Raw genomic sequence first — 144,179 nt, forward strand, 5'->3', positions numbered from 1 at the left:
TTTTCATGTGCTTTTTGGCCATTTGTATATCTTCTTTGGGAAATGTCTATTCAGATTCTTCAAGCATTTTTAATTGGGTTGTCTTTTTGTTAAGCTCCCATTTATCTTGTACCTTATGTTAATTATTTATTAACAACTGTACTGAGATATAATTCATATACCATATAACTCATTTATTTCAGTAGTACAATTCAGTAACTTTTAGTATACTCAAAGATATATGCAACCATCACCACCTCAATTTTACATTTTCATCACCTGAAAACCTAAAAATCACCTCCAAACCCCCAACTTTTTAACTATTGTCCTCACTTATGACCCTTTAAGCAACCTACTTACCACTTTTTCTTTAAGCAACCACTAACCTACTTCCTGTTTCTATAGATTTCCCTATTCTGGACTTTTATACGGATGGGATCATAGCATGTGGTCTTTCATGACTTTTTCACTTAGCAGAAAATTTTAGAGGTTCGTCAGTGTTATAGCATGTATCAGTGTATCAGTCCTTCATTGCTTTTTGGAGCTGAATAATATTCCATTGTATAGATATACTGCATTTTAAAATCCATTCACCTATTGATGTATATTTGAGCTGTTTCCACTTTTTGGCTATTATGAACAATGCTGCTAGAGACATTCATACACAAGTTTCTGTGTGGACATATGTCTTCATTTCACTTGGTTATACACCTAGGAGAGGAATTTCTAGGTCATAGGCTAGCTCTGTCTTTAATCATTTGAGAAATTGCAACTGTTTTCTAAAGTGGCTGCACCATTTTACATTCTTACTAGCAGTATCTGTGGCTTTCAATCTCTCTACAATCTCTTGTCAACACTTGTTACTATCTTTTTTATTTTAGCCAATGGGTGTGAAGTGATAGCTCATTGTGGTTTTGCTTTGCATTTCCCTGATGACTAATGATGCCAAGCATCTTTTCATGTGCTTATTGGCCATTTTTATATATTTGGGAAAATGTCTAATCAGATCCTTTGTCCATTTTTAAAGTTATTTCTGAGTCTTTATTAGATATGATTCACAAATATTTTCTCCAGTTCTGTAGGTTGTCTTTTCCCTTTCTTGATGGTATCCTTCGAAGCACAAAAGCTTTAAATTTCGATGAAGTCCAAATTCTCTTTTTTCTTTTGCTGCTTGTGTTTTTAATGTCATATCTAAGAATGCTTTGCCAAGCACAAGTTCATGAAGATTTACCCATTTTCTTCTAAGAGTTTTATAGGTTTTGCTTTGATAGTTAGGTCTTTTTTTTTCTTTCTTTTTTTTTTTTTTTTTGAGACAGAGTCTCACTCTGTCACCCAGGCTGGAGCACAGTGGCACAATCTCGGCTCCTGGGTTCAAGTGATCCTTCTGCCTCAGCCTCCCAAGTAGCTGGGACTACAGGTGCGCGCCACCACGCCCAGCTAATTTTTGTATTTTTAGTAGAGACAGGGTTTCACCATATTGGCCAGGCTGCTCTCAAACTCCTGACCTTATGATCTACCCACCTCAGCCTCCCAAAGTGTTGGGATTACAGGCGTGAGCCACCGCGCCTGGCCTCTTTCATCTATTTTAACTTTTTTTCTTTTTTCTTTTTTTTTTTGACATAGGGTCTTGCTCTGTCACCCAGGCTGGAGTACAGTGGCATGCTCATGGATCACTACAACCTTGACCTCCTGGGCTCAAGTGATCCTCTCACCATAGCCTCCTGAGTAGCTGGGACTACAGATGCACATGACCATGACCAGCTAACTTGTTTCTTCTGTAGAGACATGACTTTGCCATGTTGCCCAGGCTGGTCTGAAACTCCTGGACTCAAGCAATCTGCCCCTTTGCCTCCCAAAGTGCTAAGACTACAGGCATGGGCCGTCATACCCAGCCAATTTTTTAAATATAATGTAAGGTAAGTGTCCAACTTCATTCTTTTGCACGTGACTATCCACTTGTCCCAGCACTATTTGTTGAAAAGACTGTTCTTTCCCCACTGAATGGACTTGGCACCTTTGCTGAAAATCAGTTGACTACAGATGTTTGCATTTATTTCTGGAATCACCATTTTTTTAAAAATACAATGATCTATGTCTACCCTTGTGCCAGTAACACACTTATTAATTACTGTTGTTTTGTAATTCAAAATGAGGAAATGTGGGATTTTCTACTTTATTCTTTTTCAGGATTTCTTTGGCTATTCTGGGTCCCTTGCAATTTCATATAACTCTTAGCATCAGCTTGTCAATTTCTGCAAAGAAGTCAGCAGAGATTCTGACAGGGATTATGCTGAATCTGTAGACAAGTTTGAAGAATATTGTCATCTTAACAGCATTAACTCTTCTGATCCATGAACATGGGATGTTTTCCCATTTATTTACATCTTCTTTAATTACTTTCTGCAATGTTTTGTAGTTTTCAGAGTGTAAGTTTTGCACTTTTTGTTAAATATGTTATTAAGCACCTTATTCTTTTTGATGCTATTATGAATATTCTTAATTTCATTTTTGATTATTCATTGCAGGTCTGTAGAAATACGATTTTTTTTTTTGAAACGGAGTCTCGCTTTGTCACCCAGGCTGGAGTGCAGTGGCACAATCTTGGCTCACTGCAAGCTCCGCCTCCTGGGTTCATGCCATTCTCCTGCCTCAGCCTCCCAAGTAGCTGGGACTACAGGCACCCGCCACCATGCCCGGCTAATTTTTTGTATTTTTAGTGGAGACGGGGTTTCACCATGTCAGCCAGGATGGTCTCGATCTCCTGACCTCGTGATCTGCCCGCCTAGGCCTCCCAAAGTGCTGGGATTACAGGCATAAGCCACCATGCCCGGTCCAATTGATTTTTAAATACTGATGTTGTATCCTCCCATCTTGCTGAACTCATTTATTAGTTTCAATAGTTTTTTTTTTTTTTTTTTAGTGGATTCCCTAGAATTTTCTACATACAAGATCATGTCATTTGTGAACAGTCTTTCTTCTTTCTGTCCAACCTTTTATTTCTTCTTGCATAATTGCAATGGCTAGACCCTCCAGTACAATGTTAAATAGAAGTGTGATAATGGGCATCCTTGTCTTATTTCTAATCTCAGTGGGAAAGCATTCAGTTTTTCACCATTAAGTATAAAGATAGCTGTAGATTTTTCATAGATGTTCTTTATCAGGTTAAGGTAGTTTCCTTCCATTCCTCGTTTTTCGAACATTTTTATGATGAAAGGGTGTTGGATTTATTCAAATGCACCTATTTCTGCATCAGTACAGATGACTTTTTTATTATATTGATATAATGTATTACATTGATTTTCACATGGTAAGCCAATCTTATATCCCTGGGATAAATCCTACTTGGTGATGGTGTATAATTATTTTTATATGTTGCTGGATTTGGTTTGCAGCATTTAGTGGAGGATTTTTGCATGTATTTCATAAGACATATTGGTCTGCAGTTTTCTTGTGATATCTTTGAGCAGTTTTGTTATCAGGGCAATACTGGGAAGTACTCCCTCCTATTTCTTGAAAGAGTTTGAGAATAATTGCTATTATTTGATTGTTTGGTAGAACACAGTGGTAAAATTGTCTGTGCCTGGACTATTCTTTGTGGGCAATTTTCTGATTCCTGATTTAATCTGTTCACTAGTTATAGGTCTATTCAGATTGCTCATTTCTGTAAGGTTGGTAGTAGTGTCTACTCTTGCATATCAGATCCTAGTAATTTGAGTATTGCCTTTTTATTAGTTAACCTAGTGAAATATTTGTCATATTTATTGATCTTTTCAAATTACCAGTTTCTAGTAGTATTTTCTCTATTGCTTTTCTATTCTTTCATTAATTTCTACTCTAACTTTATTATTTCCTTCCTTCTGCTTGCTTTAGGTTTAGTTAGTTCTTCTTTCTTCAGTGACTTAAGGTGGAAGAAAGGTTATTGCTTTATTTCTTCCTTCTTAATACAGGCATTTACACCTATAAATTTCTTCTAAGCACTTTTTTAGCTGCATCCGTACAGTTTACTTGTGTCTTAATTTTCATTAGCCTCAAAGTGCTGATTACCTTCTTGTTTTCTTCTTTGGTCTATTGGTCATTTAGTAGTGTGTTGTTCAATTTCCTAATTGTGAGTTCTTCAAATGTTCCCATTTTTTATTTCTAATTTAATCCTGTGATTATGATCACAAAATGCACTTTGCATTATTTCTATCCTTTTAAACGTATTGAAGTTTCATGGTCTAGCATAAGGCCTATCCTGAAGAATGTTCCATGAGCATTTGAGAATGTATATGCTGCAGCGCTTGGGTGAAGTGTTCTATAGATGTCTGTTAGGGCTAGTTGGTTTACAGCATTGGTCAAGTTTTCTATTTCATTGTTAACCTTGTGTCTAGTTTTGTCCACTATTGAAAATAGGTTATTGGAGTCTCCAATTATTATTGTGACCATTTTCTTCTTCCATTTCTGTCAGTTTTTGCTTTCTGTGTTTTGATAGTGTTAAGTTCATACATATGTTTACAACTGTTATATCTTTTTGATGGGTTAACCTTTTTATCATTATAAAATGTCTCTATCTCTAGGAGCATTTTTGTCTTAAAATCTACTTTGTCTGACACTAGTATAGCCAGTCCAGCTTTCTTACAGCAATTGTTTGCACTACTTCTTTTTGTATCCTTTTAATCTATCTGTGTCTTTGAGCCTAAAGTGTGTCTCCCATAGATAACATAGAGTTGGAATGTATTTTTAATCCAATCTGATAGTCTCTGCCTAAATTCATTAACATTTATTATTGATAAGTTGAATACACATTACTTTTTGTTTTCTATTATCCATTGTGTTCTTTTCATTCTCTTTTAATATTGCCTTTTGCATCAAGTGAGTATTTTCTAAGGTAGTATTTTAATTTTATTAATAATTTTTCAACTATATTTCTGGAGTTATTTTATTAGTGGTTGCTCTAGTGTTTACCATATACATCTTATCGGAATCTATTAGAATTACACAAGCTTAACTCCAATAATATATAGAAGCTTTACTCCTATATAGCTATATTCCCTTTCCCCTTTTGTGATATTTTAGGTATACGGTATGGTATCTATTAATGTTACAAATCCAACACATTGTTATAATTATTACTTTACCATCTGCCATCATTTCATTAGTCTATTACAGCTTTGCTCCCAGCCACCTCCTTTGTGCTGTTTTGACAAATGTTACATATATGACATTTCTGTATGTTATAGACCAATACATCATATACATATTATTTGATAGTTGCATTTTAATCAGTTAAGAGGAGAAAAATATGCATTTATGTGACTTTTATAATTATATAATTGCTTTTACTGGTGCTCTTCTCTTGCTTTCAGCCTAAAGAACTTCATTTAATACTTCTTATTAGGCAGGTTGGTTAACAACAATTTTTCTGTTTTTGTTTATCTGGGAAAGTCTTTATTTCACTTTCATTTTTGAATAATACATTTGCTGGATATAGGATTCTTGGTTGACAGTTTTTTTTTTTTCTTCAAGCACTTTGACTGTTATACCTGCCTTCTGGCCTCCATTATTTCTTTTGAGAAGTCAAGTATTAATTTTGTTCTCTAAGTGATGTATGTTTTTTTCACTCACTACTTTCAAGGTTTTCTCACCTTTGATTTCAGCATTTTTTACTATGATGTGTCTGTGAATCCCTCTGCATTTATCATGCTGGACGTTCACTAAGCTTCCTAGATGTTTTTCAATCAATTTGGAGAGTTTTCAGTCATTGTATCTTTAAATATTTCCTTTTTCTTCTGTTCTTCTTGTACTCCCATTACATGCATACTTAATGGCGCACATAATGGTGCTTCACATTTCTCTGAGGTTTTGCTCATCTTTCATTTTTTTCTCTCTGTTCTTTGGAAAGCATATCTCTCTTTTTCTATCTGCCAGTTGGCTGACAATTTCTTCTGCCAGCTCAAATCTACTATTGAACCCCTTTAGTACATTTTTTCCTTATTATAGTTTTTAACTTCATGAATTTAGCTCTTGCCACTTGCAGCTGGAGGGGATAAGAAATGCTGGCATCTTGCCCCTCCCTGTGAGGTACCATACCTCTGGACAGGGAGCTGAGGGAGACAGAGCTCTGTTTTCTTGGCTGCACCCACTGAAATGGGAGAGAGGGAGTGAATGTGTTGTGGCTGAAGTGTCTGACTCACTGTTCTTACCAAGATTTGGATTTTCTTGAATAAGCGTTACTTTATTCTACATGCTTTTAGGACAATTTCCAGTGACATTAAGTGTTTGTGTCTCTCTGTATGAGAGGAAGGTGTTTATTTTTTGTTACAATTTTCACCAGTTATAGCTAATTCCTAGGACAGTGGGTCCACAGGGCCCTTCACATTGCCATTCTGGAAGTGAAAGTCTAAAAGATATTTCAATGTTAGAAAATTTAACTGTGTACTTTACTACACTAAGAAAAGCTATACAATTATATCAATATATACCAGAAAAGACTTTGAGGACAATCATTCTACCATTTGTGATAATCAATTATGATACCACAATGATAAAAACAGTGGGTTACTAGCAAAGTTAGATAAATGGACCAATTTAACAGAATGCAGAGCCAAGAAACATTCCCATAAATTATATGTAAATTGGTAAAGGTGGCCTTATACATCAGGAGGAAAATAATAGACTATTTTTTAAAGGTGCTAGGGAAACTAGCTATCCATATGGGATTAATAATTTATGAGACTGTATTCATGACCCTAGCTAGGGAATGGTTCTTAAATAAACAAAAAAAATGGAAAGACTGAATTTACTATATTTTAAAACTTCCGTATGATAAACATCACAAAATAGATACATGAATATGCTAATTCTCCATATTTTTATATAAGTTAAAAGACTCACAACCAAAACTAAAAATCTATAAAACACCTAGGAATGAGCCTATTATGAAATGTGCAAGACATTTATGAAGAAAGTTATTAAAATTTCATCCAAGAATATAAAAGACTTTAATAAAATGAGGCCTATCGTAACACTAATCAGAAACATTATATTAATTATAAAGAGGTCTATTATTCTCAAATTAATGTGTAAACAAATGCAATCCTAGTCAAAAGAACACCACAATTTTACTGGAATTTAATAAACTAATTCTTGATTTAGCTGGAACAGAAAACACCCAAGAATAGGACACTGAAGAGGGAGAGAAAGGAAAAGGAACTTGCCCATGAATGGCAAAACACAATGCAAAGCACCAAATGACAGTGTGAGGAGTGTGGTTGGTAGAACCAACACCTGGATCCACAGGTCAGAAATACACAACTTAGCATGTGATGAGTTGAAAGCTGACATTTTAAACTGGTGGAGAAAAGAATATTTGTTGATCATTGGAATAACTGCCTTTTTGTTTTTGTTTAGGGGAGCAATCCTAAAAGATAAACAACCCACAGGAAAACTAGACCAACATAACACAAATAGGCAATGTACAGTAGACATCTACAAATGGCCAATAAACATGGGAATGTTTGATTTTGTAAGTAATCAGGGAAATTCAAGTGAAAACAAGGTACTTTCAATCATGAGACTGGTTAAAACAAAACAAAACAATCTACCGATATTGATATCACTTACTGTTGGCAAGGGTTTGGAGAAATGGGTCCTTTTATGGAGGGTGAATTGACGCAAGCAATTCTGCTACATCCACTGACATTTAAAATCTACATCATTAATCCAACAATTCTATGCAGGTAGAGCTATACTTACAGGAATAGAAATGTCTTGCATATAATATTAAATGAAAAGTTAGTTGCAAAATGAGGACAGTATAACGCCATTAATATAAATTACATATTTAAAGCAAACTAGTTGCTATAATAGACTTCAAAAGACAGTAGCTTAAGCAAGTCAGTATTTTATTTTACTCTTAAATAACAGGTCAAAGGAGAGCAGTTCAAGACTGGCAGGCCAACTTCTCCTTCCTTAACACATCACTTCCATCTCTTGAGACTGAAGCTCCCATTGGCCTCCCAGCCAGCAAGAAAGGGGAATGTCAAGGAGAGTGCATACCCTGCTTCTTTAAAGGGCCAATTGGGAAGTTTAAAACTTAGTCATATGGCCACAGTTAACTGTAAGAGAGGCTGAGAAGTAGTCTTAAGCTGAGCAGCCAGACGTCCAGGTAAAACTCAAAAATTTTATTAATAAAGGAAGAATGGGAAAATGACATTATAGCAGCAGTCTGTGTCATGTGATTCTCTAAATGCATGGAGAATACACACCAAACATAGGGCTGTACTTAGCTGTGGAACAGGTGCAAGGTGGTGTGGGGGTCGGGAGACAGACTATTGCTTGAACATTTTTAATGGTGATGGTATTAACATATTTAATTTTTTGACAAAATTTTAAAATCCTTTATTTGTGCTGATAAAGCATGTTAAATACATTAAATCTATCTACATTGTACAAAGCTTTTAAAGTTCTAAAAATTAGATTTTTATCTAAATGAATAAATTTCTCTGTATTGTTAAAACCATTCTACTTACTGCATTGTTCTCCAAGTCCCTCCATCCAGGAGGCACGGTAACAATGTGTCAGATCTCCACACTGAGACACCACCTTCCCAAGATCATGGTACGTCAGCAGCAGAACTGAGACAAGAAATGGAACCTTGCTCCTACTGCATTATAGCTTTTGATAGTATTTGCTACTTGAAGAGAAGGCTATACCTTGTCTAGCTCAATATAGTTTATGTTTCAGACACTATAAGTATGATGCCCAAATGCTTCATGAGTGAACAAGGTCAGCAGATCACCCTGAGAACAAGGAAAACACAATTTCCTTATAGGCTAATGACTATAAAAATAGAAATTAAGAGCTCCCCAGAAACAAACCACTTAGTCAAAAAGGAAGGAGTTTTGACTTCCTTCTAAGCCAAGTACTCAAGTTTAAGACTTATTGGCCTGTTTAAAAATCCTTTCTATGACTTCTAAACAATGATGGCAAAGTGACGAAAATAATGTAATCATCTTCTTCCCTCATTATATATAAACCAAACTAAAAACAAAAGAAATGAACAAGCTATAATCCAAAAAAACTAGAAAATCCTGACGGGAATCATATAGGACATCTCTAAGAAAACGATTCTTGGCTTAAGCAAAATATTAGAGCAGAGAAAGCAAAACTCATGTCTTCTCATGCAGTCCGGCAAGGCCCCCCTGCCCAGAACCCTCCTCTCTGGGTCACAGGGATGAGCAGACAGAAGATCTGGACACAGCTACCCATGTTAAGCATGAGAGAGATGTAAAGAAATAGCAGGGTAGGAGGGCAGGCATACTACAGAAAAATGAGAGAGAGGAAAAGAGCAGGCCAGAGAATACAAATCCAAGAAACAAACTGCACTGAGATAGCTACAGAAGAAATTCCAGGAATACGATGAATTTCAGAAAACAACACTTCAAAGATGAGATGATAAAATCATCCTGAGAAGGAAACAAGAAAAACATGGGTAAGAAAATAAACTGAGGATCAAAGCAACACCATCACAGAACCATAAACACATAAACAGTAGTGAGATACAAACAGCCTTGGCTGGAATCCAAACCACAGAAACAGGAAAGCCCGTCGCAGGGAATGCAAAGGCAGGCGCAAGACGAAGGCAACTGGAGAGAAGACAGCCTGCCAGCCTGCAGCCAAGAGAGGCCTGGAGTGGTGTCACTTCATGGTAACGACAGCTGGGTCTGCTGTGGGCTGCAGTGATGTTTGTGTGCATGCATGTGTGTGGTTTTTATGTACCTACTTTTGGCTTTGATTTTTTTTTCATGATAACACATTTTGTGACTGTAGGAGAGAAAAAGATGCCCTCTGCTTAAAGGAAAGCCAGGGTAAACTGAATACCCTACAGCTTTCTGCAAATACATGTCTTATCATTTAACACCATACTATTTCATGCTTTACTAATAAAAATATTCACCAATTTACCAGTACCTTGAAAAGAGGATCTTTTCAAGAAAATTAATAATCAAACAACAAATAACAAACCTGACCTTTGTGGGCGGCAAATGGCAAATTTAAATGTTTAAAGTTTAAGCATCAAAATAATGCTGTTATCAGATATTGATGAACTTATTGAACAGGTCTGACTGAATTTAAGACCTGTTTTTAGCACCAATAAAAAAAATTATTGAGATTTCTGTTCTGCAAACTTCTAACTGTGCTCCCTGACAGCATCTTTTGGGTAAAGGAATAAATGTGTTCCAAGGAGTAACTGTTAGGTACCTGATTTTATAATATAATTCAGATTGCCAAAAAAAAAAAAAATCAATCCAAGCATTTTCTCCTTTAGCTAGCATTATTAAAACTTTTAACTTTCAGAGAAGAGTTTCTTCTTCCTTAAAGTTTTAATTCTGAGGTAGACGTCATGCAAACAAACATCAAGAGCAGCCAACTTCCATTGACAAACATGATTATTAATAATAAATTAATAATCAGAAATGCCCGTTAGAAAAAGGGACTTGAAAGTTTAGGAAGCAATGTTGTTTAGCAGTATTCTGGCTTGAGTTTCCAAATTCCTTCACCACCAGAAGTTCTATGGAAAGTGCACAGATTTCTCAATAGTTCTCGGAAGACACAAGACTGTGATGCAGATAACTTGGATTCAAACTCCTGCAGTATCTCCCTAGTGCTGGCCTGGCCATCAGTGTGGGCCTGGAAAGCGATGAAGTTTCTCATCTCCACCAGAAGGTCATCATGTTCTGTGGTGGGCAGCATGGCAGAAGCTTCCTGCAGGTGCCCGCTTTCACTTTCTAAACGCTCTGGCAGAATCAGGTGGTTTCTAGCTCTCATTTTAGCCAAGAGTGAGGAGGAAGCGAGGGCCCCGGATGAAGAGTCTGCATCTTCTGCTCTTCCACTAAAATGCTCAGGGACATTATCTTTTCCCTCCTTTTTCATGATGCCATCCTAGAAAAAGAAGACCACTACATTGATATATTTAATTTCTAGTTTATGCCTCCACTTCCTTCCCCAAAGGCTGTGAAGGGTCACAAGACAACACATGTGCCAGGGTGGTGAGGTTGACAGGGTAAGACTGAGACTCCACCTAATGAAAAGGGAAAGGAGGAGGGTCCAGTATCTAAATCCTCCCACTGTTAAGATACCATTTCCTAAAAAAAAAATAAAGAGGGGGCAACCAAGCCATTCCCTTAGTCACCACTCAACACGGTGGTGGACGGGAAGGCAGAGTGGAGGCTTCCAGGCAAGGTTTCAGGAAAATCTGTCTCTAGGAGGCCCAGGACCACTTTCAGTACCTGTGGGCTTTTCCTGTTCTTCCTCTCAAATGGACCCTGTACACTGTGGATAAGGAACAATATCATAGCTATACTTCTTTTTCTTCACTTTTAAGTCTTCTTACTCTTTCCTACCTTACATCTAATCCAAGTTTCCTTAAAAAAACACAAATCTAACTCTGAAAGGGTCTCAAATCCCTACTGCTAAAAGCACAGAACATGGGAAGTCAAAAAGGTACACGTATTCCTAAACATGTTCATATTAACTTAAAATTGGAGTCTGAATCTGGGAGTTTTAACATAATCCTTAATCAGAAAGACCAGAAAGACTTCCACTGAATGGTGGAGTCTGGACTAGTTTTAACCACGGTAGCACTCAAGGCAAGCAGGGCATTCTTGAGCAGAGAAAGACAGGCACTCTGCTCTAGCAGCCAGTGAGTTACAGACACCAACATTCAAGGCAGTTTTCTGGACCTTTATTTCAGAGGGTTGTGGTCTCTGGAGCTGGCACTTTCCCTCTAGACAAGGCAGGGTGTCCTAGCAGCGACACACCTATCCCTGTGTCAACCTTCTAATGGCAAAACAGAAATGCTGCTACGGATCTTGGGTTAAAGACTTTGTCTTTAGGAAATCAGCAGGTCCTTTTAGATTCAGGTGAATGTGCATAGTAAATCAGAGCAGGCAATACAAATATCAGGTGTCATTACACCAGAGATAACCACTTTCTTCACATCCAGAATCAGGTGAAATTTTCACAGCATTCAATCAAGCAAGTCTCACCCTGGAAAGCAAAAAGCTTATCTATATTACCTGGCACTTCTCTGTTGGAGATGTTGATGAAGGATGCTGCACAGAGAAGTTAGAATTCCTTTTCTTACCAAATCTACTCCTAAAAAAGGAAAAGAATCACAGTAGATTAAATGTTTGCTTTTGAGACTTAGAGATCAAAATATTCTTTCAACAATGAACTTCTTCCTGGAAACATTTCCATCTGCATGCTTATTCTTTCACAGCCATGCCATTTCTGCTCTATCCCCCTCGATTCTTCCACTCCACCCTCCTAGAAAGTAACTGCTGGCCGGGCGCAGTGGCTCATGCCTGTAATCCCAACACTTTGGGAGGCTGAGGCAGGCAGATCACTTGAGGTCAGGAGCTTGAGACTAGCCTGGCCAACATGGTGAAATCCCATCTCTACTAAAAATACAAAAATTAGCCTGGCATGGTGGCAGGAGCCTGTAATCCCAGCTACTCGGGAGGCGGAGAATGCAGTGGGCCAAGATCACACCACTGCACTCCAGCCCGGGCGACAGGGCGAGATTCCGTCTCTAAAAAAAGAAAAAAAAGGAACTGCTGTATCTCAGAATGAGAACCACTCAATGCTGCATCTCAGAATGAGAACCACTCAGTATCTTGTTCAAAAGATGATGGGAACCATTGTCAATTCCAGGTAGGAAAATCATTCTAAAAGAGCATACTGAATAGCAAAGTAATTAATGTGTGCTGTAAATTGGCTAATTATCTCATTAAAGTTTAATCATTATTCTGTATCTCTTACTATTTTTAACAACACCATCTCTCAAATAAAACCAATCACTTCTCCTGAAGCCACTTTGGAAAACAAGGGATGAAAGCAAGGAGGAAGGCAAAGTTCTAACAGTATTTCTCCAAGTCATCCAGATTTGGCTGCTATAATCCCTCCCTGGGGATTTATTCCTGAAGAGAAATAACAGTATAAGCCTCCACACCTGCCCTGATTTTATTTCTAGCTTTAGTTGTTTGGCCTCCTTGCAAGTATGGCATGCAGCAATCTCTTACTTTTTTCCTGCTGGTGCACCAGAAATCCCCCTGTGGCCAGTCCAGGTGGGAACACCAGACACTGCTCCCAGACACCGCTGACGAGAGAGCTTCAGTGCTTTCAAGGCATCCTGGGCCACTCGGTTGGCTTCTGCCTCCACCAGTACATAATCTGGGCTGGCTCCATCCACGATGGCATCGTGCTTCATGACACTGTGCACGCCAACTAGCAAGAAAAGAAATAGCAAAGTGATATTTCACTTTGTATGCAAGAAAGACACTTTTCTCCTCTGTGTAAGTACAGTACTGTAGTAAACAAAAAACAAAGTGATAGTACACTTACAAAACCCTAGAGAATCAACGATAAAAAATAGTAAGATAATTCAGGCAACATAAAAAATATAAAATTCACACACAGAAACCTATAACCTTCCTATTTACAAACAATAGCCAGCTAAAAATATAATGGTGGGAAAATTCTATTTACAGTAACAGAAAAGACAAAACACTTAGGAATAAACCCAAGCAATGTGTAAAGGCTGTATGGAGAAGACATGAAAACACTCCTGGGAAGACAGACTATCAGACTTAAACAAACAGAAAGACATCCCTTGCATTTGAGTAGAATGACTCAATAACCATTTTCCCTGAGTTAATTTATATGTTTAATGTAATCTCAATAAAAATGTCAACCTTTCTTATGAAGCTAGACAAACTGACACTAAAGTTCATACAGAACAATAAACCTTCATGAATAGATCAGAAAACACTGAAAAGGCAAAGTGACACCCTATTGGACAAAACACACTCCAATTACAACAGTTTGGTGCTGAGGAAGGAAGAGACACAACAGGAGATTGACCAGAAACTAGAAATAGATTGAACTGCATTTGGAAATGTACTACATGATAAAGGCATCTCTAATCACTGAGAAAAACGTATTTGAAATAAATGATGCTACAAACGTTGGGGCACAAACGTTGGGGCATTTTATCTTTGAACCAAGATAAAATCCACACCTCATACTCCAAATGGATCAGAAATCTGAAGGTAAAAAGCAAAACCATACAAGTAGTACAAGAAAACATGGCGAATTATCATATGATCTATATGTAGAAAAGGCTTAGAACTACAACTCCAATTAATAAAAGACTGACAAGTTTTTTAAAAAAAAAAAAAACCTGTTTCATAGGAAAAAAATCATAATAAAGGACAACCAATGAGGAAATACTTGTAACATATATGAAAAATGAAAAGCTAACATCCCTAATATATAAATAACTCTTTAAAACCAAGGGGAAAAAGGGACCAAAAACCTGATTTAGAAAATGGACAAAAGACATGAATAGACAAGTTCACAGAAAGAAAAATTTTTTAAATATAAATGGTCCTATAAAAAGTTCAATTTCACTCAAAGAAAATAACTGGAAATTAAAACTCAAGATATCCTTTCTCACCTATCAGATTGGGAAAAATTAAAAGTGTAACACCACACTCTTGACAAGGCTCTGGGCAACAACTGCTGGTGACAATTCAAATTGATCTAAACCTTACAAACGGGAGTTAGGCATTATTCAAACAAACAAACAAACAAAACAACCTTACATATGTGTTTACCTTTTGATCTAGCAATTCCTCTTGTATAAGCACAGGATTATTTAGTGCAGCATTGTGGCTGAAAGAAGCTATAAACAATCTAAATCCTCATATGTGGATAAACTGTGGTACAGGTTGAATATCTCTTATCCAAAATTCTTGGGACCAGAAGTGTTTCAGATTTTACCTTTTTTGGATTTTGGAATAATTGCATATACCTAATGAGACATCTTGGGGATGGGCCCCAAGTCTAAACACAAAATGTGTATATTTTTAACATACACCTTACACACATAGCCTGAAGGTAATTTTAATATAATACATTTATCAGTTTTGTGCAGGAAACAAAGTGTTAATTGTGTTTTGACTGTGACCCATCACATGAAGTCAGGTGTGGAATTTTCCACATCTGGCATCATGTCAGTGCACAAAAAATTTTGGATTTTACAGCATTTTAGATTTCGGGTTTTGGGTCAACATAGCAGAGCACTCTATGAGGAATAGCTCTCTGTTAACTAATACTGGAGTGGCTGTCAGGATATATGAAGTTTTTTTAAAAAAAGGAACAGAAGATAATATAGTGTACAACCTTTTGTGTAAGAGAATAAGGGAATATAAAATTATACATGTGCCTGCTTATTTCTACAAAAGAAACTGGTATAGTTCAGCTGTGTCCCCACCCAAATTCATCTTGAATTGTAACTCCCACAATTCCCACGTGACATGGGAGGAACCCAGTGGGAGGTGATTAATTATGAAGACGAGTCTTTCCTACACTGTTCTCATGAGTGAATGAGTTTCATGAGATCTCATGGTTTTAAAAATGGGAGTTATCCTGCACAAGCTCTCTTTGCCTGCTGCCATCCATGTAAGATGTGACTTGCTCCTCCTTGCCTTCTGACATGACTGTGAGGCCTCCACAGCCACATAGAACTGTAAGTTGATTAAACCCCTTTCTTTTGTAAATTGCCCAGTCTTGGGTAATGTCTTTATCAGCAGCATAAAAATGCACTAATAAAGTCAATTGGTACTAGTGGGGAGGTGCGCTTCTGAAAAGATACCCCAAAATGTGGAAGCAACTTTGGAACTGGGTAACAGGTAGAGATGGGAACAGTTTGGAGGGCTCAGAAGACAAGAAAATGTGGGAAGGTTTGCAACTTCCTAGAGACTTGTTGAATAGCTTTGACAAAAATGTTGATAGTGATACGAACAGTAAGGTCCAGACTGAGGTGGTCTCAGATGGAGATGAGGAACTTGTTGAGAACTGAAGCAAAGGTGACTCTTGTTATGTTTTAGCAAAGAGACTGGCGGCATTTTGCTCCTGCCCTAGAGATTTGTGGAACTTTGAACTTGAGAGAGATGATTTAGGGTATCTGGCGGAAGAAATTTAGCTAAGCAGCAAAATATTCAACAGGTGACACGGGTGTTGTTAAAGGCATTCAGTTTTATAAGGGAAGCAGTGCATAAAAGTTTGGACAATTTGCAGCCTTACAATGTGATAGGAAAGAAAACCCCATTTTCTCAACAGAAATTCAAGCTGGCTGCAGAAATCTGCATAAGTAATGAGGAGCCAAATGTTAATCCCCAAGACAATGGGGAAAATGTCTGCAGGGCATGTCAGAGACCTTCATGGCAACCCCTCCCATCACAGGCCCAGAGGCCCAGGAGGAAAAAGTGGTTTCATGGGCCTGGCCCATGGTCCCCATCCTGTGTGCAGCCTGGGGACTTGGTGTACTGCGTCCCAGCCACTCCAGCTGTGGCTGAAAGGGGCCAACAAAGAGCTCAGGCTGTGGCTTCAGATGGTGCAGCCCCAAGCCTTGGCAGCTTCCACATGGTGTTGAGCCTGAGGGTGCACAGAAGTCAATAACTGAGGTTTGGGAACCTCTGCCTATATTTCAAAAGATATATGGAAACTCCTAGATGCCCAGGTAGAAGTTTGCTGCAGTGGCAGGGTTCTCATGGAGAATCTCTGCTAGGGCAGTGCAGAAGGAAAATGTGGGGTTGGAGCCCCCACACAGAGTCCCTACTGGGGCACCACCTAGTGGAGCTATGAGAAGAGGGCCATGGTCCTCCAGACCCCAGAACAGTAGATCCACTGACAGCTTGCACCATGCACCTGGAAAGGCTGCAGACACTCAATGCCACCCATGAAAGCAGCCAGGAGGGAGGCTATACCCTGCAAAGCCAAAGGGGCGGAGCTGCCCAAGACCATGGGAACCCACCTCTTCCATCAGCGTGACCTGGATGCAAGACATGGAGTCAAAGGAGATCATTTTGGAGCTTTAAGATTTGACTGCCCTGCTGGACTTCGGACTTGTGTGGGGCCTGTAGCCCCTTTGTTTTGGTCAATTTCTCCCATTTGGAATGGCTGTACTTACCCAATGCCTGTAACCCTATTGTATCTAGGAAGTAACTAACTTGCTTTTGATTTTACAGGCTCATAGGCAGAAGGGACTTGCCTTGTCTTGGATGAGACTCTGGACTGTGGACTTTTGAGTTAATGCTGAAATGAGTTGAGACTTTGGGGGACTGTTGGGAAGGCATGATTGGTTTTAAAACGTGAAGATATGAGATGTGGGAGGGGCCAGAGGTGAACGATATGGTTTGGCTATGTCCCAGCCAAATCTCATCTTGAATTGTATAACTCCCACAATTCCCACATGTCATGGGAGGAATCTGGTGGGAGGTGACTGAATTATGGGGTTGGGTCTTTCCTGTGCTGTGAATGAGTCTCATGAGATCTGATGGTTTTAAAAATGGGAATTTCTCTGCACAAGTTCTTTGCCTGCTGCCATCCATGAAAGATGTTACCTGCTCCTCCTTGCATGATTGTAAAGCCTCCCCAGTCATGTGGAATTTTAAGTCAATTCAGCCTCTTTCTTTTGTAAATTGCCCAGTCTCTGGTATGTCTTTATCAGCAGTGTGAAAACAGACTAATACAGAAACACATGAAGGAAATGCCAGAAACTCATGAGACTGGTAAGGTAAGGGGTGGGGACAGGGTGGGGGATGACACTACTCTGGTATTCCTTTTTGCATATTTTGTCTTTTGTTACTATGTTAATGTGTTACTACTCAGAGGATAACATAGAGTCAACAAGGATGGGAGGAAACCCTAAAGTGGGATACAAACAAATAAATTAACCTAACTGTATTTTAAATTGATAGCACACACTGAAAATACAATGAAGGGTGAGAAAAAAGAACTAAGTTATTTTTGACCCAAGTAGTGTTTTGACCAAAAACTTAGACTAAAGACAAAAAGAAATAAAAACAAATATTGAACTCTAGTTAGTATAAATAAAAACAAATATTGAATTCTAGTTAGTATAACTGTTTTTTGCCATAGTTCTAAAAAGCTACCATGTATCCTAGGATTGACAAGTTAACTCAGTACATTGTGAATGAAGGTCTTGAAGAAGGAAGCTACAAACATGGAAAGGGCCCTAGGGTGCTGAAATGAAATTGGAGACAACAGTACTCTCTCATCTTATTTTGCTTTTTGGAGCTTATTAGAGTGCAACTGATATGCAATAACTGCTGAAGTACAGTATTTGGTAAGTTGTGACATTATGTACATACCATGAAACTATCACTACAATCAAGACAATGAACATAGCTGTCACCTGCAAAACTCATGTCCCTTTGTAATCCCACCGTCAAATACCCCATGCCCAGACAACCAATCCACTTTCTGTCATGACTGTGTGTTTTCTAGAATTTTATGCAAACGGCATCAGAGTATGTACTAATCTTACTAGTCCGAAAGTCATCCATGCTGTAGCATGTATCAATACTCTATTTCCTTTTATTGTTGATTAGTATATATATTTTTTGAGACAGAGTCTTGCTCTGTCGCCCAGGCGGGAGTACAATGGTGTGATCTCGGCTCACTGCAACCTCCACCTCCCGGGTTCAAGCGATTCTCCCGCTCAGCTTCCCAAGTAGCTGGGATTCCAGACACCCACCATCATGCCTAATTTTTGTATTTTTGTAGAGATGGGGTTTCACCACGTTGTCCAGGTTGGTCTCGAACTCCTGACCTCAGGTGATTCACCCACCTCGGCCTCCCAAAGTGCTGGTATTACAGGCATGAGCCACCAAGCCTGGCCTGTAGATTAGTATTTGATCATATGGATATGCCATGGTTAGTTTAACTATTTACTTGTTGATGGACATTTGATTTCTACATTTTTGGCTATCACTAATAAAGCTGCTATGAATATTCATGTACAAGCCTTTGTATGGACATATTTTTCCATTTCTCTTGGGCAAATACACACCCAGGACTGAAAAGGCTATATCATAAGGAAGGTGCACGCCTAATTTTTAAGAAACTGCCAAACTGTTTTCCAAAGTGATTGTGCCATTTTACATTCCCACCAGGTGTGTATGAGAGACCCAACTGCTTCACATCTTTACCAACACTTAGTATGGTCAGTCTTCTTTCATTTTAGCCATTCTAGAGGGTGTGTAGTGGTGTCTCATTATGGTTCTAATTGGCATTTCCCTAATAACTAATAATATTAACAAGTTTCATATATTTATTTGCCATCTACATATCTTTCTTGGTGAAGTCTGTTCAAATTATTTGTCCATCTTAAAAATTGGGTTATACATTTTATTTATTTTTTGACATGGGGTCTCATTCTGCTGCCCAGGCTGGAGTGCAGTGGCATGATCATAGCTCACCACAGCCTCAACCTCCCAGGCTCAAGCAATCCTCCCAGCTCAGCCTTGCAAGTAGCTGGGACCGCAGGTGTATGCTACCACACCCGGCTAATTTTTTTTTTTTTTTTTTTTTGTAGAGATGGGATCTCACCATGTTGCCCAGGCTGGTCTTGAACTCCTAGGCTCAAGCAATCAACCCACCTCAGCCTCTCAAAGCGCTGGGATTACAGGCTGAGCCACTACACCCAGCTAGTAATTTTTGATTGGGTTCCAGACATTGTGAATTTCATCTTGTTGGATGTTGGGTATTTGTATATTCCTGTAAACACTCAGGTAGGGGTGAAGCAGTGCTCACTCTAAGGCTCATCATTCCCTACTACAGAGGCAAGACCCCCTACTCTGTATTATACCCAATGCCCCATGAAATATTTTTCCAGTCTTAGCTGGTGGGAATAGGCACTATCCCTGGCCATGGGTGAGCACCAGACATGTTTCCTCTAATTCAAAAAGTTAAAGAGGAAAGGCCTTTTCACTGACCTTAAGTAGTTTTCTTGCACAATGTGCTGGTCAGTATTCAGCTGAATGCCAGTGGAGACTCTGCAGACCTGTGGGGTTCTCTCCCTGTGCAGAGCTGTCTCCGCTATCGTCTCTTGCATGTGAATGCCAGCCACCCTGGCCTCCCCTGATGCTCAGCTCTGTCTTTTCAACAGAGGGTCTGCCTGGGACTCCCATCTGGGTTCTCCCTCTTTCTGTTACGGCATGAAAATTCTCTCAAGGCAGTAGGGCAGGGCAACTGGAGAGCTCAGTTCATTTGTTTCCCATCTCTCAAGAGATCACTGCCCTTTGGTGTCTGAAAACCACTGCTTCACATGTTTTGTCATTGTTTTCATTGTTTCACATGGAAGGGTAAATGTTAATCTGCCTTTGGTGGAAGCCAAACTCATGGTTTTCACAGACATAGAGATAGGTGTATCTGTGCAATTTGTTGTGCATATATATGCACGTATGTATGTGTATACATATGTACACAACAAACACATACACACACATACATACATCTATTTCCTGATACTACTGGCTAAGAAAGCAATGACATAATAGCAGCAATGAACACTCTGAGAACTCGGATCCTAGTTCCTAAATACCATTCTCCAGGGTTCCTTCAAGAAATGGCTGATTCCAGGGCTAGCACAGAATACAAATTGAGCTCAGCATATATTAGTATGCCAAGAAGAAAGGAGGTGCTCAAAGAATGGTGGGGACATACCAGAGGGACAAAGGAGCCAGCTTGAAGGAGCTCCCACCCACGAGGCAAATCTAAGTCAATACGAGCATCATAATACCCCTACTAATGGATTACAGTCATGGAAAAAAAGAATCCATTAGTCCATACTGATCTAAAAATAAATTAATAAATAAATAAGAGAGAAGGAAAACCTTCCTTACAGTAGAATGTTAATCACCATTTGGCAACCACTGTAGTAATAACTGACTGAGGAAAGAATCATCAATGGATATTAAAACTAGTGGATAAAAGTTTGATGAGAAACAGGATATTTACACAGTCTCAAAGCATATCTCTTGAAAGCACAAATTAATTACAAAGGGAAAAATATTAACCTTAGCATTGAGAAACCTGGCAGACTCCACCTTAACCAAGTGATCTTAAAAATCGACTTGTAATAGGTCAAACCAACATGTGTCTCCTGATAGATGCACTGAGTAAGATACGGTATCACCTCTGTGGCATTCCTGCCAAAAAAAACAATGTATGCATAGATGGGTGTGTGTGTGAATGATAAAGCAGAAGCTGAAAAATGTTAATAACTTAGATAAAGGATGTAGGAGAGTTCTTTGTATTATTCCAACTGATTTTTTTTTGAGACCCAACTGATTTCTTTAAGTTTGAAATTACTTCAAAATATGAAATTAACAAAAAAATTAACCATGCTAAATAAAAGTCTTTCTGAAATGCTACACATAAACCTGCCTTCTTAAACTGAGTGCCATAAGCAGCAATCTTTGGTAACTCAAGGCCATCACATTGTGAACACAGTGACTACTAAGGGATCACTAAGCAGGGCTATCTATATACTCCATGGTCTTGAGCAATTGTTGAGTCTACATCTCCTAACTTTTCTCCCTTGACATTAGCTATCAGCTTTCGTACTTCTAGAATGTCTGTCTCTAGCCACACGCTTGTCTCTCTCCCTTATGATGTTACTTTAATCTCCTGTGGTTGGAAAATCAGATTAATGTAGCACATAGCATGTAAAGTAACTGCCTACTAATGTTCAGGTAGTACACATCTATTTAAGAATTGCACACCTCCCATGAGTGGCCATAAGTACTATTGTTTTCCAAAGTTTCAAATTACTCTAGGTCTTCAGAAAAGAGGTGTAAATACAATTTTTAAAATGTCAATATATTTCAAATCTAAATTTTTGAAGAAAAATACTTCTGGCTGACAGCCCTCTATGCACCATCAGTTAAAGACTGCTACTGCTAGAAACAGCCTACTCATTTTCTGATCCTAGCATCCCTGTAACAAACGTATCAAATGGATTACCTGATTTTTTGAAAAGCCTTTCCAAAACATAATCATCATTGCTCTGTTCCTTGGCCTCACTCTTGTTTTCACTGTCTTGCTTCTGGTAACGCCTTTTCTTCACCAGGTGTGGAATTCGAGTTCCTTCAAACTTGGCGTCTCTGCAATGCTTAGAGTTCTTAGGCTTTTGCTTTGGTCTCAGATATTTCTCCAGGGTCTCTTCTTCTGCCACACTATGATGTTTTGTTTTTGACTTGTGCTTATAAAAATTATTTTCCATTTGTTTATTCTCCGAAAAAGATTCTGTTTGAGCCTGGCTGGGTCTTTCTCTTTTGGAAGAAAGACCTAACTTTTCATCAATGCTTTCATCACCAGATGGCCTAGAAGTTTTGCCTGTTCCTGAAGAATTTGAACATTCCCCATTTCCACTAATCACTGACAACTCTTCTGGTCCAGATACTGCATTTGTCTCTTCTCCAAGCCTATCACTGCTAGTTACATTACTACTCATGTAAGGGTCATCTTTCAAAGGACCACTTTGATTAGAAGTTACTGCATTTACTTCAGCTCCTTTAGCCTCTGATTTCTCTTCAGATGATGTGGCATCATTTACAGATATGTTAGAAGCAGGGAACTTTTTGCGTTTTGGAACATCACAGTCTGCTCCAAATGCTGGTTGAATCCTTCTTTTCAGATGGCATTTGGGTGTCTGAACATCTGATCCAGTTCCTGTAAAGAGGAAAAACACCACTAATACGATATTGTATCATCTTGTGCAATTGATTACTTTAAATTAAATGATTTTACGTAATACCTGCAAAAATTGCACTTGTTTCAGTGCTCTGGGATGCATCAGGACTAGTCAGAGTAAATAGCTCATAGAGATCATTGGATTTGAAAAATCGCCTTTGTTTTGGGTCTTTTAGCACTCTATTTGTCAAAAACTGCTTGAAGATTTGTCTAAAAAAAAAAAAGATAAGCTGGTATAAAACAATATGTAGCTCTACCTAAAAATTCAAGTTATAAAGCAATATAAGGGAGAGATGATAACAGCTGCTGCATGAATGGCTAAATAATCCCCCAAACTTTCAGCCTTGGAAAATTACAATTCAGGAAATACATAATACATCAGTTAATCTCCCAGGTCTTGCAGAATTTAAATTAGAAATAATACCTTATTATTTACACCGAATGAGCTTTTTCAATCTCCAAGATCTAACACATTTCAAGAAACACCTTTTCATGTGCCATCATGTGACTCATAGCCTCTCTTAGCCTCCTTGACTTAAATACCAAGGGTCCTGCCCTGCCTAGAACCTTCTTATCACAGGGCTCAGCAAACTCTCTTACCTGGGCTTTGCAACGTCTCCACTCTGTCCTCTCTCTCCCTGCTCCCACCTGCAGGTCCACACTCTGCTAAAGCCCCACACCACTGCCACTCTGGAACAGGCACCTCCACCAGCCACACTGTCCCTCCCTGTCATTTATTCTCCTGGCTAAAGCATGAATCTATAAGAGAAAGCTCTCTTCTCACAGGATCCAACTCGTCCTCCACCCTCACACAACAGTCACTTGAGGAAGATGTAATGTTCCAGGAATGGCCCAGCATGTGGTAAAGGGCACAGAGCTTCCTATAAAAGCCGGGTTATCGCTCAAGGATAAAGTCTGTGGTGGGGGAGTGGGAGAAGCTGGCAATGTCTTGATTCTACTGTTGAAGTTACCACTATCTAAAATCCCCTAGTCATTATGGACAGAGGACGAAACAGGCATCCTGTCAACTTCTTTATAAGGGGCATCAGAGTCAAAGACCGCCAGAACACCCACACTAATCCTACCTGCATAATGTGGTATGTAAATACCAATATGGTAACATTCAACCTTGTCATTTTTTAAAATTTTTCTGAAGGCAACACACCATAGTAGGCAGAAATATTCCTTTCAAATAATAATATGAAGTTTACATGTACGTGATCCTTGAGGTAGAATAAGGTACAAAAATTATCAGGTTCAAAGACATTTTTTGACAACTCACAGTAAGCCATCTAAGCATATTTTAAAGGGAAAGAAAAAATACAAAACAAAAACCAAAACCTTAAGTTGTAGCAACTATTATTCTAAGATGTTAAGACTTTTAAAAACAACACTTTGGAAAAATTCCCTGCTCAAGACTCTAGGAACGCACAGCCAAGAGCGGCCACTGTGTGCACTGACCGGTGGTAGATCTTTTCTTCAATGGTGCCCGCAGTCAGGAGCCTGTACACAGTCACCTGCTTCTTCTGGCCTATTCTCCATGCTCGCTCCCGGGCCTGCGACAGAGAGAGAGAGACCTCTCAGTGAGAATCCTTCCCAATGACAAGCACTGACTTTAAGAAACAAAGCTAGCTGGTCACTACCTTTCACTCTCAGAGTTAGAATTTTGACTCATGATGTCAAGTACACATAAGGCCTACTCGGGAAGATGAACAGCCAGTTGACAAGACATCTCTACTTGAAAAACTGTTTGTAACTTTGCCTATGTTCTTTTTACCCCAACTCTAGGAATGAATGCTATGGATAAACTGCTGAAGATAGCTCCTGTCCATTTGACTCTCAAGGGTGTCTTCTTTCACGTTGAAGAACAGGAGACAACCAAAATGTGAAATGTATGCTGAAGCCAACCAGAACATCAAAGGACAGTCACAAGCACTAACCATGAAGCTATATTTCTACTAATACATTCTTTTAAAAAAAAATAAAAAACAAACCTGCGTGTCTGTGCTTGGGTTCCAGTCGGGATCATAGATGACAACTCTGTTTGCCCCCGTCAGGTTGACACCTAAGCCGCCCACCCGCGTGGTCAGAAGAAACACAAATATGGATGTGTCCTAGAGGTAAGACACACAACACTGAGCACACACACTTAAGACCAGTTACAGTTCTCAGCCTCTGCCTCCATATATTGTACACATGGAATTACTGGGCTGTTCCCAATACAAGGAATGGTAATGTCCTAGAGACCTCTGATGAATCAAAATCTCATTTCACAGTTTTTACTTTTAATATTTAATAGAAATATTTAAAAATTTGGTTTTTAGGAGGAAAATACATGCTGTAGAAAACGCATTCTTTGTTTGAACACACACCTGCCCACCACCCCCGCCCCCAAATATCCAGAAGCAGTGCATAGAGTTAAAAGCAACAAGTCTCCCCTTAGGCCCCCTTCCAAGCCCAGATGTCAACGCTGCTTCGGTGGGTAAGAGTGTGGATACGCTTAGTCCTTTCCCTCCACGTACAGCAGCACCGCTCAACTTCCCTGTTACATTCACATGTTACCTCATTGTATCTTGTAATCAGTGGCTGTCTTGAAGCTATTGTAGTGGTACCATCCATCTTGAGATAGGTATACTTTTGGGCTCTAAGGAATACTTCAAGTATGTCCAGCATCTGTTTGGAGGTGGGGGATAGGAGTTTGCAAAGCAAATACACATTCCCAGTGAGTGCTTCTCTATTTGTGTAAATGGTAACACCTTCCCCAACAGGCCTATGTTAAAAGGAGTTTCTTGCTTTAGGACAGATAAACAGAACTGTTAAAAGAGTATTTTTGGTATTTCCGTACGGTTAATTCTTACTTTTGTAAACAGCCAAAGCTCAGGCCTAAACTTACTTGCAGACCAAAATCACGTGGTGAGCTTTTTTAAAAAGTCAACTTTTAGACACAAACTCTAGAGAAAGATCTAAACTCCCAAAGAAATCGGCAGACTGCCACCTCAGCATCAGTGGTAGACTTGCTTCAGAATCATTACTTTAGATTGAATCCCATTTTGTGAGTTGATGGCTGTCATAAAGAACCAGCCTGTTTCCCGTCTGCAGTCTGTGCACTCACCTGCCTTGACTGAGAAAACAGCAATACTCGCTGACCCTGCTTGTGCCATATTTTCAACAAAGACTCAACAACAATCATTTTCCCAGAACGTTTCCAGTACCCAAACTGATCTTCTTCTAGTTCATCATCAGGAAGACCTTTGAGATTCTTGGGACCTCCAGAAAAGAGATCAGGGTGGTTGCAAATTTTTCTTAGGGCTATAAGTCCAGAGAAAATCTGTGGTAAGAAAGAGTATATGTACACTCAGATGACCCCATGTAAAGTAAGATTCCCTAGGCAAGGAGGCTGTTTAACCTATAACACAGACTAAAAAACCAGTTCTCCACCAGCTTCTTAGTTTCTTCTCTAGTCACAGCATTATCATGAGCTGGGAGAAATTAACTTTCACTCATCTTGTTTCCCCGATAGAACAAGTTCTCAGAAACAAAAAAATTCTACTGGACTGAACATGTCTACAGGGGTCATATTCAATTGCTGGTAATTCATTTTCCCTCACTAGAAAAAAGGTATGCAGTTCACGGCATTATAAACTTAATATAAAAAAGGAACTCGCCTTTTAAATATGGATCAGAAATGTCCTACCAACCTAAATTTGGAGACATCAGTCATGTGACTTATCAAATGCATTTAAATATTACACTCCTAAGTACCTCATTAAAAGTTCTGCAGTTTAGTATGAGTCAGAGGTTGAGGATCCATTTACCTTTAGATTATTATTATATCAGAAAAAAAAACTGCATGAAAAATGCACGAATGGGAATGCACGAATGGGAAAGATATGGTCCATGCAGAAGGACACAGAAGACAAGGGGTGAGTGACCCAGCCCATCCCCACAAAAGGACATTAACAAAACTTCAATAATGGGGCTCTTCCAGCCTTGAGAGGATGACTCAAATCAAACTCACTGGTATAAAAGCTTGAGTAGAGAAGGAGAAATCACCATTAAGCCAATAATCAAAGGGTAGGGTAGCTATCACTAGTAAACAACAGTAAACAGATTAACAATAAATGATCTGAATAAGTCAGGAACATTGGTAAACCTCCCCAGAGTCATCCGTGACTCATTTTTCTTCCTTTCAATCTGCATTGTCCAATGGAGTAGTCACTAGTCACACGTGGCTACTGAGCACATGAAGTGTGGCTAGTTCAAATTGTGATGTGCTGCATACGTAAAATACACAGCCAATTTCGAAGACAGAACAAAAAAGGAGTAAAATATCTTTTTAATCATTTTTAATTTTTGATTACATATTAAAATGTATTTTAGATACATTAGGTCAAATAAAATATATGATCAAAATTAATTTCACCTGTTTCTCTTTTTCCTTTTTAATGTGACTACTAGAAAATTTACAATTCCAAGTGTAGCTTGCATTCCCTTTCCTGGATAGTGTGATCTAGACCCCCTAACTTGGAGAGACCTGAAGAAGTTAAGGGGAGATTCATGGAGATGAATAGATGTGAATGACTGAAGAACCTCCTGTAGCTACCAATAAGAAATGAAATAAGAAATTGTGAGAGATGGTTAAAAGAACTGAAATGCCCTAATTACACTCACATTATTTATACAATAGAGTCTTTTAGAGATGATACTAGCTAGGAACTTCTGAATTCTGGACACTAGTAGAAAGAGGGCTTTCTCAGTATTGAAAGGAACAGAATCACCATAAATAAATTACTGTCCTACCCTGGGGACAATGAGAATTAGAGCCAGGGACATTTGAACCAGATTGATATCTGGTTCTTAACATGGCAATGGTTCATAAACATTTATTGGGGAATGGGGCTCCTTTAGGAAGCTGATGAAAGTTATGAATCCTCATGATCCTCTCCACAAGATATATAATTCTGGTCATAATATCTGGGAAAATGCAGCTATGTACCTGACACCTGCCCACCTACCAGGTAACCCTCGGAAGTAACAGTAACTGCACAGCTCGCAGCTGCATTTGCGTCTGGGTTCAGATCCACAGCGCACAGCTCTGCAACTTTCCACCTTCCACCAGTTACCTAACTCCTCTGCACCTTACGGCTCCAGGCCATAGGCTGACTGCACAACTACCATGCGGGACTGCACCCAAGTGAAGTGAGATGACAGTACGTGAAAAGCCTGGCACAATGTAGATCCTAGTTTCTTTTCCTCCCTCACTTCTCTTGGTCCACAATTCATTTCTCCAGCTTCTATTTTTTAGCTGACCTGCATCTCTCCATTGAGAATCCTGTAAACTTCTTTGGAATCAACGAAATTTTGGTAGACTTTATGCTGCTCATCTGTAAGACGGCAAAATAAGACCTACGGAGGGGAAAAACAAGGAAACTATAATTTCAAAAAAAATTAACAGAAATAATTAAGATATCAACAAAACTTCCCGATCAAAAGAGCACAATGCATGCGATTTTAATGATATCCCTATTATTAATATTAAAACAACAAAGGGTGACAATACTTCTCACCATACCATGCTCACCAGCCCCTCCATCTCTGTCACTTGTCTACCTCCAGGGCCCATCCCACAGTCCCCAAAGACTGGCTTCCTGCTCACGGGCAAGTTCAGGGCCCAGGTGCACAGACCATCCTCCATGTTAGCCTCCAAGTGCTCAAACCATCCCACCTCCCATGACCCATGCCATGCTCTACTCGGCAGACCTGACCAAAGACCACAACCTCACCTGGAGCTCTCCCTCTCCTGGAGCTCTAAGTGCAGGCCCATGAGTTACCAGACTTGCCTTGGACGGCAACCCTTACCCTCCCAGCCCATTGCACCAACCACTCCATGCCATCGTGCTCTGTGACCCTTCACCTCTCAACCCTCCCTCCTTCGCGAAGTCGACCATCACCAGTTACATTCCCATGGATGCTCATTTAGCCACCCCTCTGCCACCTATCTGGACCCCTTTCAACCCCCCGCATCTTCCCTGTAAACTTCCAAAGGTAGGTCAACTCAACTGTCAGTCTTCTGCAGGCCTATAGTCAGTGCCGGTGCTGCTGGAGAAAAGCTCCTACATGGCAGCATCCTGCCATGGCCTGTCCTGCTCCAGAGGGTCCTCTATGCATGCCCGCCCAGCATCTTCCACAAGCCCAGAGCAACTGTGCCCGTGCTCCTCACCACCCAAGCCACCCGCACCTCTGTCTCAACTTCTACTTAAAAACAATCAGACAAATAAAAACAAAATGAAAATCAAACCTGAACCTACCAGGATCAGGCATGATTCCCTGGTTTTCACCCCCTAACATGTCTCTACTTCTGCATCCACCTCATTTTCCTTTATTCCCAGAGGAAGAGGTTCCTGTACAGGATGGAGGGCAACCCTTCAACCTCTGCACTGTATCTGAAGACCCACTCATTCTCCTCAGTACAGTGCCTCACCCGTTAGCCTCCAAGTGGAAGATGGGGGCATCCCTGAGAAAATAAGGTACAATCCCCACCTCCACTTCCTCACCTCCAGTCATTCCTGAAGCCTGCACCCAGAGAAGCCTCACGGGCACCTCTGTTGATGCCACTGAGGCATCACTCATGACTTCCTAGTGGCCAAACACACTGGGTCCTTTCCAGGTCACCCTACTCACCTTCTGATGCCCAGGCCTTCACTTCTGTTCATGCACCTGTCTGTGCCAGCCTCCCCAGTCTTCCCAGCTAGCTCCTCCTCTTCTACCCTCCTCCTTGCTCCCAGACCTGACCACACTGACCTCCTTGCTGTCTATGGAGGCCCCAAAGCACTGCCACAGCCCACCATCTGCAATGCTCTGCCTTCAAAACCTATATGACTTGCTCCTTCGCCTTCTTTAGGCCTCTGCTCAGGTGTCAGTTCATCAAAGGTCTTCTCTGACCAACCCTTATAAACGGCCCACTTCCCCAAATCCTTGCCCTCAGCATTCTCAAGCTTATCCTTCAACCCTGCTTCATTTGTCTCCACACTTAATGCTGCCACCACCTGACATCTTCTATACCTTTTTGTGACACCCTCCCTCAAGAATAAATGTGAGTCCCCATGAGAACTAAACTTGCTTTGTTCACTGCTATATCTCAGAGCCTAGGATCATGACAGGCATATGGTTGGCACCTAATACAATTTGTAGCATGAATGAATTAGGGGCTTAAGGAGAATGGAGATGTTTAAAAGAGTAGCTATAGGAATCCATGTGTCAGTAAGAGGGAGGTCAAAGCCTGCGGACTAGAGAAGAATCCACTGAGGGCAGACGCCACAGCAGGCCTAGCCTGCCCACAGTTCCAGGATCATACCTTACCAGACTCTCTCACCTGCAGAGGAGAATCAGAGTGAAGGGAAAGACACACTTGTGCTTTAGGAATGCTTTGTTAACTCCTGGATTTACAGACCTGTTCATTTTTATCTGGCAAAGAAAGGCTCATCTTGACATCTGACTTCATTCTCCGCAGTAGGTATGGATTTATGGTATCTCGTAAGACACATGCACACTTGTAAGCAGTTTTGACCTTTAATAAGAGCAGAGAAGGGAACATTACTGTATATGTTTAAGGAACACATTTGTTCCTACCTCTCAATTGCTTCCATTCCTTAAAAAAAAAAAGAATAACCAACAGCTGTATAAAGTCAGTGAGAAATGATTGCAAAATGGTTTGAAAAAGCTAGCGTAAGTTCCATATACTCCAAGGGGTGGTAGCTTTCATAATATTATCAGTTAAAAAAATTATCTCATTAACCAAAATGTACAACAAAAGAAAAACTGATAATTCTGTGCCTTATTTCTCTTGTACACTTTCCTTTAATTATTACTATACAGTTAAACCCTAAAGTAGAGACTTACTGCGTTCTTGACCACCAGCCCTAGGGGAAAAACTGCTTTTGTACAAATCTCTGTTTATGATCTTGTATTCTCCAAAAGCTACAAAGGAACTCTGCAAAGCTGAAGATCAAAAGCTAACTCTGGGGAAAAGCTGCAGTGATGGAGCAGCCAGCCAATAAGCAGAGATTACTGCCCACTGGAGACTTACAAGAGTAAGTTCAACAAGAGCCCTCTGATCCCAGAAACGAAAGGTCACTCTGCCCTAAAATGCAGCATATGGTTCTGTAATGGAGCACGGCCACATGAGATGAGTACTAAATATACGCAAAAAAAAAAAAAAAAAAAAGCCCCACAGCCCAGAAAACCACTCCCTCTGCAATTCACTTACAGGCAAAGTAGTCAATAAATTATTGCCACTTCAAAAAAAAATCTAAATAGGCTTAACAACTTAGTAAATTATTATTTCATTGAAAAAATTCCAACCAAAGTTTAAATTTAAGGAAGTCAGCTGTAAAATGAATGATAATAAAAAAGAGCTTGACCACACACACAGAGAAAAAAAGTTAAAAAATTAACTTGTTAAAAAATGTTCTTAACGCTAAAAATACCTCACTCATGCACATATATGTATGTGTGTGTATCTGTTGTGTGAATGCATGTGCGTAAATATTAAAATAGGCTTTACTTTGAATAATACATAAAAAAGAAGCTCAACTAATCAATGACTTTTAGTTATACATAACTCCTTAAATATATCATTCAGACTGATGAAAATCACCTTGAAGATGATGATGAGGTACATATTATGATTTCTGATGCAGAGATGATGAAATTTCAGAATTTAAAAACATAGTTCCCCCGAGGAAGCACGAATGTACAGTCTGTAAAGAAAACTGCCCCCACATCCTCCCTCCACCCACACCCACTTCTGCAGAAGAGCGAGCATGCTGGTTGGAGGTGCTGGTCAACTAAACCAGGGCTAGGCTGGGGAACGGCCGGGCTGTGGCTCCTGCTCTCTCCTGCATGCCACCCCATGGAGATGATCTTCTGTTTCACTCCCAACTGGCTCCCAGTCTGTTTCTCTATTCATAAAAACACAAGGTGGAGATCCAGCTAGATTTCTCTACCAATGCTCACATCCCAATGCTGTGGAAAACAGACAACTTGCTGAGCACACCCATGCTCCTTCCCATTCTGACAAGGCAGAGCTCTGCCTCTTCCTGAGCACAGTGACCTTAGGCGAGTCACCAGAATGCTGAGAATCAAAAACCTTGCGTGTGGAATAAAGAGGGTCAACTAGGCATCCCTGCAGGCTCTTCTCAGTTCTCACATGCCCTGCCCCAGCTGAGCACACCAACCCCAGCAGCAGTCTATATTTGGGCTGCTGACATGCTCCCCCTCACCTTCCTCACCTTTCAGGCCCCAGGTGAGTCATCCCTTCTCCAGGAAGCCTTTCTGAGCCCCATAAGCTCTGACACTGGGCATCTCCCCTGATCACAGTCCTCACTGCCCTGTACTGGGACCAGGTTTATTTGCCATTTTCCCCTGTGCCCACCCCTACTGGACTGGAAATACCTTCATGGGAAGGTTCTGGTTTCCAGCCCCTGCCATCATTTTAGCACCAGCATGACAGAATAAATACCGGCACACAGACTATCTTCTTAGAATTCAATAATGCAAGGCAACATGGTCTCAAACAAAAAGGAGCAAATACAACCAATACTCTGCTTCCAAAGATCTCACCCGCTAGGAAGGGGAGAAAGATAAGTACACAAATTCCTGAAACAAGAACTTCAAGGAAAAAAACAGATCATAATGACATGTTCTCAAATCATTTTTCTATAAATGACTTATTAATGCCAAAAGAGAAGTGATAACCTCACAGTGTTTAGATCTGGCCAACACCACCTTAAAGTAATCAGAGTTAACATCACCCATAGTGGAACAAACAGACAGCATGTTCCTCCAGATACCATGCACTGAGGAAGACACATCACTTCTGAGATATTCCTGGCCAAAATGTATAACCTGAATCCAATCATAAAGAAATGTAAGGCAAACCCAAACTGAGGTACATTCTACAAACTAACAGGCCTATAGTCTTTACAAATGTCAAGGTAATGAAGGGCAAAGAAACAGTCCCAGATTAAAGGAGACTAGAGACACGGAAACTACTGGAACAACTGACAAAATATGAGTGATTATAGACTAGATAACAGACTCCTATCAATGTTAAACTTCCTTCTGATTTTGTTGCTTACACTGGCTATGTAAGAGGCGATCCTTGTTCTTGGAAATACACACTGAAGGATTTGGAGAAAGGGGCATCAGATCTGCAACCTGCCCTCAGATGGTTAGAAAACAGTAACCTCAGCTGTGAATCTACATGGAAAGAGGTGTGGGAGAGGGAGGGGAGGAATGGTAAAGTCAATGTGGCAAAATGTTTGCAAAATGCTAACAATCAGTGAATCTGGGTGAAGTGTTAAGAGGGTTTTCTTGTTTGTTTGTTCTTTTAAAATTCTTGCAACTTTTTGTTAAGTTCGAAATTATTTCAAAATAAATTTGTTTTTTTTTTTAAAAAGAATGGTATAACGGGAGATTCAGAGAAAGAAGAGACTCCTTACAAAAGTTAACTGAAAATCATTCAATCTCAAAATGTAACAGATATTAAAATTGTTTTTGACAGTCTTTTAATCTTAAAGGTCTAAAATTCTTTTTCTAATTAAATACTCCAAAATACAAGAGCTTCCCTTTTGGTGGAAGGTCTCATCCCTGGCTCAGCCATGACCTGGTAGGCACAGGCCCACCCAAGAAGGGCTGCACAGAAACCCTGCCTCCCACCCAGGCTGCAGCCTGCCCTACAGGCCACAAACCATCCTATGGCTAACTTCACCTCCTGGCATTTCTGCCTGTGACCACCTCATTCCATCAGGCACCCGGGCCTGAAACCTCAGGAGTCAGTCAATCATTCAAAGCAAGCTTAGCCCCTACTCCATCTCCTTGATCCTGTCAGCCTCCAAACCTTGTTTGTTCTGCCTAAAAATGCCACCTGAGTCTCCTGCCCCACCATCTTTCTCAGACCACCACCCAAGATCAGGTCCAGGTCCTCATGGCCCTCACCCCAGTGGTTCCTGCAAGTCACTCGGTACCAGCCTCCCTCTTGTGACTACCCTGTAGCCTGAGGAACCCCTGAGAACCAGCATCCTCCAGAGTCCTGCTCAGACACTTTCAGTAACCCAGCCCTCCCTGAGTGCCACTGCTTCCCTTTCAAGGCCTCACAGTTCTGGCATCCACAGCTTTTTAGCTATGCCCCCACAAGCATCTCCAATCCAGTCAAGTGGGTCTCTTCACTGCGCCCTGCCACATATGGTGGCTGCATCCACACTGTTGCCCTAATCAAGAATGCCCTCACCCTCCATGGCCTACATTTCCAGAATCAGGTTAAGGGGCATGTCTCATTAAATCATCCCTGAACAGTACAATCCTCCTAGTGTCCCCTTTTCTAAGTTTCACCACTACTTTATAAGATGTACTACCCCAATTTGCAGAACTAAATTACATGCTGTTCCAAACTAATTTGTCCTTGTTTCATAATTTCTAACTGCTCTTCTGACCACATGTGACATCGTTTTAAACATCCCAGGAACAATGCCGAAGCTGTTTAATTTCCATTAAACAAAGAGATATTTTATTCTAGGGCTTTCCTCTCTGTGAATATTTTTCATGATGTTTTAAGTGAAAAAATATTATCAAGCAAAGATAATTTTGTGATTTTTTTTTTTTTTTTACCAGATAACAATTTATAAGCCTGGCCATCTTTCTCACATTCTGAATGACTTGGCTACAAATTATAGTATTTAATAGGAGCACTTTAAATATTAAAATGCCAAAAGTATTATCGTCCTAATACATTACCTGTACTGAGGAAGCATTTGAATATCCCCCCATAGTGATGGGGACGGAGAACTGCTCCATAAACACAGGCAACGTGCCTAACTTTCCCGGGAAGATGAAGTCAAAGAGCGACCACAGCTCTCGGAGGTTATTTTGCATCGGTGAGCCAGACAGAATGATCCGATGAGGGGTGCGAAACTATTTGAGGAAAGGAAGCACCTTTTTATTAAATTTACCTTTCAGCAATTGCCATTCCTACCCCAAAACGCTCCTCTGCAAATTATTTACACATTTACTCATTATTCTTGCATCATTTTGGTACTCTCCAAAACATACACATTTTATGCAATTACAAATCCTTAATTACATTCAGATGAAAAAATGAGAAAGAATTTTTTCTTATTGTTGAAGCTGAATACTATAGATTAGAGTTGGGTTTGGTTACAGTCTAACAACTGGCCCCTACAAGAGACATTAAATAACATGAACAATCAGAATTAAAGACATGATTAAGGGCAAAAATAAAGAGTGTTCTGCATTAAGGAAAACGCACATTTTAAATTCCTTGTGCAGTTGGCACAAGGAAAGATTCAATAAATGTGTCACTAAAAGCAGACAGTTTATTCTGAATTAAATATTCTTCTCCATCTGGAAATCTCCCTCGTTAAAAGAGGTCATACCTGTTTGCAAGCAAGGGTGACAGCAGCATTTGGATTTCGAATTTTGTGTCCTTCATCCAAGATCACATAGTGCCAGTCATACCTGCTAATGTCATCCTGCATCAATCGAATGTAGGAGTAAGATGTGATCAAAATTCCATGACAATGAGCAACATCTCGAATTAGTTTCTCCTGAGACCATAATAAAATGGTAAAGTCAGTTTTAAATAAGAAGTGACACCCTTTCAATCATGACACAATCTAAAGTACTTTATAAAAATGCACAAATACAAACATAACATGCACAATCACAGACATTATCAGCACTGGAAGTGTACCTGTTAACCTGGCAAGTAGTAAACGCTGACTAATACAGCCATCACTGGGGAAGGAGACTCTCAAAAAGATGACAAAGTTATAATACATATATATATAAAAATATATACATATATTAAATTTTTATTTTTATTTTTTCAAAACATCCTTTGTATCCCTTCTTGTCAAAACAACAATGTGGATGGAAAATATATTAATTTAAAACAAAAGCAAGAAAATAAGAGAAAATCCAAAGAGACAAGGCAGACAAATCTAGGATCTCTAACAATGTATAACAAGAATTCCAGGACAGAGTGAAAAGGATATAAAAGCAATGATTTTAAAATGATAGAAAAAAAGCCAGGTACAGTGGCTCACACCTGTAATCCCAGCACTTTGGGAGGCTGAGGTGGGTGGATTGCTTGAGCCCAGGAGTTCGAGACCAGCCTAGGCAACATGGTGAAAGCCTATCTCAAAAAAAAAATTTAAAAAGTTAGCTGGATGTGGTGCCAAGCACCTGTAGTCCCATCTACTCAGGAAGCTGAGGTGGGAGGATCCCTTGAGCCCAGGAGGTGAAGGCTGCAGTGAGCAGTGATGGCACCACTGCACTCCAGCCTGGGTGACAGTCAGACTCTGTCTCAAAAAAAAAATAAATAAATAAAATGATAGAAAACAATCTCCATAAATGGAGCCGAGATTTAAATCTACAGAACAAAACATCTCCCAGAGTGTCAGGAAGAGACACTAAGAAAAAGACGTATCTGTAGACATATCTTACTAGATGTCGGAATTCCAAAAATAAATAAAAACAGCCAGGCAAAGTGGCTTAGGCCTGTAATCTCAGCACTTTGGGAGGCTGAGGGAGGAGGATCGCTTGAGGCCAGGAGTTCAAGACCAGCCTGAACAACAAAGCAAGACCCCATCTCTACAAAACATAAAAAAAATTAGCAGTGCATGGTGGTGCACAGCTGCAGTGCCAGCTACTCAGCAGGCTCAGGCAAGAAGATCCCTTGAGCTCAGGAGTTAAGAGTCTACAGTGAGCTATGATCTCACCACTGCATTCCAGGCTAGACAACGGCGCAAGAACCTGACTCAAAAGAGAAAAGTAGTTTTAAAAATAAGGAGAAAATGTCATAGATTCTAGTCAGAACAAAACAGAAAAAGAAAATATTCCCTTCAGAGGAAAAAGACTGCCTGCATCAGACATCTTTTCTGCAACACTAAAAATGTCCAAAGGCAAAGAGGAAAATCTTTACGTAATTCTAAGAAGGAAAAGTGGTGACCATGGATTCTACATCAATCCAAACTGGCAGTCATGCTTGATGAAGAAAATAAACAAATTCCAGCTTCAGATAGGCAAGGACTTGGAAGATCAGTCACCAAGAGATTAGCTAGCTACAGTGCACTGTACCCAGACAGTGGAGTGGCGCAGTCATGGACAAAGAGGAAGGCATGCACAGATGCCATGCCCTGAAGAAGGAAAGACAGCAATGCTTCTGCACCACATTCTCACCACAGACCATGCTCACAGCAGCTCCCCAAGGAAGGACAGAGGGGCCATCACTAACCCCATTTTACAGATGAGGGAACTGGGGCTTGGAGATGGTAACTAATGTACCAGGTCATGCAGCTGCTAAGTGGTGGAGTCAGAATTCAAATGGAGAAAGGCAGCCAAATCCAAAGCTAGTACTATTGATACTAGGCTACACTACCTCCTACTAAAATATAAAATAAAAAGTTTAAAAAGAAGATTATATGTGATATACATACCATTTAAAATAAATCATTAAAGCATAACAACAAAGCCTAAATATTAAACACTTAAATATGAATGAAACGGTTAAGAAGGGATCTAAAATATTAAAAGGTATGTATTTTTATATGCTACTGTAATTCCTGTTTAGTTTCATAAAAGCTGGAGTGAGATTAAGGGAAAATAAAAGTGGACTAAAAATTCCACCCTGTCCAATGGTAGAATGGGACACAGGCAATAGATATTTAATTCTTAACCATGTGAGAAAAATATATTAAAATACATTTGCCAAAACTTTATGCTGATTACTGAGTAACAGTTGCTACTTCCACATAAATACTAGAAAATAAATAGAATGTAGAACTCTCAAACCATTACAGGGGAAAATAATAGAAAATAGCAAAAATCAGGACAATAGAAAACAGAAAACAAAATACCAGGTTTCAAACTAAACGTAGTAACCCACTACAAGACAATGAGTTATTAACAGGGAGACATTCCACTGGGTAAGGCAAAAACCTAGCCTTCTGTTTAAAAGAGACCCAAACCAGACTGGCACTGAAAGTTGTGATATGGGAATTATCAAAGATATATCAAAGAAATGCAAACCAAAAAAGGGCAGGATTAGCAATATAAATATGAAACAAAAAGGAGTGAACAGAAAGAGGGATATTTTATATTTTAATGGGGATGCCACAATAAGAAAAAAGAACCATGAACCTTTACCTACCAAAACGCACAGCAATAAACACAAAAGCAGGGCCCTTAGAGCTGTCAAAATGACACACCCCACAGCCTACCCAGAGAGCTGACCACAGCCTCTCTGAGAGAAAGTCAGATCAAAGAAAATAAAACATTTACAAAGAGGATGCAAAGGATTTGAGTATCACCATCAGAGCTCCTTTTAACAGTGATCAGCAGCACTTTAGACTATACAAAGAATATTCATTCTTTACAAACACTCTATTAAGAAAAGCTGAAATCAAAGAGAGCAGTCAACTTAGCCTCCCAAAAAAGGAAAATGAGAGAATTAGTAAGATAAAAATTAGTGGGTATTAAAAAAACTGGTAGAATTGATAAAGCAAAATAATAATAACTCTTTGGAAAGACTAAACCAAACATACCTCTGAAAAGTGAGCCAAAAGAACAGACTGAGATGCACAGCATCAGAAATGTCAAAGGAACACAATTACAGATGTAGAGAATACAAAAGTGTTAACCAATACACATGCCACAAAATCTGAACATTTTGACAGATATGATAGCTAAAAAGTTCATTGCAAAAATGGACCCAAGAAAAATCAGACCAACAGAACAAACCAATACTGAACAATGTGAAAAAGATGTTATACTCTTCTCACCAAAAGTCTACCAGACCCAAAGGGGTTTTATGAGTAAAGTAGGAATAGCTCCTATTACTGAAATTGTTCCAAAATACAGAAAAAGAATGGACTCCAATCATTGTTACAAGGCTAGTAAACCCTGTTTTCAAAACTGACACAGCACACTTACGAGTGTGCATACACACTCTAAACTAGAGATCCACTATTTTACAGATAAAACCTAGTAATATATTAACCTAATAAAGGTTTATCATAGGAATACAAGAATAGCTATCAGGAAGCCTAATATAATTCATGTAATCACAATCATCTAATACAAATTTTATAAAATTCAACATCTTCAAAAAATGGTAATTTTATACCTTCTTAAAGAACTAGGATTAAAATGTGTTTTAATTCAACAGAGTATAAAAGGGTACAAGAAAGGCTAAGAAAATCTGAAGGAACAAAATAAAGAGACATTGCCTTCTCATATATTGTAATTCATGTAACATTCAAAGAGTTAATACAATTGCTGCAGAGAATAAGCACAATGCCTGGACCTATTAATAATTTGACAGGTGTGTGCCATACTTTCATTACTATTATGACTACTCATCTTCCATCTTCCCATTCACAAAATTCAACACCTGCACAATACCATACTGAAGGCCACACCTGAAAGAACCATTTCCTGACTTTTGACCTCACAAGAATACAGCAAAAAACACCTTGGGGTGCACAACAGCCTTAAAAACACACGTACGGGTTCCCTCAGGACTCCCTCGCCACCAGCCCCACTCAGCTGCTGGTGCCAGTGAAGAAAGCAGTCTGCCCAGAGAAAAACCATCCACCTCCAGCACCTCACCTGGTCAGACCTGCGACCTTTAGAAGCCAAAGCCAAAATGAATTCTGGACATCATCTAGCGTAGCTGGAGCTTTCCCATAGTTACCAAATGAGACAGCAAGCTTCCCAAATGTATACCACTGGAATGATGTTTAGTTTCTTATGCTTGCTTAAGGATTGAAATTTATCTGGAAAATTCTAAATATTATTATAGGTATAGAAATGTTAGCTATAGAAATACAAAACTTCCTGTGTTCAGGAAGATGTATTAATGATTAACAGAATTAAAAAGATGCTTATGTAAAATGAACAAGAAATTGTTCAAAATGTCCCAATTGAAAATATAATCTCCACTTAGCCACTGGGCAAAACCCCATCTAAGACTATTTGTTATCACCTGATTCAATCGCAGAATTCTATAGCTGCCTAGACTGGAGTTTCAATAATGGTGAATTGTTGAATATTATGGACGTCTCTATCCAAACACTTAAGACAAATCATCTCGGGCGGTTTCAAATTAAAAGCTTGTAAAATATGTAACCTCTCTAGTTTTTGCAATTAATAGGGTACATCTGCAATTAGCTTGACTTACTGAATGCAGTGCTGTTGTCATTAAAAGATGTCTGTGAAAGTGCTGCTGTTATTATGGAGGCTCAAGAGACCAATCCCTCCTAGAGGGCAAACAGTGGACTGGTGGAAAACAACAGCCATAAATCACACTGTCAGGTGGCGGGGAGAGGAGTGAAGCACAGGCACATGAAGGCCATTCACAGGAAACACAGTACAGCCACTTCCTAGGCAGGATTTACTGCACCTGTAATTAATTAAAATTTCCTTCAAGCTAAATCTTTAATAAACAAGGATTTGTGCTGACAATGAGGAAAAAAAAAGGGCTCCAGCAACACAATTTTACAAGCAGAGCAAGCACAGCATCTATCATGTCTTCTATAAGGTGTATACACTGACTCTAAAGTTAATAGGAATGATACCACTTTGCATTCTATTATAATTTGTGTACTCAGAATGTGTCTGAAATATTTCAGATGCTTAAGGAATAACGTGGCCTCTTTCTTTTTTTTAAGTTTTTTACTCCCTTCTAGCTTTTTTAAAAGCCACGTCTTTTTGCTCTAGTGTTTCAGAAAACAGGCCCTTTTAAAGAACACGTTGATGGGAGTTTCATCAGATGGCCAAGTTTTTGTGTTATTTGCTTTTTTTCTTTTTGAGACAGAGTCTCGCTCTGTCGCCCAGGCTGGAGTGCAGTGGCGCGATCTTAGCTCATTGCAAGCTCCGCCTCCCGGGTTCACGCCATTCTCCTGCCTCAGCCTCCCGAGTAGCTGGGACTAAAGGCACCTGCCACCATGCCTGGCTAATTTTTTGTATTTTTAGTAGAGACTGGGTTTCACCGTGTGGCCAGGATGATCTCGTTCTTCCGACCTCATGATCCGCCCGCCTCGGCCTCCCAAAGTGCTGGGATTACAGGCGTGAGCTACCGCACCAGGCCATTATTTGCTTTTTTAACCACACCCTGCACTTCACTGTTTCCATTTGGGGCCAAATGTATCTGAACATCAGAATAAAAGGTCAAGATGATGTTGAATGACCATGAACATTTTTGATAAAGTAGATGTGTACCTTCTCTCTAGACTACATACTGAGTCAATCAGCAATGCCTCATTCGGCATCTTTTCTTTTCCCAACTACTGAGGTGAAGAGGCCTAAATATTTTTTGTTTCTAACAACAGCAAGAATTACCTGAGTAAATGTTACCTATTAGGGACCACACTAAGCTCTTCATACATACATATTAGCCCAAAAAGTCCTCACAAGTTTACCAAAACTTACCCATTTTATAGGTGATCAAATCAGGCTCAGAAAGGCAAGTGATTTGCCCAAGCTTGCAAAGTTATAAAACAGCACGTCCAAGATTCAAACCCTGGTCTTGTAAGCACAAAACTAATGCACTTAAAACTACATGCTCTTGTTGCTTTTCCCACTCTTATGCATCTACATGTCATGAATTGATCAAAACGAAACAAAACTCTTTAAATTACCTAAGATGTTACAGAACTACTAGAGCCTACATAGCAAAAAAAGGTAGGAGAGAGACAACTGTTTCAGAACATAAGCAATTTATCATTACGTATCTTCCAATAAATTGAAAAAAGGATCCTTAATCATTAAATAAACTTTACAAGACAGTGCTAAAGATGTCACCACCTACTGTGAGTTATGGGATAGGTATCACAAGACTGCCTTCTTTCATTATCTCTTCATTTACTATATTTTCTTTCCCCAAGAAAACAGTTGGCTTTTTAAGGTTAGTTAAAAACATCCTTTTTTTTTTTTTGAGCCCTAGCAACATCAAATACCTGAAATGCAGTGTTTATTGTTGTTTTAACAAATAAATATCAACTCACATGAAAGTTGCTCTATATTAGAAAAAAGGATCACAAAATATAATCAGAAGAAGGAAATCTTGAACTTTTATTAAATGAGATTTCAAGTGACCATTAAAAGAGATTCAGAAGGCTAAAAATTTCTTCATCAGATTTCATCATTTGGTTGAAACTATCAGTTGTATATTTTTTTGCATGGCTGCTGGGTGTACATTTGACAATTCTAAATTATGCTGCCAATCAGAGACTATTAACAAAGATAACATAGGATCAAAGGGTGAGAGAGGTGGGAAGCTAAAGGGCAACTTGGGGAAGAAGAATGACAGATGTGCTCAATTGAGAAATTGACCATTTTATATTTTTCCAAATGAAAAATTTTCAATTTTTTTTTTTTTTTTGAGACAGAGTCTCACTCTGTCACCCAGGCTAGAGTGCAGTGGCGCAGTCCAGGCTCACTGCAACCCCGCCTCCAGGGTTCAAGAGATTCTCCTGCCTCAACCTCCCGAGTAGCTGGACTATAGGCATGTGCCACCACACTCAGCTAATTTTTGTATTTTTAGTACAGACAGGGTTTCACCACGTTGGCCCGGCTGGTCTCAAACCCCTGACCTCGTGATCCACCCGCCTCAGCCTCCCAAAATGCTGGGATTACAGGCGTGAGCCACCATGCCCGGCCAATTTTCAAAATTTGTGTCATACCAGCTACAACAAAGCATTTGGAAAATAAAGATAATCTACTTGAATGATAAGCAAAACAATTCTGGCATTATTATTCTTTTAAATATTTCTAAAGAGAAATTCTCTTCTCTTCCCTGTTCCTAATACATCCAGTATTGAATGTCCCAGTGTCAGAGTACCATTATTAAATTTAGACAGGACAGCTGGTGGGCACAGAAAGCTCATCCGCTGCAAAAAGAAATCACAGCTGATAAGGAAGTCAGGCATTAGACGCTGAGTTAGAGGACGAATCACCATAAACAGAATTTTTGAAATATGAATAAGAAACATAGACTCTATTATAATTTAACACACGTGTAAGCCAGCAGGTATGCATGTGTGGTGACAAAGATCTGCACATACAGAGAAGATCGAAGTTGCAGAGGAAGCAAATACCCCTTCAGTAGTTGAATCCAGAAACCAAAGTTATGATCTTAGAAATGTCAATAGTAAGGCCTATGGAAAGGAACTATTAATATATTTCCAACGTGTCATCACCACAAATAATAAGCCAATATTAACATTAATAAAAAGTAATAAATATAGGGCTTCTAAGTTAAGAATATAGTTTGATACATATAAAAGTACATATTTTTGATCTTTTGCCTAACAGTTTACATCTTTAGTGATCTAAGATACTTTATAATGGAAAAGGAACAGTAGGAAGAGTTAAGAGTTTGAGTAAAAACACAAGGAAACTGTAATGCTGTTTTTCCTCAAAAGTTAATTAAGAATCTTCAAGTTAGAGTCCTTGGTAAACTGTAAAACACTGAAAAAATTATTAACAACCATATGTATGCATGTGTCTGTGAAGGTAAAACAACCTCAGAAGGTAAAACCACTGCAACCAAAAGTGAAATATCTCTTCTTAAAAGTTTGCCCTCCAAAGTTAAGGAGGCAAATTTCACCAAGTTTACTGTCAATTCTATTTCCATAATGAGTCCATGTATGTGGTTTACATGAAGGCAGTTCTTCAAACTATGGTGACAAAGGAACTGGAGTCAAGCCATGATCCAGGTGAAGGTGTCCAATACACACACTTTACTACCCCAAAACTAAATGAAAGGAATAACATTTTTTTAAATTGCCTTTTTAAGACAAACATCAGCTAATGAGTCCTGCTACAGGATTTTGCAGCACAAAACACTAAGAGATGTTAACAGATAACAGAAATGAAAAAGGAACCACAAATGTTTTACAAGGGTAGTGACAGGATAGTTGAAGGTTTGACAAACAATTTAAGGTTTGACTAGACAACAATCTAAACTGCTATTATCTTCATACTGCTAAAAATCACTTTTTATAACTCACAGCATTTACCCTAATTTATTAATTATCTTATCCAGTTTATTTTCCATTTATCACTTAAAATTCTGGGCAAAGTCAGTTGGTTTTAACAATAACAGTGTAAGCAAAATTCCATCTCGCCTTATTTGTGCTACCAAACCATAGATTTTTCTGAGTCACTTCTATCAAAAGTTTGCTTTTCCATGAACACAAACACAACAGGAATCCTGGAGTTTCCTGGTCCCCGTGCCTCTGACTCCGTGAGGCAAACACTCCATAGCCCTTGCAGCCGGCACTGCTTTCCTGGGCCCCGAGAACTCACTCAAGAGCTCAGAAGACTCAGGAAAGAAAGAACTAGCTCCTAAGAGACTGCTGCTTCTCCCCAGTAATGTAACCTGCAAATTCACAGTGAAACTGTGTGATTATTATTTATTCAGCAAATGCTTATGGGTCACCTGGGATACAAAAATGAATCAGACACAGTCCCTACTCAACAGAGCTCACAGTCTGGATGGTTAGACAGATGAGAAGAAAAAAGGAAGAATACAACGTATCTATGCTACCCACAGGAGCACAGACAAAGCTCCTTTTTGATACTGTGATATTACCAAACTCTAAGTGAAGAAATACAACTGTCAATACATGACGATTAAGGATTCAGGGAACAAAACACAACTAAAAAGCAACAATACTTGCGAAATTCTCAAAATGGAAGGTTAAATGCATACTAACAAATGCATTTACCAATTAAGAGTTGTTATTTTACTTCTGTATCCACGTTCCTAAAACTGTTTAAAGCCGCTAACGCCCAAAGTCTCTCCTTACTGGACGCAACCACCTGACTTATGACTCCAGCCCACACTGCCAGGCTTCTGCCCTGTCTGAGATGATTCGTATTTCACTGGACAACAGACATTGTCACAACACCACCACAGGCTGTTAGAACAATAAGACCTATATTCATAACTGTTCTGAAAACACAGAGCTCTAAAGTAAGTCAATAATAATAAAATAACTTTAAATGCAGGAAAAAAAAACACAGGAATATACATTTGAGAAACACATGGATCAGAGAAAAACCAAATATGTAAAATGGAGGGCATTAAAACAAAACAAAAAGGTACTGAAATATTATGTTACCTTTTTGTGGGTATAGGAACCGGTTTCATGTAGAATTGCCACTCTGAACGGAGGCCACCACGTGTGAAATTCCTTCACCCACTGATGCATCACTGTTGTTGGACAGACAATTACAGTTGGACCCAACCCCTCAAACCTGCATCCAAACGTCCAAGAAGAAAACAACCATGAAAGAGCATATACAGTCATCAACTGCTCAAAAGATCCCCCAAAACAACAAACAAAAAACTTAGTTCAAAAAAAAATGCTAACTATGGAAATTTATCGATATTTTCTTTAAGAAAAATTACTGAGGTTAAAACCCAGTAAGTAAAATCTCCATAATCCCATTCATCAATTAGTGGATGTAGGTGTTAAGAGAAAACACTAAATATTAAGAAATATAACACCTATAGTAACATAAAAGATAATCAAACGAATATTATTTAACAAAAATACTCTTCTTTTCCCTTCTACTACAGATTAGTGAAGTTTTTATACAGTGTATCTTAACCTAAGTGAACATAATGGGATCTTAAATTTGTCTGAAGCTTTATAGTCTACCAAGAGTTTTCAAGCCACAGAATTTCAATCTCACTGCCCTAGGAAGCAAGCAGGCCAGAAATGCTCCACTGATGGGGGCTCAGAAGGCTGGCATGGCCCAGGTGACACGGCTATCAGGGGACAGAGGGCTGCCTAGCAGCCAGTCTTTACTTACTGCAGCCTGTCCTCACTACACCACCCTGCCTGCTCCTCCACACCACCAAAGCACCATGGAGGAGCACCTGGAAGAGCATCCTCTTCCAGGAGGAGAGTGTTCTCTCCTGGGAAGCCCACACCGACAGTGTACGAGCTGGCACTGCTGTGTTGGCAGGTAGCTGGGAAGCAAAATCAAGAGCCTTAACAGCACTCATGCATTGACCCAGCAATCCCAATACAAACATTTACACACTGGGATACACACTGGAGCATTCTTTATACTGCAGAAAAAGTGGGTGCTACCTATGTCCATGGAGAAGAGGAAAGCTGAATAACTATCCCATTTCTTTAACAAAGCATGGGCCAGTGGTTAGAGGCACTACCTGGATCTCAATCCAGCTCTGCACACATTGTATGATCTCAGGCACACTATTTAACCTCTGGGAACCTCAGTTTTTCATTTTCAAATGGGAATAATAACAGTATTGATCTTATAGGGTTATTATGAAGATTAAATCAGTTAACATCTGTAAAGTGCTTAGAACAGGACCATATACAAAATACTACAAGATTCTGTTAAATAAGATGGAATATCACATAACTATTAAAATCATTTTGAAGAAGTTAATAAACTAGAAAAATGTTCATCATAATTTTTTAAAATTATTTATGGAATCACCCCAATTTCCTTAGACATAGGTATAGGTAGAAAAACTGGTTGTGGCCATTGTCTCAACATCCATTCCCCTCTCCCTTTTTCCTGAAGAATCAGATCTCTGCAGGTGCCCCTCCTTCTTCCTTCCTGCAGACACACAGTTTATGGGAGTCTGACCACTGCCTGGCTCAGGAGCAGGAATCCTGGCTCATCTATAACCTGTCAGTGCATGGTACTCCCCTGAACTCTCACTAGTCCATGAAGCTGGCCTGGCAAGACTAATCAACTTTGTAAGGAAGAATTACATTCTGGGTTGGGAGAGACTTTTCTCTCCTGGTCTTTCTGGCTACATGTACAGACCAATGGTCACCGGGTTACAGTGAAAAGGAGATCTAATGATTACAAGGAGACCTGGCCTTAGGCAAAAATTAAAGTATCTGGGTCCCTGAAGACATCACTGAGCTGCTGATCATGCTGTGTCCACAGCCTCCCCCTCTGTAGGTTTCTAGGTGTACCATACATTTGTGAATGTTTAACCCAATTTGAGGACAGGTTTCACTTAGGTGCAGTCAAATATCCTGATACATCCTACACTGTATTCCCTGTCTGTATCTGCACTCCTCCTGCCCTCCTGGGACAATGGGACAAGAGTCCCTTTTCTTGTTTGAGACCAATCCCTTTAGCTAAGCTCTTGAGCTTGTATCTCCACAAGCGGCACTCCCATTACTGTAGCCAATTTACCTTCAGTCTTGCTGGGGGTTGGGTGCCATTCAGCGCGTAAGATGAAAATTAAGCAGAAGTCAAAACTAACCATGGCAACCTCTTCACCAACACTCAGCTCATGCTACAAGAGGCAACTAAAAACTGGGATTGACTGAGGGCATCACAGGGCCACACGCCTGCCTCTCACCCACCTGGAGCAGAGTCACTGCACTCTGCACACTGTCATTCCTCCCCTCCACTCCCTTTTCCTGCCCCACAAAGATGGTGACTGTGTGAAGCAAAATGCACATATATTACTCCACTGTATACACTACCCCTTCTATCGCACTAATCCTCACCATTTCAATTCTAGATGCTGGTAATGCCAAATCTAAGTCTCCAGCCCAGATCACTCTTCCAAACTCCAAACTACCACACACTAGATATCTCACTGCCGATATCCCCAAAGCACTACACACCATCCTCCCCTACCTGGCTGTCCCCTGTCCCCGTGCTTCCAAACCAATGGAAAGAATTGTCTCCCACTGTCCAGGTGCCCAAATCAGAAACCTAGGCCTCATTCTTGAGCAGACCTGCTTGCTCTCCACCATGAGCAAACTACACTGCGTTCACGTCATTTTTACCTCCTGAATCCTTTCAGTCGCCATGTTTCTCCATCTACACTGTTGCTATGCCAGCTCCAGCCACTCTCCTCTCTCATCTGGGTTACTCCATCTCCGAGGATGATTATTTCAAACAGTAAAATTTGAATTCCTCATCCCCTCACTTCAAAGCCTCTAATGGCTGCCCACTGCTGTTGGAACAGAGATTAAACACCTGGACATGGCCTATGAGGCCACCAAGACTGACCTCTGCTCATCTCTCCTGCCTTACCTCTCACTGCCATTATCCTACCACTTGCTCCTGTGGCCAGCAGCCCACCAGCCTGAACCGTCTTCCCTTCCTCCAATCGACCTTCACCTTGTCCTGGTTACCCTCTTACCCCTCCAGCTACCTTCTACTCAACATTCAGATCTCTAGCTTCCTCGACAAAGCCTTCCCTGTCCCTTTCTCTGTAAACAAGTTAAGGACTCTTCCTTAGTGCACTCCACATTAACCCTGACATAACACAAATCACCTTTACTGTAATTGTATGAGATCCTCCGTAAACTCTGTGAGAGCAGAGATAATCTCTTCTTCAAATGATTTCAATGCCTACCTAATAGCAAGCAATTAATGAATGCTGGCTTTATTAAATTAAAACATTTTTTAAGATTGGAAGAAAATATATCAACATGCTAAAAGAGATTATTTCAGAGTTGGGGAATCATAAGTGATTTTTGTTTTCTTACTAGAGCTCAGAAATAAATTATTCCTGAACTTAAAACAATTTTTGGCCAGGTACAGTGGCTCACACCTGTAACCCCAACACTTTGGGAGGCTGAAGCAGGTGGATCACCTGAAGTCAGGAGTTTGAGACCAGCCTGGCCAACATGGTGAAACCCCATCTCTACCTAAACTATAAAAATTAGCCAGGTATGGTGGTGAGTGTCTGTAATCCCAGCTACTTGGGAGGCTGAGGCAGGAGAATCACTTGAACCCGGGAGGCAGAGGTTGCAGTGAGCTGAGATTGCGCCACTGCACTCCAGCCTGGGCGACAAGAGCGAGACTCTGTCTCAGAACAAACAAACAAACAAACAAAATACAATTTTTACAAATAACTAAAGAGTAAATCATACAGTGCTTGAAATATTAAAAATCATCTACTACACAACTGAAAAATAATTTGTAGTTCTACAGAAAAACAATGAAATTTTGGTCAAGTCCTAACTTAAATGAGGCCTACCCTTATACTCCAACGTGACAAAATACCTATGTCCACTTTGAAACCCTCCCTGCCTCCAGCTACAGTCACTGTCCCTGCCCTTCAACTGGGTGGAAAGGGCCAGACTACAAGAAGCCAGAGGCTACAAGAGACTCTGACACTCTTCCTACAGAGTTTCTAAGCCATGCTCCTCACCAAGGCAGGGCCTGTCCAGGCGCCCCTCGAGCTCCCCGAGGAGAGTGGGACTCTGCCTGGCCCCTTCCACGGCAGCAAGCCTTTCTAAAAGGATTAAATGCACCAGCTTCTTTCTATCCTCCAACAGGAATAAAAGAGTTATCATCAATATGCACTTAGCAGGGATTAGGAAACAACCAATCAAAAGCTGTCTAAAATATTTTTACAACAAACTCACATTCAAATAAGCATAAACATATGCATATGTTTTTTCATGTTATACAGTATTTTTTTCTCTTTTATAATGTGCCTTCTGCAAACTGCTACATTGATGACTCACATTTTGTTATTTAAGGCTAGTATATTCTTCTGGCTGAACATCTATTTGGCATTATCATGATGCCCTTTAATTTCTGCCATTTTCCCCTTCAGTAGAAAAAAATTGGAGATTTTCACACTGATTTGAGATCTAGGAGCAGACCTAGACTGTTGCTGGACCACAGCAGGACAATCAACTCCATTAACGGTCACATCGTCAACGGAACCACCCTTTCCTAACTCTTAATACCAGTGAGACGAACATGAGTAATGGCTAAGTGTACTACAGTGATTAGCATCAATTACTAAACAGACTACAATTCCTTTAATCTTTGATTACCATTGATTACCTAATAAATTTAGGGAAAGCCAATAGCTCCATGGTCAAATATATCAACCTGCAGGATGGAAATCTGCTAGTCATACCCAGAACGTACCAGGAACTACAAAGTAAAATATTTATCCTTGAAAGTTTATTAAATTCAATAACATCAGGAATTAACAAAATGATATCCAAGACTTTAAAAAATTAACTGAGTTTGAAAAGTCAATTTATTTCCTTTTCATTATAAGACTGAGGGGCCTATCATTATAATATGAATGGCAAAGTGAAAAGAAGGTGGCGTATCCATTATGAAGGGGAACACAGCAACCAGTACAGATGTTTATTAACCATAAGCAATATGCTTCTCTGTCTTCTAGAAACACAGATACAACACACATTTTTAAAAAATAACAAATCAAACTTCTTTTACCATGAAGTTTCTTGGTATTACAGAGACACTGTTCCCATTTCAATGTTCATGGTCCTTAAAATTACAACACCAAAATCATCTCAAATTAGGGCCCCTCTATAGTTTGTAAGAGTTCACAGGAAATATACATAGCCAATGAGGCAATAACAGCTCACACAGAACTTCATTTGACCTTAAAGAGCTATTTTTCTGTAAGACATAAATATAGAGAACTCCCAAGTCCATTTGGTTCCAGAGAAGGATGTGTTATAAAGTTGTTAGGAAGATGTGGTCCAGTCCGCCCCGGTACATATGAGCGGAGGGGACCACACTCCTCTGTAAACTTCCACTCATGAGGAGCCCAGGTGTTTGTGGTGCAGCACCACATTCTCGCAAGCCACTTCCACCAATACCATCTTAATAAAGACAATCTGGGATGTAGTCCAATATGCCACATTATTTCATTATAGAGAAGAGGATATGAGCATTGATAGTAAATTGATTACAGCTGCTGTTCATTATTAGCCTTGACTTCATTCTTAGTAGGATTGTCACCACCCAAGAAAGCATATTTTAATTTTTAGATCAAAACTACACTGCAGGGATGACTTTAGTTTTCCTAGGACCTGAGGATTAGACTCCACATAAGTGGATGGGAAGCAAAGAAAAGAAATAGGAAATAAGAAAATCCCAGAAACCACTTAAGGAAAGAAAGAGTCTTAGAAACCATTTGGAGGAGTTTGGGGTAGTCTAGTTACCAAAAACACCCAACGGAGTTGCAGAAAACAAGCCAACCAAAGAGCTTATTTGAAACAGAAAAGCTTATTTGAAACAGAAAAAGCATTTTATTTGAAACAGCATTTTATTTGAAACAGAAAAAGCATATTAAAAAAATAACAGTCATAGATAAGACCACACTAAATGCCCACTTGGAACTTCAACTTTTCCTTTGGTCTGGAATGTTTTCACATGCTTCCAAGCAAAATGTAATAGAATTCTCATATTTGAAAAAATCCCCTGCTTCAATATAACTTCCTTGTAACAACAACAACAACAAAACATTTAGCATTTAAAAATCTCCAAGTGTTTTCTTCCCCTTCCTGCATCTATATAAATGCAACTGGCATTCTAAAATATTCTAAAACTCCAAACACTCCTCACAGAAGTATTGATCTGCTAACTTAACGAAAGAGTAAGAAATAAAACACTAAACTCTGGAGACTAAAGAAACATGATCTTGACTCAGTTTATGGTTCATATTTGGCTCTCTACTAAGCATTTCGCTGCTGATGAGCTGGAGAGTAGGAAGAACTTTCAGAAGTTGCTGACTTCAGGCACACTGACACTACTGTAAAGGTTATCTCCAAATCATATATAGGGAGTGTCTGAGGTCTCCTGGGCACACCCCTCTAGCAACTACCTTGCTCTTACTCTTTACATAAGCCTACTGAAACACAAGGAGCTTGGACTTATCTGGGTTCAATATGATGAAATATCCTACATAATTTACCTACCAATATTTTTACTAATACTGATTTCTACAAAGTCACTTTACAGATTAAATATGGAAGTGCTCATAGTACTTTCTTTCAAAATAAAGTATTTCAGTCCTACTATACCAAATAGATTAAATGCTTATTCTTCTGGAATACAAAAGCCTTAATAGTTTATTTAAATTTCTAAAGAGAATAAAGATTAACATCTAAACATAGTTTTCTACCATTTTAGGTAGTCGCTTAGGTTTTGGCCTTAGAATTTATTACATAAAGTTCATAGATTGGGAAGGGCAGAAAGCACAGGGATCAGACAAGTAACTTCATTCAAAAACAAAAGAGAGAGCAAGCTATCTAGAAATGCTATCATGCACACTCATTATAAAGGAAATTAGGGAGAATGGCTTCTTCAAAGCTCCAACTCTCCCCATGAATAGACTTTGTACTTACTGTAATGCTCACCTGGTCTCCTGCCAGAACAAATATTTTAATGTAAAATTTAATAAATGGAACTAAAGGTATTATGTCTAATTTAAAATTCCATATTGTGTAAACTATTGATATTAACATAATTGAGTTTGTAAACAATCCATTTGTAGAAGCTAACCTTAGACATCGTATTGACCCAAAATATCTAGTGGGGCTCATCTGCAAAATGAAGCATCAATGCCTGGAATTCATTAAAAGTGTTACATGTTTAATTTCTCCTGCCCTACAGCTCCATTGTCTCGTAAAATTTTTCCTTTGATGTCCCCCACTAAAAGAATTAAAGGAATATTGTAATTGAAATGTCATCAATAATTCACAAGACCCTCCTCCACAGCAATACATCTGATGAAATATTAATTGAGCTCCACAGACTGACAGTCTGCAGAGGAGCACTTGCCTGTAATTTGAACCACGAGTCCTGATCTTGCTGTAGCTCAGACCTGCCAAGAAGGCAATTATCTGGATGGTCTTGCCCAATCCCATTTCATCTCCCAGAATTCCTCCTGCCTGCTGGCAGTGCAATTCCCACAGCCACCTAACACCTGTCTGCTGGTACCTACGACAACAAACACCAACAAGAAAAAAGAAAATGGCAAATGGTGGATAATACAGATCATAACAGAAAGTACTCATGAATTAATCATTTGGCTAGGTTCTAGTACCAGTCAGAGAAACATGCGGGATGTGTGTTTTACATGAGTATTATATTTATAAGGTCATACATTTTTGATCACCTAGGCATAAAAATCACAAATTTTTCTTTACAAAACATTAACACATTTCTAATTAAACTGATAGATGGGGTAATTAGAGACTATTTCCTTTCTTTTCAACATTAGAAATGGCTTGCTAAACAAGCATAAACTTACTATTTTTTACTCACTTTCTGGGGAAAAAAATCCCAAATATTTTTCATATATAAAGTTCCATTAATTTTTCTACAAAAAAGGGGCACTAATGTTTATTTTTTCAATCTGAATAGCATCAAAAAAGCAGGACAGAGAACACCACAACCTAGAGCTTATACTGTTGAAAAGTCACTTGGTAATCATATTATCTTTTAATAGAAAAAATTAAATTTTAAGGCCATAAACAAGTCTGAATAATAGGGCTGCTCTCAAAATTAGGACATAACAGATGATTCTGTCATATTACTAGCAGATGCAAAAAAAGAACAGTTTAAAGACTCAACAATACAAAACGTCTTTTTAATATTTCAAAGCAGAAATTGATTCAGGGAGTTTACCATAGGTACAAAAAGATCATAGCTATTAAGATTTTAAATAAGGAATACGGGTCAAAGAAGAAATAATTTAACCTCAACCCCTCCCCCTGCAAAAAGTAGAAGTTGATATTTTTCTTTCTCCATCAATGATATGTTTAATCTATAACCTAAAAATAAAGTTAAAAAAGGAAAAATACAAAAATATTTTCGGAGAGTGGAAGAAACACTTAACAACAGGGAATGGTATGAAGATTATATCCCAAGTTACAAAATCTAAAGCAAAAACCACTTGAATTAAAAGATGATAGGTTAGATGAGGTGGCTCATGCCTGTAAATCCCAGCACTTTGGGAAGCCGAGGCAGGAGGATCACTTAAGCCCAGGAGTTCAAGACCAGCATGGGTAACATAGTGAGACCTCATCTCTACAAGAAAAAAAAAAAAAAATTTAGCCAAGAGTGGTGGCACGTGCCTGTAGTCCCAGCTACTTGGGAGGCTAAGGTGAGAGGATTGCTTGAGCCATGGAGGTTGAGGCTGCAATGAACCATGATTGCACCACCGGATTCCAAACTGGGCAACAGAGTGAGACCCCATCTCTAATAAATAAATAAAAAGATGATGCAAGATAAGGGATTTTTTTTTTCAAAGAAAATATCAAGGCTAATAGGCTACCCACCTTAAAAGAAGACGGTTTTGTTGTTTTGCTGCCCAAATATTTACTATCTGGTACCTATAGGTATGTCTACCTAAAATCTCATTTTGGACTTCAGCTCATTTAACTGGTTTTATTTAATCTCCTCTCAGTAAATATGTCATAATTAACTTTCTCCCAGTATTTTGCAAAGCAATTCTAGAAGTTTGACTCTAGCTGTTCCATTATTACCTATTACGTAAGGAAAACTCTGAATGAGAATTTTGCTGCTTATTAAGTTTGCTAATTATAATACACACACTGGATATGCACCTTGGAGAAAAGAACTAAAAATCAAAACACGATGAAGTGTAGTACAGATACAAGATCATTTAATTTGGGAAGAAGGACAAATTCCAAAAATATGTGGTATGTAATCAGAGAATAATGGCTACCACTTAAGGAGCCAACTGCTGAGGAGGCACCCGGCCAGGTGGTTTGGACACAGCCTCACAATCAACTTGCACAAAGGAGATTATCAGCACACTTTATAATTAGGAAACAAAAGCTCATAATGGTTAAGTAACTTGCCAAAGGTCACATCGCTAGAAAAAAATGAGCAAGCCAGAGCTGAAATCCAGAATTGTATGTTTCCAAAGTGATTCTGGAAATGATCTAGACCAATAGTTCTCAGCCAGGGGTAATTCTTCTCCCTATGGGACATTTGGCAATGTCTAAAGACATTTTTGTTACAACCAGAGAAGTGCAATAGTAGAGGCCAGAGAAGCTGTTCAATATCTGATACTGCACAGGACAGTCCCCACAGCAACAAATTATTTAGCCCTAAGTGTCAATTGTGTCAAGATCGAGAAAGCCTCATTTAGAACAAAAGCTGGTTCATGAACTGGCTACACTAGAATCATCTCAACTTTTGAAAACGACATACTGCAAAAAGCTCTCCAAAAAGACTGATGTGCAATTAGTTTCCAGAATCACTAAATTCTAGTCAGTTGACCTCTTTTTGCTGAGATACAGAACAACCATGGGACCAGCTCCTCCAGTCGGGGAACAAAATCTCCCAGTGATTATTCTAGTGTATTACTCCTACACCACACTGCCTCCATCCTACATGGGTCCAACAACTCTTTTTGCTTGGGGCTCATCAACTTAACTAAAAGTAGGGAGAGTGTGGAGAGGAGCAGTTGAGAAATTATTAAAGGAATGGTAAACAGCATAGGATCCCAGAAGGAACCTGAGAGGGGGTTAAGACAACTAGATTCTGTGTGGCCCAGGAAAGGCAGCATACAATGTGCTGGGTGTTTCCTCATCTACAAATCTAATCCTCGAGGGCTTTCAAACAGCATGTGAGTGTGTTTACAAGAAGATGAACAGCACTAAGAAAATGACATTTAAAAAAATCTTACTAGGCAGCATGTAAGTCATATCTCTAGCAGGATCCCCAACAACTAGGGATAGTTACAAAGATAGCAAAGAGTGGCTCTTTCTTTCCACACAACACATGAAGGCCCTCAGATGGTATTTAAAGGAAATTCACTTGCAGATTAAAAGCACTAGCCACACAGCTGGTGGATGGTATATATAGCTGGTATTGCTAGATGAGGAATAAGGGGCCTGAGCTCAGGTTTCAGCTGTGCCACTAACTGACTTTGGTTTTATTGCTTTACCTTCCTAATAATAAACAGCGTAAACCAATTACATAGTTTAAATAAAAACATATTATAGAATCTAGTTTTCAAAATTTTTGAAAAGCATATAAAAATTATTCTTTAGGCACAGTTAAAGATTTTTATGAATATACAACATAAAAAAATTTATTCTGCTATCCCTTGAGACTGAGGCATCACAATGTGACCACAGATAATTGGTGTACATAGGCATTGCCACACTAACCCAAGATTGCATTTACTAGTGTGGCTGAAAGTAAGGTCAAAAGATTAAAGTTTGTCATCTGACTGCTAAATTAGATAGACAAATGTACTTGCTGGGCAAACTTTCAAAACAGAAATTTAAAAGTTAAACATTATCTTGCAGAAAATGTACTTAAATGGCTAATTGTACCTTCTGACTCCCTTGTGTACAACTCTATACCCTGTCAATTCAATTCCACAGAATGCAGCAAATACAGTAAAAAAAAAATCTACAGTTTAAAATTAAATTGGCCCTGCTAAAACGTAATCGTAAAAGAAAAATGGAGACTATCAATCCTATTAATTTTTTTCATACAGCAAAAGAAAATGAACAGAAGTTTTATGACATTTATAAAATATTTAAAATCTTGTTTTTGCAGAGATTAAAAAAACACAATACTTTCCAGGAATGTGCAATTAAGACTAATTTTTAAAAAACAAATATTATTTATATTTACTATAGAGTTTTGTCAATACACTGAATCCTAAATACTTTTAGTAAGCAAAGTTTAGTTCTATTAATTGTGAAATATCTTTGCTAGAAAATCTGACATTTATACAAAAATGCAGACTCAACTTGATCCTTGAGGATATTTGCCAAATCACTTACTACAAATAAACAGAAGTATCCTGTCTTTTTTAAATCAATTTAATCTATAATTTGGGTATTCCTTTTGCTAGTACAACACTGATGGTATTTGGCTTGTTTCTTAACAAACAATCACTGTAGAGAAAACAAAAAGAGTTGCCAATAAAAGTGGCCTTTATTTACCTTTCTGCAGTTAATTTTCATTTGGGAGAAGCAATAAACAAAGCAACCACCTCTGTAAATATTACTACAGATTCAGATTTCAACTTCTACACGGCTGTTCCTCTGTCCAGTTAAAGCAATCACATCAAGTCACTTCATATCTTTAGAGTTTGGCTTTCTATAATGTTTAGTGGGATAAAATAACTACTCTTCACTCTCCACTACCCCAATGGAGAGAAAAATTAAAACTATAATATAAGCTCTTTGAGAGAAAATATAAAGAGCATGCTGTTTTTAAGTAGACTTCTTCCACAAGTTTAGGGCATGGCTGACAGCTGAATCTATAAAGGAGACCAAACTTAATCATCTCGAAGAAAGAACTTTGCATCCTGCTCCCAACTACAAATTGATTATACAAAAGAGACAGAAAGAAGCTATGTAATGGTTTAACTTCCTATATGCATCTAAGAAGCCTTCCTAAAGTATCTTGTTAAGTAAATCCCAGCAGTAATGAGACTGAAAATGTTCCTCAGTATTTACATTCATCACGGGAGACTGGCCAGCCCTTAGAGACAACATGCACACATCTATCAGGCAGCATCCGGTCATCTCCAATGCTTGGCCACTTACACATGAAACCTGGCTTCAAATAGCAACTTAATCATCAAGGTGTTGCCCATATCTTCTCTTTTGATATTAGAATGACATCCTACATAAAACATTTAGATGCACATTTGGTCAGCTCAAAAATATTATACCCTCAGGTACAATATAGACACTCAAAATATCTCAAAAGTTTTTTATTTCCACATAGAAGAAAAAAAATCCTTCCCAATATTGATTTTAATATGCAACTCTTCCTATTAATCTGATTTAAGAAATTTGGAGTTTGGCACCTTAAAATTACTAAGAACAAAAAAATTATTCAACATAGATGGCTTTTAAATGTGTTGCTTTTAGTCTGCTGAGACAGATCCATATAGATTCATCAGTTTACTAACATACCCAATGCACACTTTAGTCAATTTATTATCATCCAATTTTAATGAACAGCACATGGCTATAATTTCATTCGACAGTATCTGTTTTTGCAATAAATTGCTGCAAGTACCTTCAGGGCCCACAGGTAACTACTATGTAATTCCTAAAATGTTAATTTGTACATAATGGCTTGATAGCAAATAGAAAGGAAAGAACATATGGTACATACTTAAAAAGCTTTTTGAACAGAAAACCTGGCACTTTAAAACCTTCGTCAAATTCAGCATCACTTTCCTCAGAATCGTCCTCCAGCTTCAGACGTCTCTCTTTGTCCTGCAGTCTCAGTTTATTCCATCTCCTATCATGAAAATAAAAATCACATTTCCATTATTTTGATCACAAGACAGATTTAAAAAGATAGCTCCTGATAATGTACAAGAAAAAACGGCAAATTAGAATGGTCTCTTAGGTTAATGCTGCCATTATTACCCAAAACACTGATATTCAAAGAGGAAAAACAATTCTCTTCTCCGGCCATCTCAATTCATTTCTTATGTAAATTATTATAGCTGCTCTAGAAATATTTCTTTAAGGTCTCATTTCATTATCAAAACTACTTGCTCCTCTTCTGGCATACCCTAAGGGAAAATTTCTCTGCTAGTTCATAAGACATGAAATTAGTCCTAGAAAAGATTCAGTAAAAATTTCAATTGAGTGTCTTCACAACCACAATACTATGTAACAAAAAATAGATCTTATTTATAATTACTATTTTTGTTCTAAAGATATGATAGTCACAGCATAAAACAACAAAGTACCTTAAACATAAAGCAAATTTTGGGTCAAAATCACTGAATCAGGTTCACATTACTGATTACTTAACTGGAGGAAGACGCATCAGCAATATACAAGCACTGATAGTGCTACCACTCAAAAAAATGTGTTCACTGAATAAAATCTAAGTTACAAATTTAGTAATATCATACTTTCAGATATAAAATACGGTAAACACTTATATTTCAGAAGGAAATATATTTCATCTAAATATCTGAAAGTCTTAGCAATACACCAAGGTTGTGGAGAAGGTGCACCCATTTAACCAGACTAATTTTGCATTTATATAACTATAATGGACCCTAGTTGTCATGGGTGGGAAAAAAAAAAAAAGGCCTCAAATTCTATTCACTTTCAAAATAAAAAGATGATGTTTTCATTCAGCATGGTGCAACTGATGCTCTGAATTTCACAAAATGGTGGAAATGGAATAAAACAATAATACAGAGAAATGCTTTCAAACTACAATAAAAAAAAACTCATAGGAAGCAAGTAAGAGCAGCAACACATATAAGGCATTTATCTGCCACTGACTATGCAAGAGTAAGAGAGAATGTCTGAGGGAAGACAAGAGAAAATGAAAGGGTAATACTACACATGCTGCCTTGCCAGAGGTATGGTGTGTTGTCCAGTATCCATTACAAAACCACACAGATCCCAGTGCTAGTATGTAGGTAGCTACTGGTGGACCTTAAAGCACATCCTCTGATAAACTCTTGCCTTGTTGAAAATTTCAACCTCTTCAAGGTAACAAAAGGAAGGGCTAGCTGAAATTTACTTGTGATCAATAAGAACTGGTGATCTGAAATTGCACTGCACGGTAGTAAAGGACCTATAAATAAGATCAATGAAGCATTGTTGGTCATTTCCAGAGAAGAACAGCAAATGGAAGAGGCAGTATATGGCCAAGTCTAAGGAAATAGCTATCATCTAACAATAGTTTAATAAGTGATATTTTTATATAAAAATTTAATGTCCTTTTTGTGCTTAACTTCTAAAGGCAATCTCTTCTTCTCTATTGGTATTTTTTTTCCTTAAAAATTATCTCCGTGCAATGGACAAAATGAATTATCTCTAGGTGGCTATAAGAGTCTTCTGGGTTTCATGTTATTTACAAATTTAGTTAAATGCAATGGTGTACAACAATCATTCTTGACAGGGGGCAATTCTGTCCCTTCAACCCCACCCTAGGATAATCTGACAATGCCCAGAGATATTCTTGGTTGTTAGAACTGTGGAAGGAGTCGGGAGGATATACTACTACTGGCATCTTGCAGGTGAGTCCAGGTATGCTGCTAAACATCCTACACCACACAGGACAGCCCCCAAGCCCCTCAGTAAAAAGTTATCAAGTCTCAAATGTCAATAATGTCAAAGCCAAGAAGCCCTGGCATATAGGTATCCCTTACTATCAAAACTTAGAAACTGAACAGATATATATACACTTTCCTGATACACATATCTGAATTCTTGCTACTCACTCTGAAATTCAGCAGTCGAGGAGTTTACATAATGAGAGAGCCCTCGGTATCAAAACTGTGAACGCAGAGCCAAACTTCTGCATAACAAAGGATACTTGTATTTAGCAAACCTGTGGATAACACAAACCTTGGAAGAATCACAGCCACTTAAACATACTTCACTTTGCAATTTCTCCAAGATAATTTTACAGAAGGAGAAATAAAAACACCAGAATACATTGCCTTTAGAAGTTTGGCACAAGGTCATTAAATATTTTATATACAGGGTATCACTTTTTAAACTTCATTGATATATGACGACTATTTCCTTAGACTTAGCCAGTCAATCTTTGTGGCTGTTAAATTTCCCACCACATCACTCTGCATCGACAAGATTCAGTTTCCTCCTCCTCCCTCCCTCCTAAAATATACAGGCATCTTGTCGCCACAGAACTCAGCACCTGGCAAACCACATAAGCCACTACAGGAACGATTGCATTCTAGTGCCTTCCGCTTCATAAAGAAAGATGAAAAGGGCCAAACATTTATTCAGTTTGGCTAAAGGATGACTAAAAGTGGTGGGGAAAATCATTATTGCCTGCAACTATTTGTATCATTGTGAAGACAAATTGCCCCAGTAGAATTATACACATATTAAAAACAGAAAATACCATGGTTATAAAACCACATGCATACAGAGCTCAGGCGAAGAGATTCTTCTGTTACATAAGCAATACTTCCTCATGTGACTTGTAGCCAAAATAGACCTGACCATCTGATGAGGGTCCACTGAAGCAGCATAGCTGAAGATGGGGCCTACAAGTACACCGCAGCACACTAGGGAAAGGGGGAGAACCAAGTTCATCTGCACATACACAGAAACATGCCTTCCTCATCCCAGACGCTGCCAAGAGACTTTAAGGGCTCTCCTTAACATGTCTAACCAGCCTGTCCTGTAGTCTGGCAGGCTGAGTAGTCTGTCTGGCCAGCAGATATAAAGGATTCTGTATATAAACACACTGGGTTTGATATATGCAGAAGTGCAGGCCCAGGCACAAAAGTCTGAGCTCAGACTGGCTATAGTCAAATCCTGGTGCCATTTACTAGCTCATGAACCCTCAGCAAGTAACTTAACTTCATCAGCATCTAAGTTTCCTCCACTGTGAGATGGGGAGAACAGCAGCACCTACTTCACCGGGTTCTGGGAAGGATTAAATAAGGTGTCACATATAAAGCACCTTAGCACAGAACCTAGATTAGGAAGTGCTTAATAAACTAATATAGTATTATATAAAACCACATACATTTTCTGAAATCCTCACAACAACCCTGCAGCAGATACTATGTTCACTGAAAGAAGAGAAAGCAGGTTATGTATGTGGCCCAATGCAATGTGCATATTGCAACGTACTCTGTTTAACAGAACTACCTGAACATGTATACTTGAACAGAAACTATGATAGCTCATCAAATTGATGCTCAGTTAATTATTATGAATAATGTGCTCACCATAGGAGTAAAGACACCTAGTCTTCAGATGGTACCTGCTGGAATATCTCAATTTAAAAATTCTGTCACAAATTTGTGAATAGTAAACTGTCATTAAGTATAGCAGTCTTTTACGTGATAGTAACAAAAATAGATACAGATTGACTTAAAATTGGTAGAGAGTGGGTAAGAATTAAAATCTGGGCCAAGTGAGCTGAAATATTAAAAATTAGAAATGACCTCAAAATGTCTAAATTCTGTTATTTCAAAAAGTAGACCAGTTAACTGAGAAAAAGCAGAAGGGGGCAGTAAATAGTCCAATATTTACCCTTTTAGAAAACAAATAACTTTTTCATGTTCTCTATTCTCTCATTTTAAAAAATCCACACACGTAATTGTCACAGCTGCAGCCACATAAAACGAAGTGGTGGGCATGGTGTTCACTGGCTGTGTTTCTAACTCCTCACACAACTGCCAGATTCAGCCTGCTGTCAACTCCACTGGCAGCCAATTATAAGAGAAGCTGGGAACAAACATAAACCTACAATTCCAGTCAGATGCAGACAGAGAAAACACTCCCTGGTTTCCCTACATTCACGTAGGAATGAGAATCTGGCCCAGGCTGTGGGGCCTGGGGCTGAGACTGCAATAATCATCTGTCAGAAGCGACTCAGACCCAGCACAACCAGTTGAACGACACCAGGAACAATGCTTCCTCCAGTTGTAACCTATTAGGGTGCCTCGTCAATGGAACCCTGAAAGCTAGTTGCTGCCATTTAATTTATTTTAGAAGAATTTTCAGCATTCCAAGGATGTTCAAAATAAATAAGTGGAAAGACACAGCTAGCTACCACCGTGCCATACCATGTATGCAGCCTCCTCATCTCTGTGCACCTGCATTCCTGTACTGTCCCCAAATCCTTCCCCTAACACACATATCCACACATTCAGCAGACCTTTCAAACCTCACTCATGCAGCACCACCACGCACAGAAACCTCCCATGACCAGCCAGACTTAGGCGTCCCGTCTTCCAAGAGCCCTCCCAATCCCGTGACATCTTGGACACACCTGGGATCTCTACTACAGTGCCCATCAAGTGTAGCAATATTGTGAAATCCATACCAGTGTCCTCCATTGGACTGGAAGCCACCTGGGGACAGACACTGTCTTAGCCATTTTTATAGCACTAGAGACTGGTATACTACCTCCTCATGGCAGGCCGTAAGTGCTGAATGAATGAATGAAGTTCATAATTGGGTTAGGGAAAAGGAAGACACAGACAGAGAAGCGTGGCTTGAAAATGGTCAAATGGGGTCATCCAGAAGTGGGTTCTGGAAACTTTCTGTTCTGTCTCATTTAGAGCCTACCTCTTGCTGCATTTCCTACTCCTACCCATATGACTTTAAAGCACTGCTCCTAGCTCTGTCCACTGGATAAAAATGGTTAAGGTTCACTACAAAAAAATGACCCATAATGAGGGTGGCTGCAACATCAGAGAAGTTCTTAATTTAGAATCTTATAACAAAAAAAAAAGGAGAAGGAAAGCTCATTATTTTGAACAATAAAAAGGTAAACAAATAAAAATTGTGTGAGTGATTTAAGTCTGAGCTCCATTTTTTGGGTTCATCACCAGTAGGTCTCCTCTGGAAGGAGCCTGGTTTCTGCACGCTAGCTGATGGAAAGAACCAGGAGCCCTGAGTTTCGTCCCAAGCTTCCCCAGGACCAGGTGGGAAAGGCTGGGCAAAAGAAGCATCTTCTTATGAAAAAATTCTTATGATGGGAAAAAAGTCTAGACTTAAACTATATTTACATTACTAGGAAGGAAACAGTGTTTTTGATGTTCCCACTTTCATTTTTTTCTTTAATCTATACATGTAAAAGTCACAGCTGCACCCAAATAAAGTAAGTGTGTTGTTCATCTTCTTTTTTACTTTTTCTTTTTTTTTTTTTGGGACAAAGTCTCACTCTGTCACCTCGGCTGGAGTACAGTGGCACGATCTCGGCTCACTGCAACCTCCACTTTCCAGATTCAAGTAATCCTTGTGCCTCAGCCTCCAGAATAGCTAGGACTACAGGCGTGTGCCACCATGTCCGGCTAATTTTTGTATTTTTTGGTGTAGATGGGGTTTTGCCATGTTGGCCAAGCTGGTCTCAGACTCCTGACCTCAAGTGATCTGCCTGCCTTGCCTTCCAAAGTGCTAGGATTGCAGGCGTGAGCCACCATTCCCAACCCATCAGGGCATTTTCTAACTCCTAAAGCCCCTCTCAGGCTCCAGTGGTGGCCACTAGAGGAGAACCCAACAACAGACACAGATTTAAGATAACCACAGAGAAGTGAAAACCGAATGTAGGCAAAAGAGGTGCATTACAGGCATTTAACCGGTAAGGGGAGGCCTGAACTTTAGAAAACATAACGTAACATTGTTGAATCTGCCTCCTCCACCACAAAATGAGCCAAATAATGACTTTTTATGAGGACTAAATGAAATTACGTATGTACATTATACTTTTGAAACTACATAAATTTCAGATGCTATAACAGTTGGCAGATTACACAAAAACATTGAGAAATTTTAATTAATTGCAGGTTAAATGTGAATAAAAAATAACAAATGTCAAAACACCTATTGCAGTCTTGAGCCAGCAGGAGCTCAGTTCAACCCCCAAGCATAGAAGACTGTCATGCTAGCTCACTCCATACTGGTCAGTCAAGATCAGCAGGACATTCCAGTCAGGACATCCTATTATCCAAGACAGCAAGGAGGCTGGAAATCAAGCCAAAAGAGAAGACACAGAAGAGATACAAGAGAAGGATCTGGTACATCTACCTCAGAATACAACTGTGAGAAACCACACTACAATCTTGACCTACCTACACTTAGAATCAAGGGGCATGTTGCACAGTTTGTCCCCTAGACAGATGTCTAGTGCCCCCTAGTGTGTTCAAAGGAGAAATAATTATATTTCTTCCCAATATTGATACTGTACTTATATTTTTATAGATATTTTATCATTAAGTGGGCCTTTAGCTTATTTTTAAAAAGTCTGAAAGGCACCAAAAGCATAACATCAATAAAACAAAGTTTGTAACAGCTAATGATTTTAGTATGCCTATGACAGGTTGAACAGCCTTTATCCAAAATGCTTGGGACAAGAAGTGCTTTGGATTTTGGAATATTTGCATATACACAATGAGATATGTTGGGATGGGACCCAAGACTAAACATGAATTCATTTATGTTTCACATATAACTTATACACATAGGCTGAAGGTAATTTTATACAATATTTTGTGCATGAAACAAAGTTTTGACTGTGTCTTGACTGAGACCCAACATATGAGGTCAAATATGGAATTTTCCACTTGTGGCATCACGTTGCTAAAAATTTTTCAGATTTTGGATTTTCGGACTAGGGATGGTCAACCTGTAATATCAATTGTTAAACTGCCTTTACTTGTGAAAGGTCACCTTTTCATATGTGTGAGTATTTATTATATACCCTCCTTCATGATTCTCACAGACCCTCATTTGAAGCATCTTACTGCCTTGGTGGAATCTTTGTGGTAACTTTTAGCTAGTGGGCATGTAACAAGAATAGCTAATACTTATTGAGTGCCTGATGTATGCCAAATATCTTATACATATCATCACCCACGAAAAAGGTACTGTTGTTATCCCCATCTTACAGGTGAGTGGATACACAAGACCTCAGAGCTACTCGGCTAGGCTCTGGCACTCATTCCATGGCCCGTGGTGTCTAACCCCTATGCTATATACTGCCTCCTTAAGGAAAGTTAGCTAGCTCTGGACAAGTTTTGTTCTGAGATTACATATACACACATACATACATTATTTTTTAACTTGGTCAGAAAACAAATAGTAATTATGACTGACAGTGATACTGGGTACTGGGCACTATTTTAAGTATTTCACATTTATTAATTCATTTAATCTTTACAACCTAATAAGGAAGATACTATATTGTATGAGTCCATTTTCACACTGCTATAAAGAAATAACCCGAGACTGGGTAATTTATAAGGAAAGAGGTTTAATTGACTCACAATTCGGCACGGCTGGGAGGCCTCAGGAAACTTACAATCACGGTGGAAGGTGAAGGGCACCTTCTTCACAAGGCGGCAGGAGGAAGTGAGTGCAAGCACAGGAAAAACTTGCACTTTTAAAACCATAAGCTCTCATGAAAACTAACTATTGTGAGAACAGCATGGGGGAAACTGCCTCCATAATCCAATCACTTCCCATCAGGTTCCTCCCTTGACATATGGGGACTACAATTCAAGATGAGATTTGGATGGGGACAGAAAGCCAAACCATATCAATACTATTGTTATTCTCTCTCTCTCTCTCTTTTTTTTTTTAACAGTTAAAGCAGACAGGGAGAAAGGAAGCTGTCCAAGATTACCAATGAGTTAAGGAAAAGATTCAAACCCAGATAATCTAGTTCCAGAGTCTATATTCCTATCTGTTACACAATACTGTCTTCAAAAAGTATTTTCCAAACTCCCTAGTACCACTCCTTTTCTCACAGTGCCAGTGAAGGGTCCTCTAACTGCCACAGAATGAAAGCAATTGCACAAGAACAAACTAAATTCTAAAACTTCAATCCAAATGTTGTCTTAAAAAAAATCAGGACTAAGGTTTAAAGAAGGGAAAGATTGCCTTCATTTTTGTACAATAACATGATTCCTTCCCCACCTTAATAGTGTGCAAAGTAAGTCAAAACTCACTCTTCACTACACCCCTGCAAACTTTTCCAAGTAACAGTAAAATCAGTTTAGCAGTTCTTTGAACTATACATAATATAGGCTGAACAATCATGTAATACACATTTTATACTAGACAAATCAATGTACGCAACTGCCCATACCCACATACAAAAGGGACAGAATACACATATTAATGGGAATTATCAAATATTAGTTGCCTGAGATCATATTAATAAAATAAACATGCCCGCTCCAAAACTTCAAGGAGGTCACCTACCGTGGCGCTCAAAATTCAAAACAGACCTTACTGGTCTATTGTAATATTTTTATGTTGCAAGGATCATTGTACACAGAGCAGTTTAAATCTACACCGTCTGTAAGGAAAAAGCTGTGTATCATACAGTTAAATCATTCTTAATACAGAGTGACATTTCAACCTCAAGATCATTCTCTACCTATTGCAATATCCATTTAAGAAATTCAACAACAGAGGCACAATGAGTACAATTTGATTTTTAAAAATATATTCAGGCACCAAGCTGGGTATTTAATATAGTTTGCATTCTGTAGTATGATAGGTTTTCTATTTCAGACAGCTAAGAATCCCTTACAGATTAGTCTAATTTGCTAAATTTAGATACTTGGTGTTTTACTTTCCTTATCTTCCTTTTTATGGTCTATCTGGGTAAACTTAATTGGCACATCTGAGCAGATGAAATACCCTCAGTTAGGAGTGCAGATCTCATGGAGTAAATTAAGACTGATGCAGACAATTATGCCCAGAGCCAAGAATGAAAGGTGTGTGCAGAGCAGGAAGCAGAATTAGTCTTCATTTGTGTCTCAGCTTTGTTATTTAAAAGAAGCCAATGTGTTCTCTCAGAAAACATCTTTAACCCATTTATGTCTTGAGGTTACAATTTTTAGAATTTTTGCATGAAATTCATATACGTTACCTAGAAAAATTCAAGGAACAAAAATTTGAAGAGAAAAAAAATTTATTATGTTCCATTGTTATGTGACGTTCCAAAATTGGAACACTAGGCAAAACCACTGCTACATTGTACATAATGTATAAAATTATGTTTCTTGTCTCAGGAGGTGGTGACACCTGCTATTCAGTGTGATATTCAACGGAACACTTCACATGTAAGGCAACATCACATTTTTCACACCGAAAAGTTGTGTTCTTATGACATTCAGCGCATCGCGTTTGCTTTCCCTGTTTGACTATCACATGATTTATGCCATCATAACGTGAGTCAATGTTACGCTTCTGAGGTCTTCCTTTTTGGCCAGGTTCTGGGGGATGACCATGGGTCTCCAGATAATGGCATACCACACGTCGACGAAACTCCAGAAAATCCACTGGTTTCTCATCGTATGTTTTATGCAATTGCCAAGCATTTTGTAAGACCAATTCGAAACAGAACAAAAGAGGGCTTGAATACCATTTCTTTCCACGGATTGACGCCCGATACTTATCAATGTTTTCATCAGCTCTGTCTACGCCTCCCATGAACTGGTTATACACTTTGATCATGTTTGGCTGCTGAACTTGGATCTTCTTTTTCAGTTTCTGGGAGTAACGACTGACAAGACACAGGGGATGGATACCAGCACCAGATGAGGCAACAGTGACAACATTGTTATCATTCCATCTGCAGACAATATTGCCTTTGCCATCAATTCGATAATCAAATGTCCCTCTTTCTTTTTTCTTTAAAGCTACATCTGATTCCAGTGGAACTTTGTCAATGTGATCCTTTCTCACTGTGCCTGTTGCCTGATGTCCCATTGAACTGAGCTTATCAAGAAGTGCAATACTGGTGAAAAAGTTATTGAATACAAAATGGTATTGTCCAGGGTGTGCCTCTGTAAGTGCCTCACTAAACTGAAGAACAAGTGACGCACCAACACCATATTCCTCATGTTTAGTATTTGGGTTTTTACCCTGATACGGCTGAAACCAGCAAATGTAGCCCAGACAGGTGGCACCACACCAAAACTTATAGCCAAACCGAATGGGCTTTCCCCGAATAAATTGTTTGCACCCGTGATGACCAAAATAAGGAACCATGAATTCATCAAAGCTGAAATATGTTTCATTTGGAACAAATTTCATGCATCTCTCATTAAGTTTGCTTATGAGAGGTCGCAATTTGGAAAATTTGTCCACTGGATCCAAATTTGCGTTGTCAGCAACATGCAAATTAGAAAATATAGTTTCAAACCGGTCACGTCTCATGGCAGCACTAACCAGTACATTATGCACATCTGTCCTTTGTTCCCAAAACATACGCCTTCTAGGAACTGAGACATAACCACTCAGAAAAATAATTCCCAGAAAACATTTGAATTCAGAGCTAGTCAAGCCAAGATGTACACCTTTACTGCAAGCATATAAGTTGGAGTACTTGACAATGAGTTCAATGACCTCGTCATCAAGAAAAAGTTCAAGAATTTCTGTGGGAGTTCTCATTACGGTGAAGAAATCGTTTGGTGGTGCTGTAACTCTACCTGCTACGGGTTGTACAGTTAAGTCGGCTTTTTTCCATTTGCAAACAATTTTTGTCATTTTCCTCCTCCTCGATGGTGGAGGTTGCTGCACAGTAAACGTAGATGGAACTTCATCAGGAGAGTCATCTTTAGGTGCGTATGAGGGATCATCTGAGTCAGACTCAGCATCAGAGCCATCTTGAATAAGATACGCAGCTGTGTGCAACAAAGAACCTGGCAGATTATTTATTGTTCCACCTTCTTCATCTCCTGATTCCTCATCAGAAACAGGTGCTGTAGCATTTTCAGGTGGTTGTATCACTATAGCACTTGCTTCTATGCTGTCATCTGTCTCTAAAAGGTCAGTTATTTCATGTAAACTTAGTGTTCGAGGCATCTTGGGACTAAAATGGAAAAAAGGTATTATTAGTCCTAGTGGTAGTGGTTTTGCCTAGTGTTCCAAAAATGGAACATGAAAAATGTCAAACCCGTAACTAATGCAACAATAATACTTTCTGTATTTTCTTTTTACCGCACAATAGCATAACTAGTAGAGAAGTTATTTTTAAAAAATTACTAGTATAGGATGTAGTGCAGTAAAGTTATATGTACCTGTCTTTGGATACTCAAAAATGTTTCTGAAAACTCACATCACTTTTTGACAAGCTCCCAGCATGCCAGTATCTGTAGCAGTAACTAACTCTGTGCACCAAGTGATAACATGTACCCTCAGGAGGCAGACGTGAAAAATCAGACCTTGGCAATGACCTTGAGCAGTAGGGTATAAACAACTCCCACATGCTTAGCGTTCCAATAATGGAACACTAGGCATAAATAGGTTTTAAAAGTGTAACTTTTTCTTTCTTATAGATTCCTAAAAGAAAATGAACATAGGCTTCTTTCTTTTTTTTTTTCTCTCAGGCTCAAGTGATCCACCCACCTCAGCCTCCTGGGTAGCTGGGACTACAGGCGCACACCACCACACCCAGCTAACTTTTTCTATTTTTGGGGTTTTACCATGTTGCCCAGGCTGGTCTCGAACTCTTGAGCTCAAGCAATCCTCCTGCCTTGGCCTCCTAAAGTGCTGGGATTACAGGTATGAGCCATTGTGCCCGGCCAGGCTTATTTCTTGAGAAAAATGAACTCTCAGAGATGTTAAGAACATTCTTAAAATCATTGTATTTAGGTTTCTGGATAAAATCTCAAACTTCTACTAAATTCAGATTTTGGGAGAGTTTTGTTTTTTCTCTTTAATTTGGGCTTTAAAAAAAAGGTACAATCAAATCAACCTCCACATTGTGAGTTGGCCTTTGCTGAAGCACAGCCTAAAATTGCTAAATCCTCATCGGGTGCAAACCAGGATCCAACTGAAGGACAGACAGGACAATCCCAGTGCAAACAGGTGCTAGACAGAAGGGAAAGGTTCCCGGAAGACAATAAAATGGAGACAGGCTGTGAGGTTGGTGGTTCTCAGGGCACTGCCTTTAGAAGCATTTCAGGATAGGAATGGGACATTGGGTTGGAGTTGGCCCCCGTTAAGTGGAGGGAGAAACCAGGCACTGAAGCAATGCTTGTCCGAGTCTGCTGCAGCAAACCAAGCTGCGAGATCACTCTCATGTGCCCCAAACCACCTTCAGACCCCTTCTCCTTCTCCAAGCCCTTCCACTGACCGCTGCCTTGAGCAAATGACTTCATCTCTCTGGGCTCAAAGTCCTATCTCCTGGGTGGCTGTAAGGATTAAACGAATTAACCTATATAACAAGAAGAACCACAAGAACCACTAAGTGGTACGCATTCAAACATGTCAGCCATCATTGTTCTTGTGCACCACTCCCGCCCCTGCCCCCACCTCCACTTAATGCCACCTTTGCTCAGGCCCTAAAGGCTGCAACGTTCTAAATCCACAAGACTCTCTTCATAACAGTCATTCTACTTGGCTTGACCCCTCAGCATCTGAAATGCTGAGAGCTCCCTCCTTCGAACAGTGGATGTGCACAACCCAACCCTCCCAAGCCAGGATTCAATGGGGCCCTGGCCACAGAGGCCCAGTGCTCAGGGGAAGGACAATGAAGAGTATTATCTTCGCAGGAGATTATGTCTCACAGACTATTAGAAGACATGCTGTAAGACTTACACAATGAATGGAATCTTTATCAGCCCTTTACATCTCAGAGTTACTCATGTAAAAAAGGTAAAAAAATAGGGCACAAGAAAAACCTTTAGAATCAAAAATTTATTAAAAACCAATTATATCAACAGGCATCAAGACTACAGATTCAGGTTACACCAGACCATGAAGTAAATTCTATCCCCATCCACACCATACTTGCCAGGTCTTCCAGACTCCTGAGCCATCTCCCTATATCCTCATCCAAATTCCCAGATGACAGGCTTAGGTTTTTGGTTTGGTTTCCAGTGGGGGCAGCTATGTGTTGATTCTTGGCACCACCCTGTGGTCATACCTAAATATTGCACCTTCTACTCAATCCCACAAAGGGAAGGAAACATGTATGCAGAGGGCCCAGCCGACTTCAAATATCAGCTCTACTTCACAGTAAGACTGTCGGCAAGCCAATTAACTGGAGGGGCCGTGATTACAACCACGTAAAGATGTGTATTCACAGAACCAAAGACTGGAATGACATGTAGAAAATAAAAACATAAAAAAATAGAGGTCATTTTTTCATCTTAATATTGTTGTCATACTTTTACAATAAAAATAGGGACTCATCAGAAGTGCTGAAAGGTGGCGAGGGAGCCTTCAAACCATGCAGAGGAACCAACTCAAATCCATTTCAGGCTGTGCGTTTAGCAGCTTAGCCCAATGCACCAGGTCATCTGAGGAGACTCAGGCACCACCTACTGAAGAGTCCGTTTCTGAACTCCCCACTGTGTTTCCCTTATCGGAATGGGCATAGGTCGGGGATTTATCCCAGAGGCAATGATTTGCTGAGTGTGGGCCAAAGTAAAGAAAAAAGCATTACATTCTCAAGCCTCAACATCCTTACCAACAATGCTTTCCAACTGCCTCAAAGCTCTCCTAAATGAGAACACAGTTCTTTCTGAACAAGGGCCTATGGACCATGAAGAATGTCACCAAGCTCCCCTCAGAGTCAGCGGGAGCTCGGCCAAAGCACAAGTGCTGTGCCCAGCTCCTCCTGCCCCACACCTGCTGCCTCAGACTCCCCAGGTTGAGCCCAGGCCCCTACCCTCTGAAGGTGTTTCCCATGTGATTCTGACACACACACCCCACAAGAACCAGATGATCTATGACATACAGCATTTAGCTAAGGCTCCCTGCCAGGCCCTCCCCTGTGTACATACAACTGTGCAGGGCACATAAAAGAGGATTTTTGAGAAACTGATATACAAACTGCATCAGCCAAAAGCTGCAACCCCCAAAAAAAGAAATACATAAGATTGACTTATTTCCATCCCTAGCTCTCAAACCTGACAGTGATCAGAGCCATCTGGGAACATTTTTTAAAAGTCCTGCCCGGTGACCCCACACTACACTTCCTAAGTCGGCGTCTCCAGTGTTGGGGGCTCCCAGTGACACTGCATAATCAGTCTGTGGGTGGGGAAGCTTTGCTCTAGTCTGTGCTCGTTGCCAAGGAAGTACAGTCTGTGAGGGCAGCAACTTAAATAATGACTGCCGGCAGATGAAAACAGAGTAAGAACTTGGGGGAATGAGTTTAAGTCAAATGATAAATGCTAACCCTAGTCCTGCCAGCAAGAAGAGACAAAAACATATCTGGAAATGCATTTTCTCACTCAGGATGCAACCCATCTATGCCCTGCAGCCTGACCAAGCAGTGCTGACCACTGCTGGACAAAGAGGCAGGAGTCAGTGACATTTGTTTTATTATGTCAAGGTTGGCAAATACCTAGCATGAATGTTGCTAGTTCCCCACTGTGCCTATAACAGACATCACTAAGGAACTGCACACTCTTTCCCAGTCCACCCAAACAGGGCCTCGGAGCCCCCTGAATAGACTACCACTCCCCAGAAATCAGAGCTGGCTGGAAAGTGAAGCCCACCTGCCCTCCCTGTCCTCAGCCTCTCTGCACACTGTGGCATCACACCAACCTCCAAGGCAATCCAAATGAGAACCCTGAGGCAATAATGTGCCTCCAAAGCAAAGCAAATTCCTTCCCTTCTCAATGATGCACCTGGAGTTTAGGGGCAAATGCGTAACGTTGTTAATTTGGATAAGGGTCATATTAATATATCTGAGCCACCCAACAAGATGAGGCCCTGCACTGGATGAACTTCCTCCACAGTCTCTCCCAAATACCTCAGTCTGAATTCATTATTCCCTTCACACTTGGTTAGGTCTTACTTGTGCCCAAGTCTATTAACAGACTGCGAATTTTTTGCCAGAAACCCTTGAAGCCAGTCCAAGGATGCAGACATGCATTGCTGACATGAAAGCAAAGATAAAGCTATGGAGGCTGACCTCGAATATGTCAACTGGGAAGTGAATCAATAACATGGAGGTAACAAGGACTGGGGACAAGCGCCCTGATCTTTATCACCCTAAAGGGGAAAGGTTCATATGAAATGTTTGGTCTTCTGGGCCACACAGGGCTGTCTTGGCTGCACAGCCTGGACTAGGTAAGCAGCATAGGTGCTCACCAGGAATCCACATCACTCAAACACTGAAGGTGTGTTAGTCCTATTAAATCTTTATTTGGCACCTGGAGCTCCCAGGCCCACAACGTGCAAAGCAGTAGTATATTTTAAGAAAGCACTAGACCTCACAACCAACAGCCATAAGCAAATGGAAACCATGGTAGCACAAAATTAAAATGAAAAAATAATGTATGTTTTATAAGACCTGTATAGCACTGACCATAGAACCGACAGAACATTTACTTTTAAGCAGTGGCTCATCCATCCTGTATGACATGAAAGGGTATGAAAACCAGGGAACCCACTGAGGAGCCGGCCTCGAGATACAGTTCAGTGCAGAGGAGGAGGCAGGAGAAACACATGGGAAGGGGGAATACACGGTTTGAAAAATGGTTAAAACTTCAAAGACTGAGCTGAGGGCTTGAGCCAAATGAAGGAAAGCAGGATCCAAAGTGCGACTGCCCAGTTCCATAAAAAAGCTATAGAAAGGGCTTGACGGAAAATTCCTAGTAAGTATCAGCTAAAACAAAGGTACCTAGTTAGGGTGAACCTAGTGCCAGTGAAAGGCTGATGGCTCTCAAGCTGAGAGAATAAAGAGGATGAGATATCCAGAAGTCACCCACTCTCACTTCCTAGAGTTGAAAAGAGCATTATAATTAACAGGCTATACCCTCAGTAAAAGGTGTTAAGTTCAGCAAAGGGTGCCTACCCTGGGAACTATTCCTAAATTCTAACCACTAAAAAAAAAAACTAATTTTCTATGTTGTAAACTCTATGACTTTATTCTAATCATCCATCATCAAACCACTGCTAAGACAAGCGACCCTAAAGGTCTTTTTGTTTCTCAAGGGAATAGCATTACCATTTCAATTAGTCTACAAAGATCAGCAATGAGTAACAAAATACAGAGAGACTGGCAGTTCTAATACGCTTCTCAATCCTGAGCATTTTATTTTCTTTCATCCCCCAATCCAAACAGCACCAAAGGAGATGTAATACAAATATTTCAATGTGGATATCTGCAGTTTAACAGCCTTAATAACTGTAGCTATAAAATGTTAAGAGCTATCATATTTTGGTGGCAATTAAGAGTTATTGATATTTCTGAAATTCATTTGAGATTTTACTGTAGCTTTAGCAAAATATTGGCTCTGGAAATAATAAATTGTTTTACAATCTTGACATTATTAAGAAAAACTTATTGCCATCAAATTAAACTAAACCCACATTTAAAATTCAATCAAAACAAATTGCTCTTGATCAAAATACTGATATACTTTAAACATATTTAACATTGACCCAATTTAATTGGAAAAATATATATTGCTCCATTTATAATCAATATGTTGAGATTAACACTTTTATTAATTCCTTGCAGTAGTTAAGAAAAAGTCTGACACTGCTTACTGTTCAACAGTACTGGGCAACATTCCTCAAACAACTTTACAGGTAATAAACATGCACAGAAACGAAAGCTGTGCTGAGGGATGACAAATATAAGCCAGCCCTCATCTGTGCATTACTACATAAGGTGCTACTAGAATGTGAGTGCCACAACTCTAAAGAACAGGGTTTAAGTCACAGGTCCTCAAATTACTGTTTAAAAGAATTCTGACACATCTATTTTGGAAAGGTTATGGAATGTCTGTAGTGTCTGGACAGGGGTTAATGAGCAGTTCTAAGTAATAAGAAAAAACACCAGGTCAGCCTTCACTCACAAAGGCCAATAAATACAACAAACTAGGTCTCTTCACCTTAAGAAATAAGAAAAAAACTGTTGAGGATTGGGAAAAAGCCATCCCACTATCAAGTATTTTAAAAGTAATAAGGTTCCTTTTTCCCTTTGACTTCCTTAGAGCTAAGTGAGCTCTAAATCAAGGAGACTTGAAATGTGCGGCAGTAGCACAGTGTTCAGTGGGCCACCATGGGGAGGCCTGCAATGCAGATTATTTTTCCTGGCTCATAGAAAACGTGTGGCAATATGCAACTCAGACTTCATGTTTCACATGTTCACCTTCCCTTTTATGGTGCTTGCTTTACACAATGACAATGTCATGGAGCTAAAAGCCAAAGTCAGTCTCTAACATAAAAAATAACAGTGAAAAGAAAGGTATGCTGTGCGTACAAAGTACACTTTTTGCATTATGGTGGCTTATAATTATGCAGATGACTATTTTCTCAAGACAAAGGAAGGATTTACAAAAGCAAGCTTATTCTTTCTATGCCAAAGCTTAAGTTTCAGCTCTTTTTTGAAGAAAAGTTCTCTAAAATTACTTTTCTGCTTCAAAAGGGAAAACAGAAACCCCTATCCAGTATGCATTAATTCACCCTTTTCTTTTTCCTGATACTTATTCCAGGGTGACTGTCGGTATAAAGGCGAAACAGCTCACACTCAGCCCCCTGTATGCCTCTTGCCCCAGCCTTCCCTTAAGTTTTTCATCTTAGACTTGCCTCCAAATCCAACTAAAGACCTAGAAGTACATGCATTTGGGGCCAGCACCATTAAGGACCCAGGGGCCCCACTGCTTCTAGCAGGTTAAGGCTGCAGAAATCCAACCTCTGTATAATCGGGGCATCTAATATATTAAGCTGGATCTAGAATGCTTACATATTAATAAACCTATCACCTAAGATAAAGCAAACAGTACAATGTATTCATAATCCCCACAGACCGACCTTAACCGCTGCTTATAATAATCTTCATCTCCATCATCTCGGTATCTTCCCACTTTCCGACCTCCTCCTCCTCCTTCTCCTACAGAAGAAGCTTCAGCTTCTTCCCCAGAACTTGGGAAAAAGTCGTCATCAATCTCCTGCACTGGCACTTTCTTCTGCCGTTTCCGGCCCTTGGGCAGAGGCTTCAGCTCATAGTCAGTACCATCTCCAGACAGGTCCGCCTCCACCCCCTCCACCTCCTCATCTTCCTCCTCTTCCTCCTCCTCTGTGGGGAAATACTCAGACTCTTCACCCTCAGAGTCTCCCTCTGCCTCTGGCCTCATGTCTGACTCCCAAGGTCTCCTTGCCTTTGGCAATCCCACTTTCCCCTGGAACTGCAAAGCCCTCTTCTGGAGTTTCTTGATGTGCTTTTTCAAACGCTCCTCTTTTTTGGACAGAACTCTGGCTTTCTTGTTTGGTTTGTTTTTATTTTGCACTGGGGCTGGAGGCGTGACTGGGGCTGGAGCTTTTCTAGCTGCTCTTTTATTACAAGCTTGCTTCTTCCTTTCAAAAGACAGTTTTGTTTGATCTGCCAAATACTTTTCGAAGCCTGATGCTTCATTGAGCATGATTTTTCTGGGCTTTTTCTCCTGTTTCTGAGGGATCTGGGTACCAAAAGGTGTCATCTGGCCAGTGCGGATGAGCTCTTCCCAGGCAGTCTCCTGGACAGGCATGAGCATGCTGCCAAGACTGGATGGCCCCGGCTCTGAAAGAACAATAGCAACGCATTTCGCACTAGCATGAAACTTTCTGAGGGTACAAAAGAAATGCTCACTCTTTCAAGAAATATTAGGCAGCTACAAGTAACTCATATAAAAAAAGAATCATCCATGTACTAAAGCATGTTACATATGAAGAACAGAATAAAATTTATTATAGCATCATGCTATATTTAATATATTCCTGTTCAAAAAGACGACTTCTCAGTAACTTTTCTCCAAAATATTTCACTATAAATACACTCTCTGCCATCCAAAGATAGGCCTATTACTCTATAAATACAGTTATAAATAGTCAAGTTTAGCTGTGTTTCCTTATCAGCTGAGGAGTATCCATGAGGAAGCAAGCTCCGAAGTTCTCACGTCATTGCTAAAACCAACATTCAGATGGACTTAAATTCAAGAGACAGTGAAACCAAAAACAGGGATCACCGTTTACCTAAATAGGAAAAACATAAATGTCAGCTCTATGCTGCCCAGCATGGCAGTTACCAGTTACCTGTAGCTATTTAAATTTAAATTACATTAAGTTAAAAACTCAGTTCCACAGTTGCACTTGCCCTTTTTCAAGTGCTCAAGAGCTACACGTGACTAATGGCTACTATAATGGGCAACACAGAGACATTTTCATCACTGCAAAAAGGTCTATTGGACAGCAGCACTGTGTTAGATGTGTGAAGTTAACTGACTTGAAGACATGAACTAAAATTGGAAGTTATACCATAAGTGTAAAGTCACCAGAAAGTATCCCTCTTTCATTAGTTGAAATTCATCTCTGGCAAAATTACCACATAACCAAAATACCAAAAGACCTAAGGCTTAATAGGAAGGAATCCATATTCTAAAATCTACAATTCTTGCAGGCCAATGATACCCAGTTTTTCATTAAACTTGCACTGAAATAAAACATACATCTGAAAGTGCACAAATCATTAAGTGTAGAACTCAGTGAATATTCAGAAAAAATATACTCATAAACTAGCACCCATATCAACTAACAGAAATTACTAGCACCACCAGATGAGCCCTTCAGGCTACCTCCCAGCCTCTACGCCCCCCAAGATAATGATGGACCTGGACTCCTAACGTACAGACCAGTTGTGCCTGTCTCTGAACGCTACGTAAGTGGAAATGTTTGTGCCCTGTGTCCACCTTCCTTCATGCAACATTATGCTTTTGAGCTGCATCCTTACTGTTGAATGTAGCTGTAGTTTGTTAACTCTCACTGTTAATGCACATTTGAGTAGCTTCCAGGTTTTGGCTACTAGGAATAATGTTGCTATGAATATTCTGATGTACATCTTTTGGTTTTATATATATATATTTACATATATGTGTGTATATATATACATATATACACACATATATATATCTGGGTATGCTAAGCTTTAGCAGACATTGTCAGTTTTCCAAAGTGTTACCTTCCAAAGTCCCGTCAACTGTGTCAGAAAGTTCCAACTGGTGTATATTCTTGCCATTCCATGGTAGCTATTTTGGTAGATGTGTAGTGGTACCACATTATGACTATAATTTACATTTCCCTGATGACTAACAAAATAGGTGCCTTTCATGAATTTATCTTTTTGACAGCCTTTTTTGTGTAGGAAGTGTTCCAGGCTTTCGCCCATTTTTGTCTATTTTTTTAAAATGATTTCTAGTTCTTTATACATCCTAGATTTGAGTCCTTTGATTCACACATGTATTGCAAATATCTTCCCCAGCTCAGTATCCTGCCCTAAATGCTATCTTCTGATGAACAGAAGTTCTTGGTTTTATATATAGCCCATTTAACAATTCTTTTCCTTTACACTGAGTATTTTGCCTCAATTAAGCCTTAGGTCTTTACACTGAGTATTTTGCTTCCTATTAAGCCTTAGGTCTTTTGGTATTTGGGTTATGTGGTAATTTTGCCGGAGATGAATTTCAACTAATGAAAGAGGGATACTTTCTGGGTGACTTTACAGTTATGGTGTAACTTCCAATTTCAGTTCATGTCTTCAAGTGTTGGCTGGTGTGCAGATGGAGAGATATAATAGGAACCAGGAACTCAAAAAAAGAGCAAAGCCAGATGTCTACAGATCTGTATAAGGTACTAGTAGAACCTAGGTGGCTGCAAAACCCATGGGGAATAGATAACCAGGGAGAGGCAGCAGCAGAAGAAGAAGGCTCAGAGAAATCCTGAGAAACATCAACATTTAAGACAGGGCCAGAAATAACTATGCAGAAGTAGTCTGAGGGCTAAAAAGAAAACCAGTAGAGAAGCAGGGATCCCACAAGGAGCAGAAGTGTCAGCTGCTGTGCACAGGCAGAGTGGAACAAGTATAAAAAGGGGCTCTTGGATTTGAGGAGGTAGCTATTAACCCTAGACAATGTAGCTATTAACCCTACTACCAAAGTTTTAGCTATTAACCCTAAGAGGTAACTATTAACCCTACTACCAAAGTCACAGTAGGAGGTGAAAGACAACAGCAGATCTGAGACGGCCAGACAGAAACAAACATCTGTTACCAATGAGAAACACAGTACACAGCAGTTAAAAGCACTGGTCATAGGCCTAATGAATTCTGAGAGGCTGAACTTTAAAACCACGTACTTTTGGGCTGGGTACAGTGGCTCACACCTGTAATCCCAGCACTTTGGGAGGCCAAGGTGGGCAGATCACCTGACGTCAGGAGTTCAAGACCAGCTTGACTAACATGGTGAAACACTGTTTCTACTAAAAATACAAAAAATTAGCTGGGCGTGGTGGTGTGCACCTGTAATCCCAGCTACTCGGGAGGCTGAGGCAGGAGAATCGCTTGAACCCGGGAGGCAGAGGTTGCAGTAAGCTGAGATGGTGCCATTGCACTCCAACTTGGGCAACAAGAGTGAAACTCTGTTTCAAAAATATACATTTTTTTTTCTATTGCTTCAATTAATTCTTCATAACAATTCTCATCTTACTGAATAAACTTCTAAAGCTAGTAGAAAATAGTTGCTTAGAGAATTTAATGCTAAGCAGCTTTAATCTGTACTTCAAATAGTCAATGCCTATGCAGCCACCAACAATTTGCACACACACACACACACACACACAATGACTGCAAAGATAATTTAGTTCCAGAGCTTATGAATTTTTCCAAAAGGTCTTCCAAAAGACAACCATCCAAGACAGTAATGTAAATGAAATACTGCCCAGAGTACCTGAATGAAGATGTCTTTTCTTAAACCGATGCTTGGAAAGCCTGCCAAATATGCTCTTTAAAGACATGTGAGAGCCATTCTACAAATGCAATTAATGATGTTGGGCTTCTGACATGTAATTTAATCATGATGCTAGCTGTCTTTATCAAATTAACAATATAAGAATGTTTAAGATTTCCAATGTATTAAATGTAATAATAAATGTGCACCAGCAGCCTCCTATGAACTGAGTTAAAAGTTTACTTTAATTCTCTTTGAGAGGGATTTGGTTCTGCAGGTGTAGAGAATAAAATTTTCCTAAATCTGTTTTGACACTAAGGCAAAGAAACGTATTTTTCTCAAAACCCAGGCAAAGACTAAAGAGACACCCTCCACTGACTACAGGCATCAAGCATCAATTCAAGAACACAGAGAAACTGCTCCTAGCATCCTCACCTGCATCCTCCTCCAGACTGGCGTGATCTAGTTCAATTTTCACCTCTGCTCCTCCAAGGATGGCCTGGAGATGCTTTTGTTTTGCAGTGATCTTTTTTAGCTGTTGTTCCTTGAATGGTAAATATAGAAGACAGAAAATAGCAATGAAGTGATTTATTGTTAAATACAAAAGATAGCATTATGAAATTTTAAACTTTAATCCAAAGTAAAATAAAAATAAAATATACATTACACTATATAAAAATTCCATACATTACTATGACTAGAGAGCCCTATGTGAGCAACTACCACTTTTCTAGGAGTAAAGGGGCCGTGAATATTCCCAGCAGACAGGCATGCCTGCACCCCCATGCTCTCCTGAGGGCGGCAGACCGCCTTCTATGTGCCCAAGCCCTTAAATACACGGGCACTGACCTGAAAGGTGGACTTGTTCTACTTGGTTTCCCCCTTACACACTGGGCAAATCCCTAAACTACTCTGTGTTTCTGATCTTCAGAAGCAATGGGCTATGGAAGTCAATAGGCCATAAGATAAGAAATAAAAACACAAATGTTCAGATGAAAAAGTTAGTCTCCTTTGATAACCTACCATATTTATGAGTGTCCTTTTAGTATTCTACCTAATCAAAAAGCTTTAAGAAAAAAATATATTTTGCCGTGCTTCTCCACCCTGGCCACTCCAGACTCCTCTTTGTCTTGTTTCCTTCCACATCACCAGAACTCATATATGTGCCCTTGGGCTTCATTGGGGAGGCCCAATGAACTGGGCCTGTGGTACATGGTTCATCTTTCCAAGGTCAAGAATGTTTCAACTTCAAATATGAGTGTGGGACAAGGGGAAATCCTGAACATAAATGCCACACTGCAATGACTTGCAGTTTGTTTTTTCTCAGTCTTTCTCTCAGCAACATTCTGTTTAAAGCACTTTGCCTCTGAATAGTCTACCTCTAACCATTAAAGAGCTGCTAAAGACAAGAATGCATAATTAAGTTAGACTAGGACCTGAAGTGGTCTCAAGTTTGATGCTCTACACCCTTGAAATTCCAGCCCACTAGAAGCCCAAGAAGGTCTCTGCACATCAATTTCACATGCTCCCACAAGAGACCAGATGTCCTCTCTCTGATTTGGGAGGACCCACCTGCCTTGGGCAACTGCTAGCTTTGACCTTTGGGCTGCTATTCTGGAAGCAAGTGAGAGAAGATGGGGTAGTGCAGGTAACAGACGGGTGAGTGGAAAGTATAATAAAAGGAGGGCCACGTGAACTGAGTCAATGCACAGCCCTGCCCCTGGAGAGCTTAAAGAAAAGATGCAAGGACTCTACTCACTGCAGTGAATCGACTGTAAGCACAAGTTGGGATGACAGAACTGAAATGGTTACAACTAGTCATTCCTATCTATTGCAATGGATTTTCACAAAGGGGTACATAAATCCTAAAAAACGTTTCAGACCTCACACAGCTGTACATAAATCCTTAAAAAAAGTTTCAAACTTCATAAAAATAATATCCTAAGTAACAAATATTCCCTACCCTTAAGTTTTCCAAAGCTAAGTACAACCCCAGTGTGGCTGGGTGCTGACTGTAACACCCAAGGTGGGATGAAGGGCCAAGCTCTCGCAACAGTCAGCAAAGGTGTGTGAAGGTCAACGGCTGCACCGCCAAGAAACAGAGTGGAGATAATCAGAGGAAGCAAGGGCTAAGCAGAAAAGAGTTCACACGAGACCAGGAGACTGAGGCCAGTGTGACCCTAAGCCAGGCCAAAGAAATGGTGATGCAGGAAAACTAGCGAAGTGCACCCAAGTGAGGCAAGCAACACCAAAAAGGAACTTTTATCAAATACACAGATGGTCTCCAACTTATCATGGTCTGACTTGCAATTTTTCAACTTTGTGATGGGTTTATCAGGGCATAACCCCATTATAAACTGAGGAAGGAGCCTCTGGACTTAACTATGGTTTGACTTACAATATTTTGACTTTAAGATAGGTTTTTCAGGGTATTTAATGCATTTTTTACTAACAATATTTTCAATTTACGATGGGTTTGTTGGGATGTAACCCTGTTGTAAATCAAGGAGCAACTGTATACGTATGGATGTGTGTGTCTATGTATGTGTGTTTTTTTAAATGCAATAGAATGGGATTTTAAAGGGAAACAGCAGAAAGATTAAACATACAAAAGAAACCCAAAATTTCTCTATTGTAATTATGAGTATTTGCTTCACATCTTATAAGCACTTTTTAAAATACTTCCTAAATTAAGTGCCCCTAAATGATGACTTTTTCAAAAATGCAATACTGAATATATTATTCTGAATCACCTTATTATACTTCTGTCGTTTTACAGAATCTAGTTTCCTGTTGATGTCTCTGCTGGTGGCAGCTTGAGGGCTAAGCTGTTCAATAATTTTATTGATTTGCCTTAGGGATGTCGTACATGACCTGAAAAATAAGATAAATTGTCTATTTTCCACTCTGATAACATTTTTATAGCATAATATAAAGAGAAAAATGCTAAAAACATGTCCCTTTTACTTCTTATTAACTAAAAGATAAAGGAAACTAAACCAGAATACATACCCTTATTGGCCACAAATAAAACTTGTAGGATCATTAGAGGTTTCAGATGACTGCTAGTCTAGCTGATTTAGATCAGCTCGTTCCCATTTGTAAGCTGCTTCATTCATTCTACAAGCATTATTTAAGTGCCTACTTTATTCAACACACTATGCTAGAACAATGTGCAATAAGTTGTCCTTTTACATGAAAAAATGCATACATGGGTTTTTTAAGCCCGTTACGGAAGCCTTCCAAAGTGTGGAAGCATCCTAAAAATGCTTAAACATTTTCTTATATAAATCGCACATCTGCGACAATATTTTTCTTCTACATAAATGGAAGATTCACTTACTACAGCATTAAACTTTGTGGTGCAAAGAAAACAAATCAATTTAAAATAAATTATTCCTAAAATAGACACCATAGAATTCTAGCTTCCAATTTTCAAAACACAAATTCAATCTTCTTGATGCTTGTGTAATCTGCTGTTTGTATCCTCTGTGGATTACAGGATAAACAATGCATATTACTGGCTGAGACACCACATGCCACCAGCCATCTAGCATCACTCTGCATGGAGACCCCACAACTCTCCTCTGTCACCTCTGGAGAAAGAGGACACATTCCAAGATCAAATGTAAAAGTATCATTATAAAGAGTTGAGGTCCTCAACACTCAGACTATAACCATGAACGAGCACCTGCTCCTGAGGAGGCCAAAAGAACACACCAGGGAATGGTTAGCAGAAAACATGTCTCTGAAGTACCAACAGCCACATTCATGACAGCTCCACACTCCACCCTCCCCAGCTATCCTCCGTGACACTGCTCCATCCTCTATCCCGTTCAGCCCTCGCCTACTTTCTTGCTTACCTGACACTGCCCAGAACACTGCTCAAAAGGGGCCAAGCAGCAATGATAAGTGAGCTCAACCCCTCCCACTTCCCGTCTCCTGTCCTCACCTCCTACCCTTGCTCAGGTCCACAGCCTCCCCTTCTTCCCCATTAACGTGCTATGCTCAAAACAGCTCAAGTCTTCTCCCTCTCTAAGACACAAATAAAATCTCCATTTCCAGAGTCAAAACAAGGATGGAAGAAAAGAAAACCAGGGAGTCTTCATTATTTCTAGAAATGCAAATCTGAAAAATTGCCCAAGGACTGAACACTAAGTTTGGGGACAGCAAGCTAGAAAGAAGCTACCGCACAGAGAAAAACGTGAAGGGGGCGCAATGTATTCCTGGCATCTCGAATAGGAAACACCCAAATTTTAGGTGCACTCTCTCCTGAGATCACTTTGTGCACATGCTGGTGAACAGTCCTTCTCTTCTGGACATTATGCATGCAATTGGCTTTCACGAGCTGGACGGAGACTCTAACTACCATGTACAATGCCACTCTTAAGGGGAAGGGCTGGGGCTCAAAGATGAGGCTGAGGACTGCCCTTATTGACTCTGTCCTCCAAATAAAAGGTTCTACACATCTCCTAAACTTCTGGAATACTAGAACTCTCCATTACCTGAATATCCCTGTCATGTTTTACCACAGCTTTGAAAGAAAGAAGATGGGCTGCACTCACGTGAGGTCATCCAGGACCGACCGATACTCCTTCTCCACGTCAGCGAGCTGGGAGCCACGGCTGGCCTCATGGATGGCATTGTCCACCTGCTGAAGCACACCCTGTTCCAGCACGTCCTGGTCATAGACGTCCACACCCAAACCCTGCAGCTCAAGGGCCTGGGCGCTAGGCTCTACCGCCTGGATCTGATGTCGGTCGATGTGCAGCAGGGCTGGCCCTCTCCTCGGAGCTGCTGATGCGCACCCCACAGCAGAGGTGGACAGCCCGTCACCCACGGAACAAAAGGGCAGGTACTCCTCCATCTCCCCATCACCACCACTTTCTTGCTTGATTGCCATTTCTTCATTATTACTGACAGGCTGACTCTGTAAACAGTCTTGCTCCTGAGATTGACTTGAGTGGGGGATTCCCTCATTTGGCATTCTCTACAGACTATCTAAAAGAAAAAAAAAATTTATAAGCCTTTTCGTTATATAGAATTCATTGTAGTTCTTAAATATTTTATAATTAGAGCAGACTGATTTCTCAAAAGATCAAGTAATAATCTTCCAACTATATAAATTCAAGTTTCCAAGTATTAATTTACTAAAAAGGGACAAACAGTGTATCTTCTTGAGTTCTGATAATAAATAAGAAAAATTAACCAGAAAAAGAAATGTAGTATCATCAACAAAGAACATTTAGGCAGCCAGCTAAGAAAGCCAGCCACCAAAATCCTGGGGTGATGGCCATGGAATATTCCTCAAAACAGCTGAAGTCATTTGGCTGCTGTTTTCCAAGTTAGCATCTTCATTTCATTATGACACAAATGATTTATATTATAGTGGCAAGATCAACTGTAATGCATAGGAACAGTGATGTTAGGAAAGAGCTTCTATGTGAATCTGAGACTAGAAACTCCTAGGCTAAACACCTATCCAGTAAACAGGAGCAAATCAGAACAAATCAGAAGCTCAGAAGATTAATTAGGCCAGGCACGTGGCTCAGTCCTGTAATCCCAGCACTTTGGGAGGCCAAAGCGGGAGGATAGAGACCAGCCAGGGAAACACAGCAAGCTCAGGACTTCGAGACCAGCCTGGGAAAGATAATGAGACCTTGTCTCTACTAAAAATTTAAAACATTAGCCAGGCCTGGTGATGTGCACCTATAGTCCCAGTTACTCAAGGGGCTGAGGCAGGAGGATCACTTGAGCCTGGGAGATGGAGGCTGCAATGAGCCATGATTGCACAACTGCACTCTAGCCTGGGCAAAAGAGCAAGACCCTGTAAATTTAAAGTTTTTTTAAAAGATTAATTAAAATATTCTCAAAAATAGGCTGGGCACGATGGCTCACGTCTGTAATCCCAACACTTCGGGAGGCTGAGGTGGGCAGATCACTTAAGGTCAGGAGTTTGACACCAGCCTGGCAAACATGGTGAAACACGGTCTCTACTAAAAATACAATCATTGGCTAGGCATGATGGTGAGCACCTGTAATCCCAGACACTCGGCAGGCTGAAGCAGGAGAATCACTTGAACCCACGAGGTGGAGGTTGCAGTGAACTGAGATCTCACCACTGCATTCCAGCATAGGCAACAGAGTGAGACTCAATCTCAAAAAAAAAAAACACTCCATTTAATACACAGTATAATTTCTCCCCCATCAAGTTAGCAAGAATTCAAAGCCTGATAAATCCAATAGAGACAAGGAGAAGGATCCCCCCTCACAGTGCTGCTGAGAATATAAATTAGTAAAGCCCTTTGGGGGGACAACTTAGCAATATCTATTAAATTAAATGCACATGACCTTTGTCAAGCAATTCTAGGTATTTATTCCAGAGAACTAGTCACACACAGGTACAAGGATGTTTAGTGCAGCACATTTTTAATAGTTTAATGTAACTACTAAGTATATTCTGTAGTACTGATATAAAAGCCATGTTAAGTGAAAAAAGTCATGGTATAAACACACTTATGTTGAAAAAAGTATGTATCCTGCACACAGAATGATCTGGCAGGATACAAACTAAGCCTGCAAGTCAGGAGAGGGAAGAGAAAGCACAGGGAAAAATAAGGGGGAATGTTTACATTGTACTCCACATACTCAGGAACTGCTGCTTTAAGGAGAATATATTCACTATATTACCTGTACAACTATCACATCTAATAAATATATTAAAAAGCAACACGATAACCAAAAATCAGTCTTGCTTTTTGTTTAACTGTGAATAAGATTTCTTTGAGCACTGTAACTTTTCTGTTAAATGACAAGTTACCTCAATGGGCCCCACTCATCCCTTATTAAGTAAAATAAGCCCAGCAAAAAACACTGGGATACAAAGAATTCAGCATCTTCTACACCCGAGTGGCTATCCACTGGAGCAGCAGCATGTCAGTTAACAACAGAGCAGGGCAGGTCAGCTAGCCCGGGACACGGACAAGAGGTCACACGAGCATCAAGGGAACTATATATGGTGTCTGGGGCCCAAGAAATATCACGGAGGAACTGAGATTTGAACACATGGGCCATGCATGGTCTGATATATAGGAGGTGCTCAATATCTGCTGAAAGGAAGTGAGGTTCAGAGCTAAAAGTTTGGTCTGGACAAATGAGTCACCAGTGAATTCAGTCACAAAAAATGAGACTCTCAAAAAGGAAGCAGATAGGAAGCAGGACTGGCAAGCAGCTTACATGTAATCAGTACCATGTGCAGCATGCAGTCAGAAATGCAAATCTGAGCTCAAGGGAAAGTCTGGGTGACACGTGGACACATCAGCAGAGTGAGCAGTTCCAGGGTTCCCAAGGCTCTGACAGGTACCCAAAGTCATTTTGGAGGGTATGAGGAGGCTAACATTGGAAAGGTTAAAAAGTGAACAACACAGTGAGAAAGTTCCTCCTTTTGGGGCCTGCTGATTATTTTCAAGAGGAAGGCTCAGCTCACCTCACTTTCCAACAGAGGGAGCAGGATTCCAGCTCAGAGTCTCTGTCCTAGCTGGCAGTTAACAATTCTGTTTTCATTTTTCTTATTTGTACACACGAGGATTTCTTTTTAAGAAAAAAGGATGCCAATTCAACCAAAAATATTAAGTAACCATTTTTCTATTTCTGTAAAATAGTATCAAAAAGCAACAGTATTGTAGTGCAAAGACAAATTTAAAAATAAAGAAGTTTGGGGAAAACTTCTAATAATAAAAAAGGAGGAAGAGGGTCCAGTGAATTAGAAAAGGTTGAGTGAATTTGGATACTAATGGGTCACCATTTACCTTGGTAAAAGAAGTTTCAGGCCAGGCTTGGTGGCTCACACCTGTAATCCCAGCACTTTGGGAGGCCAAGGCGGGTGGATCACCTGAGGTCAGGAGTTCGTGACCAGCCTGACCCAACATGGTGAAACCCCATCTCTACTAAAATACAAAAATTAGCCAGGCGTGGTGGTGCATGCCTGTAATCCCAGCTACTCAGGAGGCTGAGGCACGAGAATCGCTTGAACCCGGGAGGCAGAGGTTGTAGCGAGCTGAGATCGCACCACAGCACTGCAGCCTGGGCAACAAGAGTGAAACTCTGTCTCAAAAAAATTAAAAAGTTTCAGTGGAGCGATAGGGCCAAAAACCAGACTGTAGTGGTTGAAATGTAGTTGGTGTGTAAGGAGTGGATGAGGAAATGGAGGCCACAAGAGAGTGGCCTGTCCTTTAAAGAGCTTGCCTGTGGCAGGGAGACAGCTACAGTGATAAAGTAATAATGGATTTGTTGGGGGTGGGGAGAGAACTAGGGCAAGAAAAACTAGAGCACATAATGGCTGGAGGGAGACAGAGGAGATAACCCAGAAAGGTGTACCAAAAGAGACAGCAGAAGTGGAAGGTAGCAAGCAGAAATGAACAGGAGGCACAACACATCTTTCTCGGACTCTGGCAGAAGGAGGATTCCTCACAGATCTAAATTTGCAGGTGGAGAGGAGGGAAGCTGAAGTGGATTACAGACAAAATATCCCACAAAGTAGCAAGTTGGGCAGTTCCTGAGTCAGGAGACAAAGTTGGCACAAGGGCTAAAGACTAAGAGTCTGGAATAAATGTCCTATACAAGAGAAAAGGGAGTTGACAGGGAACAAACACTGATGATTGCTGTGGAGGACCTACCTGAGGATCCTCCCCAGCCCCGCAAAGCTATAGACTGCTAACAATCTCCGGGGCTGTACAATCTCCTCCTTCAGTAATTAGTAGTCCTGGGGGAAATGTCACTATTGAGGGTTTTCAGAGCAGAAATGGTAGCGCAAAAGGGTCATGGGGTTGAAGATGCTGAGAAGAGTAGCTGAAGTAACTGACTTCAGGGTCCAAGCTGGGTAGGTTTAAAAAAAAAAAAAAACAGACGGGGCCTGGAAATCGGAGAAAGGGGTCAAGAAGTCACTTAGTATCTGGCAATGGCCAGAAAACCAAGTCTTCTGGAAGTGAGAGTTGGAAACCAGAAGGCTCTTATCAGGTTAAAGAATTTCAGAAATGAAATAAATCATACATTTGCCGGGCACGGTGGCTCATGCCTGTAATCCCAGCACTTTGGGAGGCCGAGGCGGGCAGATCACGAGGTCAGAAGTTCGAGACCAGCCTGACCAACATGGTGAAACCCCGTCTCTACTAAAAATGCAAAAATTAGCTGGGCATGGAGGCACGCGCCTGTAATCCCATCTACTCGGGAGGCTGGGGCAGGAGAATCGCTTGAACCCAGGAGGCGGAGGCCGCAGTGAGCGAGATCGTACCACTGCACTCCAGCCTGGGCGAGAGGGCAAGACTCCGTCTCAAAAAAAAAAAAGAAAGAAAGAAAGAAAGAAATCATACATTTAACAAATAGTTACTGAGAGTTAATTACACCAGGCAATGTACTAGGTTAACTAATTCCTGTCCCCATAGAGCTTAGAGTCTCATGGGAAAAACAGACATTTAAAAACTATATATATATATGTACACACATACAAATATAATTGTGGTGACTGCTGTTAAGAGGAAAGTACAAGGCTTTCCGACAAAATGAGAGAAACCAAATTGAAATTGTGGAGGTAGGTGTGGGGTCAAGGAGGCCTCTCTGATAAAGTGACATCTGCTGAGTCAATTAGGTCGAAAGTAAAGTGAACGTCTTGCAAGGAAACAACGTGTGTAATTTTTTTTTTTTTTTTTGAGACGGAATTTCGCTCCAGTTGCCCAGGCTGGAGTGCAACCTCCGCCAGGCTCCGCCAGCCTCCGCCAGGCTCACTGCAACCTCCGCCTTCTGGGTTCAAACGATTCTCCTGCCTTGGCCTCCCGATTAGCTGGGATTACAGGCATGTGCCACCACGCCCGGCTAATTTTTTGTATTTAGTAAAGACAGGATTTCACCATGTTGGTCAGGCTGGTCTCGAACTCCTGACCTCAGGTGATCCACCCACCTCGGCCTCCCAACAACGTGTGTAACTTTTAAGACTAGAAAGAGCTGATACACTTGTGAAAATGCAAGAAGGCTGGAACACCGAATTTTTTACTTTATTTTTAACTCTGAGTTAAGAAGAGCAAAGAAGGGCTCCGTTCTTGGCCTAAGTCTTGCAGAGTATCTTCTAAGGCTTAATCATCTGGGACACTAGTATCTTCACCGTCCTCCCCCCATCACTGGGGCTCCCGCAGCCAGGGGCGAGCTGGGTCTGGTTTGGAGGGTTGGTCGGACACAGGCACAGTTCTGAGAGGGGACAGACAAGGGCCAGATCACACAAGGCCTGGGAAAACACGAGCATGGATTCCACTCCCAGTGCAATGGAATGACTCTGAAAACTGTTAAGTAGGGAGATGATGGCATGACCTACTTTATGCCAGAGACCACCTGGACAACTGTGCGGATAATGGATTGGAGGAGACAGACCAACAAGAACATGATGGGAAAAGTTGAGGAGAAAAGCGAGGGCTGCCTGTCACAGGATGACAGCAGTTAAGACGCTGCGTGGAAGTCACGTAACAGCAGCATTTACAGGCGGCCTGCCCCATCCGCCCACACTCTTATCAACTTGACTCTATCAACGCCCAAAACGTCGGACGTACATCTAGCCCGACTCTCTTTAAAATAACAGCTCCAGCATTTTAATCGAGATCAAAAAGGACCCAGCTGACCCTGCGCGCAGGGGCCTTATACAAAGTCGGAGAAGTAGCTGGGTCGCCGGCCAGCCAGGGACTCCTGCCGCCTCAGGTTAGAGCTCCGCGACGCTACTTCCGGTCTCAGGTGAGGCCGCCGGAAGCGGGCCCTTGGCCCTAAGACCCGCTACAGTCCGTCCTCGCTGACAGGCTCAATCACCACGGCGAGGCCAAGGCGCGGGGCCGCGGCTGCCCGAGGAGCCTGAGCCGGGCCCCGACACCCCCTGCCCGACATTCGGCCGGGCCCCCCGAACACTCACCCAGGGCCGCGCGGCCGCCCACAAGGAAACGGAGACGCTACCGCCGCCAGCCGCCTTGGAACCCAGCTCGACGGGCCGTGGCGCCTGCGCCCTCAGCTCAACCATAGACACCGCCCCCAACAGCAACTCCGACTTCTGCTGGTGCGGGGAGGCTCGCGGCGCATGCGCCTGGCTCAGCGTTTGTTTTTAAGCACGGGCAAGACCACGTGGTTTGGAGGGACGTGCTCTGCCGCGCCTTTGTACTTGCGTGCGAGCAGGGCGAGAAAGCTGTCTCCGCTGCCGGTCAGCTGGGCGCCTTGCTGAGGACGCTTCGCCCCTAGCGAAAAATACCCTGCTAGCAAGGCAGTTGTGAAAGTTAAGACATATTTCCACGTAGAGGGGGATGTGGGTGTGCCATGCGAATGTAAATCCTCACAATTAACCTTGAACCCTGCAGAGAAAGTCAGCTTGGGCGGGGGAGTTAGCCGCACCTTTTGGTCGCCAGGCTGTGACCTCTCTTGTTATCTCGCACGACTGAACACGGGAAGGATGGAGCGCTGTCTTGCTACTCTGTTCCCCCTCCGCCCTGCGCGCGCCTGGGCGGAGTGAGTGCCTACAGAGCCTGCTTACATGTGTACATTGCCTTAAGTCCAGCGTTTAGTATCCGTCCTCAGATCTCAGAGGTAGGCGGGGTTTCGAGGTAGGCGACAATTTTACCGTGGAGCGTTTGAAAAAGAAGATGTCCACACAGAGGTTCAGAACAATGGGAGGAAGTTGAGCTTCGCCTGGGGAAAGAAGCAGCCCACGATGCAGGATGGCTGTACCAGACAGAGCTTCTCAGCTCAGGATCGGCGCTAGGAGAAGGTGGACTTTCCAGGGCCCCGAGGACGTCTTCTGGGAGGGCAGTGACTGCGGGTCACTGCCTGGGAAGTGCTGTCCTCACTTGGAAGCCTGAAGTCGGACAATAGGGAAATGGGTTCGGAAAGGGGACTAGGAAATGCTCCATAACATCATCGTATTCCTCCTGTCAGAGGCCCCAACCCACAATGTAACTTGTTTTTGTTGGTGGTAGTGGGTTTTTTGTTTGTTTTGTTTTTGTTTTTGTTTTTGAGACGGAGTTTTACTCTTGTCGCCCAGGATGGAGTACAATGGCACGATGTTGGCTCACTGCAACCTCCTCCTCCCAGAGCGATTCTCCTGCCTCAGCCTCCCGGGTAGCTGGGATTACAGGCGCCTGCCACCATGCCCAGCTAATTTTTGTATTTTTAGTAGAGACGGGGTTTCGCCATGTTAGCCAAGCTGTACGTGAACTCCTGACCTCAGGTGATCCACCCGCCTGGGCCTCCCAGAGTGGTGGGATTACAGGTGTGAGCCACCACGCCCGGCCTTTCTCCTTTAAAGGAGAAAGAATTCTAGCGATTTCTTGGATAAAATATTAAGAATAGAAGGGCAGTTGGTTGACATTAGTTTCAATGCTTGAAAGTAAAAGCAGATATATAGTGGATACCAACTTTTGAGACTGAGGTTCCCTTTGCAGTGTACTATTTTGGAGACCCTTCCTATATCAGAATTTGGACAGGAAAAAATGGTCCACTCAAAAGGGGAAGTTGAGAGTTATTATTTACAAAGATGTGGGCGGGGTTCAGGAAAACAACTCAGGGTGGCACAACTGGAGCTATTAAGGGCCGAATTGTGTCCCCTCCCCAAAATTCATATGCTGAAGTCCTAACCGCCACTCCCCACCCCCACCCCGGGACCTCAGAATGTGACTGTATTTGAAGATAGGGTCTTTAATGAGGGAATTTCGTTAAATGAGGTCCCAAGTTATTTAGCAAGTCGTCCAAGCCCTTTTATTCTCCTGCCCCATCTAATTTTTCTGCATCAGTTGTGTCCTCCACTCCCTGGATGCTTATGCTCAGGATTTAGGGAACTACTTACTCTTCTCCCAGGAAGCGTGTGCTACAATTGGCTCCTACGGCCTAGCAAGCATACTGTTCACCTCTTCCCAGCTGTCTTAGCTCAGGCTGCCATAACAAATGCCATAGACTGGGCAGCTTAAACAACAGGCATTTATTTCTCATAGTTCTGGAGGCTGGGAAGTCCAAGATCAAATGCAGGCAGATTTAGCTCATTTAGGGGCTCTCCTCATGAGCTCTCCTCGTGGCTTGCAGATGGTTACCTTCTCACTATGTCCTTACTTGGGGGAGAGAGCGGGCTCTCTCTTCCCTTTCTTCTAAGGCATCAGCCATATTGGATTAGGGACTCACCCTTATGATCTTATTTAACCAGATTTACTGCCTGAAGACCCTGTCTCCAAATAGTCACATTGAGGGTTAGGGATTCAGCATATGAATTTGGGGGGCACCCAGTTTAGCCCATAGCACCAACTCTGCCTTTGTTGACTTCACATTAATAGCTTGATATCAGTCATAGTAGGAGTATTTATACCACAGAAATGGACAAACTATAAACTGGAACTTTGGGGGAGAGGCAATTATTAATCTTCTCCCACATACCCCTACTTGTTATTCTGTTGCTTCTGTGATCTTACAAGCAGGTCCCTCTGCTTAGAATTCTCTTACCCATTCCAAACTCAGACAAAGTTTCTCTTTTCTGAAGCTTTCCCCTACCCTCTGACAGCCATGGGCTCTTGCAGCTCCTGTGTACCCCTAAACCAATATTTCTAATGTCATTATTATAGTAGTTATTGATTTGGATTTTAATCCATTTTCCCTACCATTTTCTAGCCCTTACTCTAAGCTGGGCATTATTTTAAACACACCACCTGAGCGGTTCTTCCTGCCCACTGCATAAAGAAAGACCATAGCATTGTGGTAGAAAAAGAGCTTAATAGACACGAGGCCGACCATGCCAGGTGGGAGATGGAGTGCATGCTCAGATCATCTGATCTAAAGTCCGAAGCTCATAGGCTGGGAGTTTTTCAAATGCAGTTTGGAGGAAGGGGTGGGAGTGGCCAGGTAACAGGTGCTTGCTGATGATTGGTTGAGGCCGAGATGAAATCATAGGGGGAGTCAAAGCTGTCCTCCTGCAGTCTGAATCACTTCTGGGTGGAGCTGTGGGAGTGGGGTTGGTGGTCCAGGTGGAGCCATGGGTGTCAGACATGCAAAAAACCTGGAAAGATATCTCAAAAAGCTACAGATAGTGGTTGTATTAGTCTGCTCTCATGCAGCTAATAAAGACATACCCAAGACTGGGTAATTTATAAAGGAAAGAGGTTTAATTGACTCACAGTTAAGCATGGCTGGGGAGGCCTCAGGAAACTTACAATCATGGTGACAGGGGAAGCAAACATGTCCTACTTCACATGGTGGCAGCAAGGAGAAGTGCAGAGTGAAGGAGGGGGAAAGCCCCTTATAAAACCATCAGATCTCGTGAGAACTCACTATCAGTACAGCATGGCGGTAACCACCCTCACGATTCAGTTACCTCCCACCGGGTTCCTCCCACGACATGTAGGGATTATGGAAACTACAATTCAGGATGAGATTTGGGTGGGGACACAGCCAAACCATATCAGTGGTGTTATTTGCAGGAGTAACTGGGAAAGTTGAGTATCTTATAACCTCCAGAATAATGACTGACAATCGTTCATATCTGCGCCTTAGCAGGACTCAGGCTCCTCTCCTCCCCCACAGCCTGATGCCTTCCCATTAGCTTTACAAAAACAGTTGAGTTTCAGGCAAGGTCTGTTATCATGTAAACTATAGCCTAATTGTCTCTCCAAGTTAGCTGGCCCCAGTAGCTTAGAAATAATTAAGGGAAAGGCAAGATGGGTGTTGGAGAGGGGGTGTTAACTCAGACCTCTTTCACTCTCATGATTTTCTAACTGATATAATTTTTGCAAAGGTGGTTTCATTGTCTTGAGTGCTTTACTAATGTTAACTTGTTTAACTATGACCATATTCATCCTTGTGCCTTTATTTCACATTTAGCGTTCAGTGTAAGGAACTCTCCCACTGACCCTACAGAACAGAGGTCTGAGTTGACTCTCACTTTTCAAAACTTCTGGGTAACGGCAGTGCAACAAAACCAATTTGGTTCTCTGATCCTTATAAATGGGGAAAAACTCATGAAAAAAATTAGATGTATTAGAAGCACAATAAATACTTTGTAAAAATTCTAAATCAAAAAAGAAGCAAAAGCATATTATTTAGAATTGTGTTGGCAACCACTAGAAAAACATGTTAAATGTATGTTGAATAAATGAACCAGCAACCTTAAAAGCAATGAATGTATAAAAACCATCCATTGTGAACTGTTACCAGGAAGGATTCCCGATCCAGATGCCGAGAGAGTTCTTAGACCTTGAGTAAGAAAGAATTCGGGGCAAGTCCATAGAGTAAAATGAAAGCAAGTTTATTAGGAGAGTAAAGGAATAAAGAATGGCTACTCCATAGGCAGAACAGCAACTTGGGCTGCTTGACTGAGAATACTTATAGTTATTTCTTGATTGTATGCTAAACAAGGGGTAGATTATTCATGAGTTTTCCAGGAAAGGGGTGGGTAATTCCCAGAACTGAGGGTTCTTCCCGTTTTTAAACCATATAGGGTAACTTTCTGACATTGCCATGGCATTTGTAAGCTGTCATGTGCTGATAGGAGTGTCTCTTAGCATTCTAATGCATTGTAATTAGCATATAAGGAACAGTGAGGATGACCAGACATCACTTTCATTGCCATCTTGGTTTTCGTGGGTTTTGGCCAGCTTCTTTACTGCAAACTGTTTAATCAGCAAGGTCTTTGTCACCTGTATCTTGTGCCAACCTCCTACCTCATCCTGTGACTTAGAATGCCTGCCCTCTTGGGAATACAGCTCAGTAGGTCTCAGCCTTATTTCACCCAGCCCCAATTCAAGATGGAGTCACTCTGGTTCAAATGCCTCTGACATATTTCTCCCTTCCCTTTTACAAGGGAACCCCAATCCAAAGGGTAGCAGAGGGACAAAAATCCATCTTCTGTAACTTCTTCAAGCTGAATAAGGGCTATGCTATTCCTACCTAACTATTATGGTCTCTTGTATTCAGGGTAGCAAGGAGCTCAGTCAGAAGGCGTTACTATGGTGAGGGCCATTCATAACTATTGAGGGCAAAAGGTGATATCTGGAAGATTAAAAAGTATTCAATTTAATTAAACATTGAGTAAGCTTATCCTGCACTCCCACACAGAGTACAACAGCAATATAATTCCACAACGGTAAAGAAAAATAAGTAAAACTATCCCAAGTAAACTAAATTAGAAGGCTTTCCATGAACTCGGCAACAGTTGGAACTGGGCAAGCTGATATGAAGTTGCTGTACATGCTATACGTTCCAATTAGAATTAGAATATTGATCCAAATTTTTACATTACCCATTTCTGTTATTTTTTTTCTAAGCAGCAGCCAGAGATGACTGTTTAGTTGGCAGGAATAAGTAGGGTTAGTCTAAATTGCAACAACAAAAAAAAACCCTTAAAAATAACTGATGAGACTAGAATCTAATAACAGGTGTACCATAGTTGAAACATAACTTTTTTCTCTCTCCAGGTTCCCACTTTTATTAAAGACAAATCATGGTAAGACTGATTTGCTTCCAACTAAATAAATTTAGTTTTATACTTGGCCTGATTCTTTGTAAAAAGTGCAGCAAGAATAATTATTTTTCACATAGGGTTTTTTTTTTTTTTGTAAATTGGATTTGATGGATCTTTGTTCTATAAGGAATTTTAAATAAGACTTTTTTTAAAACTGAGCCCAGCCATGGGTTGCTGCCATCAAATACCTGTAAGTTGGGTAAATTCCTCTCCTCCTGAGGTCCCAAGATATTGGGGCTCCTGGGCCTATCAGAAAGTTGCATTCTTTACTTATCACAGACCAAGAACCCTGTACAAGGACTGTGTAGACAAGGTATGAGGCCAGTTTTCCCAAGGGGCTTTTATTGTCTCTATAAGTCAAGTTTGATTCCTTAAAGCGGTTTGTTTATATTTGAAAGCATGCCATTCCAGTCAAAGGCTTGGTAAAATAACCAGTTCCTCCAATTGTGTCCTGTTGTAAAAGAAAATAGATTATTACTGCACTTATGCAAATAACTATATTGCCATAAGAATACTCACAAATAGTTTCCAAATTCTGGAGAAATCAGGGATAGAGAAATATACTTCAAATTTTGTTTATAGGCATACTCAGCTGCTACAAGTTGTAAATAAAAGTTTTCTTGACTGTGAAAAACAAAACAAAGGATCAGCAACACTTTAAGAAAAAAAGTCAAAAAGATTACTTCAGGCTTCTGTTAGTTTACTCCATGCAGTTGACTCCTGTTCTGCTTGATAGTCATGAATATTTCAGCTCTCCATGAGAGTCCTAAATGTTTTTTCTTCTATTCTAATGTCACAATCTCCCAAGTTATCAGAAACCTGCATTTAAGAGCACCTGTCAAAGTCCTATAGTTGATTATAAACCACCTTTTGAAGAGGAACAATACAAGATAACACTTGTCTGTGGATGACAAAAAGCCTTAGGACAGTCACTATTAAAGTCACAATTGACTAGGAATTTTGGTTACTTTTGTGCATACAAAGACTTGTCATAATTATAATTACTAACAATATACACTAAGTCATACAAGAATTATAGGAGTTTCTCAGCTGGGTGTGGTGGCTCATGCCTGTAATCCCAGCACTTTGGGAGGCTGAGGCAGGCAGATCATAAGGTCAGGAGATCAAGACCATCCTGGCTAACACAGTGAAACCCCATCTCTACTAAAAATACAAAAAAAAAAAAAATTAGCTGTGCGTGGTGGTGGGTGCCTATAGTCCCAGCTACTCAGGTGGCTGAGGCAGGAGAATGGTGTGAACTCAGGATGTGGAGGTTGCAGTGAGCAGAGATCACACCACTGTACTCCAGCCTGGGTGACAGGGTGAGACTCTGTCTCACAAAAAAAAAAAAGTAAAAGAATTATAGGAGTTTCTCATAATTTTGGAACAGATACCAATAAATATTTATAAAAATACAGCCCAAAGAAAGCCAAACACCATTTCATATTTGACAGTGCTTTCTGTATGCTTTTTATACCAAATAAGCCAAATTTCACCATGGCATTTGTGCATTATTGATGTTAAACCAAATTCTTAATAAAACCTTAAAGACGAATCTATCCAATTTTAATGTCTGACCATAAGGTAAGATTCTCATAAATCTTTTATAACCCTTTACAAATTTTTGTCAAAGAGTAGATAAGTACTCTAAGAAAAACCTGTTGTGTTTTTATTCCAATGTTCAATTTATGAAAAAACTGAATAATACCGCTTTAACTTTAGCCAATATGTTCACACATAGAATTTCTTTTACAATATGCATTTTTCACAAACCTTCCACCACTTGCTCAAACCTTCAGCTTTATCGTATCTAACTTAAACCAATCCTTTAACCCTCTAAACTAGGCCAAAAAAAAGTCCACATTCCTATGCCTTCTTATAATATTTTACCAAAAATACATTTCACTTTCCTTACATACCTTGTATGTAAAACTGTTTCCCTAGCAGTCCTTTTTTTTTTTTTTTTTTTTTTTTTTTGAGGCAAGGTCTGGTTCTATTACCCAGGCTGCAGTGCAGCAACACAATTTCAGCTCAATGCAACCTCCACCTCCTGGGCTCAAGCTATCCTCCCACGTCAGCCTCCTCCCAAGTAGCTGGGGCTACAGACATCACCACCATGCCCAGCTACTTTTTGTATTTTTTATAAAGACAGGGTTTAGCCATGTTGCCCAGGCTAATCTGGAACTCATGAGCTTAAGCGATCTTTCCACCTCAGCTTCTCAAAGTGCTGGGGATTACAGGCATAAGCCATATGCCTGGTATATCTCTAGTAGTCTTAATTACATGTTACAATGTTAACTCTTAGCAACTTTTACTTTTGGTGAAAAACCTGGTAAGTAAGTGATTCTAATTATGTACCAGCTTTGGAGCTTAAGACACCAGACAGAAGTGTAGATAAGGTCTGACTCTTTCTATCATAGCCAGGAGGCATGGCTAACTCCACATGTCCTCAGGCCTTACTTAGAATCTAATGGCTCCAAAGCAGGTACTAGAACAATTTTTAAAAGTGAAAGAAGCAATTGACCTTAAAGCATTCAGCAACCAGTGTAATTTAGACCAAATGTCTTAATTTTACCAATAATCTGTAAAACTGTCTTTATTTCCCAAAGAGTAAATCAAATAATCTTTGGGAAATAAAGATTGCTTGATTGATTTAAGCTCTTATTATTTTTAAGCCAATTAACCAGAGCTCTTTCATTTATACATATCACACATACAACACATTTAAATAGACAGACAGATCTAGTAGTTGTAAGATTTTTCATTTGCCAGCTTTTAAGTTTCTCTTTAAAGTATGCAATTTCTAGGGCCTAATAAGCAGGCACAGCTGGAAGGCAAAACAGATTCCCCAAAATTGAGGGTCCCATTTTTATACCAGATCCTGGATCCCAAAAAGAGGAAATCAGCCCATTTCCCATGGGAGTCTTATCTCTCAGTGTTGAGTGGGTATCCATGTCTTCCAGGGGGCCAAGAGCATGTTTCTCTGATCCAAATGTGCAAAGAGTTGAGTATCCCCCCATAACTGTCATTAACCATCCCTAAAAGTACATTTCCTCCCTTGTTATTGTACACTAAAGTTCTCTCACAGTGCAAATTTCTGATACCCCCAAAAGTCAAAAACATCAGATAATGCAATGCAAAAGAGAACAGAGCCTTATATTTTAGAGGGATCTATCCACTTTCAATTCCTGAGGTTTTATGAGGAAAATGGAGATTTTTCCCAAAATGAGGTCTGTGGCACCTCCTGTGTTTTTCCCAAGGAGTCCCATGCTGCTAGAAATTCTTAGGTCCTCTCATGTGTGCATCAAGAGTGGCAAGAAGACAAAATGGAGAAAAACAGTTCATTCAACTGAGAAGGAAAAAAAAAAACCTTTTTTCCAGAAAAACACGTTCCAAGAAGAGAAGAAACATCAAGTCCTTTTAAATATATGTAAAGCTTGGCTATCCACTTTTAATTAAGTTAACTTTTAACTATAGCACTCTTTTTAAAAAGTCCTTTTAAATTTCTTGTTACTGATCTCACCCAGGCCAAATGGCCAATATTTCTGGCTTTTGAATTTTACCAACAGTAACCTCTCAGGCAAAACCAGTAAGCCTTAACTAAGGTTATAACTTAACCACGAGTCAATGAGTTTTTTTCAAAGAGATGGTTAGCGGTTTTTACAAAATCTAAAATCTCCAAAGGTACCTCAGAGAAAGGAAAATTCAAGAAGGAAGTCAGAAGTTGTTCACAGAGGGGCAGAGAATCAACAAATGGCAGTGTTCACACAGATATGAACCAAAAAGTACTCATTCCCTAGGCCAGGAATTGAACCCTGAACCCAGGCCCCCATTGTGAAAAGACAAAGCCTTAGCCACTAAGCTACAGCACTGGACAGTTTCTGTTACTCTTCCCAGAAGGAGCCTAGAAGCAGCCAATTCTTAGCTTGCAAAAACTTTTAACTGCTCAAGACAATTTTTAGGGCTATGACATGAATTCCAAAATTCCTATTCTTCGGATGGTGGAGAAAGAGAAACTACTGCCCTGCAGTTACAAGATCAAGCTCCCAAGAATGTAGAACAAGATGAGAGGGAAACTTCATCCAGTTTCATTGTTTCAGGGACCTGCAGCAAAGTTTGTTACTGACCAGTTTGCTGGAGTGTCTTGAACAGTGGTTTTATGGGATCCTAAGCCCATGTTCTCTCCTAAGGTACTCTTCTTTATGACAGAATGATACAGAAAGACAAATTTATAGCACAAAATACATCAGATTCACTACAGCTTAAGACTAGCCTCAGAAATCCTTTTTCTCATTAACTAAAATTGCAAGAGATAGTGCAAGAGATGGTAATTTTTACCATTCCTACAACCAGTTTGTGCAGAGAAAGAGGAAAGGGAAGGGAGAAAAGCATTGCCTGCAGTGGGGTAGGGAAGGCAAAGAGCTCATGGAGGCCAGAGAAAGACCCACCCATTGCAGTGACACTGAATCAGAAGTTCAAGTGGCCACTTGTCAGTCACAAAGGGATCTTTTCCAGCATGCCCATCAGCTCTCAATTGTCCCCCTTTGGGGAGGAAAAAGCTCCCCATGTCCCATGGTCCTGTACATGCTTAATTCTGTCACCCACAGCCATCAGCAAAGACTGCAAGACAGATTAATCCAGAGAGAATAATAGTTAACATCCCGCAGGGCCAAATCCATTTTTAACCAAGAAGGACTTTACTGACAGGGGCCTCTAACCCCCTAAATCTTAGGAAGGACTCTAACCTTCCTAAGTTGGGCCTCAAACCCAAGTTCAGTCAAGCATCCTTGCCTTTTATTTAGAGGGGCCTTTAACCCTCTCTGTCTTAGGAGAGACTCTAACATTCCAAAGTTGGGCCTCTAACCCAATCTCATCCTTTACCTGAGTAAAATGTACCCCACCATGTACCCAAAGTTAGCCAATTGGTCCTGCAGTCTATTTCATTTGGGTCAGGGTCTCCTCAGCATAGTCCCTTTGTGGTTCACCAGGAAGATGTTGCCAGAAAGGGATGTCAATCCAGACCTCAAGAGAGGGTTCCTGGATCTTGTGCAAGAAAAAATTTGAGGCAAATCCATACAGTAAAGTAAAAGCAAGTTTATTAAGAAAGTAAAGGAATAAAGAATAGGCAGTGCAGCCCCAGGGGCTGTTGGTTGCCCATTTTTATGGTTATTTATTGATGATATGCTAAAAAAGGAGTGGATTATTCATGAGTTTTCTGGGAAAGGGGTGAGCAGTTCCCAGAACTGAGGGTTCCTCCCCTTTTTAGACCATATAGGGTAACTTCCTGACGTTGTCATGGCATTTGTAAACTGTCATGGTGCTGTGGGAGTGTCTCTGAGCATACTAACGCATTATAATTAGTATATAATGAGCAATGAGGATGACCAGAGGTCACTTCACCACCATCTTGGTTTTGGTGGGTTTTAGCTGGGTTCTTTACTGCATCCTTTAATCACCAAGGTCTTTGTGACCTGTGTCTTGTGCTGACCTCCTGTTTCATCCTGTAATTACAAATGCCTAACCTCCTAGGAACACAGCCCAGTAGGTCTCAGCCTTATTTTACCCAGACCCTATACAAGATAGAGTTGCTCTGGTTTAAACACCTCTGACATAACCACCCAACGCATTCACCTTGCCTGCTGCCTAGACAGAGCCAATTTATAAAGACAGAGGAGCTGCAATAGAGAAAGGGTAATTCATGCAGAGTTGGCTATGCAGGAGACCAGAGTTTTATTACTACTCAGATCAGTCTCCCTAAGAATTCAGAGACCAGAATTTTGTTTTGTGTGTTTGTTTTGAGACACAGTCTCTCTCTGTTGCCCAGGCTGGAGTGCGGTGTTGTGATTTCAGCTCACTGCAACCTCCGTCTCCCAGGTTAAAGCAATTCTCGTGCCTCAGCCTCCTGAGTAGCTGGGATTACAGGCAAGCACCACCAAGCCCAGCTAATTTTTGTGTCTTTAGTAAAGACAGGGTTTCACCATGTTGGCCAGGCTGGTCTTGAACTCCTGGGCTCCAGTGATCTGCCTGCCTGGGACTCCCAAAGTGCTGGGATTACAGGTGTGAGCCACTGTGCCCGGCTGGGGATGGGAATTTTTAAGGATAATTTGGTGGGTAGGGGCCAGTTAGTCATGAGTTCTGATTGGGCAGGTCAAAGATGAAATCACAGTGAGTCGAAGCTGTTCTCTTGTGCTGAGTCAGTTCCTGAGTGTGGGCCACAAGACCAGATTAGCCAGTTTATCAATCTGGGTGGGGCCAGCTTATTCATTGAGTACAGCAAAATATCTCAAGAACTGATTTCAGGTTTTACAATAATGATGTTATCCCCAGGAGCAATTTGAGGAGGTTTAGAATCTTGCAGCCTCCAACTGGATGACTCCTAAACCATAATTTCTAATCTTGCAGCTAATTTGTTAGTCCTGTAAAGTCACTCTAGTCCCCAGGCAGGAAGGGGGTTTGTTTTGGGAAAGGGCTATCATCATCTTTGTTTCAAAGCTAAACCATAAACTAATTTCCTCCAAAAATTAGTTTGGCCTACACTCAGGAATGAACAAGGACTTCTTGGAGGTTAGAAGCAAGATGGAATCAGGTCAGATCTCTTTCCCGTAGTAATTGCCTCAGTTACAATTTTTGCAAAGGCAGTTTCAATTGCAGTACATGGAGCTCCATAGAGACTAAGCCAGGGCAAGTGAGAGCCAGATGGGCACTGGGAGAAAAAACAACTAAATGTGGACAAAGGAGACCCTAAGAAGCTGAGAGGCAAAATGTTATCATGCATTCTTTGTGCAAGCTTTCCTGGAGGAGCAGAAGAAGAAGCACCCAGACGCTTCAGTCAGATTCTCAGAGTTTACTAAGAAGTGATCAGAGATGCAGAAGTCCATATCTGTTAAAGGGAAAGAAAAATCTGAAGACATGCCAAAGGCAGACAAGGCCTGTTATAAAAGAGAAATGAAGGCCAGGCGCCGTGGCTCACGCCTGTAATCTCAGCACTTTGAGAGGCTGAGGTGGGTGGATTGTCTGAGATCAGGAGTTCAAGACCAGCCTGGCCAAGATGGTGAAACCCCGTCTCTACTAAAAATACGAACAATTAGCCGGGCGTGGTGGCAGGCGCCTGTAATCCCAGCTACTTCGGAGGCTGAAGCAGGAGAATCGCTTGAACTCGGAGGGTGGAGGTTGCAGTGAGCCGAGATCACACCACTGCACTCCAGCCTGGGTGACAGAGTGAGACTCCATCTCAAAAAAAAAAAAAAAAAAGAGAGAGAGAGAGAAATGAAAACCTATCTTCCTCCTAAGGGAGAAACAAATAAAAACTTCAGGATTTTCAGTGTGCACAAGATGACTCCTCAGGGATTTTTCTTATTCTATTCCGTCACCCCAGAGTCAAAGGAAAACACCTGGACTATCCTTTGGAGATGTTGCAAAGAAGCTTGGAGAGAAGCAGAGTAGGCTTGAAAGGAAGCAGCTGAGGCAAAATTAATATAAGTAGAGAGTTTATGTGGGCCAAGATTGAGGACTGCAACCTGGGAGCACAGATTCAAGTTGTCCTAGATATACGGTCTGTTAAAAGTAGGTTTTTAAAGGAAAAGAAGAGGAGCTTCTTAAGTTGTTTACCAAGAATTTACATTAAAATAACATAAGCTATTGATTGTCTATATATTGTTCTGTGTGTAGGAACATGAAGATAATTCAGATTCCAAGAACATGAAGATAAAGAGTGAGGCAGATAGTCAGGAACAAGGTGTCTTTAAACAATTGCCCTCGGGCATGGGTGTAGAGGACATGACTGAAGTCCCATACTTACGTCTCTGTGGACCGGATGAATTTTGCATACTTCACATAGCTCAGAATGCTCTAAGCTATTTTTCTTTTCTCAGGAATAATAATACTGCTGCAGATAACAAGCAGCCTTAGGAAAAGAAGGCTGAGAAGCTGAAGGAAGAATACAAAAAGGAAATTACTGCATACCAAGCTAAAGGAAAGCCTGCCAAAAAGGGAGTCATCAAGGCTGAAGAAAGTAAGAAAATGGAAGGAAGATGAAGAGGAGGAGGAAGATAGAAGATGAAAATGATGATGATGAATAAATCAGTTCTAGCCCAGCTTTTTTTTTCTTATCTATAAAGCATTTAACCCCTCTGTATACAACTCACTCATTTTAAGGAAAACAATTGAAATGTGTAAGATTTGTATTTAAACTATACAGTGTCTTTTGTTTGTATAGCCGACCCACTACCAAATTTGTCTTTAGATAGCCTTGATGGTATTTTCAATAGACTCTAACCTTGCCTGGTACAGTATGGGAGTTGTAAATTGGCATGGAAATTTAAAGCAGGTTCTTTTGGTGCACAGCACAAATCAGTTACATATAGGAATGATGGTTTCTTCATCTTCAGTTTGCTCTGATGTGGCTTGTATGAAATAATTGTTTGTTAACTGAATAACACTCTGTAATTACAAAAAAAGAAAAAAGAAGAAGTTGCTGCTAATTTGTAACTGCCAATTGGTTCTTCTTGCCTACTGTCCACATGAAGCCAGTTTAACAAGACAGGGGAATTGCAATAGAGAAAGAGTTTAATACACGTAGACCCAGCTAAATCAGAGACCAGAGTTTTGTTATTACTCAAATCAGCCTCCCCAACAATTTGGAGGCTAGAGTTTTTTAAAGATAGTTTGGCAGGTGGGGGACTAGAGACTGGGTCCTGCTGATTGGTTGGGAATGTAATCATATGGGTGTGGGAAAATGGTCCTCATGTGCTGAGTCTGCTTCTGGCGGGGGCTGTAGGACTAGTTGTCTTGAGTGGCAGGTCTGGATGGAGCCATCTGGTTATGAGAAATGCAAAAGTCTGAAAAGACATCTCAAAAGGCCAATCTTAGGTTCTAAAATAGTGATGTTATTTACAGGAGTAATTGAGGAATTTACAAATCTTGTGACCTCCAGAACAATGGCTGGTAATCGTTTAACTATGCCTGCATCTTAGCAAGATTCAGGCCACTCTCACAGTCCTAATCTTGTGGACTTTTATTTGTTTTACAAAGGCAGGTTAGTTTTGGGAAGGGCTCTTATCAGCTAAACCATAAACTAAATTCTTCCCAAAGTTAGCTTGGCCTACACCTAGGAATGAATAAGGATATCTTAGAAGCAAGATGGAATCAGCTATGTCAGATTTCTCTTACTGTCATAATTTTGCAAAGGTGGTTTCAGTTTTGTTGACATTCTGAATGCTTCTAAGTAAATGCAGTTTTTCATTAGTAAAAAAAAATATGATTCCATTGAATCATGTGTATGTGTGTGTGTGTGCATGTGTATAGTGGAAGGGTGAAAAGTAGGAATGAGGAACAGTCCCCTAACTTTTTAGTCCCACCTCTACCATGGTGTTCTGTGCCTTTTTTACTCTTTTTCTCATTGTTTCATATATTCTGTCCAACTTTTTCTCTGCTCTGACTTTTTGTCAAGATCTTCTCTGCTTAATTTGGGCATTGTTTTTTGGTAATTTTTAGAGTCATTTTCATAATCATCCAGCAATCATCTTACTCTTCAAAGCTGATCTAAAAGATGGATGAGCAAAATTCTGCTCAAACTTTAGAAGAAGACATGGGCTGATCTCAGAGTACCTTAATTTCAGCAGCTCCAATGTTTCAATGTAATTTTATCATTAATAACCAGCATTGTGATTAATATGTGCAGTTATACATGAAAGAGATTTTGAAGGAAATTGTAATGATTCTGAACACAAGAGGAAAAGTTATTGCTGATCTATTATTCATATCAGAGGAATCTGACTGCAAGTGTAAACATAAATAAGAATGTAGCAACAGTAAAGAATAACCTGAGGGCATGGACATGTTTTCAGGATATTTAATTCCAGATAAAATATGTAGAAAGAAAATATAATCATATAATCTGTATTAGTCAGGGTTCTCTAGAAAGATGGAACCAATAAAATAGAGACAGAGAGATAGAGATGAAGATGGAGATAGATAGAGATAGAGATAGAGATAGAGATAGAGATAGAGATAGAGATGATAGAGATAGGTAGAGATAGAGATAGGGATGGGGGAGGGATATGGGCAGGGATAGAGATAGAGATAGCTGAGATAGAGATAGAAATAGAGATAGAGACATAGAGATAGAGATAGTGATAGAGATGATAGAAACAGAGCTAGGGATAGAGATAGAGATGTATGAGAAGGGATTTACTAGGGGAATGGGTTCATGTGATTATGGAGGCTAAGAAGTCACACAACAGACCATCTGCAAGCTGAAGACCCTGGGACAGGTCTAAATCCTAAAGCCTAAGAACCTGGGAAGCCAATGGTTTAACTCTCAGTCTGAGGCCAAAGACCTGAAAACCCAGGAGGCAACTGTCATAAGTCCTGGAGTCCAAAGGCTGGAGTTCTGATGTCTAAGACCAAGTGTGTCCCAGCTCTGAGAGAGAGAGAAAAGAATTTGCCTTTCTTCTACCTCTAGCCAGGTCCCTAGCCAATTGGATGGGGCCCACCCACAGTGAGAGGGGATATTTCCCATTCAGTCCACTAACTCACAGCCAATCTCCTCTGGAAACACCCTCACAGGCACACCCAAAAATGATGCTTTACCAGTTCTCTAGATATTCCTTAATCCAATAAAATTGACCTAAAATCAACTATCACATGATCTTACTGTACTGTATACCATGGGGCAATTGTAATTGTTTGTTCTTTAATTGTCAGTGTCACTCCCTTTAAAATTAGCCTACTCTCAGGAATTGCTATTCAGCAAATGGCTGTGAGAGAGACCAGAATACCACCTAATGGATGTGGGCATTTTCCATTTCAACAGATTCATTTTATTGAGTGGCTACTTGGAGCTAGGTACTCTGTTGGTTGTGGGGGACATGAAATGAACAAGGCAGACAAAGTCCCTACTCTCATGGCATTTGCATTCTAGCAGAGGAAGAAAATTAAAAGTGCACTATACAAATCAAATATATAAAGTAATAAATGCTATTGAGGAACATAAAACAGAATAACAGAGAACAAGTGCCTCTTTGGTGGGTATGAAGTGGTCTCTTAATAGGAGACATTTCAACTGTGGTCCAAATAATAGGAAGAAGATAGCTATAGAAGGATCAGGCAGAAGAAGATTCTTGACAGGAAGCAGTAGTGTGAAGGGGGTAAGGCACAAAGTTGGCAAGTTTTCAGACTAGAAACTGGGACTCTGGCTGAAGCCAAGATAGAAAGGGGCCAAATACCTAGAGCTCTGTAACCTAGGCATAAAATTTGATTCTAAATGCAAATCAAATCTGTTGGAGGGTTTTAAGTAAGGAAGTGACACGATTACATTTACATTTTTAAAATATTCTGGCATAAGGATGGTCATATAGATCAATGGGATAGAATTGACAGTCAAGAAATAAACTCATATATCTATGCTCAATTCACTTTCAACAAGTGTGCCAGGACCACTCAATGAGGAAATAATTGCCTTTTCAACAGAAGATCCTGGGACAAGTGGATGTCCACATGCAAAAGAATGAAGTTCAACCCCTACCTCACACCGTATGCAAAAATTAATTCAACATGGATCAAACACCTAAATGTAAGTGCTAAAACTCTTAGAAGAAAACCTAGGGGTGAGTCTTTATAACCTGGAGTTTGGCAATGGATACTTTTCTTTTTTTATTTTTGTCTCAAACAACCTATATTTATTATCTGACAGTTCTGTAAGGCAGAAGTCCAACATGGGTCTCATGGGTGTCAGGTCAACTCAGGGCATGTGAGTGAAGTTATCCTAGACCATGCAGGCCCAGCTGAGCCTTTAGCTGATCTCAGCTGTCAGAAAGCTGACCCAAACCAGAGAAATTCCTAGCTGACCCACAGAATTGTAAGAACTCATGCATATTAATTATATTAAACACTGTTTTCTAATACCTTGTCATACAGCAAAAGCTAACAAACATGGGAGGTGACCCAGAAAGCTGTGACATGCTCATTGCCAAACAGGTGGAGGACAAAAAATTGGCTCCCTCTGAGGGCTTACATTACCAGACAGGACCTGCCATTTGCACAAAAGCACTGGGGCAGCCAATGGGTCACTGCACAATCACCATGGAGCAAGCAGATCCTCGGGACTTTGAAGGCTGCACAGATCACCAGCATCCAGATGAGATGCAGGAATGAGCCAGCAATGGCCACTTCCTCCACCAGCCAGTGATCCCTACACGAGACTCTCCTCATGCCTCCCTGAATTCTGTATGGCTAGGGCAGGGAACAGAGGAGAGGGAGGAGAGAGAGGCTTGTGGGGAGAGCAAGCCACGTGATCTCCTCTGCCAGCAGCTCACTGCTGAAGACCAGGGCAGAGGATCATCACATCCAAGTAAACTAAGTATTTGCCTGAAAGGGGGTAAAGGTTTTAACTGTGAATCAGAATACTAGCCAAACTTATTGGGCAAGAGATCAAGTTTTCTTTCCGTCCCACTTTCAGGATCAGAAAAATAATCTGAAAAGGCAAACCTGATAGTAGTGGTTATTGTAGGGGCATGGAGGGGAGGAAACCACATTTGCACATTACTGGATTAAAATTCCCCAATTCAGCCTGTTACAGTCTCTCATTCCTTTTTCTCTCCCTAATATTTGGAACTAGTGGCATGCCTGGCCTTTGGAGAATGGAGGGATGAATGTCTGAGTCTTTGCTCATGTCCTCTCCAGCTAGTCAGTCTGGTGATATTCTAGGAGTCCTCCATGATTTAACTCAAATTCCAGCCCTTTTCTAAGCTTTCCCAACACCCAAGACTCAACTCTACCTCAACACTTAACCAAAGTGTTTTGTAATTGGCTAGATCAACGTCCATTTCTCCCACTGATTGGGGATTGAGATCTCTGCTGCCCCCACCCACAATCTCAGTCCTCCAGGGACACAGGATACCATGCCAGCCCCAACCCCTCTCCCACAGCTTCAGGGATGTCAGACAAAGAGAAAGTCTCTCCCTCCATCAGCTTGGTGGCCCCAGATCTCAGAGCCAGAAGCTGTTCCAAGGTTGTAGGAAGTGATGAAGCTTCAACAACTTGCTTCCTCCAGCCTGCAGGAGCCCCCACCCACAGCCCACCTCATTTCTATGAGGTTTGTGTTTTGAGACCCACAGATTCTTCAAGGTGCTTTTTAAGGCTTCCTACTCTCTGCTGGCAAATTGTTAATCAGTTTGTGGCAGCATAAATAAAATTAGAGAGTTTAATTAAAATGAATGAGTGAGTGGAGACCAGCCTGGCTGCTTTGCTCTTGAGCCTGAGATAAGTAAATAATGAACGTGTCACCAGCGAGTGATGTGCTTTAGCAGAAGTGTGAGGGCAGCAGAAAGGAGGCCGTAGAGAGCTCCTCCACCCGTAGCAATTTGCAAGTTGGTGGAATCTCCATTTGGGTGTATCTTGTTAATACATTCTGCAGGAACTGTTTCCGTTTTCTAGGCCTTCCAAAAAAATTGATGACAGGGCCACACACAGGATGCCCATTCTCTGGGCACCTCTTAATGTCATGGTCCTTGTGAAGGGGAACAGTGGACACACGGATGGGGCAACACCATAGACATTTAGTGGACGGGGTGAGGAATTCTAACATTCTCCACGTGTAAGATGCAGAAAGAGTTGTCTTACATCCCACAGGACTTTCACATGCTTTCCCAGACATTCATGCAGCAGAGAAATGTTTTTATGATTATTTAGGCCTAGATCTGAACTCCATGTAACATAAAGTCCTTTTTGCACAGTTTTCTATGCAAGCCATTTTTCTAGAAATGCAACTACTGTGTGGAGTGAGGTAAGCTGGGACTGGCAGCACTTTTAAAACCACATCCCTGATGGAAACACCCCTCCTAGTGTTCACATCTCTGGTATAGCACACTGTGACAGTCTGCATCCGAGACTGATGCAATGTGTTATAGCAGACATGGCCCCACTCATGTTGACTCTACACACAGGTACAAACATCTTACTATTCACTTTGTCTTCAAGGCCAGGCCTGCCTGAATATTTAGATGTTGAAATGAATATTTTTTTTTTGAGACAAAGTCTCACTCTGTTGCCCAGGCTGGAGTGCAGTGGCACAATCTCAGCTCACTGCAACCTCCGCCTCCAGGGTTCAAGCAATTCTCCTGCCTCAGCCTCCCAAGTAGCTGGGATTACAGGTGCCCACCACCATGCCCAGCTAATTTTTGTATTTTTAGTAAAGACGGGGTTTCACCATGTTGGTCAGGCTGGTCTCGAACCCCTGACCTCATGATCCACCCGCCTCGGCCTCCCAAAGCACTGGGATTACAGGTGTGAGCCACCGCACCTGGCCAATATTCTTTTATTATAAATTACTTTCCTTTTATTCAGTGAGGGCATTATACTGACTTTGGAAAAACTGTGTGTGTGTGTGTTTAGAAGGTATTAAGAGATATTTGTTAGAGAAATGGATGAACTGGGCAGATGAGTTTGAGAGGATCCCTGCTCATGTCAACACATGGCCGGGAAAACTGCTAAGAGGATTTTGGAGAATGTATTCTTCCACTGCTGCTCCTGTTCCCAGTCCCCATCAACCCCTCACTTCTGGTTCAAGTCCTAGGAGATATCGAGAAGCCATGTCAGGGCCCCTGGAGCAGCTTGTCAGTCTGGGCACATGGGCCCAGTCTAAATCCTCCACCCAGCTGGCTGCCTGCTCCTATCCCCCATTCTGTGCCCCCGCACCCTCTCAAGGAAGCTCAAGAGTGTTCCTTACCAGGGTTTCCTGACTCTCCCACCTGCTGTTATGTCTGGGCTGGGTGGCCATGAAGGTAGGAGTCCAGGCCTGACCTGAACACAGAGGTAGCATGGTAGGCAGGATTCCTCATGTAAATCAAAGAAAATGACTGAAGTCAGTCTCAATCAATTCAGAAGTTTATTTTACCAAGGTTGAGGATGTGCATGGGAAAAGGAACAAAAATCACAGGAATATCTGTGATCCATGTTTTTTCCAAAGAGGATTTGGATACTTCAATATTGAAAGAGCAATGAGCAGGCAGCAGAGGAAAGAGAAAAAGGGGAGGGTAGATAAAAGAGGCAAATGGTTGCATTCTTGCCAGGCTTTGATCAGCGTTCACAGAATCCACATTGCACATGTGAAAAGAGAGGGTAAAGGAACAGTCAACTATGCACTGGTCTTTTTTTTTTTTTTTTTTTTTTTTTTTTTTTCTTTTATTATTATTATTATTATTATCATCATTATTATACTTTAGGTTTTATGGTACATGTGCGCAATGTGCAGGTAAGTTACATATGTATACATGTGCCATGCTGGTGCGCTGCACCTTGTGCTCAGCGAATCTGTGTTTTTTACATAAAATAAAGGAAATATAGAGTAAAAGATGCAGTCAAATATGCATTTGTCTCAGGCGGGCAGAGGGACGACACAAGTCCTGTCTGTCCTGTACCTGTGAAGATAGGCTGTTGATTAAATTGTCAGAGTGAAATTCAACAGAAGTCGGTTTTAGGGTAAAAATCTTGGGCCCACAGGAATTTCCTTGTAAGCGAATTGTGAGGAGGCCCCTGGGGATGTGTGTGGCTTCTATCTTTGCAGCTATCCATTTAGGAAATGGGAGGCAGTTTTGCGTGACTCAGTTCCCAAGCCTAACTTTTCCCTTTGACATAGTGAGTTTGGGGTCCTGACATTTTTATTTTCTTTTCACACAAGATGACCTGCAGGATTTCCCAGCCACTGCCTCTGCCTTTCTTGTAACTGCATTCCAATGGAACTTTCTCCCTCTGCCTGGTCCAGCTTCCCTCCCTTCCACACTGTACTGTTACCAAAAGCACTTCCCAATGAACTTCCTCTGCCTGAGAGTCTGTTTCCCAGGAAACATGACCTAAAACAAATGAGGCCAGGAGTAGTTCAAGGAAGTAGACTCTAAAATGGGATTTCAAGGTTGTATCGCCCACTGGTTGACACTGAGGATCCCATAACTGGGACAGGTGGAGTCAAGAGTCCCGAGCATGTAGAAGCAGGGCAACTATTAACACACATGCCATGAACTTGAACAGCATGAAATGGGCCATGAACAGCAGTGAAGGGATAATGCAGGCACAATGATTCAGGCACCATAAAGTAATTATTAAGCCAAACTGGTTGACCCTTATTGAGTGCCATTGATACATCGAAGAAAGACCTCAGAGTGATTGATTATCAATTAAAGGCATGGTGTGAAAGTCAGAAAGCCTTCTTGGCAACATAAAGAGATTCTCATCTCTTGCAGAAAAAAGCTGAGATCAGGCCTGGGAGTTGACTCACTCTAAAAGTAGTAGAATTCTAAGGAAGTTGAATTCTCACCCCCAGCAAGTCTGCAGTTCCAAGACAAAAGCCTGAGATGGGAAGGAGTGAGACTTTGAGGGACAGGGACATCTGGATCGATGCATTTAAGGACTTTGCCCCCTGAACTCTCTGGGTCTTCAGAAGTGGCCCACTCCTCCTTATTAAAGGCTAGAACTCTCCTTTGCTTAAAAATAGGGGAAGGTATCTGCCTTGCTACAGAATATAGACCTCTTCAGGATCTCCCCTTACCCTCTCTCCTAATCACCAGACCAAGAACTAGTGTGAAAGCACAACATATATCCTGGCTATGAGTGCTGAGTTGACCAAGGAAGAAAAGGAAATTTAAGACCTAGCCACCATGTACCAACAGAAGCTGATAGTGTGGACAGGTGACCAGACTTGCAGAAAGGTATGGACATGAGGCAATAGAATATTGAATTCCTAAGAACAAGAGAGGAGGGAAGTCAGTGAAGGCATTGCTCAATCTATACAATCAAAAGAAAGTTAGGATGATGGGCAGAAGGCTGAGGAAAGCCACTTCAATAAAAGTCAAAATTTGTCTTAGTCATAGTGTGGTCTGCCATGATGGAATACTGTAGACCAGGTAGATTAAACAACAGAAATGTATTTCTCACAGTTCTGAAGGCTTGGAAGTCCAAGATCGTGGTGCTAGCAAGGTGGGTTTTATTCTGAGGTCTCTTCTCTTGGCTTAGGCTGCCACCTCTCACTATGTGTTCACATGAACTCTTCTTGCATGAGTCAGGGAGAAAGTAAGAAGCTCTATGGTATTTCTTATTATAAGGGCACTGATCTCATCATGACAGCTCCACCCTCATGACCCCATCTAATGCTAATTACCTTCCAAAGATCCCATTTCCGAATACCATCACATTTGGGTTAGGGCTTCAACATATGGCTTTGCAGGTAGAAGACACAAACGTCAAGCTCTAACATAAACTTTTGCCCAGTTTTTGGCCCTGAGACACTTTTGGGACCTGAAACCCATTGACTGAAAGAGAGGCCAGGTCCTCAGAAAGAAGGTCCCCCTGCAATCACACACGATCTCCCAGCTTTAAGGAACTATTATCTCGAGCATTCTATGTCAGCCCCAGAAGTACAGGCTGTTCCTTGTATCTGCTACCACTGTGTTCTTTAGCATTCTCTTTAGTTTTTACTGCCCGATCTCTCCATTCCTCTGTTATAGTTAATAATTATTTATATTAAACTCCCCGCATTCTAATTATTGTGTGGTTTCTCTCTCCTGATTGAGCCTTGACTGATACTGAATTGGTACCCTGAATGGTTTTATCTCCTCCCCTCTAATTTGCATATGTGTTACTAAGGCATCAAAAGAACTTGCTACTTCCTGCTCCTCAGATCTCATCAGCACAATGTTATCAATGCAGTGAGCTACTGTGATGTTTCATCGGATGTCAAGATTATCCAGACCTCTGTGAACTGTAATGTGGCAGACAGCAGCAGAATTGACTAGCTCTGAGGCAAGAGTGTGAAGGAGCATAGTTGAGCCTGACAGGTGAAAAGCAAACTGATTTGCTGGTGGTCCTCACAAATAAGTGTGGAGAAAAGGGTATCAGCTAGGTCAACAGCTGCATACCAAGTACTAGGAACACTTTACTTTTTCTAGTAAAGCTATACATTTGGGACAGCAACTGAAATTGGAGTCACCATTTAAGTTTACAGCAATCCACAGTCATTCTCCAGATTCTTCTGACTTCTACACAGGCCTCACTGATGTATTAGATAGAGATGTGACAGCTGTCATTACCCCTACTCTTCTTAAGTCTTTTATAGTGTCATCAATCTCTGCAATTCTCCCAAGGATGTAATATGGCTTCTGATTTACTAGAAGTTAGTTAGTTCTTAGGCATTCCAATCATAATTAGAAAGGCCACATAGTTGCCAAGTGTGTCTATTACCATTATACATTCAAGAACTGAGGGCTGCATGTAGTGGCTCATGCCTATAATCCCAGCATTTTGGGAGGCTGAGCCTGCCTCAGCCCAGGAGTTTGAGACCAGCCTGGGCAACATGGTGAAACCCCATCTCTACAAAAAATACAAAACTTTAGCTGGGCAGGGTGGCACATGCCTGTAGTCCCAGTCACTCAGGAGGCTGAGGTGGGAGGATCACTTGAGCCCAGGGAGGTCAAGGCTGCAGTGAACTGTGATGAATCCCACCACTACCCTCCAGTCTGAATAACAGAGCCAGACCCTGTCTCAAAAACAAAACAAAACAAAAAATTAACTGAGGAAATAACTGCAGACTTGGTCTGTAGACCACAGGGCCCACTGTGAGTCAGACCTGGGCTAAGATTCCATCACCTGACACCATAAACCCCCACTCTGACTGGTGAGCCACTGTGGTATTTTGGGTCCTCAATAATCAGTGTCAACTCAGAGCCAATGTCATAATCTTGGAAAGGTCTGGGAGTTCTCTTCTCCCAAACGCAGTCACTCTAATAAACAGCCACAGGTCGCTTTGGAGAAGACTTAAAGTAAGATTTACAGTGGAAATTTGCAATACTGATGCAGGGTCCCTCCTCAAGGGGCTTCTTTATTCAAGGGACATGCTAAGTACATAAATTGCCTTAGGTCTAGAAATGGGATGAGGAGCTGTGACTCAAGCCAGACTTTTGGCTACCAGACCTGGAGTTTTTCCTGTTATACAGATCAAACAATGTAGTAAGCTGTCCATCTATTTGATTCCTGGGAATGCCATATCAATTGACCACTGCCAAATATCTTTGTGGGTCAAGGCATTCTGACTGCCTGCATAGCCCTGCTGCCCTTTACAGTGAATGTGCCTTTGGCAGTTAGGTGCTGCCTCTTGGCCTATGATCCTCTGGGATTTCAACCCTATTGAAACCAGAGCCCATCTCAATGCAACATCCCCTACAGTCATATCTGCCCTGCAGAAGAAATCTACTGCAGAGCTGACCAAGGGTGCAGATGCTTTGCTTACTAATGCATTTCTCAATGCCTTAGTCAAGGGAGTGTCTTCTGGGCCTCCTGCTGGAACATAGGTTGGGGGTAGATACACATTTGCGAATGATAAATCCAGCCCAACACTCCTATCTCCATAGCCTTTGGAGTCCATTTATCGAATCATATTGGCCACTATTTTGTCCAAATTTTAGTCAACCAACCAGGTAAGCCATTAGAATCACCTTCTGATTCTAATGAGCTGCATGAGCATGAGCAAACACACTAAATCCAGAATCTCCAATAAGGGCACCCATATTCACAATCAGGGCTGATCTAGTGTTAGATTCCACCCTCCTTGGTGTAACGCCCTTAGAATGCACTTCCACACATGTATCCTAGGCTTCTGACAATATACATTAACAAAACCTTATCATTCTTTCTGTGTGTAAGCTACTTCTTTTTGGGTCACTGTGCCTACCTGTTCTCTGGAGCATGCTGAGATTTGACACTAGCTATGGGTCTATGTGCATATGGTTTGATTGGGTCTTGAGGAGAAAGGGCATCCCCTTTCAAAGCATCTGCCTCAGGTGAGCTTATCACAGGATTCACAAAGAAAAGGAAGGCTATTATTCTCAGACACCAGAGGGCAGGCTCCTTCCATGGGTAAAGGAATATCAGAGTGACTTGGAGGTCTAAGATTGTCAGTTTCTTCTGGGTTCAACCAGAAGCTCCCATTCAAAGTTTCAGAATCCCATACTTTACCAATCAGTGTTCTAAATTTCCAGTGCAATTCGGCAAAAAATTAAGTTGGTGTTTTATTTTCAGCATTATCAGTCCAGCTACAAAAAATAAGAGATTTTTTTAGGGCTCTCCAGTTTTCAGACTGTGACTCAAGCTGAGAGTGAACAGAACTGTGCTTCCCATTTTCTCTTTGTAAGTGCCCAAGTGTGCTTAAAAACAAAATCTGCCTCACATCGCAGTCCTCATAGTCATCATTACTGCCATCGCAGTTCAGTGCAGTGGCACTGGGGTTCCCAAGACTCTTGCTTCTGCTGGTTCTTCATCACAATCAGCCATAGGTGACAGCTTGATTCAGTGTGGCACTGCCACATGCCATGGGTTTCTAGCATTCCACTGCCCATTGGCAAGGAGCTCAGAACTGCACTTAAGCCCAAGGGCCTGACCAAACCAGTGCCAATTTCTGCCTGTGTGGCCTCTCTCCTGGGATAACTCCTGATATCCATTCTGTACCAGTGAGAATCCAGTCAGAAGAACAAAACCAGACAGTAATTTTATCAGGAAAAAATTCAACAGAAAAATTTATTAATATATGAGAGGATGAGCGTGATGAAGGATTCTCTGGTAAAAAGTCAAGAGAACTTGAAATAACATCAGAATGGCAGCTATAAAGAACAGCTACCACCCCTAGGGCTGAGATGTAGTCGCCAGAGAAGAGGTCCCTCAGGCTGAGATGCAGACCTTGTAGGAGAGGACATGGCCAAGGGTCACTGAATGGCAGAGAAGTCACAGTGGGGCTGCAGCTAGGAAGAAGAGCCTCATGGAGAGGACTTCCTGATAGGAGCTGCAACATGAGGCAAACCTGCCCAGAGAGTAAAGACCCTGGCCTCTTTGAAGGAATATACCTCAAAATAATGAGCCATTTATGACAAACCCATAGCCAACATCATACTGAATGGGCAAAACCTGGAAGCATTCCACTTGAAAACCAGTACAAAACAAGGATGCTCTCTCTCACTACTCCTATTCAACATAGTATTGAAAGTCCTGGCCAGGGCAGTCGGGTAAGAGAAAAAAATAAAGGGCATCCAAACTGAAAGAGATGAATCCAAGCTATACCTGTTTCCAGACAACACCATTCTATATCTAGAAAACCCCATATTCTCGGCCCAAAAGCTTCTTAAGCTGATAAAACAACTTCAGCAAGCCTCAGGATACAAAATTAATGTACCAAAATCACTAACATTCTTATACAGGACAGCAACAGTCAAGCCCAGAGCCACACCAGGAATGCAATCCCATTGACAACTGCCACACACACACACACACACACACACACACACACACACATACACAAATACACAAAGAAAAAAAAAAGCCTAGGAATACAGCTAACCAGGGAGGAGAAAGATCTCTACAGGGAGAACTACAAAACACTGCTCAAAAAAATCAGGGATGACACAAACAAATGGAAAAACATTCCATGCTCATGAATAGGAAGAATCAGTAAAAAAGGCCATACTGCTCAAAGCGATTTATAGATTCAATGCTATTCCTATTAAACTATCATTGACATTCTTCACAGAACTGGAAAAAACTATTTTAAAATTCATATGGAACCCCAAAAGATTCCAAATAGCCAAGGCAATTCTGAACAAAAGGAACAAAGCTGGAGGCATCATATTACCCAACTTCAAACTATACTACAGGGATACAGTAACCAAAACAGCAGTTACTGGTACAAAAACAGATACATAGGCCGATGGAACAGAATTGAGAACCCAGAAATAAGGCTGCACACCTACAACCATCTGATCTTTGACAAAGCTGACAAAAACAAGCAATGGGGAAAGGATTCCCTATTCAATAAATGGTGCTGGGGTAACTGGCTAGCTATATGAAGAGATGGAAACTGGACCCCTTCTTTACACCATACATAAAAATCAACTCAAGATGGATTAAACACTTAAATGTTAAGCCCGAAACTATAAAAACCCTGTAAGGTAACCTAGTCAGTACTATTTAGGACATAGAAATGGGCAAAGATTTTATAACAAAGACACGAAAAGCAATTGCAACAAAAAGCAAAAATTAACAAATGGGATCTAATTAAACTTAAGAGTTTCTATACAGCAAAAGAAACTATCAACAGAGTGAACAGACAACCTACAGGATAGGAGAAAATTTTGGTAAACTATGCATCTGACAAAGGTCTAATATCCACATCTGTAAGGAACTTAAACAAATTTACAAAAAAAAAAAAAAAAAAAAACTCAAGCAATCCTATTAAAAAGTGGGCAAAGGACACGAACAGATACTTTTCAAAAGAAGACATACATGTGGCCAACAAACATATGAAAAAAAGCTCAACATCACTGATCCTTAGAGAAATGCAAATCAAAACCACAATGAGATACAATCTCACACAAGTCAGAATGGCTATTATTAAAAACGCAAAAAATAACAGATGCTGGTGAGGTTGAGGAGAAAAAGGAACACTTATATACTGCTGGTGGGAGGTAAATTACTTCAACCATTGTAGAAGAGTGACCCATTTGTAGAAGAGTGACCCATTGTAGAAGAGTGACCCAACAATATAAATCGTTCTATTATAAAGGCACATGCACACACATGTTCATTGCAGCAGTATTGACACAATAGCAAAGACATTGAATCAACCTAAATGCCCATCAGTGATAGACTGGATAAAGAAAATGTGGTACATATACACCATGGAATACTATGCAGCCATTAAAAGAAACCAGATCATGTCCTTTGCAGGAACATGGATGAAGCTGGATGCCATTATCCTTAGCAAACTAACACAGGAACAGAAAACCAAATATAGCATGTTCTCACGTATAAGTGGGAACTAGATGATGAGAACACATGGACACATAGAGGGGAATAACAGACACTGGGGTCTATTAGAAGGTGGAGGGTGGGAGAAGGGAGAGGATAAGGAAAAATAACTAATGAGTACTAAGCTTAATACCTGGGCGATGAATAATTGCACAACAAACCCCCATGACACAAGTTTACCTATATAACAAACCTGCAAATGTACCCCTGAACTTAAAATAAATTTTTTTTAAAAGACCCTGAAATGGCTCTTTCCTTCATGTTATCTCCCATTGGGGGTGGCCATTGGCCAAAACTTACTTGCTGTGGGTTTGACCCTCTGGGCTCTTGGTTCAGCCCTCATCATTCATCCTTTGTTGTGAAAGGTAGCACAGCTGACAGCAGTTGACCCTTGAGCAATTTTGGGGGTGGGGCACAGGCCTCCCACACAGTCAAAAATCCATGTATAATTTTGGCTCCTCCCAAACTTAACTACTAGTAGCTTATTGGCTGGAAGCCTTACTGGTCATGTAAATAGTTGATTAACACGACTGTTTCGTATGTTATATGTATTATATACTACATTCTTACAATAAAGTAAGCTATAGAAAAGAAAATATTATTAAGAAGATCATAAAGAAGAGAAAATGTATTTACTATTCACTAAGCAGAAGTGGATCATTATAAAGGTCTCCATCCTTACTGTCTTCACATTGATTAAGCAGGGGGAAGTAGAGGAGAAAGAGGAAGGGTTGGTCTTGTCTCAGAGGTGGCAGAAGTGGAAGAGGTGGAGGAGGTAGAAGGGGGAGCAGGAGAGGCAGGGACACTCAAAGTAAGTTTTATTGAAAAAAATCTGGGTGTAAGTGGACCCACGCAATTCAAACCTACATTGTTCAAGGATCAGCTGCAGTTTTCTCACCCTGTTTCCTGCCAGGAGAGTCTCAGGGGTTCAGCAGGCATCTTTCATTTTGCACTCTCTGTCTTTTAGGACTCTTTTAGTCCAAGCTGGTAGTGTTTCTGCCAAAATAATTTTCTTAAGAATTTCATGGTCTTGTGTATTACATTAGGGTTCCTTTCATTAGACAAAACCCACACCCACACATTGTTTGAAGATGATCCCTTCTCTGTTTTTGTCTCCTGCTGAGATAGCTAAGGACAACACCTTTAAGCCTAGAAGCCCTCTGGTTTGGCCCAGAAGATCCGTGAGGCACACCCTTAACCTCAACTTGAAAAACTCCCTTGCATGACTGAATATTCTGACCTTTTGGTGTTTCTGAGGTTTTAGTAAAAGTTTGTGCAGTCACACCCTTGGCTTTTTCTCTCTGCCAGACTTTCACATGCAATCTTTTCTCTTTAGCATTTTTGCCAGCTGAATAAAGTGAGAATTTCCCAAATCATCAAGAGCAAAGTTTTTTGTTTCACTGTTGTTCCCTCAATTATCTCTTTTCTTTCTGGCATTTTACTATAAGCAGGAAGAAGGAACCAGACTGCACTTCAACAGTTCCCTTGGACATCTCCTCAGCTAAATATCCAAGTTTATCACTTATAAGTTCCACTTTCCAAAGAATTGGAGTAGACAACTCTGCTAAGCTTTCTTCCACTCCATAACTAGGATTCCTTTCCTCCCAATTTCCAATAAAATGTTCCTCACTTCCTTATGGCTCTCACTGGCAGCACCCTTAAAGACCAGATTTCTACTAGGTTTGTTCAAAGTGACTTAAGTTTTCTCCATCATGATCTTCAAAATTCTCCTCAAATTCTCTTCAGCCTCTGCCCACTCTCAGTTCCAGAATCACTTCCACATTTTTGGTGTAATTGCCTGACAGGTTCTTCTTGCCCACTGCACATATAGAGCTGATTCACTGAGACAGAAGTATTGCAACAGAGGAAGAGTTTAATAAACACAGGGCTAGCCAAGCAGAAGATGGGAGTTATTACTCAAATCAGCCTCCCACAAAGCTCAGAGGCCAGGGCTTCTCTACGATAGTTTGGCAGGAAGGGGGCTAGGGAATGGGAAATGATGATTGGTTGGGTCAGGGATGAAATCATGGGGGGTCAAACCTGTCTCCTTGCAGTGAGGCAGCTCCTGGATTGGGGGCTGGGCACGTCACAAAAGAGGTTGAATTCATTCCATGGTATGAGTCACAAGTCCAGGTGGAGTCACCAGAATGCTAAAGTCTGAAAAATATCTCAAAGATCAACCTTGGGTTTTGATAATAGTGATGTTATCTACAGGAGCAATTGGAGAAGTTACAAATCTTGTGACCTCTGGCTACATGACTCCTAAGTCATAATCCTACAAAGACAGGAGGGGGTTCATTTCTGGAAAGAACTGTTAGTTTCTGGAAAGAACTGTTATCATCTTTTTCACTAAATGCCTCCCATAGTTAGTTTGATTTATGCCCAGGAATGAGCAAAGGTAGCTTGTAAGATTAGAAGCAAGATGGAGTAAGCTATGTAAGATTTCTCTCACTGTCATAATTTTTGCAAAGGTGGCTTCAGCAGTGCCCCACTCTATAGTACCAAAATCTGTCTTAGGTTTCTATTGCTGCACAACAAAGTGTCATGAATTTAGCCACTTAACATAACCATTTATCAGCTCATGGCTTTGTAGGTCAGAAGTCCAGGCACAGCATGACTGGGCTGTCTGCTCAGGGTCTCACAAAGTTAAAATCAAGATGTTGGCCATCACTGCATCCTCATCTGAGCCCAGGGCCCCTTTCCAAGGTCATATGGTGGTGGCAGAAGTCAGTTCCTTGCAGCTGTGGGATGGAGGTCCCCTTTCTTTGCTGGCTGTCAGCTGAGAGATACTCTAAGTCCTAGAGGTCATTTGTGTTCCTTACCACATCCCCTCCTCCCCATCTTTAAAGCGAGTAATGCAGAATCTCTCTCATGTCAAATCCTTCTCACACTTCAAATCTCTTTCATCAAGAAGAGTCCAATCCCTTTTAAGGACCCACCTGATTAGGTCTGGCCTGCCCAAAATCATCTCCCTCTCCTTAGGTCAATTTCTTCGGGATCTTAATAACATCTACAACACCCCTTTGCCATATAATTTAGCATAATCATGGGAGTCAGATTATGTTTAGAAGTTCTGCCCATATTCAAAAGCAGGTGACCACACAAGGGCGAGAGTCACTGGCGATTATCTTAGAATTCAGCCTACCACCAGCACCTACCCCACAGAGTTGCTGTAAGGACTAAATAAGTTGATATATATGAAACTCTTAGGACAATGGCTGGAACATAGCTGTTGTCCAAGTGTTGGCTCTTATTATTGTTGTTGTTGTTAAACACAGATTCCCAGGCCCCCTTCAGACCACTGGAACCAGAATCCTAGGGGTGAGTCAGGAAGGAGGCTGTCTCTCTAGCTCCTTGGGGACTTGGTGCCCACTGAGATGTGGCCTCTAGGATCCAGACCAGGTGGCACATGCCTTATAACTCCACCTTCCTGGGGAAGCACCTCTCAGCCTCTGCTGCTCATCCTCAGCATGCTCCCTCAGTGTGGCTGATGTTGCTTCTCCTTACATTTCCCTCCACCCCCTGGTTATTTCCCTGCTATCAGCTCGGCCTGTCTTGCTCACCAGAATAACCGTCATGGCGTCCAATGGTAATGTTTTTTCCGAAAGTCACAGTTTCACATTATCCACTTGAGAAATGTGGTATTTTATTTCTGGTTGGCTGTTCTAGCCTAGGGGTCAACACAGAAAGGTGCAGGTAGAAAGCCGGAGCCAGGGTGCAGAAATCTGCAAGTATCCCAGGAAAACTCCCAGTAGAACAGAACAATATTCAAGAAAAGAATGCAAAACCTTCTCAAACATTTAACACCTTGGGATCATGGCTCTAATCAAAAAATTTTAAATCCTCATTGGGGATGAGGGCTGGGAATCGCAGCCAGTGTGGTATGTGTTGTTTTCTGACTGATAAAGGAATCTGAGGCCTTTGGTCCAGCAGAGAAAATGCCGGGCTCAGCGAGTTTCCGCAGTGGAAGCAATTTGGAAGTGGTTTGGAGATCAATTCCCTGCCCAAAAGGTCTAAACAAACCCAAACCAGGGCTTTTTACACAAATGATTAGAAATGAAAGCAAAATTTTCATCAAAGCAAAGGTGTGCGTGCAAGATATTGGCCCCTTGGTGTCATTTGAAGGAAATTAATGTGGAGGGCCAAAGAGATGGAGTCTGCAATATGCAATGCTCCAGAGACCTGCCTGTGAGTTTGTTCCTAGTGTAGCAGAAATAAATGCTCCCAGCAAACCTTCAGGGAGAAACGAGACATGTGCATAAGTAAGATTAATCAGTAAAGCTAGCATCCACCTAATGAGTCATCTTTGACATCATAAAACTTGAAAAATACAAGGTTGTGGCCTGTCAGATCTCTGTACTCTCAGCAAAAGCAAAACTGTCCTGCCCTAGTGCACAGCTCAAGTGGCTCTTGAGCACACTGGGCTCAGCAGAGAGGAAATGATAGAAAAATGGCTGCATTCTGGATTTTATTGACTTAATGTGTGAGGAGACGGGATGGAGTGCTGAGGTAGAGAAAAATGAAGGTGTAGGGCTCATGCACCTTCACTTTTCAGGAAGCCTCCTTCTTTCTATCCCAAAGAAGCCCCCAGGGGGACTGTGTTTCCATCTGAACAAACCATCCCTTGGGGTTTTTCTGGAACACAGCTCCAGCTTCCAGGAGGCTAGGAGCAGGAGGGGTGCAGAGCATCCCTCACGCACCAGGCTGCTCCACCTTTAGATGCAGGTCCAGCACTGGTGTGTTCAGGGCCTGCTCGGTCCGGAGGCTGCTCTGTGTCCTTGCACATCACATTTTCATCTCATGCCTTGGTAGTTCTGCATTCTTTGTATTATTCTCACTTTTCAGATGGACAAGCTGAGGTTCTAAGTCATGCAGCAAGTACTACGTGAAGCTGAGATTCTGGGCTCAGATGTTGGCTCTTAGCAGAACCTCCATAAGGTGAGACCTTTAGAAGTTTCTGGGCCCACAGAAGAATGCTGGAGCAGCCTTCCGTCCACCCATGCTGCCAGTTCTCTGCCCCATCTGTTATCAGGTCTTGCGAGCCAGCCCCCACCTGGAATCAGCTCTGCTTCTCTGCCATCTACCCAAACTTGCTCATACACCTCTTTTACTTCCCTTGAACCTGAACATCTCTTCATGTCCCTGAAGAGATCTAGGTTTCTGCCACCCTACCCAACAAAATGCAAATCTCTAATCCTGGGGAATCAGATGGTTACAAGCAAGTCAGACTGTGGCTGCCTGACCAAACACTCCCCCGGAACTTCCCAGTTTTGAAACCTTCCTTTAAACATTTGGGATGCTGAAACCCACCTTCTCCTGATTGACCAATTCCATCCAAATGGGCAACAGCAGGCCCCAAGAGCCCTAAACAGTTCCTTCGTGGTTAGAGCCTTCTGAAAGAACATCTGGGCCCCTCCGCTGTGCACAGCCAGATTCCATGGGAGCAGCGTCCTCCCTGCAGCGATCATACCACTTGGCACCACTGCTGGCCCGTAACCTGCACCCAGAACACACTAGCCTCATGCAGCTGGCTGCCTGGCTTATTCCACAAGACTCACTGGCAGCATCCCACAGCCTGGACACACAGCACCCTGCCCCGAGTGGCTGATCCTGACAGCCTTCAGCAAGGGGAAGATCAGGCCCTCCCTCTCAGGCCATGGACGTGCTTCCTGTGTAGCACTCAGGGAACTAGAGGTAAGGTTTCTGGGACTCTTCCTCATGATAGCCATTGAGTGTGCATCTGGCAACACACTTGGACTGGTGCCCTGGTGTTACTGGTGGGGGGTGTGTAGGTTCTTGGTGTTTTGAACAAAGAATTGGACAAAATGCACAAAGCAAGGAAAGAACGAAGCAACAAAAGCAGAGATTTATTGAAAATGAAAGTATACTCCACAGGGTGGGAGTGGTCCTGAGCACAGAGGATCAAGCGTGCCTTTACAGAATTTTCTGGGATTTAAATACCCTCTAGAGGTTTCCCATTGGTTACTTGGTGTATACCCTATATAAATGAAATAGTGGCCTGCAATCAGTATGATTGGCTGTGGAAAGCAACCAATCAGAGGCTGAAGTGAAGTTACAAAGTTACACTCCTATGCAAATGTCTGATCAGTTGAAGAAAGCAAATGCCTATAGTCCCAGCTACTCGGAATGGCTTGAGCCTGGGAGGTTGAGGCTGCAGTGAGCCCTGTAGAAAGCAACCGATCAGACATACTTTCAATTTTCCATCTCCCACGCAGAAAAAGTGGGGTGGAGCAGGGGCGGGTTGCAAAGGGAGTAGTCTCTAGTCCTTTTGTTACTTAGGCATGAAAAGTTGTGGTTTTCCTTTTTATTTAGTTCTAGGAAGTCAGCGTGAATTGGCCTTAGGTTCCCTGCCTCCAGACCCTATTCTTCTGCCTCACTGGCTCAGTCCCAGAGTCTTGTGCATCCCGATGAGCCAGTTAATCTATCTGAGCCTTGTTTCCGAATCCTTCACTCATTCAATGAGCATTTACTGTGCCTACCATGGGCCTGCACTGTTCTAGCCACTGAAGATATAGCAGCAAAGAACAAAGATGCAATCTCTGTTTTCTTGGCACATACATTTTAGTAGAGAAAGAAAAATGATAAATGAGTAAGCAAATAAATAAATGCAACATAGTCAGACAGTGACAAATGCCTTGAGCAAAAGAGGAAAGTTCTGTGACAGAGGAACTGTGGCTGGTCAGATGAGGGGGACTTGGTTAGAGTGGCCAGGGAAGGCAGCTCTGAGGAGGGGTCTTTGAGGTGAGGCCTGGTCACCAAGAGGAAGCCAGCGTGGGAAGACCTAGAGTGAGGTGCGAGGAGCGAGAAGCAGAGGTCAGAGAGACTTGGGTTCAAGGACCAGAAGAGGGTGAATGGACAGAGCGGGTGGGAACGATCTGAGGCCGATCTGAGGCCGAGATGTGAGTCAGGCTGGATTGCCCAGGGCCAGGGCCTGCAAGGTCCCTGTTTAAACTGCATTTTAGTCTTACTACAAAACCACTGGATGGTTTTCGGTAAGAAAACCTATACCGTAAACCCCTGTAGCACGTTACTGTACTTAATACTGTAAGCAACTGTAGCACATGGTACGTATCTGTGTAACTAAACATGAAAAGATACAGTAAAAACACAGTAAAAAGATACAAAATGGCACACCTGTATAGGACACTTACCTTGAATGGAGCTTGCAAGACAGGAAGTTGGTCTGGATAGGTTAGTGAGTAGTGAGTGAATGTGAAGACCTAGACATTATTGTATACCATAAACTTTATAAACACTGTACACTTAAACTACACTAGATTTCCTTAACTTTTTTTTGCTTCAATAATAAATTAACCTTAGTTTATGTCAACTTTTTTGCTTTATAAACTTTTAATTTTTAAGAAACTTTGACTTTTGTAATAACACTTAGCTTAAAACAAAAACACAGCCAGGGGCAGTGGCCTTTGTATTTGATCATGCTTGTAATCCTAGCACTTTGGGAGGCTAAAGTGGGTGGTGGCTTGAGCCCAGGAGTTTGAGATCACCCTGGCCAACATAGTGAAACTCTGTCTCTACAAAATATACATAATTAGCTGGGCATGGTGGCAAATGCCTATAATCCCAGCTACTTGGGATGGCTTGAGCCTGGGAGGTTGAGGCTGCTGTGAGCCCTGGGCAACAGAACAAGGCCCTGTCTCAAAAAAAAAAAAAAAAAAACAAACCACTTTGTATACCTGTACAAAAATATTTTCTTTCTTTATATTTTTATTCTATAAGCATTAATTTTTTTTTTTTTTTTTTACTTTTTAAATGTTTTTATTAAAAGTGAAGAAACAAACACACATGGCAGCCTAAGCCTACACGGGGTCAGGATCATCAACATCACTGTCTTCCACCTCCACATCATGTCCTACCAGACAATCTTCCGGGGTAGTAACACACCTGGAGGTTTCGTCTCCTATGATGACAAGGCCTTCTTCTAGAGTACCTCCAGAAGGCTCTGCCTGAGGCCATTTTACGTTTAACTGTTTTTTTTTTTTTAAGTAGAAGTACATTCTAAAATAATGATTATAGTATAGTAAGTACATAAACCAGTAACACAGTTGTTTATTATCATATCAAGTATTAGGTACTGTACATAAATCTGTAATCCTTTTTTTTTTTTTTTTTTGAGATGGGGTCTTGCTGGGGAATGCAACGGTGCAATCATAGCTCACTGCACTCTCCAATTCCTAGGTTCAATCAATCCTCCCACATCAGCCTCCTGAGTAGCTGAGACTATAAGCATGTACCACCATGCCTGGCTATTTTTTTTTCCTTTTATAAAAATGGGGTCTCACTATGTTGCGCAGGCTGGTCTCAAATTCCTGGGCTTAAGCAATCCTCCCACCTCAGCCTCCCAAAACATTGGCATTACAGGCATGAGGCACTGCACCTGGCCCTGTTCAATACTTTTATACGACTGAAGCACAGCAGGTTTATTTACACCAGCATCACCATAAACATGCAAGCAATACGTTGCTCTATGAAGTTATGACAGCTACGATGTCACTAGGCAATAGGAATTTTTCAGGTCCATCATAATCTTATGGGACCACTATCATCTGTGTGGTCCCTCATGGACCAAGACATCATCGTGTGGCACGTGACTGTATGTGGATGGCACATGAATCACGAGACCAGATAAGAGTACCTTGAGGCAACGTGTAAAGGGAGAAGACAGGCCAAGTTCTGGTGCCTCTACCATGGAGAGGACAAGCACAAGCAACCACCAAAGGAGACTGAGAAAGAACAGGCCACTGGGGTAGGAGGGAACTGGGAACGAGAGAACGCACGAAAACCAAGAAAGGAGATACGTCAAGAAGCAGGGAGTGGTTTGATGTGTTTATGCCACACACTGCCTAGACCACTTTAAAAACTAAACAAAGTGAGAGCTCCTATGGGGCATGATGGGGCATGCCCTGTGAGCCACCATTATTATTATTCAAAGTTAGTGGCCGGGCTCAGTGGCTCACACCTGTAATCACAGCGCTTTGGGACGCCGAGGCAGGAGGATCACCTGAGGTCAGGAGTTCAAGACCAGCCTGGCCAACATGGTGAAACCCTGTCTCTACTAAAAATACAAAAATTAGCCAGGCATGGTGGCGTGCACCTGCAATCCCAGCTACTTGGGAAGCTGAGGCACAAGAATTGCTTGAACCCAGGAGGCAGAGGTTGCAGTGAGCCGAGATTGTACCACTGCACTCCAGCCTGGGTGACTAAGCAAGACTCCGTCTCAAAAAAAAAAAACAAAAAAACAGTGGGCCTTCAGGGCCCACTGTTCTCATGAAGCTCTGTTCCACTGTGGGCCTTTCTGTTCCAAATTGCTGGCGACCTTTTTTTTCTTTCTTTCTTTTTTTTTAGAGACAGCATCTTTCTCTGTCACCCAGGCTGGAGTGCAGTAAGCGTGATCACCTCTCGCTATAGCCTTGAACTCCTGGGCTCAAGTGATCCTCCTGTCTCAGCCTCCCAAGTAGCTGGGTCTACAGGCACACGCCACCATGCTTGGCTAATTTTATTTTAATTTTTTGTAGAGATGGGGTCTCACTGTGTTGCCCAGGCTGGTCTAGAACTTGAGGCCTCATGCAGCGCTCCAGCCTCAGCCTCTGAAAGCACTGGGATTGCAGGCCTGAGTGACCGTGCTCCAACTGCCGGTGACTTTTAACAAAAGAAAGAGCAATATGGCATCATTTCTCTCATGAAATCTAATTGGAATTGCAGAATACCAAGAAACTTCTAATGAAGTTCTAGAAGGATCAAATGGGAGAAGAAAATGAAGAAAAAGAACAAAAAGTTTACAAACATCATGTCTGAGGGCAAGAATTTTCCCTAAGGACGCAGAAAACCAGTTGCCAGAGGAAGAGGAGAGGATCATCCCAACCTCATGAGGACATCAGACCCCAACATCACCTAGTTAGTCCTGGCTGCACATTGGTTGATAAAAGGGATTATCTTATAAAGTAGTGGTTCAGCAGAAAGAACTGAGTAACTTTGGGTTTATTTATAAAAGAGCAAGCAGTATGAAACCATTGTTTCAAAAGGTAAAACAACCCAGTCATTTCTAAACATCTCTATGCTTCTCCATGTCTTGAACAAGCCACAGTTAAACAGAGCTGCATGACAATGATGAGCTTCTCTGGTACTTGACTCTGCATGTTTTGTGTCTGTGTGTGTGTGTGTGTGTGTGTGTGTGTGTGCGCGAGAGAGAGAGAGAGAGAGACAGAGAGAGAGAAAGGTACAGAGATTCCCATATAACCCCTTCCCCCACACATGTACAGCCTCTCCCTTGTCAACATCTCCCCCCACCATTTGTTGTAATTGATGAACAGCAGTGACCCATCATTGTCACCCAAAATCCACAGTTTACATCAGGGTTCACGCTTGGTGTTATATATTCTATGGGTTTTTGTAAGTGTATAATGGCATGTACCCATCATTACAGTGTCACACAGTGACACAGAGTTGTATCACTACCCTGAAAATCCTCTGTGCTCTGCCTGTTCATCCTTCCCTGCCACCAACCTCTAGCAACCACCAATCTTTTTACTATCTCCACAGTTTTGCCTTTTTCTGAGCATCATATGACCAGAATCATACAGTATGCAGCCTTTTCAGAGTGGCTTCTTTCTCTTAGTAATATGCATTTGAGGTTTCTCTATGTCTTTTCATGACTTGATAGCTCATTTCTTCTTAGTGCTAAATAATATTCCGTTGTCTGGATGTACCACAGTTAATCCATCCACCTACTGAAGGACATCTTGATTGTTTCCAATTTTGACAATTATAAATAAAACTGCTATGAACATCCATGTAGTAATGCTTTTTCAACTCCTTCGGGTGAATAGAATACTAAGGAGCACAGTTACTGGGTTGTCTGGTATATTTAGCTTTGTGAGACGCCACCAAGCTGGGCCTGGCACAGTGACTCATGCCTGTAACCCCAGCATTTGGGGAGGCTAAGGTGAGGGGAAGGCTTGAGGCCAGAAGTTTGAGAGCAACCTGAAATTAAATTTTTTTTTTTCAAAAAGGAAACCACCCGTCTTAAGCCATTCTTGTACTGCTGTAAAGAAATGCCTGAGGCTGGGTAATTTGTAAAGAAAAGAGGTTTTAATTGGCTCACAGTTCTGCAGTTGTACAGGAAGCACCACCTACTGGCACCAGCATTTGCTTAGCTTCTGGGGAGGCCTCAGGGAGCTTTTACTCATGGTCGAAAGCAAAGCTGGAGCAGCCCCTTCACATAGCCAGAGCAGGAGCAAGAGAGAGAGGGGGTGGGGGAGGTGCCACATACTTTTAAACAACCAGATCTCATGAGTGCTCACTTACTATCACAAGAACACCACCAAGCCACAAGCGATTCACCCTCATGGTCCAAATACCTCCCACCAGGCTCCACCTCCAACACTGGGGGTTACAACTGAACATGAGATTTGGGCGGGACATATATCCAAACTATATCATGAACAAACTGCCTTCCAAAGTGCCTGTTCTGGCTGGGCACAGTGGTTCACACCTGTAATCCCAGCACTTCAGGAGGCCAAGGCAGGCAGATCACTTGAGGTCAGCTCGAGACTAGCCTGACCAACATGCTGAAATCCTGTCTGTACTAAAAATACAAAAATTAGCCTGGCGTGGTGGCATAAGCCAGTAATCCCAGCTACTGAGGCAGGAGAATCGCTTGAACCCAGGAGGCGGAGGTTGCAGTTAGCCAAGATTGCGCCACTGCACTCCAGCCTGGGAGACAGAGCAAGACTCTGTCTCAAAAAAAAAAAAAGAAAAACAAAGTGCTTGTTCCACGTTGCATCCCCACCAGCAATGAATGAGAGTTCCTGTTGATCCACCTCCTTACCAGCATTTGGTGTTGCTGTGTTCTGAAGATTTGCCATTCTAGTAGGTGCATAGCAGTCAAAACCAGATTTTGAAATGAAGTAACAAGGAACATATTTACCCTCCCACTTGGAACAATAAAAGATCCAGTCAAAATATATGAAACCATGGACTTCAACACATTGGACATCAGGCAATGAAGGACAGGAATTCCTGAGAGACAGGGAAAATGAGATGAGCGCTAGGTTCCTTAGCTCAGCACCTTGAGAGAGTTTCTAGCCTGCTGGGGGTGGGGCGGGGGGGAAGGCGCGCCAAGTAGAACTGGAAGACTGGTTTGAGAACATGGAGCTGAGAGCCTGGAGCAACTAAGCTAGAGTTCAGGGGACAGAGAGCCAAAGAAGAGAGCACTGAAGAGAGCAAAGAGAGGTTTAGAGCATTTAGCAGAGTACTGATTGGCATGCCCATGTAAGGAAATTACCCAGCTATGGGGAAAGAATTATCCAAAATGATTAGAAGGAGCAATGCCCCCTGCTCACACTGAGACAGGAATAGTGCCTTTTCCTACCAGGCCGACTGGAAAACCTCATACTTTCACAGTAGGAGACTCAGGAACGTCTTGCCTCAGTAGTGCAAAATAATCAGGCTGAGACTGGGCACTGATCCACACCCACCAAACAAAATCATAAATCAAGACTTAAAAGATCAAGCTGTCTCTGAATTAACTGCATTCCAGAACAAAGCTCTAGAAGATTTATAGGAATGGAAAATATTCAGCATCCAGTAAGGCAAACTCTTTTTTTTGACATCCAAAAAAAAAAAAAGAAAGGATTACCAGGCATTCACAGAGGCAGGGAAACATGACCCATAATTAGAATAAGGAAGTTATTTTTTAAAAAGACCCAAGTGAAATTCCTGAGATGAAAACTACTTTCATGGGATTAATGGCTGGGATTAATGGCAGAATAGGCACTGCAGAAGAAAAGATTATTGAACTTAAAAACATTGTAATAAAAACCACCCAAAATGAAGAGAAAAATAAATTTTAAAAATAAAAAGAATATCAGTGAGTTTTAGGACAACTTTAAGCATCTTAATAAATGTATAACCGGAGTCTCTGAAAAGGCAGGGTCAGGCAGAAAATATTTGAGAAATAATGGCTGAAAAGATTCCAAAGTTGATGAAAACTATGAATGCACAGATTCATGAAGCTTTCCAAACCCCAAGCTTAAGAAACATGAAGAAAACTACACCAAGGCATATTATAATTGAATTGCTTGCAGTGAGCCCAGATCACGCCACTGCACTCCAGCTGGAGCGACAGAGCGAGACTCCATCTCAAAAAAAAAAAAAAAAAAAAAACAGAAAAAAAAACAGTGATAAAGAGAAGATCTTAAAAGCAACCAGAAGAAAAAGACATGGTATGTACAGAGAACAAAGATAAGAACAACTGTAGTTTTCTCTTTGGAAACAGTGCAAGCAGAAACACAGTGGAGATATCTTTAAGCACTGATAGAAAAAAAATAATAATTTCAATTTCTAAACGCCCCCACAAATCTTTCCAAAAGAAAGGTGACATAAAGACTTTTCCAAAATATGAAAGCTGAAAGAATTCATCATGAGTAGACACAAACTGCAAGAAATAGTAATGGAAATTCTTCAAGCAGAAGTAAAATTATACCAAAGAGAAATCTGGATCTACACAAAGAACTGAAGAGCACCAGAAATAGTGACTACATGAGTAAATGTATAAGACTTTTTTATTATTTAATTTGCTTTAAAATATAAATTGTTTAAACAAAATAATGACAATGTATTGTGTAAAATATGACAACAGCATAAAGGCCAGAGGGAGAGAGTACCATAGAAGAATCTTAGACTATATGTCAGAGTTTCTCAAACACAGCACCATTGAAATTTTGGGCCAGATAATTTTGTGAAAATTTATCTGTGAAAAACTATCCTGTGCATTGTAGGATTTTAGCAGGATCCCTGGCTTCTACCCACTAAAGGTTCCTAGTCTCTGCATATCGTCAGCAATCCTCTGGAAGACAAAATTGTTCCCAGCTGAAACAATGTGGAAAGGTTTAATATCAATTGACGATAGATGGTGATAAGTTAAAAATATACATAACAAATTCTAGAGCAAGTACTAAAATAATGAAATAAAGAGATAATAGGCCAACAGATAAAACAAAATTGAGCATTAGAAAACATTCAATCCAAAGAAGGCATAAAAAGAGTTTAAAAGGAATAAAGAACACATTAGATGGGATACGCAGAAAACAAGGAAGGGTGACAGTCTTAAACCTAACCATGTTCAAAAAATCACATTAGATGTATATGGTTTAAATACCCAATTAAAAGGTAGAGAGTGTCAAACTGAATAAAAAATCAATACTAAATGACATGTTGCCTAAAACAAATGCACTTTAAATATGAAGACAGAAATGGATTAAGAGTCAGGATGGAAAAAAAGATATATAACACTAACACCAGTCAAAGAAAGCTACAGTGGCTGTATCAATATAAGACAAAGACTTCAGAGCAAAAAATAATATTAAGGATGAGGAAGGTCATTTCATAAAGACAAAGGGGTTAATTTCCCAAGAGGACATAATAATAATAAACATGTATGACCCTAATAAGGGAGCTTCAGAATCACGAAGTAAAAGCTGATAGAAGTGTAATGAAAAATAGCCAGATCTACAGTTATGAATATTAATACTCTTCCTCAATAATTGATAGAATAAGCAGACAGGAAATCAGCAAAGATATAGTAGAATTAAATATTCTCAATCAACATGACCTGTTTGACATTTACGGAATGCTCCATGGCAAAGTGTTCTTTCTTCTCCAGTGGTTGCAGAACATTTACTAAGATATTCTGGGAAACAAAATTGGTCTCAATAAATCCCAAAATATTCCAGTCACATAAAGTATGTTCTCTGAACAAAATGGAATTAAATTAGGAACCAATATCAGAAAGATGTCTGAAAACTCTCCAAATATTTGGAAATTATATAACAAACTTCTAAATAATCTGTGGGTCCAGAAGAAATCAAAGAGAAGGTAGAAAGTATCTTGGAATTAATAAAAATGAAAGCACAACATATCAGAATTTTGGGGATGCCAGTAAAACAGTATCTAGTGGGTAAGAAATGTCTCAAATCAATGACCTCAGTTTTCATTTTAAGAAAGTAGAAAAGTTTAATATGGGTCAAATTAAATTCAAAGCCAAAGAAAAGGAAAGAATAAGGATCAATGGAGAAGTCAATTACCATTGAAAACAGAAAAACAGAGAGAAAATGAAACCAAAAGCTGGTTCTCTAGGAAGATCAATAACCTTGGTAAACTTCTAGCCAAACTGATTAGGAAAAATGAGAGAAGACAAATTACCAATGTTAGAAATAGGAATGCTGATATCAGTGTAGATTATACAGGTATTAAAACAATAATAAGAGAATATTATGAACAATTTATGCCAATAAATTCATGACCTAGATTAAGTGGACAAATTCTGGACAAATTTTGGCTATATTTCTGCTATTGCCTTATCATTTTTCAACTTCTAAATGTTGGAGCACACAAGATTGCCTTCGGCAATGTTCTCTTTTCAGCTCAACCAGCAAATAGGTCCCCAAAAATCACAGGGAAATTTGAGATGAAAATGTAAACATAACATATAAAAACTTATGGGATGCAGAAAACACCGTGCTCAGAGAGAAATGTACAACCATACATACCTACATTAAAAGAGAAGAAAGGTATCAAATCAACAACTTAACTGTGTGCATTAAATAACTAGAAAAATCAGAGCAAACCAAACACAAAGCTAACAGAAGAAAGGAAATAATAAATACAAAGCAGATGAAACAGAAACAAAAAAACAACAGGGAGAATCAACAAAATAAAAAGTTGCTTATTTGAAAGTAAAATATTAAGAAACCTTTAGCTAGACTAAGTAAAAGAGACAATGCAAATACTTAAAATGAGAAATGAAAATGGGTACATTACTACTGCTTTACAGAAATAGTAAGGATTACAACATAATACTATAAACAACTGTTGTATTAGCCCATTTTCACACTGCTATAAAGAATACCTGAGACTGGGTAATTTACAAAGGAAAGAGGTTTAATTTACTCACAGTTCCACATGGCTGGGGAAGCCTCAGGCTTACAATCGTGGCAGAAGAGGAAAGAGAAGCGAGTACCTTCTTAGAAAGATGGCAGGAGAGAGAGCGGGCAAAGGGGGAAGAGCCCCTTATGAAACCATCAGATCTCGTGAGAATACACTCACTACCATGAGAACAGCATGGGGGAAACTGCCCCCCGCGATCCAATCACCTCCTACCAGGTCCCTCCCTCAACACGTGGGATTACAGTTCGAGATTTGGATGGGGACACAGAGCCAAACCATATCAGTTGTACACCAACAAATTTGATAACCCAAATGAATGGGACAGATTGAAATTACCAAATTATCAAAACAGGCTCAAGAAGATCTCACAACAACAATCTACATAATCAACAGACCTATAAGAACAAAAGAGATTGAATCAGTAATCAAAAACCTCCCAAAAAAGAAAAGCCCAGGACCATCACCATATTCACTAGTGAATTCTACAAAATATTTTAGGAAGAATTAATATCTTTTTTCAAAATCTTCCCCCCAAAATAGAAAGGACACCTCCTAACTCATTCTATGAGGTCGTATTTATCCTGATACCAAAGTCAAACAGACACCACACCACAAGAAGAGAAAACCACAGATCAATATTCCTTATGAATATAAATGCAAAACTCTCAACACTAGTAAACCAAACCCAAAAGCATGTTAAAAGAAATATACACCATGACCATGTGCAATATATCCAAGGGATGCAAGAATGTTTCAACAAGAAAATTAAGCAATGTAATAAACATTATGAGAATAAATGGGAAAAAAAAACCACATGATCATCTCAGTTGATGAAGAAAACACATTTCACCAAATCTGACACCTTTGCATGATAACAACACTAAGAAAACTAGGAATAGAAGGGAACTTCCTCAAAATAATAAAAGGCATTTATGAAAAAACAACAGCTAACATCACAATGGTGATAAACTGAAAACTTCTCCCCTGCTGTGGTTTAAATGCATGTGTCACTTTCAAATACATATGTTGGAACTTAACACCCAAAGTGGTGATATTAAGAGGCGAGGTCCTTGGGGTGATTAGGCCATAAGGGGTCCAGTCTCATGAATGGGATTAATGACCTTATGAAAGGGCTGGAGGAAAAGAGTTTCTCCCTTCAGCTCCTCCCACCATGTGGGGACACAGCAATTGTCCCCTCTGGACAATGCAGCGACATGGCACCATCTTGGAGGCAGACAGTGAGCCCCTACCAGACACCAAATTTGCTAGTGTCTTGATCTTGGACTTCCCAGCTTCCAGAAGTATAAGAAATAAATTTGCTGTTCTTTATAAATTACCCAGTCTAAACTGTTTTGTTATTCAGCTTGAATGGACAAAGGCACCCTCAAAATCAGGAACAAGACAAGGAGCACATTTTCTTCTCCCTCTTTTGCCACTGCTATTCAGCATTGTCCTAGAATTTCTAGCCAGAGCAAATAGGCAAGAAAAATAAATAAAAGTTATCCAAGTTGGAAAAGAAGAAGTAAAACTATACCTATTCATAGGTGACATAATTCTATATATAAGAAATCCCAAATAAAAGAATGCAGCAAAGTGTAGGATACAAGATCAACACACAAGAATCAGTGGTATTTTAAACACCAGCAATGAACAATCTGAAAAGAAAATTAGGGAAACATTCCGCTATGATTAGATGTTTCTCCTCTCTAACACTATATTGAAACTTAATGCAACAGTATTAAGATGTGGGGCCTTTAAGTGGTGATTGTGTCATGAGGGCTCTGCCTTTAACCACTAATAGGTTAATAGGTTAATGAGCTATTATACCGGGGTGGGTTAGTTATGACGAGAGTGAGTCTGTTATAAAAGCCAGTTTGGCATGCTCTAGCTCCCGCTCCATGTGATGCTCAATGCTGCCGCAAAATTCTGCGGAGTCCACACCAGCAAGAAGACCCTCACCAGATGTAGCCTCCAGAACAGTAAGAAAATCCAGCAATCCTACTACTAAGTATATATCCAAGGGAAATGAAATCAGTGTATTGAAGAGGTATCTGCACTCTCATGTTTATTGCAGCACTATTCACAATAGCCAAGATATGGAACCAACCTAGATGTCCATCAATTGATAAATGGATAAATAAAATGTGGTATCAGTACAAAATGGAATACTATTTAGCCACAAAAATGAATGATATTCTGTCATTGGTGATGACATGGAAGGACCTGGAGGACATTATATTAAGTGAAATAAGCCAGGCACAAAAAAACCAATACTGCACGATCTCACTCAAGTGGAATCTACAAAATGTTGATCTCATAGAAACAGAGAGCAGAAAAGTGGTTACCAGAGGATGGGGAGGACAAGGGGTGGGGAGATGGAAAGAAGTTGGTCAACAGGTACAAAGTTACAGTTAGATTGGAGGAGTCAGTTCTGGTGTTCTATTGCACAATAGAGTGACTATAGTTAACAATCATATATTGTATATTTCAAAATAAGAGGATTTTTAATATCCTCACCACAAACAAATAATACATGTTTGAGGTAACAGATTTGCTAATCATCCTGATTTGATTATTGCATAATGTATACATGTATCAAAACAGCACGCTGTGCCCCGTAAATATGTGTGATTATTATATATCAATTACAAATAAAATACATCTTTTAAAAAGTACTATAAAAGGTCAGGCGTGGTGGCTCATGCCTACAATCCCAGCACTTTGAGTCAGGGGGATCACCTGAGGCCAGGAGTTCAAGACCAGCCTGGCCAACATGGTGAAACCCCATCGCTACTAAAAACACAAAAATTAGCCAGATGTGGTGGTGCATGCCTGTAATCCCAGCTACTCAGGAGGCTGAGGCAAGGAAATCGCTTGAACCCAGGAGGCAGAGGTTGCAGTGAGCTGAGATTATGCCACTGCAGTCCAGCCTGGGCAACAGAGTGAGACTGTCTCAAAAAACAAAAAACAAACAAACAAATAAAAGTTCTATAAAAGATAAATACAATTTCTTTATAAATTACCCAGTCTCGGCCGGGTGTGGTGGTTCACGCCTGTAATCCCAGCAATTTGGGAGGCCGAAGTGGGCAGATGACCTGAGGTCAGGAGTTCCAGACCAGCCTGGCCAACATGGTGAAACCCTGTCTCTATTAAAAATACAAAAAGTTAGCCAGGTGTGGTGGTGGGCACCTGCAGTCCCAGCTACTTGGGAGGCTGAGGCAGGAGAATCACTTGAACCCAGGAGGCAGAGGCTGCAGTGAGCCAAGATTGGGCCACTGCACTCCAGCCTGGGCAGCAGAATGGAACTCCATTTCAAAAAATAAAAGATAAACAAATAAACAAGTAAATAAATTACCCACTGTCAATTATTCAGTTATAGCAACAGAAAACAGACTAAGACAAATTTACAATAGCACCAAAAAGAATAAAATACCTAGGAATAAATCTAACCAAGAACATGTACAACTTGTACACTGAAAACTACAAAAACATTTTTGAAAGAAATTAAAGAATACTTAAAAAAATTTCCATATTCAAGGATGATTCTTAAGATGGCAATACTACTCAAAATTATCTACAGATTCATTATAATCCCTATCAAAATTCCAATGGCCTTTTTTGTAGAAATGGAAAACCTGATTCTAAATTCGTATGGAATTAAAGAGCCCCAAATTGCCAAAGCAATCTTGAAAAAGAAGAATAAAGTTCAAGGACTCACATTTCCTGATTTGAAAATGTACTATGAAACTACAGTAATCAAAAGATTGTGGTAATCCCAGAAGTGTATACATTTACACCAGTGGAATAGAATTGAGAATCTTAGAAATAAAGATATGTCTGTGGCTAGCTAACTGACTTTTAACAAGAGTGTCAAGACTACTCAATGGGTAAAGAATAGTCTCTGCAACAAAGTGTGCTGAGACAACTGGATATTCACACGCAAATGAATGACATTTGATCCTTACTTCATACCATATACAAAACTTAACATGAAAATGGATGAAAGATCTATATGTAAGAGCCAAAACTATACAACTCTTAGAAGAAAACATAGGTTAAATCATCATGACATTGGATTCACATTAGTTTCTTAGATATGACATCAAAAGCATAAACAATGAAAGAAAAAATAGATAAATTACATTTTATCAAAATTAAAAATGTTCGTGTTTCAAAGGACACCACCATGTTTCAAAAGACATGTTTCAAAAGACAGTCCACAGAAGGGGAGAAGATATTTGCAAATTGTATGTCTAATAAAACTCCAGTATCCAGAATATATGGAGAACTTCTACAATTCAATAAGAAAAAGACAGACAACCCAATTTTCAAATGGGCTAAGGACTTGAATACACATTTCTCCGAAGAATACATACAAATAGCCAATGGGCACATCAAAAGACGCTCAACACCATTAGTCATTAGGGAAACGCAAACCAAAACCACAAAATGGCAACACTTCACACCCATCACAGTGAGTACAATTTTTTTAAAACTAGAAAATAATAAGTGTTGGTAAGGATCTGGAGAAATTGGAACACACGTGCATTACTGGTGGGAATGTAAAGGGTACAGCTGCTGTGGAAAACAGTTTGGTAGTTGTGGACAAAAAGTTAAATATTAAATTTAAACTGAATTGAACATGGACACAAACAATGGTCACCAAGTCCCGGAACAGGTTGTGTGAGCCCCTTGAGGCATTCATCCAGCACTGTTTTGGACAAATCTCTATTTCAATCTATTCCTATATGTTAGTTATTGAAAAACAACAGACAATCCCCAAAACAAGTTGACCTTTTTGTGTTCCTTAATCCCAATCACAAAGGTCCCTCGTGACTCGACCTCAGGCCAAACAACACGTTACAAAAAGAGCTAGGGTCCCAGACCACGCCGAAGCTTCATGAGACCTTTCCTCATCTGTGCACAGACAAGTGGCTGACTCTGGAGCCCAGCCTGCTGCTTCCCGGTCTGGTGGTGAAACCTCCATAGTCTGGTGAATGTAGTGGCCGACTCTGGAACCCAGGCTGTTGCTTCGCGGTCTGGTGATGAATTCCCGATAGTCTAGTGAGTGTAAATATGTATATATCTTTTCCCTTCTCCCCTTCCCATTGCAATTTGCTTATTATATCAATTTGCTTATTATATCATTTGCTTATTATATCTGCATTGCCATTTACGTGGGAGAAAGGTCGTTTACCCTTAAAGGTACTGTGTGTGTGTCTTTTCTTCTCCCCTTGCATGTTTCCACACAGAACAGTGGTTCCTCAAAAATTCAAATACAGAATTCCATATGACCTAGCAATTCAAATTCTAGTTACATACCCCAAAGAATTGAAACTGGTACTTAACCAATACTTGCACACTAATATTCATAGCAGTACTACTTGCAATGGCAAAAGGTGGGAACAACCTAAATATCCATCAATGGATGATAGATAAACAAGAAGTGGGGAGGGGGCATAGAGAGTGACAGTCTAATAGATATAAAGTTTTCTTTGGGGGTGATAAAATATTTTGCCATGTTATAGAGGTGTTGGTTACATAATATTACAAACATACTAAATGTCACTTTTAAATGGTTTCTTTTATGTTATGTGAATTGGGCCTCAATAAAATATCTATGTGGCTGGGCTCAGCGGCTCACACCTGTAATCCCAGCACTTTGGGAGGCTGAGGCAGGTGGATCACCTGAGGTCAGGAGTTCGAGATCAGCCTGACCAACATGGTGAAACCCTGTCTTTACTAAAAATACAAAAATTAGCTGGGTGCGGTGGTGGGCACCTGTAATTCCAGCTACTTGGGAGGCTGAGGCAGGAGAATCACTTGAACCTGGGAGGCAGAGGTTGCAGTGAGCCGAGATTGTGCCATTGCACTCCAGCCTGGGTGATAGAGTGAGAATCCCTCTCAAAAAATAAAATAAGATATCTGTTTAAAATTTGATTATATATTTTCTAAAAGATCTACTCTTTTGCTGTGTAGAGAGTTGCATTAGTCAGGATAAGATAGTTTTGGTGCAGTGTGATGAAATCAGGATATTAGTTTTGGACATTTAAATTTGAAATGTTATAAGCTATCATAGTATAGCTGTTGAATAGAAAGCTGAATATACATGTGTTGGAGTTCAAGAAACAGGTCAGGCTGCAGAAAAAAATCAGGAATCACAGCATTTAGATAGTGTTTAAAGGTATAGGATTAGGTTAGATCACACTGATAGTGAAAATAGGCTGTTGTTACGAGGTCATCTTGAGTCACTTTTGGTAATTTGTAAGCATATTAGTCCATTCTCACATTGCTATAAAGACATACCTTAGACTGGGTAATTTATATAAAGAAAAAGAGGTTTAATTGGCTCACTGTTCTGCAGGGCTGTACAGGCTTCTGCTTCTTGGGAGGCCTCAGGAAACTTAAAATCATGGCAGAGGCAAAGGGGAAGCAGGCACATATTCACATGGCTGGCAGGAAGGAGAGAGCAATGGGGGAGGTGCTACACACTTTCCAACAACCAGATATTGTGAGAACTGTATCATGAGGTGGCACTAGGGGACGGCGCTAAACCATTAGAAGCCACCCTCATGATCCCACCAGGCCCCACCTCCAACACTCAGGATTACAATTCAACATGAGATTTGGGTGGGGACACAGAGCCAAACCATATCAGTATGTGTCCCTTTCATATGGGTTATCTAATTTATTGGTGTACAATTACTCATAGTATTCTGCTATAATCCTTTTTACTTCTGTAAAGCAGTAGTAATGTATTCATTTTCTTTACTGATTTTAGTTATTTGCATCTTTTCCTTTTTTTTTCTTAGTCTAGCTAAAGGTTTGTCAATTTTGTTGCTCTTCTCAAATAATCAGTTTTTTGTTGTGTTGATTCTCTCTATTGTGTTTCTAGTCTCTATTTCATTTGTCTCTGCTCTATATTTGTTATTTCATTCCTTCTGTGAGCTTTGGGTTTGGTTTGCTCTGATTTTTCTAGTTATTTAATATATTACAGCTAAGTTGCTGAGCTCTCTCTGAGTGCTGTTTTTGCTGTATCCCCTACATTTTGGTATGTTGTGTTGATGTTTTCATCCATCTCTAAGTATTTTCTATTCCTCATACTTTGGAGGTATCTATTGGTTAAGAGTATGTTGTTTAATTTACACATATTTATGAACTTTTCAGTTTTCCTTCTGCTATTGATTTTTAGTTTTATTCCATTGTGGTCAAAGAAGATATTTTGTATGATTTCAAGCTTTTTAACTTATTGAGTTGCTTTATTACCTAACATGTTCTATTCTGTAGCGCAGTCAAGTGCACTTGAAAAGAATGTGTATTCTTCTATTGTTGGGTAGAGTGTTCTGTAGATGTATGTTATGTCTAGTTAGATCTTTAGTGTTGCTGATGTCCTCTATTTAATTATAGTTTTCTATTCATTATTTAAAGCAAGTATTCGAAGTCTCCAGCTATTATTATGGGAATATTTTGCTTTCTAATTCTGTTAATGTCTGCTCCATTTAATTTAGGTTTCTCTTGATTGATGTGCGTATGTTTATAATTGTTATATCTTCTTGATTGATTGACCCCTTTATCAATGCATAATGACTGTCTTTGTTCCTTGTAATGATTTTTGACTTAAAGACTATTTTTTCTGATATTAGTGTAGCCACCCTAGCTTTGTTTTGGTTATTATTTGCATAGAATATCTTTCTCTATCTTCCCATGTTCAACTCACTTGTGTCTTTTGATCTAAAGTGAGTTTTCCATATACAGCTTTCAGTTGGATTGTTTTCTTAATTCATTCTGCCAATCTCTGCCTTTTGATTGGAGAGTTTAGTCAATTTACATTTAAAGTTATTACTGGTAAGAAAGGACTTATTTCAGCCATTTCGCCATTTTTTCTGTATGTTTTACACCTTTTTTGCTCCTTACTTCCTCCATTACTGATTTCTTCTGTTTAGTTTATTTTTTGGAGTATACTTCTTTGATTCCTTTCTCATTTTCTTTTCTGTAATATATATTATATATATATTAATTTCTGTAATATATATTCTGTTATATATTTTATATATTACAGAAAAGTAATATATAATATATATTACAGAAAAGTAAGATATATTATATATATTACAGAAAAGTAACATATATTATATATATTTCAGAAAAGTAAGATATATTATACATATTACAGAAAAGTAAGATATATTATACATATTACAGAAAAGTAAGATATATTATACATATTACAGAAAAGTAAGATATATTATATATATTACAGAAAAGTAAGATATATTATATATATTACAGAAAAGTAAGATATATATTACATATATATGACTTTTGCACCAACTGGTGCTATTCCACTTCTGGAACTAGAAGTCCATTATAGTTCCAGAAGTGGAATAACACCAGTTGGTGCAAGCTCATAGCAACAGCCGTGTGTTTGAGCAGGCACTGCATGATACAAATGGGAACCTGTGGGGTCTAGGAATTTGGGCTGCTGCGAGGCAGTGAGGAGGATAACATTCATTCCTGACTGTTCCTGCCTCACCTCACCCAGCCTTTCCCCATTGGGTGCTCATGACCACACAAAAGAAGGTAGATTACAAAAAGGGACATTTTTCAGGCTTTGAGCCTCAAAGCCTAAAAAGGCCCTTAGATTCTGCCTGCACCATCAGGTGGAGCTTCACAGGGGAGGGATTCACTGAAAGATAATCCTTGACAGGCAAATAGGATTTCATGGACAAGAAAAACATGGTGGATAAGAATAAGGATTTCACCGCCTCTCCTTACTCCACCACCAGCCTCCCATCAATCAGGACCCCATTACCAAGGCTATGAGGAAAAAGAGGAGTTGGGGGAACAACGAGAGAGTAGATTTGAGCAGATCCCAAAGAGGGGTCCTGCAAGTTGCTCGCAGGCTGAGACTGAGGGAAACATAAGAATACAGGTAAGTGTGTTGGATCTATGAGCAGAGGCAAGCTAAGCCTGTATCCAGGTAAGACTCTGGAGATGTAGCAGGGGTGTTCTCAAGAGAAATGGTTGCATCAGGCCAGGCATCATGGCTCATGCCTGTAATCCCAGCACTTTGGGAGGCCGAGGCAGGCAGATCACTTGAGGATAGGAGTTCGAGACCAGCCTGGCCAACATGGCAAAATGGCGTCACTACTAAAAATACAAAAATTAGCCAGGCATGGTGGTGCGCGCCTGTAGTTCTAGTTACTC

The 144,179-nt window shown here is 40.6% G+C and overlaps 1 protein-coding gene and 1 long non-coding RNA gene across 10 annotated transcripts; one reads left to right on the forward strand and one right to left on the reverse strand.

The window, feature by feature from the left end:
- Positions 1-7,845: 7,845 nt before the first annotated feature.
- Positions 7,846-91,999, reverse strand: LOC100442808 (chimeric ERCC6-PGBD3 protein). 9 transcript variants are annotated; one of them, XM_063727562.1, is made up of 21 exons: positions 90,582-91,999; positions 84,205-84,636; positions 82,393-82,513; positions 80,075-80,183; positions 75,699-76,443; positions 57,607-57,735; positions 52,261-52,419; positions 44,796-44,931; positions 35,040-35,135; positions 34,381-34,557; positions 30,038-30,154; positions 27,898-27,993; positions 25,700-25,915; positions 25,150-25,260; positions 24,582-24,701; positions 24,049-24,143; positions 22,652-22,797; positions 21,859-22,566; positions 13,044-13,248; positions 12,039-12,117; positions 7,846-10,902 (listed from the first exon to the last, which is right to left on the reverse strand). In XM_063727562.1, the coding sequence occupies exons 2-21, from the start codon at positions 84,624-84,626 to the stop codon at positions 10,483-10,485; spliced, it is 4,407 nt and encodes a 1,468-aa protein (XP_063583632.1). In that variant the 5' UTR covers positions 84,627-84,636; positions 90,582-91,999; the 3' UTR covers positions 7,846-10,482. The 9 variants fall into 9 exon arrangements, with proteins under 9 accessions (XP_063583632.1, XP_024109705.3, XP_054378293.2 ...); XM_024253937.3 differs by having other exon boundaries at positions 35,040-35,210; XM_054522318.2 differs by having other exon boundaries at positions 84,205-84,640.
- On the forward strand, positions 16,385-24,689 carry LOC134762042 (uncharacterized). Its single transcript, XR_010141516.1, has 2 exons — positions 16,385-18,175; positions 24,376-24,689. It is a non-coding gene; the product is annotated as an uncharacterized LOC134762042 (long non-coding RNA).
- Positions 92,000-144,179: the final 52,180 nt, after the last annotated feature.

Source organism: Pongo abelii, chromosome 8 (assembly GCF_028885655.2).
Source record: "Pongo abelii isolate AG06213 chromosome 8, NHGRI_mPonAbe1-v2.0_pri, whole genome shotgun sequence".
Lineage (NCBI taxonomy): Eukaryota > Metazoa > Chordata > Mammalia > Primates > Hominidae > Pongo > Pongo abelii.

Coding starts and splice junctions, on each gene's coding strand:
- LOC100442808 (XM_024253937.3), bottom strand. CDS start 84,626: ATGCCAAATGAGGGAATCCCCCACTCAAGTCAATCTCAGGAGCAAGAC. Junction 52,420..57,606: donor CTGTTCAAAAAGCTTTTTAA/GTATGTACCATA, acceptor TTGTTGTCGTAG/GTACCAGCAGACAGGTGTTA. Junction 10,903..12,038: donor CTCCAACAGAGAAGTGCCAG/GTAATATAGATA, acceptor TTCTTTTTCTAG/GATGGCATCATGAAAAAGGA.